This window comes from Balaenoptera ricei, chromosome 19 (assembly GCF_028023285.1).
Source record: "Balaenoptera ricei isolate mBalRic1 chromosome 19, mBalRic1.hap2, whole genome shotgun sequence".
Taxonomy (NCBI): Eukaryota; Metazoa; Chordata; class Mammalia; order Artiodactyla; family Balaenopteridae; genus Balaenoptera; species Balaenoptera ricei.
Window position 1 is genome coordinate 26,924,096 of NC_082657.1, and position 144,179 is coordinate 27,068,274.

General features: G+C 38.6%; 2 protein-coding genes and 1 non-coding gene across 3 annotated transcripts; all 3 read right to left on the reverse strand.

Annotated features, from left to right (window-relative positions):
- Positions 1–23,272: 23,272 nt before the first annotated feature.
- Positions 23,273–49,465, reverse strand: C19H16orf87 (chromosome 19 C16orf87 homolog). Its single transcript, XM_059905081.1, has 4 exons — positions 49,326–49,465; positions 43,536–43,632; positions 30,775–30,957; positions 23,273–25,015 (listed from the first exon to the last, which is right to left on the reverse strand). Exons 1-4 carry the CDS (start codon positions 49,389–49,391, stop codon positions 24,897–24,899), a joined length of 465 nt encoding a protein of 154 aa, XP_059761064.1. The 5' UTR covers positions 49,392–49,465; the 3' UTR covers positions 23,273–24,896.
- Positions 49,466–52,943: 3,478 nt separating this feature from the next.
- Positions 52,944–101,687, reverse strand: LOC132352949 (uncharacterized). Its single transcript, XM_059903752.1, has 4 exons — positions 101,331–101,687; positions 70,736–70,832; positions 58,379–58,740; positions 52,944–54,017 (listed from the first exon to the last, which is right to left on the reverse strand). The coding sequence occupies exons 1-4, from the start codon at positions 101,685–101,687 to the stop codon at positions 53,961–53,963; spliced, it is 873 nt and encodes a 290-aa protein (XP_059759735.1). The 3' UTR covers positions 52,944–53,960.
- Positions 88,060–88,189, reverse strand: LOC132354404 (small nucleolar RNA SNORA11). The gene has a single exon (XR_009499272.1). It is a non-coding gene; the product is annotated as a small nucleolar RNA SNORA11 (small nucleolar RNA).
- Positions 101,688–144,179: the final 42,492 nt, after the last annotated feature.

Consider the following 144,179-nt stretch of genomic DNA (forward strand, 5'->3'; position numbering starts at 1 on the left):
ATCCTACACCCATTCATGATAAAAACTCTTAGCAACTTAGTCAGAAGAAACATATCTCAGCATAATAAAGGCCATATATGACAAGCCCACAGCTAACATCATACTCAATGGTGAAAGTTTAGAAGTTTTCCCTCTAAGATCAGGAACAAAACAACGTGCCCACTCTCACCACTCCATTTAACATAGTACTGGAAGTCCTAGTTAGAGCAATCAGGTCATAAAAAGAAAAAAAGGGTATCAGAACTGGAAAGGAAAAAGTAAAACTGTCTTTGTTTGCAGATGACATGATTATACATATAGAAAATCCTAGACTCAACTAAAAAACCATTAGATCTAATCAATGAATTCAGTAAAGTTGCAGGATATAAAATTAACATACAAAAAGCAATAGCATTTCTATACACAACCAACAAATTTTCTGAAAAAGAAAAAAAGATGTCGATCCCATTTACAGTAGCATCAAAAACAATTAAATACTTAGGAATAAATTTAACCAAGGAGGTGAAAGAGCTCTACCCTGAAAACTACAAGACACTGATGAAAGAAATTGAAGAAAACACAGATAAATGAAAAGGTAGCCAATGTTCATGGATTAGAAGAATTAATATTGTTAAAATGTCAATACTACCAAAAGCCATCTATAGATTCAATGCAATTCCTGTCAATATTCCAATGGCATTTTTTAACAGAAGTAAAAACAAACAAATGAAAGACTCCTAAAACTTATATGGAAATACAAAAGTTCCTGAATGTCCAAATAAGTGCTGAGAAAGAAGAACAAAGCAGGGGGCATCACACTTCCTGATTTTAAGCTATACTATAAAGCTATAATAATCAAAACAGTATGGTACTGGCAAATGCCAGTGAGCCTATAATTGGCCCCAGCCCTTGCTACCTGCTCTGGCCCCCTCTGCCACTACATAGGCACCTGCAGCTGGCCCCTGCAGCTGAGTATGTGCACACCACTGGCTCCAACCACCACCACTGCCTGCCCTGCTACCAGTCTTGGAGGTGCCACTTAGGAGCCCAAAAGATCTTGAAGCCACAGAATTCCTGCAGTGCTTGCCAAGGACCACACAGTTGTCAATACTGTGGACCCCAATGTCCTGGACCCAAAGAGACATCATATACCATTGGACCCAGTACCACCATGCACCTTTCCACATGGCACTCTGCATCACTAGACCAGGGTCACAGCATAACCAGTAAGGGTCCCTATCAGCAGATAGAAGGCTTCCCTTAACAAAATCAGTCAGTAAAGTCTGGAGGAGGTGACTGCTTTTTCAAATGTGCAGATACCTATACAACACTACAGGGATCATGGAGAATCAGGGGAAACATGTCTCCACCAAAGGAATACAGTAAAATTCCAGTATCTGACCGCAAAGAAATGGAAATCCAGGAATTGCCTGACAAAGAATTCAAAATAATTCTTCTATGAATACTCAGAGAGCTACAAGAGAACACAGATGAAAAATTTAATGCTATCAGGAAAACAATACAAGAACAAAATGAGAAACTCAAAAAGAGATAGAAAACATAAAAAAAGAACCAAACAGAAAATCTGGAGCTGGAGAATACAATGACTGAAATAAAGAATTGAATAGAAAGCTTCAAGAGCAGACTTGAACAAGCAGAAGAGCGAATTGGTGATCCAGAGGACAGATTGATTGAAATTTTACAAACAGAAGAGCAAAACGAATAAAGAATGAAAAGGAATGTAGAAAGCCTACAGAAGTTATGGGACACCATCAAAAGAAATAATGTATACTAGGGGAGAAAGGAGTAGAAAGCTTATTTCAATAAATAATGGCTGAGAAATTCCAAAATATGGGGAGAGATTAGGCCATCAAAGTACATGAAGCAAATATGTCACCTCAAACTCTCAATCCAAAACGTTTTTCTCTAAGACACATAGTAATAAAAGTGTCTAGGACTTCCCTGGTGGTGCAGTGATTAAGAATCCACCTGCCAATGCAGGGGACATGGGTGTGAGCCCTGGTCCGGGAAGATCCCACATGCTGCAGAGTAACTAAGCCCATGTGCCGCAACTACTGAGCCTGCCCTCTAGAGCCTGCGAGCCACATCTACTGAGCCCATGTGCGACAACTAATGAAGCCCACGTTCCTAGAGCCCTGCTCTGCAATGAGAAGCCACTGCAATGAGAAGCCCATACACCGCAATGAAGAGTAGCCCCCACTCGCTGCAACTAGAGAAAGCCTGCGCGCAGCATCGAAGACCCAACACAGCCAAAAATTAATTACTTAATTAATTAGTTTTTTTTTAAACTGTCTAAAAACAAAGGCAAAGAGAGAATTTTAAAAGAAGCAAGAGAGGACTTCCCTGGCAGTCCAGCGGTTAAGACTTCCACTCCAGGGGGCACGGATTTTATCCCTGGTCAGGGAACTAAGATCTCACACGCTGCACATCACGGCCAAAAAAAAAAAAAAAGAAGCAAGAGAAAAAAATCTCTCTCATACAAGGGAACCCCCATAAGGCTATCAGTGGATGTCTCAGCAGAGACCTTACAGCCCAGGAGAGAATGAGATAATATATTCAAAGTGCTAAAAGAAATAAACGACTGAAGATGGTGGACTAGGAGGACGTGGAATTCGTGTCTCCACACAACTAGGGCACCTACCAGGCACTGGTGGGGGACCACAGACACCTAAGGGGATGGGAGGAATCCCCAGCAACAGGGTAGGATGTGGGGTGGGGAGTGAGGGGGGAGGAGAAGTGGAGGCGGGACAGGACCAGTGCCCCTGAGGGGCGGCTGGGGGAGAGGAAGGGATCACACGCCCAGAGGGGGAAAGGGGGGGACCATTGGAAGGTCAGAGGATCAGAAAGGAGCGTAGCCAACGTTTCCCCTGTGCACTTGGGCCCTGGGGAGCCTGCTGAGATCCCGGGCCTGATCCTATGCCAACCAAGGTCCCCTCCAACCGTATGGGTCTTGAGGGAGTGGGAGGGAGGGAAGGGGGAGCAAAAGTAAAGGCCAGACCGACAGGACTGGCACCCCTAGGGGGCGGCGGGTGGAGAGTACAAATTCCCACACATGGTGGGACCCACCCACGATTCAGCAGCGAAGGGGGAGACGCTCGGGAGAGTGGAGGAACGGAAGGGAGCATGGCCAGCACTTTCCCTGCTGACTTGGGCACCAGAGAGCGTCTTGGGATCCTGGGCCTAATACTGTGCCCTCAGAGGCTCCCTCCAGCATTGCAGAGCTTAAACCCTGCCCCTACACCCCCACTCAGGGCCCTACTTCTACAGGCGACACTCAGAGACCACTTCTGAGACCTGCTCCAGCCACACTGGGCCTAAACCTCACCCACAAAAGCTCACTCACAGCTTACCTCCAAACTCTGGAGCTCCACTCTCCAAGGCCCCCCTCAGAACGTGCTGCCTTTCCCCTGCCGCCAAGTCCTAAGCCTAGGACCCACCCCACTCTTGAATGTCACCCTGCCTAGGCCCCGCCCACAAGGCCTTTTCCAGCTGCATGGGTCCTGAGCCTAGTCCCCATGCCCACCCTAAACCCCGCCCTTGCCTAAGCTCCGCCCCCCACAGCCAAGGCCTTTTATGGCATTTTTTTTTTCTTTTTTCTTCTTTTAGGTTGTGGTTCTGTTTTACCCCATTGTTGTTGATTCATGTATATTATAATTTTTTTAATAAACCTTTTATTTTTCTAATTTTATTTTATTATTTATCCTTTGTTATTGTTCTGCTCCCCCCCCCCTTTTTTTATTCTTTGTTTTCTTTCTCTTTTCTGTTGTGGTTCTGTTATACCTTGTTGTAGTTCTTTCAATTATATTTTTATTTTTCCTAATATACTTTTTATCTTTCTAATTTTTTTAATTTTTAAAATTTTTTAAATGTTTATTTATTTATTTTCTTATTAGTCATCCATTTTATACACATCAGTGTATACATGTCATTCCCAACCTGCCAATTCACCACACCACAACCCCAACCCCCCACCGCTTTTCCCCCTTGGTGTCCATACGTTTGTTCTCTACTTCTGTATCTCAATTTCTGCTCTGCCAACCGGTTCATCTGTACCATTTTCTAGGTTCCACATATATGCGTTAATATACGATATTTCTTTTTCTCTTTCTGACTTATTTCACTCTGTATGACAGTCTCTAGATGCAGCCACATCTCTACAAATGACCCAATTTCGTTCCTTTCTATGGCTGAGTAATATTCCATTATATATATGTACCACATCTTCTTTACCATTCGTCTGTCGATGGGCATTTAGGTTGCCTCCATGACCGGGCTATTGTAAATAGTGCTGCAATGAACACTGGGGTGCATGTGTCTTTTTGAATTATGGTTTTCTCTGGGTATATGCCCAGTAGTGAGATTGCTGGGTCATATGGTAATTCTATTTTTAGTTCTTTAAGGAATCTCCATACTGTTCTCCATAGTGGCTGTATCAATTTACATTCCCACCAACAGTGCAAGAGGGTTCCCTTTTCTCCACACCCTTTCCAGCATTTGTTGTTTGTAGATTTTCTGATGATGCTCATTCTACCTGGTGTGAGGTGATACCGCATTGTAGTTTTGATTTGCATTTCTCTAATAATTAGTGATGTTGAGCAGCTTTTCATGTGCTTCTTGGCCATCTGTATGTCTTCTCTGGAGAAACGTCTATTTAAGTCTTCTGCCCATTTTTGGATTGTGTTGTTTGTTTTTTTTTAATATTGAGCTGCATGGGCTGTTTATACGTTTTGGAGATTAATCCTTTGTCTGATGATTCGTTTGCAAATATTTTCTCCCATTCTGAGAGTTGTCTTTTCATCTTGTTTATGGTTTCCTTTGCTGTGCAAAAGCTTTTAAGTTTCATTAGTTCCCATTTGTTTATTTTTGTTTTTATTTCCATTACTCTAGGAGGTGGATCAAAAAAGATCTTGCTGTGATTTATGTCAAAGAGTGTTCTTCCTATGTTTTCCTCTAAGAGTTTTATACTGTCCTGTCTTACACTTAGGTCTCTAATCCATTTTGAGTTTATATTTGTGTATGGTGTTAGGGAGTGTTCTAATTTCATTCTTTTACATGTAGCTGTCCCGTTTTCCCAGCACCACTTATTGAAGAGACTGTCTTTTCTCCATTGAATATCCTGCCTCCTTTGTCATAGATTAGTTGACCATAGGTGCATGGGTTTATCTCTGGGCTTTCTATCCTGTTCCATTGATCTATATTTCTGTTTTTGTGCCAGTACCATATTGTCTTGATTACTGTAGCTTTGTAGTATAGTCTGAAGTCACAGAGTCTGATTCCTCCAGTTCCGTTTTTTTCCCTCAAGACTGCTTTGGCTATTCGGGGTCTTTTGTGTCTCCATACATATTTTAATATTTTTTGTTCTGGTTCTGTAAAAAATGCCATTGGTAATTTGATAGGAATTGCATTGAATCTGTAGATTGTTATGGGTAGTATAATCATTTTCACAATATTGATTCTTCCAATCAAAGAACATGGTATATGTCTCCATCTGCTGGTAGCATCTTTAATTTCTTTCATCAGTGTCTTCTAGTTTTCTGCATACTGTCTTTTGTCTCCCTAGGTAGGTTTATTCCTAGGTATTTTATTCTTTTTGTTGTAATGGTAAATGGGAGTGTTTCCCTAATTTCTCTTTCAGATTTTTCATCATTAGTGTATATGAATGCAAGAGACTCTGTGAATTAATTTTGTATCCTGCAAATTTACCAGATTCATTGATTAGCTCTAGTAGTTTTCTGGTGGCATCTTTAGGATTCTCTATGTATAGTATCATGTCATCTGCAAACAGTGACAGTTTTACTTCTTCTTTTCCAATTTGTATTCCTTTTATTTCTTTTTCTTCTCTGATTGCTGTGGCTAGGACGTCCAAAATTATGTTGAATAATAGTGGTGAGAGTGGACATCCTTGTCTTGTTCCTGATCTTAGAGGAAATGCTTTCAGTTTTTCACCATTAAGAATGATGTTAGCTGTGGGTTTGTCATATATGGCCTTTATTATGTTGAAGTAGGTTTCCTCTATGCCCACGTTCAGAAGAGTTTTTAACATATGTGAGTGTTGAATTTTGTCAAAAGCTTTTCTGCATCTATTGAGATGATCATATGGTTTTTATGCTTCATTTTGTTAATATGGTGTATCACATTGATTGACCTGCGTATATTGAAGAATCCTTGCATCTCTGGGATAAATCCCACTTGATCATACTGTATTATCCTTTTAATGTGTTGTTGGATTTTGTTTGCTAGTATTTTGTTGAGAATATTTGCATCAATATTCATCAGTGATACTGGTCTGTAATTTTCTATTTTTGTAGTATCTTTGTCTGGTTTTGGTATCAGGGTGACGGTGGCCTCATAGAATGAGTTTGGGAGTGTTCCTTCTTCTGCAATTTTTTTGGATGAGTTTGAGAAGGATGGGTGTTAGCTCTTCTCTAAATGTTTGATAGAATTCACCTGTGAAGCCATCTGGTCCTGGACTTTTGTTTGTTGGAAGATTTTAAATCACAGTTTCAATTTCATTACTTGTGATTGGTCTGTTCATATTTTCTATTTCTTCCTGGTTCAGTCTTGGAAGGTTATACCTTTCTAAGAATTCATCCCTTTCTTCCAGGTTGTCCATTTTACTGGCATAGAGCTGCTTGTAGTAGTCTCTTAGAATGTTTTGTATTTCTGTGATGTCTGTTGTAACTTCTCCTTTTTCATTTCTAATTTTATTGATTTGAGTCCCCTCCCTCTTTTTCTTGATGAATCTGGCTAACGGTTTATCAATTTTGTTTAACTTCTAAAAGAGCCAACTTTTAGTTTTATTGATCTTTGCTATTGTTTTCTTTGTTTCTATTTCATTTATTTCTGCCCTGATCTTTATGATTTCTTTCCTTCTGTTAAGTTTGGGTTTTATTTGTTCTTCTTTCTCTAGTTCCTTTAGGTGTAACATTAGATTGTTTATTTGAGATTTTTCTTGTTTCTTGAGGTAGACTTGTATAGCTATAAACTTCCCTCTTAGCACTGCTTTTTCTGCATCCCATTGTTTTTGGATCATCGTGTTTTCATTGTCATTTGTCTCTAGGTATTTTTTGATTTCCTCTTTGATCTCTTTAGTGATCTCTTGGTTATTTAGTAACATATTGTTTAGCCTCCATGTGTTTGTGTTTTTTACGTTTTTTTCCCTGTAATTGATTTCTAATCTCATAGCGTTGTGGTCAGAAAAGATGCTTGATATGTTTTCAGTTTTCTTAAATTTACTGAGCCTTGATTTGTGACCCAAGATGTGATCTATCCTGGAGAATGTTCTGTGCGCACTTGAGAAGAACGTGTTATCTGATGTTTTTGGATGGAATGTCCTATAAATATCAATTAAATCTATCTGATCTATTGTGTTATTTAAAGCTTGTGTTTCCTTATTAATTTTCTGTTTGGATGATCTGTCCATTGGTGTAAGTGAGGAGTTAAAGTCCCCCACTATTATTGTGTTACTGTTGATTTCCTCTTTTATAGCTGTTAGCAGTTGCCTTATGTATTGTGGTGCTCCTATGTTGGGTGCATATATACCTATAATTGTTATGTCTTCTTGGATTAATCCCTTGATCATTATGTAGTGTCCTTCCTTGGTCTTGTGACATTCTTTATTTTAAAGTCTATTTTATCTGATATGAGTATAGCTACTCCAGCTTTCTTTTGATTTCCATTTGCATGGAATATCTTTTTCCATCCCCTCACTTTCAATCTGTGTGTGTCCCTAGGTCTGAAGTGGGTCTCTTGTAGACAGCATCTATATGGGTCTTGTTTTTGTATCCATTCAGCAAGCCTGTGTCCTTTGGTTGGATCATTTAATCCATTCACGTTTAAGGTAATCATCGATATGTACGTTCCTTTTACCATTTTCTTAATTTTGGGGGCTTAGCTTCTGTAGGTTCTTCTCTTGTGTTTCCCACTTAGAGAAGTTCCTTTAGCATTTGTTGTAGAGCTGGTTTGGTGGTGCTGAATTCTCTTAGCTTTTGCTTGTCTGTAAAGCTTTTGATATCCATTGAATCTGAATGAGATCCTTGCTGGGTAGAGTAATCTTGGTTGTAGGTTCTTCCCTTTCATCACTTTAAGTATATAATGCCACTCCCTTCTGGCTTGTAGAATTTCTGCTGAGAAATCACCTGTTAACCTTATGGGAGTTCCCTTGTATGTTATTTGTCGTTTTTCCCTTGCTGCTTTCAATAATTTTTCTTTGTCTTTAATTTTTGCCCATTTGATTACTATGTGTCTCGGTGTGTTTCTCCTTGGGTTTATCCTTTATGGGACTCTCTGCACTTCCTGGACTTGGGTGGCTATTTCCTTTCCCATGTTAGGGAAGTTTTCGACTATAATCTCTTCAAATATTTTCTCTGGTCCTTTCTCTCTCTCTTCTCCTTCTGGGACCCCTAAAATGCAAATGTTGTTGCATTTAATGTTGTCCCAGAGGACTCTTAGGCTATCTTCATTTCTTTTCATTCTTTTTTCTTTATTCTGTTCCACAGCAGTGAATTCCACCTTTCTGTCTTCGAGGTCACTTATCCGTTCTTCTGCCTCAGTTATTCTGCTATTGATTCCTTCTAGTGTATTTTTCCTTTCAGTTATTGTATTGTTCATCCCTGTTTATTTGTTCTTTAATTCTTCTAGATCTTTGTTAATCATTTCTTGCATCTTCTCGATCTTTGCCTCCATTCTTTTTCCGAGGTCCTGGATCATCTTCACTATCATTATTCTGAATTCTTTTTCTGGAAGGTTGCCTATCTCCACCTCATTTAGTTGTTTTTCTGGGGTTTTATCTTATTCTTTCATCTGGTACATAGCCCTCTGCCTTTTCATCTTGTCTATCTTTCTGTGAATGTGGTTTTTGTTCCACAGGCTGCAGGATTGTAGTTCTTCTTGCTTCTGCTCTAATTTTTTACTCTTTGTTATTGTACGCTCCTTTTTTTCCTTTTCTATTGCTGTGTTGCGTGGCTTGCAGGATCCTTGTTCCCAGGCCAGGGTCAGGCCTGAGCTCCTGTGGTGGGAGTGCTGAGTCCAAACCACTTGTGTAACAGAGAACCTCAGACTCCTGGTAATATTAATCAGAGTGAGGCCTCCTGGAGCTCCTCATAGCAGCAGCAAGACCCAGCTCTACCCAACTGCCTGCAAACTCCAGTGCTGGATGCCTCAAGGCAAGAAACCAGTAAGACAGGAATAAAGCCCGGCCCATAAAAAAAAAAATGAAAAGATAAAAAAATATGTTACAGACAAAGGAGTAAGGTAAAAACCTACAGGACCAAATAAATGAAGAGGAAATAGGCAACCTACCTGAAAAAGAATTCAGAGTAATGATAGCATAGATGATCCAAAACACTCTAGAAGGAATCAATAGCAGAATAACTGAGGCAGAAGAACAGATAAGTGAGCTGGAAGATAAAATGGTGGAAATAACTGCTGCAGAGCACAATATAGGAAAAAGAATGAAAACAATTGAGGACAGTCTCAGAGACCTCTGGGACAACACTAAATGCATCAACATTCAAATTATAGGGGTCCCAGAATAAGAAGAGAAAAAGAAAGGGTCTGAGAAAATATTTGAAGAAATTATACTTGAAAACTTCCCTAACATGGGAAAGGAAATAGCCATCCAAGTGCAGGAAGTGCAGAGAGTCTCATACAGGATAAACTCTGGTAGAAACACACCAAGACACATATGAATCAAACTAAAAAAATTAAATTCAAAGAAAAAATATTAAAAGCAGCAAGGGAAAATCAACAAATAACATGCAAGGGAATCCCCATAAGGTTATCAGATGATTTCTCAGCAGAAACTCTACAGGCCAGAAGGGATTAGCAGGATATATTTAAAGTGATGAAAGGGAAAAAACCTACAACCAAGATTACTCTACCCAGCAAGGATCTCATTCAGATTCAATGGAGAAATCAAAAGCTTTACAGACAAGCAAAAGCTATGCAAATTCAACACCACCAAACCAGCTTTACAACAAATGCTAAAGGAATTTTTCTAAGCAGGAAACACAACAGAAGGAAAAGACCCACAAACACAAACCCAAATCAATTAAGAGAATGGTAATAGGAACATATATATCAATAATCGCCTTGAATGTAAGTGGATTAAATGCTCCAACCAAAAGACACAGACTGGCTGAATGGATACAAAAAAAAGACCCTTATATATGCTGTCTACGAGATACCCACTTCAGACCTAGGGACACATACAGACTGAAAGTGAGGGGATGGAAAAAGATATGCCATGCAAATGGAAATCAAAAGAAAGCTGGAGTAGCAATACTCATACCAGATAAAATAGACTTTAAAGTAAAGTTACAAGAGATAAGGAAGGACACTACATAATGATCAAAGTATCAATCCAAGAAGAAAACATAACAAGTATAAATATTTATGCACCCAACATAGGAGCACCTTAATACATAAGGCAAATGCTAACAGTGATAAAAGGGGAAATCAACAGTAGCACAATAATACTGGGGGACTCTAGCACTCCACTTACACCAATAGAGAGATCATCCAGACAGAAAATTAATAATAAATACAAGCTTTAAATGACACAATAGACCAGGTAGATTTAATTCATTTGTATACCACATTCTACCCAAAAGTGGAAAGAAACACTTTTGTCTCAAGTACACACGGAACGTTCTCCAGAATAGATCACATCTTGGGTCAAAAATCAAGCTTCGGGGGCTTCCCTGGTGGTGCAGTGATTGAGAATCTGCCTGCTAATGCAGGGGACATGGGTTCGAGCCCTGGTCTGGGAAGATCCCACATGCCGCAGAGCAACTAGGCCCGTGAGCCACAACTACTGAGCCTGTGCGTATGGAGCCTGTGCTCCGCAACAAGAGAGGCTGCGATAGTGGGAGGCCCGCACACCGCAATTAAGAGTGGCCCCCGCTTGCCACAACTAGTGAAAGCCCTCGCACAGAAACAAAGACCCAACACAGCCAAAAAATTAATTAATTAATTATTTTTTTTAAAAAAAGTAACAAATGTTCAAGTACAATTGGTGTCTTTAAGAAAAAAGAAATCAAGCCTTGGAAAATTTAAGAAAACTGAAATTGTATCAAGCATCTTTACTGACCAGAATGGTATGAGATTAGAAATCAATTACAGGGAAAAAAAAGTATAAAATACACAAACATATGGAGGCTAAACAGTGCACTGCTAAATTACCAAGAGGTCACTGAAGAAATCAAAGAAGAAATTTTAAAATACTTAGAAACAAATGACAATGAAAACGCAACAATCCAAAACCTATCAGACACAGCAAAAGCAGCTGTAAGAGGGAAGTTTATAGCAATTCAAGCCCACCTCAAGAAACAAGAAAATTCTCAAATAAACAATCTAACTTTACACCTAAAGCAACTAGAAAAAGAAGAACAAACAAAACCTAAATTAGTAGAAGGAAAGAAATCATAAAGATCAGAGCAGAAATAAATGAAATAGAAACATAGAAAACAATAGCAAAGATCAATACAACTAAAAACTGGTTCTTTTAGAAGATAAACAAAATTGATAAACCTTAGCCAAGCTCATCAAGAAAAAAAGGGAGAGGACTCAAATCAATAAAATTAGAAATGAAAAAGGAGAGATTACAACTGACACCACAGAAATGCAAAGGATCATAAGAGACTACTACAAGCAACTCTATGCCAATAAAATGGACAACCTGGAAGAAATGGCCAAATTCTTGGAAAGGTATAACCTTCCAAGACTGAACCAGGAAGAATTAGAAAATATAAACAGACCAATCACAGGTAATAAAATTGAAACTGTAATTAAAAATCTTCCAACAAACAAAAGTCCAGGATGAGATGGCTTCATAGGCAAATACTATCAAACATTTAGAGAAGAGTTAACACTTATCTTTTTCAAACTCTTCCAAAAAATTGCAGAGGGAGGAACACTCCCAAACTTGTTCTATGAGGCCATCATCACCCTGATACCAAAACCAGACAAAGGTACTACAAAGAAAGAATATTACACACCAATATCACTGATGAACATAGATGCAAAAATCCTCAACAAAATACTAGCAAACAGACTCTAACAACACATTAAAAGGATCATACACTATGATCAAGTTGGATTTATCCCAGGGATGCAAAAATTCTTCAGTATATGCAAAACAATCAATGTGATACACCATATTAACAAATTAAAGAATAAAAATCATATGGTCATCTCAATAGATGCAGGAAAAGCTTTTGACAAAATTCAACACCCATTTATGATAAAAACTCTCCAGAAAGTGGGCACAGAGGGAACCTACCTCAATAATAAAGGCCATATATGACAAACCCACAGCAAACATCATTCTCAATGGTGAAAAACGGATGTCCACACTCGCCACTCTTATTCAACATAGTTTTGGAAGTCCTAGCCACGGAAATCAGAGAAGAAAAAGCAATAAAAGGAATACAAATTGGAAAAGAAGTAGTAAAAGTGTCATTGTTTGCAGATGACATAATACTGTACATAGAAAATCCTAAAGATGCCACCAGAAAACTACTAGAACTAATTAATGAATTTGGTAAGGTTGCAGGATACAAAATTAATGCACAGACATCTCTTGCATTCCTATACACTAGAAACAAAAGATCAGAGAGGGAAATTAAGAAAACAAACCCATTTACCATCGCAACAAAAAGAATAAAATACCTAGGAATAAACCTACCTAAGGAGGCAAAAGACCTGTACTCAGAAAACTATAAAACACTGATGAAAGAAATCAAAGATGACATAAATAGATGGAGAGATATACCATGCTCCTGGATTGGAAGAATCAATATTGTGAAAATGAGTATACTACCCAAAGCAATCTACAGGTTCAATGCAATCCCTATGAAATTACTAATGGCATTTTTCAGAGAATTAGAACAAAAAATTATACAATTTGTATGGAGACACAAAAGACCCCGAATAGCCAAAGCAATCTTGAGAAGAAAAAAAAAACAGCTGGAGGAATCAGGTCCCCAACTTCAAACTATATTACAAAGCTACGGTAATCAAGACAGTATGGTACTGGCACAAAAACAGATATACAGACCAATGGTACAGGATAGATAGCCCAGAGATAAACCCATGCACCTGTGGTCACCTAAACTATGACAAAGGAGGCAAGAATATACAATGGAGAAAAGACAGTCTCTTCAATAAGTGGTGCTGGGAAAACTGGACAGCTACATGTAAAAGAATGAAATTAGCACACTAACACCATACACAAAAATAATCTCAAAATGGATTAGAGACCCAAATGTAAGACCGGACACTATAAAACTCTTAGAGGAACACATAGGAAAAACACTCTTTGACAAAAATCACAGAAAGATCTTTTATGACCCACCTCTTAGAATAATGAAAATAAACACAAAAGTAAGTGAATGGGACCTAATTAAACTTAAAAGCTTTTACACAGCAAAGGAAACCATAAACAAGACGAAAAGACAATCCACAGAATGGGAGAAAATATTTGCAAACGAAACAACAAAGGATTGATCTCCAAAATATACAAACAGCTCATGCAGCTCAATAGCAAAAGAACAAACAACCCAATCAAAAGATGAGCAGAAGATCTAAATAGATATTTCTCCAAAGAAGACATACAGATCGCCAAGAGGCACATGAAAAGATGCTCAACATCACTAATTTTCAGAGAAATGCAGATCAAAACTAAAATGAGGTTATCACCTCGCAGTCAGAATGGCCATCATCAGAAAATCTACAAACAATAAATGCTGGAGAGGGTGTGGAGAAAAGGGAACCCTCTTCCACTGTTGGTGGGAATGTAAATTGATACAGCCACTGTGGAGAACAGTATGGAGGTTCCTTAAGAACCTAAAAATAGAACTACCATATGATCCAGCAATCCTACTACTGGGCATACACCCTGAGAAAATCATAATTCAAAAAGACACAAGTACCCCAATGTTCATTGTAGCACTATTTACAATAGTCAGGACATGGAAACAACCTAAATGTCCATCAAGAGACGAATGGATAAAGAAGATGTGTTACATATATATAGTGGAATATTACTCAGCCATGAAAAGAAATGAAACTGGGTCATTCGTAGAGATGTGAATGGACCTAGAGTCTGTCATACAGTGAAGTAAGTCAGAAAGAGAAAAACAAATATTGTATATTAATGCATATATGTGGAATATAGAAAAACGGTATAGATGAACCTATTTGCAGGGCAGGAATAGAAAGGCAGACATAGAGAACTGACATGTGGACACGGGGTGGGAAGGGGAGGGTGGGACGAATTGGGAGATTAAGTTTGACATAAATACACTACCATGTGTAAAATAGCTAGTGAGAACCTGCTGTATAGCACAGGGAGCTCAGCTCTGTGCTATGTGATGGCCTAGTTGGGTGGGATGGTGAAGGTCCAAGAGGGAGGGGATGTGTGTATGTGTATGGCTGATTCACTTTGCTGTGCAGCAGAAACTAACACAACATTGTAAAGCAATTATACTCCAATAAAAAAAAAAAAAAAGAAAGAAAATGCCAACCAAGAATATTTAACCCAGCAAAACTGTCCTTCAGAACTGAAGGCAAAATTAAAACTTTCCCTAATAATCAAAAGTAGAGGGAATTCATCACCACTAAATTTGCCTTACAAGAAATGCTAAAAGGAGTCCTTCAAGCTGAAACAAAAGGATGCTTATAAGTAACATGAAAACATACAATACACTGGTAAAGGTAAACAAATAATCAGATTCAGAATACCCTAATACTGTAAAATGGTGATGTGCTAACTACTTAACTCTAGAATAAATGTTAAAGGACAAAAGCATTAAAAATAACTATAAGTTCAACAATTTGTTAATGGATATACAATTAAAAAATGTAAATGGTGACATCAAAAACATAAAAGGGGGGAGTAAAAGAATATTTTATATATGATGTTATAGGTGATATAAGTTTAACTGTTTTCACCATAAAATAGACTATTAAATCTATTAGATGTTTTATGTAAACCTCATGGTAACCACAAAGCAAAAGTCTACAATACATACACAAAAGATAAAGAAAAGGAAACCATACTACCACTACAGAAAAATATCAACTTACAAAAGAAGACAGCAAGAGAGGAAGAAAATATATGAAATTATAAAACAGCCAGAAAACAATAAGATGGTATTAAGCAAGTTCTCACCTATCAATTACTCTAAATGTCAATGGATTGCATTCTCCAATTGAAAGGCATAGAGCAGCTGGACAGATTAAGAAACAAGAGCCAACAATACACTGCTTACAAAAGACTCAGCTCTAAGAACACACATAGATTCAAAGTAAAGGGATGGCAAAAGGCATTCCATGCCAAGTGGAAACCAAAAGAGAAAAGGGGTAGCTATAGTAACATCAGACGAAATAAGTTTTAGGCCAAAAATGGTAACAAGAGACAAAGACGGTCATTATATGATGCTAAGAGGGTCAATTCATCAAGAGGATATAACAATTATAAATATATATGCACCCAAAATCAGAGTACCTAAATATATACTAAGCAAATACTATAAGATCTGAAGGGAGAAACAGACAACAATACAGTTTAATAGGGGGACTTCGATACCCCAACGTCAACAATGGTTAGATCATCTAGACAGAAAAATCAACAAGTAAATGTTGGACTTGATCATACTTTAGACCAACTGGAACTGGACCTAACAAACACAAAACATTCTATTGAACAGCAGCAGAATACACATAATTCTCAAGCAGAAATTGAACATTTTACAGAGTAGATCACATGATAGGTTACAAAACAACATTTAACAAATTTCAGAAGATTAAAATCATACAAAGTATCTTTTTTGACCACAATGGTGTAAAAGTGGAAATCATTAACAGAAAAGCTGAAAATTCACAAATATGTGGAGATTAAACAACATGCTCCTGAACAACCAACGGATCAAAGAAGAAATCAAAAGGGAAATCAAGTAATATCATGAAAAACAGTGAAAACTGAAGCACAACATATCAAACCTATGAAATGTTGCAAAAGCAGTTCTAAGGGGGCAGTTTATAGCAATAAAAGCCTATATTAAGACACAAGGAAGATCTCAAATAAACAGCCTCACTTTACACCTCAAGAAACTAGAAAAATAACTAAACCCAAAGTTAGAAGAAGGAAAGAAACAACAAAGATTGAAGTGCAAATAAATGAAAGAGAAGAAAAAACAATAGAAAAGATAAATGAACCAAGCTGGTTTTTTGAAAACATAAACAAAATAGACAAACCTTTAGCTGGACTTACCCAGAAATAAGAGAAAGGACTCAAATTTAAAAAAGAAAAAGAAAAAGAAATGATAGAGGAGACGTTACAGCTGATACCACAGAGCTACAGAAGATCATAAGAGACTACTATGAATACTTATGCAATCAACAAATTGGACAACATAGAAGAAATATATAAATTCCTAGAAACATACAACCTAGATGACTGAATATGAAGAAACAGAAAATCTGCACTAACAAGTTACTAGTAGGAAATTGAGTCATTAAAAACCTCTCAATAAAGAAAAGTCTAGGACCAGATGGCTTCACTGGTGAATTCTACCAAACATTTAAGAAAGAATTAATAGCAATCCTTCTCAAACTCTTCCAAGAAATTGAAGAGGATGGAACACTTCCAAACTCATTCTTACGAGGCCAGCATTATCCTGATACCAAAACAAGTTGAGGACACTGCAAGAAAATCGAAGGCCAATATCCCTGATGAACATAGACGCAAAAATTCTCAACAAAATATTAGCAAACCAAATTCAACTGCACATTAAAAGAAACAGACACCATGATCAAGTGAGATTTACTCCAGGGATGCAGGGATGATTCAACATCTATAAATCAATCAGTGTGATACACCACATTAACAAAATGAAAGATAAAATTCATACAATCATATTTGCTGAGTTTGTCTATTAGCTATAGTGGCTTTCTTGTGGATTCTTTTGGATTTCCTATGTATAGGATCATGTTTTATGCACATAGATACAGTTTTGCTTCTTTCCAATTTTCATGTTTCTTTCTCTTTCCTGTCTCATTGCTCTGGCTAAAACCTCCAGTACAATGTTGAATAGCAGCAGTAAAAGTGGGAATTCTTTTCATGTGCTTTTTAACCAACTGTATGTCTTCTTTGGAGAAATGTCTATTTAGATCTTCCACCCATTTCTTGATTGGGTTGCTTTTTTGATATTGAGCTGCATGAGCTGTTTGTATATCTTAGCGATCAATCCCTTGTTGGTTGCTTCATTTGCAAATATTTTCTCCCATTCTGAGGGTTGTCTTTTCGCATTGTTTATGGTCTCCTTTGCTGTGCAAAAGCTTTTAAGTTTAATTATGTCCCATTTATATATTTTTATTTTCATTACTCTAGGAGGTGGATCAAAAAAATCTTGCTGTGATTTATGTCAGAGAGTGTTCTGCCTGTTTTCCTCTAAGAGTTTTATAGTATCCAGCCTTAAAAAGATGCTCAACATCACTAATTATTAGAGAAATGCAAATCAAAACTACAATAAGGTATCACCTCACACCAGTCAGAATGGCCACCATCAAAAAATCTACAAACAACAAATGCTGGAGGGTGTGGAGAAAAGGGAACCAACCCTCTTGCACTGTTGGTGGGAATGTAAATTGATACAGCCACTATGGAGAACAGTATGGAGGTTCCTTAAAAAACTAAAAATAGGATTACCATATGACCCAGCAATCCCACTCCTGGGCATATACCTGGAGAAAACTATAATTCGAAAAGATGCATGTACCCCAATGTTCACTGCAGCACTATTTACAATAGCCAAGACAGGGAAGCAACGTAAATGTCCATTGACAGATGAATGGATAAAGAAAATGTGGTACATATATACAGTGGAATACTACTCTGCCATAAAAAATAACAAAATAGTGCCATTTGCAGCAACATAGATGGACCTAAAGATTGTCATAATGAGTGAAGTAAGTCAAAGACAAATATCATATGATATTGCTTATATGTGAAATCTAAAAAAGGGTACAAATGAACTTATTTACAAAACAGGAACAGAGTCACAGATGTAGAAAACTTATGGTTGCTGGGGGTAAGGAGGAAGAGGGGTAAATTGGGATATTCGGACTGACATATACACACTAGTATATATAAAACAGATAACTAATAAGGACTTACTGTATAGCACAGGGAACTCTACTCTGTAATGGCCTATATGGGAAAAGAATCTTTAAAAAGTAGTGGATATATGTATACGTATAACTGATTCACTTTGCTGTACACCTGAAACTAACACAACATTGTAAATCAACTAAACTCCAATAAAAATTTTAAAAAAAAACCTATAAGGGAAAAGAATCTGACAAAGGGTATATATATATATAAAATATATATAACTGAATCACTCTGCTGTACAATGGAAACTAATACAACATTGTAAATCAATTATACTTCAATAAAATAAAAAATTAAAATTAAAAAATAAACTAGGGTCATTTCATAGGAAAGTTCAATGTAACTGCAAAATGATGGGAGGAGGAAACATGTCCTTCCTTTTATTTTACATGTAATAAGATTGGGACTCAAATAAAACAGATTAAAAACAAACAAACCTCAGCACACAGTGATAGATGGAATTTCCTCAATTTGATAAGGAGTATTCTGCAACAAAAATCTACAGTTAACATCATACTTAATGCTGTAAGACTGAATTTCACACCCCACCCTCAATATTGGAATCAAGGCAAGGATTTCTTCTCTCACCGTTCTTTTTCAACACTGTACTGAGTGAAGTCCTTGCTAGTACAATAAGGCAAGGATAAGAAATAAAAGGCATACAGATTGTAAACTAATAAAACATTAAGGAGGTGGCGGCGGGGTGGGGAAGGACCCCTCAACAATAAGAGGATAAAATAGATTCCTTAATAATACAAAAGGAAAATATTTGACTGTGGTAAAAAGAATAATTGTTCCAGTCCAGCCTAGAGCTTCACTATGTTTCTCATACTTTTCATTCCAGAGAGTTTGTTTTGTATGTTAGAATACTCATTATTATAATTGTCATCTTTGAGCAATAAATACTACTAATAACTAAGTGGGTTAAACAGCACAAAAGAATAACTTTAAAAAAGTGTATGCATAGGGAGGGTGGGAGGGAGACGCAAGAGGGAAGAGATATGGGGATATATGTATATGTATAGCTGATTCACTTTGTTATAAAGCAGAAACTAACACACCATTGTAGAGCAATTATACTCCAATAAAGATGTTAAAATAAATAAATAATTAAATAAATAAAATATACTGTGAATACATTCCAAAAAAAACTGTATGCATATAGATACTATAAATATACCTCCAAATGTAAAAACAAGGCATATAACAGAACTAAGAGAGAAACAAAACAAAAAAACACCAGCTACACACACAAAAAAGTTTAATTAAAATGAGATTAGTTTATAAAAAATGTTTTAAAGGCTAAAAAGATAGAAAATGCTAGTGAAACTTCAAGAAAATAAGGCATCAAACCAAAATCAGAAGGCAGAATGGAAATAACTTTTTTTTTTTACATTTTTTCTTTTCTTCTTTTTCTTTCTTGGCCATGCCAGGCAGCATGTGGGATCTTAGTTCCCTGACCAGGGATCGAACCCATGCCCTCTGCAGTGTAAGCACAGAGTCTTAACCACTAGACCGCTAGGGAATTCCCAAAATAATAATTTTAAAGGAATTTCAAAGAATAATAGACATGTTTTAGGGAAGAACACATTAAATTCGGCAGTGTGAGTGACTACCTGTATCTTGAGCATATTTTGAATGCAGAATCAAACAAATTTGATTAATACTTTTGTATGAAGTTATGTAAAGAGCTTAATTTCTCCAAATTTAAAGGATAAACATGCAGGTTGGGAGGAAAGTAAAAATTAAATATATTGCTGAGACATTTCTACAGTAAGAATTGGAGAATTAAGTGCAATTACCACAGTTTAGAAAGTCAAGTACTTTTCCATTGGAATTCTTATCTCAGGAAAAACATTTCTAATAGTACTTTTAGGAAGAAACACAGATGTCATGCCATAACGACCATTATTTTTTTAAGTATTTCTGAAATTTAAAGACGTGAATTTACTTTGGCTAAATTTCTAAGTCATGTGTATTTAAAATTTTTATTTCATCATGATATAAACTGCCTCAAGCTGTGTGATCATTTCCACTGATTGCCACAGAAGTAATCTGCAGTATTTCCCTTACTTTTAGATAATTTTCACCTGTCCATAAAAATATAAGAAATGTTCATACTTTAAAAAAAAAAAGCACACAAAATCAAATCTCAAGCATTTAAGTGCCCCCCAAAACATTTTGGAATATTATGGGATTGGGTAAGTAAACATACAAATTTGTATAGGTTAGCCTAACAACCCCCAAATAACTTTTATTTAATCTTGCTCACATTTAAGAATGAACATATCTTCAACAGACCTAATCTAATTATGGAATCATTTTAGAACATTTTGAATAATTGTATCACTTATAAATATTAGAGCAGAACAAACTTTGGATTATGTAATTAAATTACTATAATTATGCTTTTAGGACATCTGCTGACAAGAAAGGTTTCTTCAACACCAGTGACAAAGTACTATTTCCTGAGACCACTACAACATACATAGACAAATTCAGCTTTACAACGAATTAGCTTATATACATATTTATCAGCAAATATGATTTTTAGAGAAATTGGTTAAATAGGTTACATCACATACAGGGGAAGCCTAGTTTGCCCCTCCATCAAAGAACGTTTAAAATAAGCCAATGATTTGAACGTCTGAAACAATTACATTTCTAAGTGGCAAACTCCAGCCTGGTCACCAGTCTCCTCCCTTATTGTATCCAATGACTATTTTAACATGCCTTTCCTCTAAGGGTCTTCAGCTTTAAATGGAATGACTCTGACATCAATAATTCTTAAAGAGATGCCTACTCCATAAGCTGTTCTTGCCTTTCCTGAGGACCTCCATAGGCATAGGCATACTTCATTTTATTGAGCTTCGCAGATACTGCCTTTTTTTTGCTTTTATTTTTTTTTTACAAATTGAAGGCTTGTGGCAACCCTACAAGCAAGTTTACAGGCGCAATTTTTACAACATCATTTGCTCACTTTGTGTCTCTGTGTCAATTCTGGTAATTCTCACAATATTTTGAACTTTCCCATTATTTTTATATTTGTTATGGTGAACTGCAATCAGTGAACTTTGCTGTTACTATTATAATTATTTTGGGGTGCCATGAACTGTGCCAACATAACGACCTTAATAAATATGTGTATTCTGACCGCTCCACCACCAGCCATTCCGTGTCTTCCTCCCTCTCCCCTGGCCTCCCTATACTGAGACACAATATTGAAATTAGGTCAATTAATACCTCTAAATGGACTCTAAGTGTTCAAGTGAAAGGAAGTCACGTCTCTCACTTTATATCAAAAGCTAGAAATGATTAAGCTCGGTGAGGAAAGCATGTCGAAAATCAAGACAGGCTGAAAGCTAAGCCTCTTGCACCAGTTAGCCAAGTTATGAATGCAAAGGAAAACTTCTTGAAGGAAATTAAAAGTGCTACTCCAGTGAACACATAAATGATACGAGAAACAGCCTTATGGAGGCTGATATGAAGATCTTCCATATGGACAGAAGATCAAACCAGCCACAACATTTAGCCAAAACATAATCCAGAGCAAGGCCCTAACTCTCTTCAATTCTATGAAGGCCGAGAGGTGAGGGAGCTCCAGAAGAAAGTTTGAAGGTAGAAGTTGTTTCATGAGGTTTATGGAAAGAAGCTGTCTCCATAAAATAAAAATGCAAGGTGAAGCAGCATGTGCTGATGCAGCTGTAACAGGTTATCCAGAAGGTCTAAGTTAATTAATGAAGATGGCTACACTAAACAACAGATTTTCAGTGTAGACAAAACAGCCTTAAATTGGAAGATGCCATCTAGGACTTCCATGCTAGAGAGAAGTCAATGCCTGCCATCAAAGGTTCAAAGGACAGTCTCTCTTGTTAGGAGTTAATGTAGTAGGTGACTCTAAGTTGAAGCCAATGCTCATTTACCATTCTGAAAACCTTAGGACTCTTCAAAATTATGTTAAATTTACTCTCTCTGTGCTCTATAAATGGAAAAACAAAGCCTGGATGATAGCACATCTGTTTACAACATGGTTTACTATTTAGAGCCCACTCTTGAGAACTACTCTTCAATAAGATTCCTTTCAAAATATTAATGTTCATTGACAATGCACCTTGGTCACCCAAGAGCTCTGGCGATGTACAAGCAAGATTAATATTGTTTTTGTGCCTGCTAACATAACATCCATTCTGCAGGCCATGGATAAAGGAGTAATTTCAACTTTCAAGACTTATTATTTAAGAAATACACTTCATAAGGCTATAGCTGCCATAAACAGTTGATTCCTCTGATGGATCTGGGTAAATTGAAAACCTTCTAGAAAGGATTCACTATTCTAGAAGCCATTAAGAACATTTGTGATTCATGGAAAGAGGCCAAAATATCAACATACAGAGGAGTTTGGAAGAAGTTGATTCCAACCCTCATGGATGACCTTGAGGGGTTCAAGACTTCAGTGGAGGAAGTAACCGAAGAGGTGGTGGAACTAGCAAGAGAACCGGAATCAGAAATGGAGGCTAAAGATCTGACTAAATTGCTGCAATCTCATGATCTAACTTTAACAGATGCTTTGTATGAATGAGTAAAGAAAGTGGTTTCTTGAGACGGACTCTACCCCTAGTGAAGATGCTGTGAAGACTGTTGAAATCACAACACAGGACTCAGAATATTACATAAACTTAGTTGATAAAGCAGGGCAGGGTTTGAGAGGACTGACTCCAATTTTGAAAGTCCTACTATGGGTAAAATGGTATCAAACAGCAGCACATGCTACCGAGAAATCATTTATGAAAGCAAGAGCCAGTCGCTGAGGCAGACTTCATTGTTGTCTTACTTTTAGAAATTGCCACGGCCACCCCAGCCTTCACCCTGATCAGTCAGCAGCATCAACATCAATGTAAGACCCTCCACCAGCAAAGATTATGACTCGCTGAAGGTTCACATGATGGGTGGCAGTTTTTAGCAATTAAGTATTTTTTAAATTAAGGTATATACATTTTTTAAAGACATACTGTTATTGCACACTGAAAAAACTACAGTACAGTATAAACATAACATTTATATGCACTGGGAAACCAAAAAATTCATGTGACTTGCTTTACTGCAATATTTGCTTTATTGCAGGGGTCTGGATCTGAACCCACAATATCTTGGAGGTATGCCTGTATTAAGTTCATAAGCATTTTTAGATATTAATCTTAAGTTTTTTTCTCAAAATTTAAAGTTTTCTTATATTTCATAGATAAAATCACATTAACATTTCTGGGAATAAACTTTATTACTAGGGCTTTAAAATGCATACAAGATAATTGTAGTAATACTTGCAGGTAAATATGGGGATTGAGGGAAAAGGAATTTTTAGGAAAATCCTACACCCTACCTAGAGAACCTCTTAAGCTCCCTCTGCTGGCTACCATTTAAATAAAGTAGAAAAAAAGGTAAACCTCTTTTCTTCTGGGAGGTAATGGGAGATGCACTCTGAAGCTGACAATGCTGTTGTTGAAATTGAAAGGAAAGTTCTCTTAAGTAAGGACTAAGTCTAACTGCTGCCTACATTCCCTAATAAGGCTTTAGGACTGCCAAACAGATGGGGGGGGGAGGGGGAGGCCACAGTCGACTTAAAATAAGGGAAGTCATTATCAAGTTTGAATATGTTAAGCATTAAATCGATATACAAAAATGCAAAAGCATTTAGTATAAAACAAATCAACTATAAACAATTATCATTTAACACTAGAAAATTAATAATTTAAATACAGTTCACAAACTTCACTAGAACAAAAAGCTTATACCAAACTATTTAATCTATTAGTTTCAATATTAAGGTTTATTTTTTTCCTCCAGAGTGAGGTTAAGTAACAATTTAAATAATTTTCAGGATGTATAAATGAACATCCATTCAGAAAGAACATTACTGCTTCAAAGTGGCTATCTAAGAAATATTTTGCATGTAATAAATATATTTTATGTTTAGGTTAACAGGCACCATCTTGAGAGCAAAAAAGTATTTTTTTTAATTAATAAATAAATTACATTCAAGAAAACAAGGAGTTTATATCTGAAGTATGATATATCCTTAAATGTTTTTCTTCATATAGCACCCAAACTTCCAAACTAGAAAGTAGCTTCTAAAATATAACTCATACCTTAAGTTATAAAAATAAAGGCCAAGAAAAAATCAATTTAAGACAAAATTTACAGTTTATATTATTAATTCCCCATTCAATAAAATATCAATTGCCAATTTACTAAATGAACTGCAAATATGCAATGTTAGTGCTGAAAATCTGAAATATATATTTTTAAAAGTCACTCTTTTTCAAAGTATTTAAAATATTGCATCTCTGGTGTCAAATCTGCAAACTATCATTTTATTTCTCTAGTTTTCTTACTTCCACTCCCAACCCTACCCCTTAATCCTGTAAAAGCCATCCAGCTTTTTTTCTTTTTTTCAGCAGGGGGGGTGGGGGGTGGGGGGGTTAAAACACTACATCCCAAACACAAAACACTGACAATACTCCTTGGTAAACAAGGAAATCCCAGAACAGTCCAAGCCTGCAGCTTTGCTCCCAAAGTGTGCCACAGGCTAAATGATAAAGAAAAAAAAAAACAATCAATGGCCCTTATTGATGCAGTCAGAATGCTCCTGGGAGTTCATAACTGTTTGAGAATTTGCTGATGTAATCCTGAAGAAAGTTTCAACACATTTTGCAGACAAATATCAGAGAATAAGTCTTTGATTAATAATTTTTCTATTTATTTCTGCCAAGGCGACTGAAAACACGAAAGCCTTTTCATCAGAGAGGTTAGCATAGATGTCAATTTCCTTTTCCTGTTTCTCTGTTAAAAGAAAAAGGGAAAGATTTTAATATAAAGGCAGTAGATGCAGTATTTTTTTTAATTTAAAGTTTTCAAGTATTCCTTTAAATGACAATAAATATAATACATTATACTACAACATACACTAAATGTTATAAAGTATTATGCTACTGAACTGAAATTTTAAAATTACACAAAGGGGTTACTAAAATGTCAAGAACTCAATTCTAAGACTAAATGGAGACTGTATATATTTCTATACACACAGTCTAATATCAATATCATTTCTGTAAGAATCTCAAATATTTCTTTCTCCTCACTAGCATGAGCTGTTTCAATCAAAATGAATTTCCTCACCCTAAATATGGTCCCTTCTGAACATCAATGGTGCCTTTATGAATATATTAAGTTCTTCACCTTAGCCCTGCTATGGAAAATATGAATAACCAACATTTATTTCTACTTTTCCCCACCTGATTACAAATGTAATCCAAGTCCATGGTAGAAACTTTGAAAAATACAGAAAAAGAAAAAAGAAAAATCACCTATTATCTCATGAGCCAGCTAAAATCACGATTAACATCTTTTGTGTATATTCTCCCAAATGATTTTTTCAGGCTCTACTATGATTCCACTTTTGTCTCGTTTTTTGTTTTGCATTGACTTTTTAATCAAAGTTAAACATGAATATAGTTTAGAGTCAAATTATTTTTACAAAACGTGTTACAAAAAAAACAGAAGTCCTCCTCCCCTCACGCACATTTCCTACTCTTCAAATAAAACTACTTTTCCAGGTATTCCTTTTGGTTTTTACCTAAGTAACAAATTTACCTGATGCAACAGCTTGGATTTTTGGTTTTAGGCATGATTAATTGACTTTCCACCATGAAATATTAGGATTTATTGTTTTCTGTCTCTTGCCCCCACCATACTCTTCTTATCACATCTTCCCATTATAGTTATATTACCATTTTGATGAGATCAATATTGTGTTTACATTATTCACTGTGTAAATGATTTCACTTTTCCTGTACACTGTTTTCACTGAAGGGATTCTCTTTTTTCATTTGCTTAGTTTTCATTACTAATTGAACCCAAACTCTCTCCTAGTTGGATAAATCTTTCAGAATGTTTACACATATCAATCTTATCTTCTTGAAGAAATTCTATGCTCCAATGTGAAATGGTTGCTTTCTAGGCCTATTGCACAATTATCATCTGGAGATCTCTTGTCAACATCATGCTGGAGATTCTCCTCATCTCTCTCTTGAGTTGGACCCCGTGTCGTAGGTCCAGGATACTTTCTTGGTTTACTTCTTCATTGATGCCACATATCTTGCAGTAGCCTCCTGAGAAAGGGAGTATGGGTAGCAAATTTTTTGAGACCCTGAATATCAGAAAGTGTCTTTAGTCTTTCTTCACACTAGTTAATAGCATGATTGAGTTAAGACTTGAATATTTCCTCTTAGTATTTTAAAGGCAAAATACTGTCTTCCAACTACTGGTGTCACTGTTAAGAAAACCCTATACCACTTTTTACAGTTATTTTTTAAGTTATTGCTAAATTTACTACAGTTAAATATACAGATCATAAGTGTACAACTGGATGACCCATACCACAATCAAGATACAGAAAATCCCTCATGCTCCTCTCCAGTCAATCCCTCCCCACCGCACCAGCAACCATTGTTCTACCACCATAGATTTATTTTGCCTGTTCTTGAACTTCATATAAGTGGCATGGTATAGTATGTACTGTTTTGTGTCTAGCTTCTTTCATTCAACATGTTTTTGAAATTCACTGATGTTGCTCATACATGAGTAGTTTGTTCCTTGCTGGGTAGTATGCCACTGTACCACTTTGATTATTTTCTCTGAACACTTGAAGGACCTTCCCTTTAACCAGAGAGATATGATTTATGATGATATGCTTTGGCATAATATCTAGTTTTAACCATCCATTGGTCTGGGAATTTGGTGAGGCATTTCAATATGGAAACTCAGTGTCCTTCCTGTTTGGGAAAACTACTTGAATTATTTCACTGATGACTTCCCATCTACTTCATCTTCTATGTTCTTCTTCTGCAACATCAGTTATTTACAGATGTTGACCTCAAACTGGTCCTCTAAATTTCTTATGTTTCTTATTCATTTTTTCATCTCTTTTCCTATTGCTATACATTCTGGTACATTTCATCAATTTTGTCTGTAAGCCTTCTGTTAAAGTTTTACATTTCTGCAAATCATATAGACATATACATACATATATATATATTTTGAGATTCTCATTTTAAAGTTCATTTTCCAAGTACTTTTTTGACATCTGCAATTCCTTTTAAACATCATCTTGTTCTTCTTTCATGAATACCATATCTTCTCTTACAAAGAATATTAATGGTAGTCTTAATTTTTTTCTTCTCCCTGCAAAAACTTATCATATCCAAGTTATTTTTTTATTCCTTTGTGAAAGCCTGACTGGAGAACTCAGTATTTACCATCTCAAATTTTCACCTAATCTTCCTCATCTTAATTTGGTACTCCTGCCCTCAATGATGCCTGGTGTTTCCTAGACCAGAGACTCTGTTTTCCCTTTCAAAGGATAAACTTGCAGGGAAGGGAGGTCAGGGTAAAGAGCCCTAGCAGGCTATTAAAACACAGAGTTCAAATAATCTTGTTTTTAGCCTCACCTTCACCTCTACACTTCCAGACATAACTGAGGTAAAAATTCCTGACCTTAGGCAGACGTGAAACAAAAATCAGTTTCTTTCTCAGCTTTCCTCAAAGGAGTTTACGATTTGGGTTTCTTGGGTCTGCTAAAGAAGTTACCACTTTCCAGAATTTTGCTGCTTCTCCCACTCCTTGTCCTTGTGGGACTTGGCCCTTTAAAAAAAAATCCCTTTCATCCCTGTCATTTTACTAGGATTTGGGGAGGGTGCAGAGCTAGATGTGTTTATTCAATCCACCATCTTTAACGTGAAGTCTACATTAACTCTCTATGTTCATTAATAAGGTATTCAGAATTGCCCAATATATTTCAATCAGTCAAAATGTCACTCCTACTTTACTAATATCCAGAATAATCATACCCCCCACATATAAAATAAAGACTTATTTTAAACCATCCAAAACTGTTAAGTTTAATGGTTGGCTTTTATGATAATGTTGTTATCTAGATGTCTAAAAAGATTTCCTTTTCATTCCTTCTTCTTCCTATTTTTTTCAAAACATAGAAAACAGTAAAGCCAATTAAAAATGTGCTTTTAGACACACTGTCAGGTTTTCCTTATTAGAATAAAGGTAAAGCTTGCTTCAAATTCTTCAAGTGCCCTATGAGCTGGGAATCAATAAATACTGAATTTAAGTAGCTACTTAACACTAAGAAGCATATCAAAGAAGTCTATTCTAAAATATATAGACATTTCAAAAGTTCATATTTTCTATCAGTATTATATTTAGAAAACATGGTCTGCCTTAAGGGTTTGTAAAATACAGCCTGCAAAATTGGTAAAATACAATTGGCAAAATCTGGCCTCCCACCTGTTTTTACAAAGTCTTACTGGAACACAGCCATGCCCATTCATTTACGTATTCCCTATGGCTGCTTTCCAGACACAACGACAGAGCAGACTAGCTATGACAGAGACCGTATAGCCCACGAAGGCTAAAATATTTATTATCTGGCTCTTTACAGAAAAAGTTTGCTGACTGCCCTTGCCTCTGGCCTACATTAAAAGATTCTATTTTATTATACAAAAATTCCTTTGAGGTCCTCCCTGTTTGTATTAAAAGTATATCTTACTCTAGAAATAGCTTTCTTAAAACTTTCCTATAATAAACTAAAATTACCTGAAAACAATTTATACCCAAATAAATGCTTTTTTCAAGTTAACATGAAATAAAAGATCCAAACCTGCATATATAGAGTCCTACCACAACTACAGAGCCTTCGTTCCCCCAAATAAAGTACTGTCATTATCTATTCTCTCATCTCCTCTGACCAGAAGCATTCCTTTTCCATTCTTTGGTTTATATTCCCTGTACTTCAACGGTAAAGAATGTTCTGTTTTCTGGGCCAAGCAGTATTTCCCTCTTTTCTTTTTTCTCCGTTTACTTTTTTTTTAATTTATTTATTTTATTTTTTGGCTGCATTGGGTCTTCGTTGCTGTGCTTGCGCTTTCTCTAATTGTGGCGAGTGGGTGCTACTCTTCGTTGCAGTGCGTGGGCTTCTCATTGCGGTGGCTTCTCTTGTTGTAGAGCACGGGCTCTAGGTGCACAGGCTTCAGTAGTTGTGGCACGCGGGGCTCAGTAGATGCAGCTTGTGGGCTCTAGAGCGCAGGCTCAGTAGTTGTGGCGCACGGGCTTTGTTGTTCCGTGGCATGTGGGATCTTCCCAGACCAGGGCTCGAACCCGTGTCCCCTACACCAGCAGGCAGATTCTTAACCACTGTGCCACCAGGGAAGCCCCTCTGTTGACTTTTCTTTACCTAGTTTTCATTCTGTAACAGTCTTTAGCATATATTTTCTGATCATCCCATTGTTAAAGAAGCACCCTCAAGTTGAGAAAACAACTCAAACTCTCTGGAAGATCAGCATAATAGAAAGAAAGAGAAAAAGCAGTAAAACTACCCAAAGAAATTAAGGAGTATAGAAGCACAGAATACAGTCAAAGACATTATAAACCTTAGTCCTTTAGCCATACAGTATTAAAAAAATCTTTAACTTTGATAAAAGCTGTACCAGTGAAGTTATTTTCCCTAACAGTAGTACTTTTATTCAAATAGAAGCACACAAAGCAGAGAGAAATGGTGATCAGGTAAAAAATTCTCAATGTCTAAAATACATTTATATTTGAATACCTAAGACTGAATACCTGAAAAAGCAAAGCATAACTCACAAATAACATAAGAAGTTATAAACACATTTCACTGAAGAAATTATTTTAATAGAGGTTTTTGTGGTGTCTAACAACATTGTTATATATTTTTAATTGAAGTATAGTTGATTTACTTGAGAGAGATTTTTAAAGAATTATAAAAAGCAACTATCTCTTTTTTTCTTTAATTACTGGCTTGAAAGTCCCACTTTTTAAAGGATATTCATGGGCATATAGGGTGCATTATACTATTCTTTTTACTTTTGTGTAATCTTTTAAATTTTCCACAATAAAAGGTTTTTTAAAAGATGTATAAATCAAAAAAAACGAGAAGTTTTAGTTGATGGTTACAAACAAGTTATTGGTAGACACACTACTTATCAGAAGAAAAGAGAAAATCTATAAGGAGAATATGAATATGTTTTAGACCAAGAAGAATTCACCTTACTATCCAAAAGCTGCCTCAGAATAGGAAACAGAATAGGAGTAATTTAAAAATTCATACTGAAGAACACTTGATAGCAAAATTTTAAAACTCACAGTATAATAGTTTGAAATAAGTCTTAACAGAATTCAGATTTATCTTTAAAAAAGTATAACTATTTTAACAGACTTATCCAGGATGTCATACACAAATTATCTCTGAACTTTACTATCATCAGTTTATAGCAAGGTGAATTTTACCTAATTTAAGCCTTTAATTTTCCAATAAGAATTAAATTTATATGACTTTTTTAAAACAAGCATCTACCTGTAGGGAAATGTTTTTACAAACGAAAATATGAGTTGGAATTTTAAGTCTAGGAGTTCAATGCCTACCAAACACTTTCTTCACTACTATCTAATTTAGATGTTAGAAAACTTTAATACCTGAAAAAAAAACAACAACTGCTTGGATTTACTCATACCTCTTTCTTCCTCATGTTTTTTGGCAGATGCACTTTTAGGTCTTCCTCTTCCTCGTCTGATATGATCTGAATGGCTGTTACTTCGAGACCTCTTTCTGTTTTCTAAATCCTTATTTACTGTAGAATTTATCTTCTCTCGCCTAACTCTCTCTGTTCGCCTCCTCTTGGCCTCATGCTTGTTTTCTGTATGGATGAATAAAAGTGATATATTTTAGGGCTTAGCAAGAACTGTTTGCCCATGTTCTCATTGCTTTCTTCTTTTTTTTTCTAAATAGCACTAGAGTTTGCTGCCTGGCATATTTTATAAAACTACAACCATAACATCTATATGTCCCTCACACCTATGCAGGAAAAAAAGAAATTCAAAAGAATTCAGATCCACACTAACACATGAGGTAGTAGGAATCTTATAACGGAAGACAAGTTTCTTTATTTGATACTTTTAATTTCAGCCCCTACAAGTTCACACAATTCCACAGCAACCTTTTTCCTTCTCTCTGTATCCAAGTTAAAAATGGTGAAGTATTACAAAAGGAAAATAAATATTCCATTCCTTTTTTCCCCCTACCCAAATTACAGATTGAAATATGTCAAATACACAGAAGCAAAACTGACCTTAGCCATAATATTTATATTAAAGTTCCCAGTAAAAACCAAACAGAAAATATCTAGGGAAAACATTAAAACACTAGGGAAGTAAGCAGTTATCACTTTATCCACAGATGAGGTCATTTCTGACATTCTAAGAGCATGTTTATCCCAAATAAATAGCAATAGGGGAACTTTACTCAACATGGTGATTTAATTAATGCAAGGAGCCACCCCTCTCACTCCAAACAGATCAAAAGGTTGGATAAGACAAACAACAATTTTTTTTAAATTGATTTAATACGTACCTGAATTCAAAAGAAAGAAAGAAAATTCCCCAAATGCCTAAAACCATGGTGGTAAAAGGGCAAAACATATAAGAAAATTCATATCCCAAGAACTAAAGAGAACAATTTAAAAGGCTATATAGGGCTTCCCTGGTGGCACAGTGGTTAAGAAGCCGCCTGCCAATGCAGGGGACATGGGTTTGAGCCCTGGTCTGGGAAGATCCCACATGCCGTGGAGCAACTAAGCCCGTGCACCACAACTACTGAGCCTGCACTCTAGAGCCCACAAGCCACAACTACTGAGCCCACCTACCACAACTGTTGAAGCCCACGCACCTAGAGCCCGTGCTCCACAAGAGACGCCACAGCAATGAGAAGCCTGCACACTGCAACTGAGAGTAGCCCCCACTGGCCACAACTAGAGAAAGACCGCGCACAGCAGCAAAGACCCAATGCAGCCAAAAATAAATAAATAGAGTAAATAAATTAAAAATAAAATGAAATAAAAGGCTATATAAATTAAGTACGCTTAATAGGCTACTATAAAATAAAATAAATTTAAGTAAAATATTAAAAGTTATTTCCAAATACCATATCCTTGGAGAATTAGTTAATTCCAGGTCTCAGATTAACATATACCAGATAATGCAAGAATATTTAGTTATTCCAGACTGTAAGAAAGTTATCTAAGATCATCAGCATCTTGTTAAAGCACTCAAGGGCTAACTTGAAGAGGCTCCTGCTGACCATTATAATTTGAGCATCAATAAAAATAATAACTATAATAGACTGAAACACCTAAAGAACCAACTCACTATTTTGAAAAGTGAAATAAAGGAAAAGAATAAAGCATGTACCCTGCTTTTTCTATTCAAACTGTACCACTCACTGGTAACAAAAGGGTAGATGAAGAGCAATTTCTCATTTTAGAATCACTGTGGCTAAAAAACTGAAGAAGGAATAAGAGTATCACCATTTTCAACTTGAAATGAACTAAATGTAAACATCAACAGCTGCTAACATCACAAAAACAGAGATAAGTAGACTTTGTGCCTCCTTATAGAATACCTACCTAAGTAGTCTTGCCAAAAAAAAAAAAAAATCAAATCTCATCAAGCCCTTGTATCCAAATTACAATTTATAAGAAAAAGAGAAATCATTCAAAGAATGTGTTAACATACACCACGGAGACACAAACAGTAAATCCAAATGGACAAGTGATAGTTTAACATATAATTTGCAAGGAATAAAAGAGAAAATAATAGATAAAGAGAGAGCCAAAAAAGATATCAGTCATATGCAATGTGTGGACCTTATTTGGAATCTGTTTTTAAAAACCATTTATGAGAAACCTGAAAATTTCAACACCAGTTGGATATTTGATATTACGGAATTATTGTTAATTTTTTATTGTGCTTAAGTTTTTAAAGGTCTATCTTTTATTTTAATTTTTTTAATTTTTAATTTTATTTCTTTTTGGTTGCACCGCATGGCATATGGGATCCTAGTTCCCTGACCAGGGATCAAACCCATGCCCCCTGCATTGGAGGCATGGAGTCTTAACCACTGGACCGCCAGGGAAGTCCCAAGGTCTGTCTTTTAGAAACATGTAATGAAATATTTATAATTGAAATTATATGAAATTTGCTTTAAAATAATATACAAGAGAAGGCGTGGATGTGGATGGGACAGGGTATGCTTAGAATTTCTCAAAAAGAAAAAAGTTGAAAGAAATAGTAACAGGTAAAGCTTTTTACAGTATGTCTTTTAGAGTTTAACACTGAATTTAAGTTTGTTCCTTCAGCTACCCACCCATCTCTGCAAACTTCTTCATAGCCAACTTCTCAAAAAAGAAGTATCTGTACTTTCTGCCTTCAGTTTCTCACCTCCCATTCACCCATCAATTCATTCCAGTATAGCTCCCAACTCAATGAAAATGATCATCAAGAAGGACAAAAACCTCTGTCAGCAAATCTAATAGACACCTCTCTTTAATCATCTTAATACCATCTCTCAAAAATTCAACAGAGGACTACTCTTTTCCTTGAAATTAATTTTTTACTTGATTTTCAGGTTCTGCAAATTTCCCATCTCACCAGCCATTCCTCTTTATCGCCTCTGCTGTCTTCTCCTCCCTGCAGGTTCTTTTCCATCTCTAATATTAAAGTCTTAGGACTCTGTCCTGAGCCCAGATAAACCATGGACCCAAAACATTAAAAACTATTGTTATAATGGTTCCAAAATTTATACGTTCAGCTCTGACTTCTTCCCAAAGCTCTAGACTGCCTACCTGACAGCTTCACTTGTATGACTCACAAGCATTTCAGATGCGCCAAAAAATAACTCTTGATTTTCCTTCCTCCAACCTTCATTATACTAGTAAATAGCACCAACCAGTTGCAAAAGCCAAATAACTTGTAGTCATTTGTGACTCAGCTTGTTTCTTCTATCATCACAGAAGTCCATAGGTACTCCGTGCAAAATACATCCACAATTTCTTCATTTCTCCCACTTCTATGGGCAACATCCAAATCGAACACATTCCCTAAATAGCTGCCAAAATTATGTTAAAAAAAAAAAAAGACTGTATAAATAAGCTTCCTTTCTAAAACCTTTCATTAGCTTTTCACTTTATTTAAAAGAAAGTCAAATTTCCCGACCAAAGACTGTAAGTCCCCCTATAAGACCTGACATTTGCCTCTCACCCATCTAATCTCATACCACTAGCCATTTTGTTCGGTACTCTCCAGACATGCCTTCCTTTTAATAAAACAAGTTCCTTCCTCCCCTTGAGTCTCTACATTTGCTAATGCTTCTGCCTAGAGCTTTCTTCCCAAGGCTCTTCATGAGACAGGCTTTATTTATTTCCTTCAGATGTCAATTTATAGGTCGCCCCTCTGAGTCTCCCAGCCCAAGTTACTTTCTATAATCTTCTTCTACTACTACTACTATAGTCCTTCTATAATTTTCTTCTACTACTACTTCTACTTCTACTTCTACTACTACTACTACTACTACTACTACATTTATTTATATGTTCAATATGTCTCCCCCTTCGAAATATAAGTTCTATGAAAGTTGGGATGCTTTTGCCTGTCTCATTCACAGAACCTAGGACATTACCTACACATGTTAAGTGGTGCTGAATAAATAAAATCAGACTGAACACATGATTTATTTCATTATCTTCTCAAAAATCCTACTGAAATGAGAACAAACATGGGTAAAAAGGTAAAGGGAAAAAGGAAAATAAATCTGCAGTGCTTGAAACAGAAAAGGGTGCTATTAACGATCTGAAATTACAGAATTTCAGCAAACTGGCAAGCTGACAGATTCTAAGTAACCAGAATAGAAGAAACTAAAATTCAAAATAAGAATAAGAGATATCTCCTATAGAAGGGATCGCTGTTCTTCCCAAAGATACTCCCAGGACAGGACAAAAAGTACAGTAAGGAACAGCAGGCCACAGGGTGATCATCAGAATAACTAGAACTACTGCAGAACAGTTGGGCCTATGTATACAAAAGTAACACATAAAGATGTAAAGCTCTTGGGAACCAAGCGTTGTTCAAGGGGACTTTGAACCTCCACAACATAGAAAGAAGAAACAAACAAACAAAAAAGGCAGTTCCTCATAAAAATGAAATACTATAAAGGATTTCACATTCTGTCCCAGAATGAAGCCTTCCTTATTTTGGCAATCATGGATTTCAACAGCATCCCCCAGCTCACCTAATTTACATCTAAAAGCCTGCCAATAAGCTGCTTCCAATTGTACACTAAAGAAATGTCAAAATAGACTTTCAAAACAGTGTAGGATATTCATGCAAGTTATCTACACTGATAAACCAAGATCTTCATTTATAAATATCAACAGGCAATTAAGGATTACCAGCTATTTGAAGAAAATAAAAAGTGTGAGAGAGAGAAGGAGCAAGATAAAACATGAGGAACAGGGAGTTCCCTAGTGGCCTAGTGGTTAGGATTCTGGGCTTTCACTGCCGTGGCCCGGGTTAAATCCCTGGTCAAGGCCAAAAACAAAACAAAAACAAAAACATGAGGAACAAAGGTAGTTCAGGAAAACAAAAAAATCTTCCAACATTTCAAAGCATACCTTCAGAGAGTATTATATCATTAAGATTTTTTTGCAGAAATAGAAAACTCCATCCTAAAATCATATGGAATCTCAATGGACCCCAAACAGACAAAACAATCTTGGAAAAGAACAGAGAATCACACTTCTTGATTTCAAAACTTTTCTAACAAAACTACAGTAATCAAAAAAATGTAGTACTGCCTTACCAGAGACATACAGACCAATAGAATAAAATAGCCCAGAAATAAATCCTCGAATATATGGTCAAATGATTTTCAATAACAGTAGCCATGAAAAAACAGTACTTTCAACAAGTGGTAATTGGGAAAACTGGATATCCACAGGCAAAAAAATGAAACTGGACCCTTATCTTATACCATATACAACAGCAGTCCCCAACCTTTTTGGTACTAGGGACTGGTTTCCTGGAAGCCAATATTTCCCCCCCCCCGGCGGGGGGGGAAGGGGCAGGGCAGGGGGGACGGTTCAGGAGGTAATGCGAGTGATGGAGAGCGGCAGAAGAAGCTTTGCTCGCTCGCCCACCACTCACCTCCTACTTTGCAGTCCGGTTCCTAACAGGCCGCGGACTGGTAGCGGTCCACGGCCCGGGGATTGGGGACCCCGATATACAAGAATTAACTCAAAATGTATTGAAGATCTAAATATAACAACTAAAACTATAAAATGCTTAGGGAAAAACTTCAAGACAGTGGATTTGTCAATGATTTCTTGGATATGACACCAAAAGTACCGACAACGAAAGAAAAAATAGACAACTTGGATTTCATCAAAATTAAAAACTTCTGTATGTCAAAGGACACTATCAACAGAGTAGAAAAGCAACTCATGGAATGGAAGAAAATATTTGCAAAAATATATCAGATAAGGGATTAACATCCAGAATAAAAAGAACTTCCACAATTTAACAACAACAAAAAATGGACAAAGAACTTGAACAGACATTTCTCCAAAGATAGACAAATAGCCAATAAACACATGAAAAGATGTTCAACATCACTACTCATTAGGGAAATGCAAATTAAAATCACAACAAGACACCACTTCATACCCATTAGTATGGCTATTATGAAAAGCACATAAAATAACAAGTGTTGATGAGGATGTAGAGAAATTGGAATCGTTGTGCATTGCTGGTGGTAATGAAAAATAGTGCAAACAATATGGCGACTCCTCAGGAAATTAAACAGAATTACTACCTGACTCAGCATTTCCCCTTCTGGGTATATATTCAAAAGAAATGAAAGCAGGGAACTGAACAGATATTTGTACACCCATGTTCACAGCAGCATTTTTCACAATAGCCAAAAGGTGAAAGCAACTCAAGTGTCCATCAATGCATGAACAAAATGTAGTAAGTACATACAATCGAATATTATTCAGGAAGGAAATTCTGACACGTCACAGCGTGGGTGAAGGCATTATACTAAGTGAAACCCGACACAAAAAGACAAATATTGCATGACTACACTTATACAAGGTAACTACAGTAGTCAAATTCAAGTTCACAGGCACAGAAAGAATAGTAGTGGCCTGGGGCATGATGGGGGCAGGGAGTAGGAGGAAAATGGGGAGTTATTGTTTTATGTGTACGGAGTTTCAGTTTGGGAAGATGAAAAGAGTTCTGGAAATAGACAGTGGTGATGATTAAGCACATGATATGAATGTACTTAATGCCACTGAACCGTACAACTTAAAATGATTAAAATACAAAATTTTGGGACTTCCTTGGTGGTGCAGTGTTTAAGAATCTGCCTGCCAATGCAGGCGACGCGGGTTTGAGCCCTGGTCTGTGCTCTGAGACACGCCTAGAGCCTGTGCTCTGCAACAAGAGAAGCCACCGCAATGAGAAGCCGACACACCGCAATGAGAAGCCGACACACCGCAATGAAGAGTAGCCCTCGCTCACCGCAACTAGAGAAAGCCCATGCACAGCTACAAAGACCCAACACAGCCAAATAAGTAAATAAATAAATAAATAAAATTAATTAAAAAAAAAAAAAAGAAAAAGTAGGGGACTTCCCTGGCGGCCCAGTGGTTAAGACTTCACCTTCCAAAGCAGGGGGTGCAGGTTCGATCCCTGGTCAGGGAGCTAAGATCCCACATGCCTGGTGGCCAAAAAACCAAAATACAAAACAGAAGCAATACTGTAACAAATTCAAGACTTTAAAAATGGTCCACATCAAAATATCTTTAAAAAAAAAAAAAAGAAAGAAAAAAAGTAGGATTATCCTTATAGTACAATGGAAAGAAATTTTAGCATGACAGCTGTGCAGCAGACCTAAAATCAGTCTTGATTAGAAGAAATCAGAGGATTCTATGAAAAATGTCTTTTAAAGATGAATATAGATACCATTATATAAACTATATGATTAAGAACTTTAAAAAAAGGCACAGAGATGAAGGTATGTATTTTTTCATCAAAAGGCAAAATAAAAGCTATGTTCCATATATGAATGTACAGCAATTTTAAGTGATTAGCATGTAAGGAACAATGTTTTCTGAAATAACAAAACCAAATCTTCACTGTCAAGTAATTCAGAGTTGAGGATCACTTACTACTGATTAATGTTCAATCATTTTGGGTTTCTAAAAGGTACTGGTGATAATCATTTCTCCATTTTTCTTCCTTAACTACAAAAGTGAGTATGTCATTTATAGACTTTGCTTATTTATCAGCCTTTCCCTGTTAGAGAATAATTTAAAAATTATGTTTAATATTTTTATCCCTTTTTCCTTCCCCCAATAAAAAATGGAATTTATTTAATTTTGCTATTTATTTGACAAAGCTTAACCCAAAGCGTATACTCACTGAGAAATTAACAGTTAAATACTAATAAGCTATTCAAAATTCTTACCATTTTAAATCTTTTTCTTATCTTTAGAGGAAGTCTTTTATAAACTAGTATCTCAGTTAGATTTTCAGTTTACTTTTTCTTTACAGTTTTTATAATTAAAAATTTTTAAAGGTATATCCATTGTTATTAAATACAAAATAGCACCCTTGATGCCACTAAACCACCCAGAACACCCATTTGGAAAACCAAATTTAAAGATTTGGAACGAACTGAGTTTGTTCTCACCAAAAACTGCTTCTGTCAGTATTTGGTGACTGACCAAATATCTGAATAGATTACTACTACAGTACTGAAGGTTTAGGCCACAGTACAGATACTTTCAATTTTAGGAAATACAGTATTTCCTTTAATTTCTTTTTTTTAAAATTTCTTCAAATTGACAGATGAAGACTCAACCTCAAGGCTACTTTTTAAACTCTCAGTCAACCATTCAATTTAGAAATGAAATCCTACATGAACAACATAGTCAATTTTAAAAAATTTATCTCCATTTAATATTGACCCCCTAAAAAGGATAAAAGAAACAATACTACATTCCTAACGCATTTAGAAAGGTATCAAAGAATAATTAATTGCCTTGAGGTTCTATGCACTTGTACAAAACACTGAGCATTAATACAGCTTTATTTGTAACACTCATCTTTTCCTCTCACCGAAATTAATATATTTTTACAATTTAAAATTAATTTCCATAATAGATTTTATTTATCTATATTTTCAGCTAGCAAAGTTCTATATTGTTCTAGCGTCCCACCTCCCTATTTTCATGTATGTTATGAAGATATCAAGATGATTAGTATATTTGCAAAATGTGATATTTCAACATTTCAAATCTAGATAAATCTATGACTTAACAGATTATTTTCCTCCTGCATGTCACACAAAGTTAGAATAATTAAATAAGAGGTTTCAACCCACTGAAATTTCAAATAATCTTTTATAGCTTTGATTTTAAGATAAGTGCAATCTGAGCTTTAAAGATGTTTCTTTTTTGTTTTAAATGTTTAATTATGCAAATAAAAGTCTTCCCTGGGGACTTCCCTGGTTGTGCAGTGGTTAAGAATCCGCCTGCCAATGCAGGGGACACGGGTTCGAGCCCTGGTCCGGGAAGATCCCATGTGCCATGGAGCAACTAAGCCCATGCGCCACAACTACTGAGCCTGCACTCTAGGGCCTGCATGCTGCAACTACTGAGCCTGCATGCCGCAACTACTGAGCCTACATGCCACAACTACTGAAGCCCGCGCGCCTAGAGCCCATGTTCCGCAACGAGAAGCCACCGCAATGAGAAGTCCGCGCACTGCAACGAAAAGTAGCTCCCGCTCGCTGCAACTAGACAAAGGTCATGTGCAGCAACGAAGACCCAATGCAGCCAGAAAAAATTTAAAAAAAGAAATTTAATTGTAAAAATTAGTATTTATTGAGTACCTATAACATACCAAGCTTTCTTTATGTTAGACATTTTCATATGCACTTCATCTACACTTCAATCCTCTAAGGTTGGTACTATAAATCTACATAAACACAAGTAAACAGCAGCTGCCCCTGGAGCTTAATTAACCTGTTAGAGAGTGACCAAACTGGAATCTGAATCTGAAGCCAGATCTTCCGTATAATATATAACAACATATAGTACACGTCTGTACTATACCAAACTGATTTCCAGGCTTTGAGTACTCTTAATCCTTCTTAAAACCCTTTCCTCCTTTGGTTCTACAGCACAGTCTATCCCTGATATTTCTCTGTCCTTTCTATTCTTTGTTTCTTTTGCTGGTTCTTCTTCCTCCTCCCTAGGATTTCTAGGCTTCAATGTTTCATCTTCACTTCAAGGTCTCAAGTCTACTCTTATTAAACAACAGAACCTTAGGAAACTCCAAACGTAAAATAATAATGAACTGCTTCTCACTCATCACACTGACTTATGTAACACCACTCTCTGTTGGCTGTTCTCCTGCGGCTGACATTTCTTCTCAGTTGACATGACCTCCCTACCCACTTCTACCCTTAAAGTTCAGTCCCTGAACCTGCTTCCTCTTCCTACCCTATAGACTCTATAGAACTAGCTCATCCACTTCCATGATATCAACAACCATGATGATTCAAAACCTTTCTCTCCGGCTGAGGCTATTCCCTGAGCTTCAGACTGTATGTCCAACTGGGGAAAAAAAAAAATCCACACGGATGATATTTCACAACTATATCCAAACATAGTTTCTTCATCTTTCCCTCAAAACTTGTCTTCCCTTTTATCTTCCCTTTCTAACCAGTAAAATCCATCAGAAATCTGGGAGTCATTCTAAAGTCTTCCCTCTCCTTCAAATGATTCTAAATTCTTAACACTTGTAGCATCTGTCCCTTTTCTCTGTCCTCATTTACATTTCTTCCTTACCTCATTTCTCACCTGAATTGTTGGTATATAGAAGGGTCTCAAAAATATTTGTTGAGTGAAAAACTAATAAACACAATTGTCCCACTAATAGCATGGACCATGTCTTATTCATTTTGGAGCCTCGGAACTGAGTTGACATGCCACCCCAGCAAATCTACTGAATGAATCATTCCAAGGTTCCCATACCCAAATCACACTCTTAGGAAACAAGAACCAGGAATTGATTTTTAACAGTTCTCTGGATGACTCCTATATAACCAATCCAGCAACAGCCTTTAAGAACTAATGAATTAATAGTAAGTCCATTACCATGTTGAAAGGGAGCAAACTCAGAGGCAGAAATGGAATTAAAACTGCTTTTCTCCCATCTCTCCACAGACCTAGGATAAACAGACCTCTCACAGACATAAATATAAGTAATTCTTGAATCACCTCCTACTATAACCATTCTTTGCCTAACTCGGCATCCTCACTCAGTTAACATACTGCAAAAGCTCACTTCCACCTTGTAACCCCACAAACTATTCTCTAGACAGAAGTCAGAATGATCTTTCTAAAAGGCAAATCAGAGCACGCCACCCTCCCCTCACCTCATCGCACATCCCAGGGATAGTTTCTCCTCACACCGTAAGAATAAAAACCAAAATCTTACTCTAGTTTACAAAGCCTTAAATAAATAATCTGGTCCCTGCTTATCCCTCTTGCCTCATATCGAACATTCTCCTGGTTTTACTGTCTACACTGCAACCATGCTGGCCTTTTTGTTCCTAAAATATACCAAACTTTTAACAACCTTAAAATTTTTGCATTTGCTATTTCATCTGTCAAGAATGGTCTTCTTCCTGGGCTTCCCTGGTGGCGCAGTGGTTGAGAATCTGCCTGCCGATGCAGGGGACACGGGTTCGAGCCCTGGTCTGGGAAGATCCCACATGCCACGGAGCAACTGGGCCCGTGAGCCACAATTACTGAGCCTGCGCGTCTGGAGCCTGTGCTCCGCAACAGGAGAGGCCGCGGTGGTGAGAGGCCCGCGCACCGCGATGAAGAGTGGTCCCCACTTGCCGCAACTGGAGAAGGCCCTCGCACAGAAACGAAGACTCAACACAGTCATAAATAAATAAATAAAAGAACGTGAATTTCAAAAAAAAAAAAAAAGAATGGTCTTCTTCCTGATCTTATCATGGCTACTACCCCCCTGTTCCTATTCAGCCTCAGCCTAAAATGTCACCTCTCAGAGAAGCTTCCAACCACTCAATCAAAATTAGCCTTCCAGTCACACACCTCAGCACTCTATTTTAATTTCTTACAAGGCGTTTATTCACAAGTTGATATTCTCCCTGTTTATCTGTTCTCTATTTCCTGCCCACAAGAATGCATTAAGCTCCATGACAGCAGTGAACCTGCCTTGATAGTAAATTCATTCATTACTTTAGGCCCAAGGCTTAGAACAGTGCCTAGCATACAGCAGATGCTCATATATACACTTGCAATCAATCTACTCTTATTTGGGGATCATGAACATACAAAGTTCTGACTTTATCAAAGAACAAATAACAAAATTTCATTTTTTAATAAATATATCTGCTGAACAAATCCAATTTGTTTATATTAATGGGAAGGTAAAATTCAAACAAAAATTTTTTTAGATATTCTATATCAGGGAATTACAAAAAATAACCAATGTATCTAAAAATTATATTCACACCAAAATCAGGTTATATTTTTTCAGTCACCAGTTTAAAAAAAAAAACAAACCTACTTTAAAGTTGTTACACATTGTACCAGCACTATGAGAGGAAAAACCAAAATGTCCATCAAGCAGTAAACAGATAAACAAATTGTGGCATATCCACACAAAGAATACTATTAAGCAATAAAAAGGAATGAATTCTTATTGATATACACAACAATATGGCCGAATCTTAAATTACGCTCAGTGAAAGAAGTCAGGCAATAAAGATTGCATACTGTATGATTCCACTTGTATAATGTAAAGTTCTAAAATAGTGACAGAAAGCAGATCGGTGGTTATCTGGGGGAGTGGGAAACAAGATGGAAAGATTACAAAGGGGAACTAGAAAGCTTATGGGAATGATGGACATGTTCATTATCTTGACTGTGGTGACTGATTGGTGTAAACACATGACAAAACTTATCAAACATACACTTTAAATATGTACAATTTATTGGAAGTCAATTATACCTTTAGTAAACATTTAAAATTTTTTTAAAAACATCAGATTAGGTCACTCCCTTGCTTAAAACCCTTCAATGGCTCTCCATCCTCCAAAAATAAAAAATAGAAAATTGTTACAAGCTTTATCAGCATTACAAGGGAGTTAACATTTAAATAGAATGAACGGCATACTAATGTCATAAGCTGATTTCCAATAGCTACTAAAAACCAAACAAATACTTCAATAGACTTTAATTGTTAACTTCAACAAAAATTGAATAGTAAATTCACAAAAATTAATTTTAAATTTCTACATCAAAAAGCTAAAAATGTGGTAAACTCTTACAATTACCTGTAGAAGATGGTGATTTTTCTGGGTGTTTTGCATTTAAAAGTTTTCTGCTAATAAATATGTAACCACAGGGACATGATTTACATGCAACAGGAACCTGTAGACAAAAAAAAGAAGCAATTTATTATTACAATTTTTCTGTTCTTAAACTTCTCAGTGTTTATGTACTCTCCTAAACTGAATGATAAATTACTTGAAGTAGGAATCATGGATTTATTTAAACCCCACCTCCTGACAACAAATTATGAGATGGGTATTGTGTCCTCTAAATCTTCACATTCTACTAACGCACTACAATAATCATGAATGTAGCAAATGCATGATAAACATGTGCTGATGTGAGTGAACAACAGAAAACCACAATAGGGTCAGAGCCAAGGAAAATATATGGGAAAAAAGGTAGCATTTCCTAAAATATTAGTTTGAAAGTAGTTTATACAGAATAAATTGGAAAGGGGGGCATGATTGGGAAATCATTAAAGTAATCCCAGCATTACATTATGAGGGCCCCACTGGAATAGTGAGAATGGAAATGGAGAGAAGGTAGATCTACAAGACATTTCAAAAGGGTAAAGAACTGAAAACAACCCAGGTTCCAACATGAGCGGGTAAGATGCCGATTACTACCAATAGAAAAAAAAAAAAAAGTTTACAACAACCAGTTTGAGGGGCAAAAGTGTTGTACAAACAAAAGAGAATGTGGGACAAAGCAGGAGTTAAGACATAGTACCTTACAGTCTCAGCTCCAGGAAGGACGTTGGATAAAACACAAGCTCTTCAGGCTTCTGTTTATAAATCTGTAAACTATTTTTACAAGTGTCTCCTTTCTCCATTTCAAGTCTGTCAATATCTTTCTAAAGCCAAATGTTAGGGACTTCCCTGGTGGCGCAGTGGTTAAGAATCCGCCTGCCAATGCAGAGGACATGGGTTTGAGCCCTGGTCTGGGAAGATCCCACATGCCATGGAGCAACTAAGCCCATGCGCCACAACTACTGAGCTTGTGCTCTAGAGCCCACAAGCCACAACTACTGAGCCCATGTGCCACAACTACTGAAGCCCGAGCGCCTAAAGCCCGTGCTCTGCAACAAGAGAAGCCACCGCAATGAGAAGCCGACACACCACAATGAAGAGTAGCCCCTGCTCACCGCAGCTAGAGAAAGCCCGCGTGCAGCAACGAAGACCCAACACAGCCAAAAATAAATAATAAATAAATAAATTTATAAAGCCAAATGTTATTGAAAATCATTGAAAAAAGCTTTAGCTTTCCCTCCACAATTGTTCCACTAATATTAATCTTAATGATCCTTGGACTCAGGGCACATTCACTGAAAACCAGAAATTAATCTCAACAAAAAGTACTCACAGAATAGTAATTACAATTCCCTTTGTAAGATAAGTTCCATTTGCCCACTGTTCTGCTTATGTAAAAGTTTAATCACTACTATAAAGTTTTCATCCATTTATGTAGAGAATGCCTCATGTTCTAGAATATAAATATGTGATCTAAATAAGCTAAATCAGAATTTTGGCAGAATTCCTTTTCTTTGCATAAAAATACTGAACAAAGAATTCTAGTTTGTATTTATGAAAAATAACAATGAATCTATAAAAATAATCAAACTCCAGGTATGTCTAACAGCTTGCTTTATCAAGAATGTAATGAGATTCTTCCAAACCACGACAGAAAATGTAATGTTACATTTCTTAATAGTGTAAAATCTGCCTAAAATAGGTATGTTTTGTCATTTTAAAAATTTCACATCTTCAGAGAAACCAAGCTCAAAGGTACTGACTCATTTCCTTTATACTTAAACACATCATTTACGGCATCCACGGCAGTATAAATTGTTTTAAGTTAATGCTACCCAAAAAAACACAGAACGTGATGTTCTTATTCAACATACCCTTTGCTACTCAACAACCATTTTCTTTCAGCTATTGAAACTCAACAAATTGAAATTTAATTGTCTGATACACAAAAAAATTATACCAATCCATGTCCAGAATTAACAGAGTGCTACAGTTAGATGAGAAATGTACATTCGGCTTTGGGATGACTAATTCAATTGACAGGCTGATCTACATCCCTTAATGAAAGTGTCTTATGCTCAAGGAACATTCATGCGCCTGAGCTAAGTCACCCTAAGGTCCTTTTGAAAATGTAAAGTTCCTTCCCCTCACACCAACCCTGAAAAAAACCCAACTAACCACCACCACAATACAGATCCTGTAAAAAGAATTATTAAATGAGGTAGACAACTTCAGTTATATTAATCTCTTTAAATTATTGTATAATTTGGATTTTAAACAAACACCTAAACTTCCATGAAATTTCAGTTGTAATGCCAAAGACAACAGTAATGAAAGTTCTAATGCTATACTTTCAGGATTTTAAAATGCAAGAAAAAAAATTTGAAGTGTTGTTTACTGATGGCTTGTGAATCAATTTATTCCTTGAAAAATAGGTATTGAGATTGTAGGCATGTTTTACAAGTAAGACAGGCTTAAAAAACAACTGCAAAAAACAAAATCCTGACCCTATATTGTTTCACTGACTTTAAAAAGCTCAAAAATAACCACATTACAGAGAATCCATCTATACTCTTTGTTGCTAAGAGCATCAAAGATACGTACAGCAGACATATTTGCTAAATGTCACATAAAATTTCTTAACATTCTTTCCTAAAAGGGGGAAAAAGCTGATGTAATAAAGAAAAAAAAAAAAAAAGCAAAATCAGAAACATACACCAGAGATCCCAGAAAAATAAGAATCCTGACTACTACTACACTCAAAATGGCTCAGTAACTTGAGTTAGTGGATGTGAAACCCGTTGAAAATGAAAAGTATTGTGGTTTAGATGTTTCAGAACTATATTTTCAAATGGGGGAATGTAAAAGGGGATGTAATAAAGCAACTGAAAATCTAGGTCTTTCTTGTTTGCTGATCTCTGTACCTGTTTTTAAACTTACACACACATATACAGAACTTATGTAAATCTACTCAACTGAGGCAATCTCAAACTTTAAAGATTTTATATTTATGTTTATAAACTATATCTAAATTCTAATTTAATATTCATCAGGCAACTCAGAATAACAGCAGTATTCTAAAGCTTTTTTTAAAAATGGCTTTCTGGATTATAATTTTTTTCTCATTTATAAGAAACCTGTACTTTCAAATAACTAGAAAACTAAAATTAATCTATTATTTTCTTCAACTGAGTTACTTTGAGTAAAAGATAAATCGCTTTTAAGAATCACCAAAAGTTTGAATTAGTCACCACGTTATGTTATCTTCTCTTAAGTATTTAGAATAAAGAACACTACAAATCAACATTTTAAATTATGTTGTTGTAGCCTGTTATGGAATGAATTGTGTCCCCACCCCCAAAAAACACCCCAGCAACAAATTCGTATGTTGAAGCCCCAACCCCCCAACGTGATAGTATTCTTTGGAGATGAGATAATTAGGTTTAGATGAGGTCATGAGGGTGGAGTCCTCACGATGGCATTAGTGTCCCTGGAAGAGACACCAGAAAGCTCTCTTTTCTGCCAGGATCTTGGGACTTCCAGCCTCCAGAACTGTGACAAAATAAATTACTGTTGTTTGAGCCACCCAATCTATGGTATTTTGTTATGGCAGCTGCAGTGGAGGTTTTGTGTGTAACAACAAAACAGAATGTGATATTTCCAAATAAAATGCTGATCACGTTTTGTTGAATAGTTACAGGGACTCCTACAAGTTTATTATCCTTTCCTCTTTTTTTAACGAGGATATTAAAAATAGGTTATTTTCCCCAAAAGGTTACTGTATGCCAAATACAACAAGGTCAGGATTTGCAATAACTGATGCCCTACAGAAACTGGAATGCATAATGCATACCATGTAAACCTTATACTTCTGCACAATTAAACGGAACAAACAGAAATGATTTAAATATTGAAATAATCTTCGACAAGGAAACTTAAATAGAAAAGTCCAACTTTTTCAGAATTTAACAAATTTAGTTTAATGGTAAGAATGGAAATTTAGGACTTCTCTGGTGGCGCAGTGGTTAAGAACCCGCCTGCCAATTCAGGGGACACAGGTTCGAGCCCTGGTCCGCGAAGATCCCACATGCCGCGGAGCAACTAAGCCCGCGCACCACAACTACTGAGCGTGCGCTCTAGAGCTCGCGAGCCACAACTACTGAAGCCCGCGCGCCACAACTACTGAAGCCCTCGCGCCACAACTACTGAAGCCCTCGCGCCTAGAGCCCATGCTCCACAACAAGGGAAGCCACCGCAATAAGAAGCCCGTGCACCGCAACGACGAGTAGTCCCCGCTGGTCGCAACTACTCGAAACCCCACGAGCAACAACAAAGACCCAACGCAAACAAAAATGTAAAAAAAAAAGAAAGGAAATTTAACTCTGTTTTGGAAAACATGGCTAAATTGTTTTTAGAATGCATACTCAATAAACTCATACAATCAATAAACCGTAATTCTCCTCTGATGAGCATATCTATCATTGCCCATAAAAGATACTGAATAAAACATGTAACATTTTCTGTTAAAAGATTTGATCAACCTTTAAGCTTGCTCCTTAAAGTATGCACTAAAATCAGCTTATTAAAAAAGTCTTCAGCCATTTCAAATTACTCCTGATTTAAAAAAAAAAAAAAAAGGAAAGAAAGAAAAAGGGAGAAGAGGTAATCATTTTTAAAAAATTCTCTCAGTGGAAAAGAAATAAACACACCCAGATCTGCATGTTGGCGTGAAATAGGGCCCTAACTAATGCTTTTAACTGAGAGAGTCTTAACTCATTAGATTATAAGGTTTAGAGGAACTTGTATCATTCTAGTAAAAAATGAGGCATCCTTAAACTAAAATGGTAAGATGAGATTTTTTTAAATTACAGCTATGACATCATTAATTCTGTGTAGAACGCAGTCATTTAAAATTCATAAAACCACATATATATTTTTTAGAAGATCTGGAAGCAGAAAATGCCAAATTTTTAACAGTGGATACCGCGGCGGGTAGGGGGAAGTGAGGAGCGCTCAGAAAGGAAGGGCTTCAATGGGGGCGTTATTCAATAACGTTCCATTTAAAACAATGTACAGAAAGGATTCACGATTATTTATGTCAAAAATATAATAATTATATTTAAGAGAAAAAATCTCCATATTTCGCCAAAACTTAAAACTATTACACTGCGGGCCTTTCTGTCACATTTAAGCATCCGCCCAGGTCGCGGGGGGACAGTTTTGGGGGTCCACCGTACACATCTGAAACGGGAACAAAGCAACCCTGCCTGGCAGAAGGCGGATTTCGGAGCCAGGAGCCCGGACTCGGAGTCGGCACATCGGGCATTCTCTTCGGGGCAGGAGGGGGCTGAGGGACCGGACTCGTCCACTTGGGCTGCTGCCCCACACTCCTGCCGCTGTCACCGGAGCCGGACAGGCGATTCGGGGAGGGTCCGGACAGGGCGCCCCGTCAGCTCGCGATAAACCCACGCCCCCTCTCACGCGGCTGGCCACAGGGCAAGATACTCGCCCGTCTGACCGCCGCCAGGTGGGCACCGGCCGGGCCGCGGCCCCGGGCGCTTCCCCCGCAACCCCTCGGCTCTACCCGGCCGGTTCCGGGCTCCCATCGTGGCCAGAGCTCGAGGGCCGGCCCACACGCTCAGCCGCTGGGACCCCGGCAAGGCGGCCTCTCCACAGCCAACGGCCGCCGGCAACGGACGCCCGCCCGCGCGCACCCGCCCCACCGGCCCGTGTGCCCGGTGCTCGGCCCCCGGCGCCCACCTGTTGGTCGCACTCGGGGCATGATTTGGTGGCCATCTTCACTTTCTTGGCTCGAGTTGCAGACATGCTCCTCTCTGGCGGCAGCGGCGGCGGCGGCGGCGGCGGTGGCGGCGGTGGCGGCGGCGGTGGCGGCCCGGGCTCCGCCCCTCGTACTTCAGCAGCCCAGCCTCCGCCCGTTGATCCCCGCTGGCCAGAGTGAGGCTCTGAAAAGTGCGCGCGCGCGCGTGCGCGAGCTCGCGCGGAGCCTGCGTGCCGAGGGGGCGGGGCGCGGCGTGCGCCGGCTCCGAGGGACCGCGGAACACGCCCCCACCCACACCGCTCCGGTCCTCTAGGGCGTACTGATTCTCACGAGAGGAGACCGACTGGATCGTGCGGCGGGACGATGGACACGCCCTCTCTGGGCCAGACGAACGGCCTGGAGGCGTGGTTTGCCCGGGACTCGGCAGTAACGGGCGTCGGGCTCGACCAACGAATGCACAGATGGGGCGGGTCGTGGTGCTGAGCCCGCCCCCTCCCCCAGAGGAAGGAGAACGTGAGAGTGAAAAAGGCGGTGGGGGGTAAAGCGCTTGGCACAGATCCTACCGTTTGATAAACTTCAGTAAATGTTAGCGAGTCTAATCATTGAGGAATTGTAATAGACATCTAATGAATCTGCTATATGCCAGCCCTGGACTCGGTTCTGCGAGGTATAAAATTCGTTAAGTCAAATATGAATTGAGGGCCAATTCTGCCAGACAAATGTGAATACTAGGAGGTGCCTGCCCTCAAACACGTAGTCTAGAAGTGTAGACGGCCCAACATTCGAATGTTGTTGGAAAGAATAAGTCGGCTGACTAGAGTGTTATATCAAAATTTAAAATTCACCTCGACTTTGATCTTGTAATCCCATACCTAAGAGTTTGGAAAGATAATCTCCATGTGCTCAAATGGATTTGTGCAAAAATGTTGCACTTCGCAGCACTGCTTGTCAAAGCAAAATCAGAAACAGCCCATGTGTCCATCAACAAATTGCTTGAGCAAATTAAGTTATGCATACAACGAAATGTCATTGCAGTTCTTCAAAAGAATGATAGTTCTGTATGTAAAGTGATATAATGATCTCCAAAATAGTATTAACTGGAAAAACATAGTACACCTTGTTTAAGACTGTGCAAAAATAATATGAAAATATATTTATTTATGCTTGCATATACATTAAGAAACTGGAAATAGGAACTGGAGGGCAGGAAAAGGAGGGAGACATATTCCATATCCTATTGTATTATTTGAATTTTCTACTAGGTTAACCTAATATGACCCCCCCACCCCCGCAAAAGGGAAAAGGATTTGTACACAGCTAATGAGGTCACCTGACCCACTGTTGAGGGTGTTGGTGGTCCTAGAAGGCTTTCTAGAAGAGTCATCTCCAAAACTGAATCCCTAAGTAAGTCAGGTGGAGTTGCCCAATCAAAGGTGAGAACTCACCAGGCAGATTAGACAGTGTAAGCAAAGGCAGAGAGGTCAGCAGTTTAGCAGTTGTGAGCACACCAAGTGCAAGGCAAAGAGTTAAAGCTGGAGATGTGGGTCATATCCAGCTATGCAGGCAGGGTCTTTGCTACCATGGTAAGGAGTTTGGACTTCATACTGAGTTCAATGGGGCAGTAAGGGTTTTAAGTTGGGGAGTAACAGGATTATATTTGAAGTTGATAATGATTGGGCCAGAAAAATACCTCAGGTGTTAGACCTGAGGCATGGGGAGAGGATGGACAATAAAGAGAGGGGCGGAATTTTAAAAATAGTAAGGCCAGGGCTTCCCTGGTGGCGCAGTGGTTGAGAGTCTGCCTGCCAATGCAGGGGACACGGGTTCGAGCCCTGGTCTGGGAAGATCCCACATGCCGCGGAGCAACTGGGCCCGTGAGCCACAACTACTGAGCCTGCGCGTCTGGAGCCTGTGCTCCGCAACAAGAGAGGCCGCGATAGTGAGAGGCTCGCACACCGCGATGAAGAGTGGCCCCCGCTTGCCGCAACTAGAGAAAGCCCTCGCATAGAAACGAAGACCCAACACAGCCAAAAATAACAAAATTTAAAAAAAAAATGAAGGCCATAATATTAGCAAAACTTAAGGAGCTATTTTGCTGGGGGAGAGTGGTGGTCATGGACATTTTCAGGATGACTCTGAAGTTTCTAATGCAAAGAAATGGAGGAATAGAAGTAGCAGAGGAAGATAGTACCTCAGTTTTCCCTGGAGAATGGTGTAGGGCATGAATCGGGAACCCAGGCCCTGCAATCCTGGCCCTGAGGAGTTTTCTGAAAATTTCATTTGACTGGGTCCTTTTTATGGAAATCTCCCCAAAAGGGCACTTGGCTGGTGTGGGTGTTAAGGAAGAGGTCTTCATCTCTGTGGGGTTTTTGAAGTGCTTTACGTGGCAGGCACTGACAGCTGTCTGATGCAAACTCCATCCAGGTCCCCCCTTCTCTCTAGCCATCTTCTAAGTAGGAGTGGGTCATGTGGTGTTATCTCTGGCCAATAAGATGTAAACCAAAGTCTGCTGAGTGAGATTTTTGGAAAGGCTCTGAGTTCCTGATAAAAATGAAGCGATTCATGTCCGAAAAAACCTCTTTGTCCTTTGCCTTTCACACTTTTCTTACTGTCTGGAGCATGAATATGAGGCCCTAGAGGTAAAGCAGCCATCTTATGACAATGAGACAATGAGGTGTTGTATTAGTTATCTATCATTTCATAACAAATTACCCCCAAAATTAGCGGCTTAAAACAGATGTGATTCTGCAGTCTCATCTGAATGCTCAACTAGGGGGAGATCCACTTCTAAGTTCATTCATTTGATTGTTGGCGGCCACAGTCCCTCATCACATGGGCTCTTCACAGACGTGCCTCGAAACATGGCAACTGGCTTCCCCTAGAATGAGTGATCCGAGAAAGAATGACAGAAGCCACATTCTTTTTATAACTTAATCTCGGAAGTGGCATCACATCAATTCTGCTATATTCTATTAGAAGCAAGTCACTAAGTCCAGCCCACACTCAATGAGAGGAAATTACACAAGGGCAAGAACACCAAAAGGCAGAGATCATTGGGAGCCATCTTAGAGGCTGGCCACCCTAAGTGCCATGCATGGAATTATCATCAATCCACTAAGAAGGATGAATAGAAAACTAGAAAGTGCCTGGGTTGCTCATTGTTGAGTAGCACCCCAGTTGTGACCTGCCTCCCTAGATCCCCTATAATGTGAAAGGCAGAAAATAGCTCAAAATAAGATTCAGCTCCACACCCACTAGAATAGATAAAATTAAAGACTAATAACATCAAATGTTAGTGAAAGGGGGTAAAAAATACTGTAATTACTTTCGAAAAAGGTCTAGGAAAAATAAATATACACATAGCCTATGACCCGTATTTCCAATCTTAAGTATTTATTCGGGAGAAATGAAAATATATGTCTACAAAAAGACTTGTGCAAGAATATTCATAACAGCTTTATTCATACTGGACCCAAAATGAGGAAAATAACACACAAATGTCTATCAATAGGTAAACATAGATAAACAAATTGTAGTATATTCATTTAATGGAATATGAATCAGCTTTTAAAAGGAACAAATTACTGTTACAACAAAATGGATGAATCTCAAAAACATTATGCTCAGTAAAAGAAGCCTTACACAAAAGAGCACATACTGTAGTTCCATTTATATGCAGTTCTAGAACAAGCAAAACTATTCCATGGTAGAAAAAAATCAGAGCAATGTTTGCCTCTTGGAGGATAAGGGTGGGGATAAAATGAAAAGGGGTATTAGGGAACTTCCTGGGCCGATAGTAATAGTCTGTATCTTAATAGGGGTTTGTGTTACACAAGTATTGGCATTTGTCAAAATGTATTGAAAAGTACTCTTAAGATTTAGGCGTTTTATTGAATTTAAATTTTATCTCAACAAGAACCTTAAGCAAATATTGAACTCTGAGTAATGATATGTATGCTGAAGTATTTAGGGGGAAATGTGCTAATGCCTGCAACTTACATTGAAATGCATAAAAAAAATATGGCTACATGGGTAGATAAGTGATAAAGCAAATACAGTATAGTAAAATGTCAGTGGTACAATCTAGGCTGTTGGCATACAGGTGTCCACTGTAAAATTTAAGTATTTTGTATGTCTGAAAATTTTCATAAATTATAGGAAACAAGACCTACTTTTTAAACCACTGTTCATTAGGTTTTCAATTATCTGCTGTCAAACATATTCCTTACTTACACCATTACCAAAACAAGGGTTTTCTACAAAATGGATGATACTGGCCCTGACACTTAATTCATTCATTTAATACTTACTAGGTACCTACTATGTGCTGGACCTTGTGCTTTTTTTTTTTAAATGAAAGCTTCTTTATTTATTTATTTATGGCTGTGTTGGGTCTTCGCTTCTGTGCGAGGGCTTTCTCTAGTTGTGGCGAGCGGGGGCCACTCTTCATCGCGGTGCGCGGGCCTCTCACTGTCGTGGACTCTCTTGTTGCGGAGCACAGGCTCCAGACGCGCAAGCTCAGTAATTGTGGCTCATGGGCTTAGCTGCTCCGCGGCATGTGGGATCTTCCCAGACCAGCGCTCGAACCCGTGTCCCCTGCATTGGCAGGCAGATTCTCAACCACTGCGCCACCAGGGAAGCACTGGACCTTGTGCTCTTGATGGGGATACAACCTTGTGAGTAAAATAAAGTTCCTGCTGTTGTGAATCTCATACAAACACATACTATTATACAAATAAATATATAACTACAGTGATCACAATTATGAAGGTACTATTCTGGGGCTTCCCTGTGGAAGTGGAGACTTCCTGGAGGAAATATGCATGATGGGTAGAGTTAGTGAGGTAAAGAGGATTAGCAAATATTCAGCCAGAAGGAACAGCATGGGCAAATTAACTGAGGTAAAAGGAAATGAAAGGAAGCTATTATGGCCGAAGCACCAAAAGAAAGAGGAAGAGAGAATCTGACATACTGAGGATGGGTGCTGGAAAAGCCCACTTTCCACTGGCTTTCGATGCTACTTCTAACTTTGCTCAAGATCCTTCATGTGTGCTGTTGAAGTGGCTGTAGGTGCTCTAGTCTCACAGGAAGCAATTAGACCAGGCAGGAACTTTTTTTTTTTTTTTAATTTCCTTTGATTTATTTATTTTTGGCTGCATTGGGTCTTCGTTGCTGTGCGTGGGCTTTCTCTAGTTGCGGCGAGTGGAGGCTACTCTTTGTTGCAGTGCACAGGCTTCTCATTGCAGTGGCTTCTCTTGTTGTGCGGAGCACGGGCTTCACTAGCTGTGGCTCGCGGGCTCTAGAGCACAGGCTCAGTAGTTGTGGCGCAGTGGCTTAGTTGCTCCTTAGCATGTGGGATCTTCCCGGACCAGGGCTCGAACCTGTGTCCCCTGCATTGGCAGGCAGATTCTTAACCGCTGCGCCACCGGGGAAGTCCTCAGGAACTATTCTAATACAGGTATTATGTACTTGAGAAACCAAAATGGCCATTCAAAGCCTTTTTTTTTTTTTTTTTTTTTGGCCGCGCCGCTCTCCTTGTGGGATCTTAGTTCCCCAACGACGGATCGAACCAAGACCCTTGTCAGTGAAAGTGCGGCGTCTTAACCACTGGACCACCGGGGAATTCCCTCAAAGCCATTTTTTATCCCCTTTTGTAATTACAACCCAAGTTCCTGGGGGGTAAGGGCAGGTGAGATGTAACAGCCTCCATCTCAACTCCTTTATTTTGACACTCAAACAAACCAAAGTTTCTACCAAGGAACCTTTTAAAGCTTTTCTTTCTTTTCTGGGAAAGGATAACAAGAGCACTAGGCTGCTTGGGAGGTCTTGTGTATAAAATTTCTCATTTTTCTTGAAACCCAATATAGCTCCTAAATTAAAGAGTTATAAGTTTAAAGCTGTAGTTCCTACTTTTCCAAAGCAACGGAGAGATAATCATCACAGTGATGAAAATGTAGTCATTTTGTGTTGATTCTGTTCACATTATACTCCATATTTCCAAAAAGGAATGGGCTATGATTTTTTTTAAAAAAGATACAAATAATAGACAAAGAAGATGCCATCTTTGTCCTGAAAGAGAGCTTTTCTTTTCTTCCTGCGAGGCCAATAATACACTGGGTCAGGGAACACTCATTGCAGGAAAGCCACAGGCTCAACTCTAGAAGCCAGCCCTCCTTTACAGCTGAGTACCTCTGAACAGTACGAGACAGGTATCAGCCTTCGCTGAGCACTGAACTCAGCCCACTGGCCTGCCCTGAACACAGAGGGGCCTCCAGAGGTGTCTTACGCCTCGCTTTGCCTCCTTTTGCTTTTTCTCTCATAGTATTAAATACTACTTATTGGGCATCTACTCTGTGCCTGTCCTTTACATTAATTGTCCCTCTTCCTCCCCAAGCCCTGCAAAGGTTACAGTTAAATAAAGTAAGGCTCAGGGAGCATTATCAGTCAGGAATTTTTTTTTTCCAAACAGAAAACCCAACTCAAAATGGCTTAAGCAAAAAGGGTTACTGGCTACTAATACTACTAATAAGTAGTACCAGTTTCAGGCACAACTGGATCCATGTCCTCACAAGAACCACAGGGCCCGTTTCTGTCTCTTGGGTCTACACCCCTTGTTGGAGATAGTAGGGAAGATGGCTAAGATAGCTCACCATCCTGTATTTGCTCCTTTTCCTGTCTCATCATGTTTCACTGCTCCTATTTGGGTTTCCTACCCATCCAGGAACCACTGATTTGGGCTGGACAAAGATATTCACTGATTGTTTTAGACCAAAATTCAGCATCCAGCCCTGGAAGTCTGACAAGGGGTCTGAGAATTGAGGGAAGGATAGATGGGTCATAAAACAACTACCATCCAGAAACACCACTTTCTTTCCCATTGGCCAAGCCACTGCCTCTCACCCTGTTACCATTTAGCCTCACCCTTGTGCTGCCTTTGAAATAAAGTCCTTCCCACACTTCCAGTCTTAGTCCTCTTACCCTATCAGTCTGAACTAATCAGAAGCTTTACTCTCCTGGGAGTAAGCAAGAGTCCACAGAAACTCTGTAGATTCCTTGATAAACCCAAAGATGGAGTAGTAAATGAGCAGGTGACTCCCAACCAGGGCATCCAGCCAAGGGAATAAATTAGGACTGAAAGCACCCTATGCTCTGCTCACCAAGCCATGTGTCATGGTGCAGGGTTGCATCTATCCAAAGGAAAGGACAATTTTTTTTTTTTTTCTTTTTTGCAGTAAACCATCCCATGGTCCTTAATCCTTGGGCTCATAGTCAATTCTACTTTCAGGGAATTTCCATTCCACCTCTCCTTCCATTTCCCTTCTTCCTTCCCTTTCTGTGTCTCTCTCTCCCTCCAGGTAAGATCCATTCCAGGATGTCCTCTCACCTCTTAACCTTTCAAGATTCCTTAACTCTCCTCTCCTTCATGGATTAGACATAGCAGGTTGTCATGAGCGAAAGAGGCAGGAAGAGGACCATCCTGGTATCTTTATCCCAACTTAATCCCTAGATGCCACAAAGAGTAACTGCAATCTAGTTAAAAAATCATAAAGAGGCCATTAATTATGGTCTCTCACAGGCCACCTACATTTTTTAAAAATATAAAATCAGAATGGAAAACATATGAAAGAAAGGACTGGCTCTGTGTGACAGAGTCAGTATTACACCCAAAAGCATCACTGAGCCATGTGTGCATGCCTTCTAGTGTTAGAAACATACTTTCATTTCTTTAGTCAAAAAATATTTTCTGAGAGGACTTCCCTGGTGGCGCAGTGGTTAAGAATCCGCCTGCCAATTCAGGGGACACGGGTTCAAGCCCTGGTCCGGGAAGATCCCACATGCCGCAGAGCAACTAAGCCCGTGCACCGCAACTACTGAGCCTGCGCTCTAGAGCCCACGAGCCACAACTACTGAAGCCTGCGCGTCTAGAGCCCATGTTCCGCAACAAGGGAAGCCACCACAATGAGAAGCCTGTCCACTGCAACGAAGAGTAGCCTCCACTCACTGCACCTAGAGAAAGCCCACGTGCAGCAACAAAAACCCAGAGCAGCCAAAAATTAATTAATTAATTAAAAAAATTTTTTTTTTCTGAGAGCCTCAGAGCCTCTGATGAGGCAGCTCATCTCCCTGGAACCCACTTTACCCAGACCTTTGCATGGCTGGCCCCTAAGCATCTTTCACACACACATACACTGGGTTGCTCCACATTCCTCCAGTGAAGAAGCCCAAAGCTCAGGGGCAGCTTGTAGTTTTCCATACCTTAGGTACCTTTCAGTCTTCACATTCTGCCAGGGTCTGGGAAGGTATCAAGTTGAACCACATGAAATTGCCTTTTTATGGGTCAAATGAAAATGTTAAATATTTTGGAGAAAAAGAAAAGCTTTATTCAACCAAAGTATGCACTGTTAGCATTAACTGCTTTCCCCAAATATTAAATGGCATATACCATATTTATAAAATTTAGCATTGTTAATGTTTATTCAAATCCTCCAATTACTGCTTCTCAATTGGAGAAAGTTTTGTTTCTCAGAAAGAGTTCCAAATGACAGAAAAGGTGGTAACTGGTTGAAAAAAAGTCAGGTGAATATGATGAATGTGGGAAAATTTCTTAGTTCAATTCAGTTAACTTCTCTATGATGGTTTGTGATTTCTGTGGTCAAATGTTGTCATGCAACAGTATAGGTCCATGTCTGCTAACCAATACAGAGTGCTTTTAGATCACCTTTTTTGATATATAATTTCAACTTTTTGACAGTGAGATGCTACTGTTAGTTATACCTGGGTTAAAAAGCAGTAATGAAACACTCTTTGTAGACCACCAGACATTACCAGAACCTTTTTTGGTTGCAGTGATTGTTTGAACACATTCGGGAACTTCATCAAAATCCAACCATTGCCCCAACCACTTTCAATTTCATTTTTTATCAGAGCTTATGATCCTCTCCAAAATATGTCTCTGTTCTTTCAAATCTTAAGGGATGAGCATACCTCTAACCATCTGAGTTTATGATAGTCCATTAACTGGTGTGGTACCTACCCACTTGTCCAATTTTTTCACCTTTCCTATTGCAGCCAGGTGTCGAGAAATTGTTGTAGCAGAAACTCCTAAGTCTGCTGCAAGACCTCGAATTGCTGTTCTGGGGTTAGCTTCCACCATGGCTCTCAACTGATCTTCATTTAAAACAGATTTGGGTCTCCCTCGAGGCTCATTTTTCAGACTCAGATCCCCAGAACGAAATTTTTCAAACCACCATCGGATAGTCCTTTCACTAACAGAGCCTTCTCCAAAGACAGAATTGATGTTTCTACTTGCCGTGGCTGCACTATGTCCTAGTTTAAATTCATATAAAAAAAGTATTCGTAAATCTTTCGAAGACATGGTATTGTTCATGGTATGTTCTGTAGAGAAAATAAACAATAAAAACTCAATCATCAAAGAAAACCAAATCTATATAAAATACTATACTTAGATTCTATACAAAACTTTTGTTTCTCCTCAAATTTTCACTCACTAATTTTACTGTCCATCAGTGCATCTTGTCTGCAACAATAATTACTGTTTAGCTAATGCTGGCTTTCTACTTCCTGCAATTCTTCCACAGTTATTAATTGAAATTCTACTATAAAGGAAGAACTGTCCCTTCCCCTGCCCCATTTTTAAATTTATATCAGCATAGACTCATGGATATTTACTTTATTAATTCAATGATATCATTATTTCTTTTGCTCAAATTGTTCCAGCTTTGGTCATTAGGAACTCCTTCAGGTTGGCTCCCATGTTCCTTCAACAATATTCCCCCTTTTCTTTCTTTTTTTTTTTTTTAAAGCATTTTGTTATTATCTGGCACACCTAAAGATTTTCCAGGCACCTTTACCCCATCTAAGTCCTGCAGTCGACCACTTCTCTAAAGAGCCCTGGTTCCTTTTATTGGAGAATCATACTTAGAAATAAAAAATTGGATGCTAAGTTTGTTCATTACTGCTGAGGTGTCATCACTTCTAGTTCCTCACAGTGGACAGAGTTAGGAAATATATGTATGCATACTAACGCACACATATAGTGATATCGCAGATTCCAATCCAACCCAACAGAGTTCATTTTAGCCTCCTCCTCTCCTTATGAGAAACCCAGTTCTTATTATCTAAAAACATATTTACCTATTTGTTCAGTTAGTACACACATAAAGCATAGATAGAATTGCTAATCTATACCCCTGTGAGAAATACATTTACTGACTAGATTACAGCATTAATGCACAGTTTTTTTATGTCTTCAACATTACAGTATCCAGTCAAGATGATATTTTTCAAAATTACTTGGGTTAGTTCTTTTCTTCCCCATCCTATTCAATGTCACTCCTTCCTCATTCCTACTACCGAATTCCCGCCTCTCCATTTCCTTGCACCCCTTTCCCACCTACCCCCTATAGGTTACCAGTAACTTCATTTTCTGGTTTAACCCCCCGGTACTGATTTTGCACAGATGAACAGATATATGTGTATTGTCTTATATCTCTTTTCTTACATAAAAGGCAGTATGCTATAAGTACTATTGTGCTTTACTTTTTTCACTTAACTGTATATTCTCAAAAACACTCCATATCCACATCTCCATTGATAGAGATCATCCTCATTCTTTTTTTATAGCTCCATTATTCCACTGTATGGATACACAACAGTTTAATTACTTTCCTATGTATAGGCATTTAGATTGTGTCCTATATTTTGTAGTTATATACAATGCTGTAATGAATATCTGCATATGTATTTTCATATTGTTGGAGGTATATCTTCATGGTAGATTCCCAGAAATGGTCTTGCTGGGTAAATAAATACCTATGCAGTATTTTTAGGTATTGCCAAATCTCCCTTCAGAAGGAGAATTATAAAAATTATAACAATTATAACAATTTTTATTCTCACCAGCAATGTATGAGAGCACCTGTTTCCCCACAGCTTCACCAACAAAGAATACTGTCATATTTTTAAATTTTTGCCATTGATAGGTATTGTTTTAATTTGCATTTCTCTAATTATGAGTGAATGTTAACTTTTTTTCCTATATTTGAGAGTCATGTTTATGGCTTATTTTTTGTGAGTTGTCTGTTCATGGCTAATTCTCACTTTTCTATCTGGTTGTTATAACTTGGTTGTTATAACTTTTTCTCTCAATTTTTAAGACCTCTTTGTAGATAAAAAATATTGTTAATAAGGACCTACTGTACAGCACAAGGAACTCTACTCAATACTCTATAATAACCTATATGGGAAAAGAATCTAAAAAAGAGTGGATATATGTATATGTATAACTGATTCACTTTGCTGTACAGCAGAAAGTAACAATTGTAAATCAACTGTACTCCAATAAAAATTAATTTAAAAAAAGAATTATAGAAGTATTCTCATCTAAAAAAAAATTATCCTTTTTTGTGGCATAGATTGTGAATACTTTTTCCCACAAACTTCTTTTATGGAATTTTTGTCATGCAAGAATTTAATTTAGTGAAATTTATCACTTTTCTTTTAACGCTTCTGGATTTTAAGTCAGAGTTAAATACCCTTACTTTCTACACCAAGATTACAGAGGAATTAGTTCATGTTAGCAGTGCATTAAGGTGAACTTTTAAATAATGTTACAGGGACAAATGGGTAGCCATTTGGAAAATGCTAAAAGTAGATCATTCATTATTCCATGATAAAAGTAGATCATTTTCCAAATGGCTACCCATTTGTCCCTGCACTAGTATTAAAAGGTCTATTTTACCCATAGCTAACGTCATATTCACAGATGAACAACTGAAAACTTTCCCCCTAAGATCAGGAACAAGATAAGGATGCTCACTTTCACTGCTGCTATTCAACGTTGTACTTAGAAGTTTTAGCCAGAGCTATTAGACAAGGAAAAGAAATAAAAGGCATCCAAATTGGAAAGGAAGAGGTAAAACTATCTCTATTCATAAATGACATGATCCTATACATAGAAAATTCCAAAGAATCCATAAGAAAGCCACCAGAGCTAATAAACAAGTTTAGCAAAATTGTAGGGTCCAAGAACAAAAATCAGTTTTGTTTTATACACCAGCAATCTGAAGAGAAAATTAAGAAAGCAATTCCATTTATAATAGCATCAAAAATAATAAAACACTTAGGGGTAAATCTAACGAAGAAGGTAAAAGACTTATATGCTGAAAACATTGCTGAAAGAAATTAAAGAATGAAAAGACAACTGTGTTCATGGATAGGAAGATTTACAATTGTTAACATGTCAGTATTACCCAAAACAATCTACAGATTCAAACACAATCCCTATCAAAATTCCAATAGTCTTTTTCACAGAAATGGAAAAGCAGATACTCATTTTCATACGGAATTGCAAGGGACCCTGAACAATCAAAATAATCTTGAAAAAGAAGAAGAAAGCTGGAGGACTCACATTTCCGAACTTTGAAACTTAACACAAAGCTACAGTAATTAAAACTATGGTATAGGCATAAGGACAAACATAAAGACCAGTGGAATAGGAAGTCTAGAAACAAACCCTCACACATATGGTCAATTGATTTTTTGACAAGACAGTCCAGTGGTTAAAACTCCGTGCTTCCACTTCAGGGGGCACAGGTTCAATCCCTGGTGGGGAACTAAGATCCTGCATGCTGTGTGGTGCAGCCAAAAATATATATATATATATTTTTTTGACAAGGTCATGTCAAGACCTTTCAGTGGGAAAGGACAGTTTTTCAACAAAAGGTACTGGGAAAACTGTATATCCACATGCAAAAGAATGAAGTTGGACCCTAACCCACACTATATACAAAAATTAACTCAAAATGGATCAGAGACCTAAATGTAAAAACTAAAACTAAACCAGTCTTAGAAGAAAACCTTGGGGAAAATTTTCATGACATTGAATTTGGCAACAATTAAAGTAAAAATAGGTAAACTGAATTACATTAAAATTTAAAACTTCCATGCTAAGGACACAATCAACAGAGTGAAAAGGCAACCTACAGAATGGAAGAAAATCATATATCTAATAAATGGTTAAATATCCAGAATATATAAAGAACTCTTACAACTCAATAACAACAACAAAAAACAAATAACCTGATTAAAAAATGGGCAAAAGACTTGAATAAATATTTCTCCAATGAACATACACACATGGCCAACAAGCATATGAAAAAATGCTCAACATCACTAATCATTAGGGAAATGCAAATCAAAACCACAATGAAATATCACCTCACACCCATCAGGATGGCTGTTAACAATAACAAAACAACAGAAAATAACAAGAGTTGGCAAAGATGCAGAGAAATTGGAACCCTTGGGTACTGTTGGTGGGAATGTAAAATGGTGCAGCTGCTATGGAAAACAGTATGTTGGTTCCTTCAAAAATTAAAAATAGAATTACCGGGACTTCCCTGGTGGCACAGTGGTTAAGAATCTGCCTGCCAATGCAGGGGACACAGGTTTGAGCCCTGGACAGGGAAGATCCCACATGTCACCGAGCAACTAAGCCCATGTGCCACAACTACCGAGCCTGTGCTCTAGAGCCCGCGAGCGCCACAACTACTGAGCCTGTGCTCTAGAGCCCGCGAGCCACAACTACTGAGCCCGCGTGCCACAATTACTGAAGCCCGCGTGCCTAGAGCCTGTGCTCCGCAACAAGTGAAGCCACCGCAATGAGAAGCCTGTGCACCGCAACAGAGTAGCCCCCATTCGCTGCAACTAGAGAAAGCCGGCACGCGGCAACAAAGACCCAATGCAGCCAAAAATAAATAAATAAATAAATTTATTTTTTTTTTAAATTTTTTAATAAATAAATAAATAAAACTAGAATTGCCATATGATCCAGTAATTCCACTTCTGGGAATATATCCAAAAGAATTGAAAGCAGAGTCTCAGAGAGCTATCTGTAAACCCAAATTCATAGCAGGATTATTCACAATAGCCAAAAGGTAGAAGCAACCCAAATGTCCATCAAACAATGACTGGATAAACAAAATATGGTAAATACACAGTGGAATATTATTCAGCCTAAAAAAGGAAGTAAATTCTGACACATGCTGCAAAATGAATGAACCCTGAAGACATTATGCTAAGTGAAATAAACCAATCACAAAAAGACAAATACTGTATGATTCTACTTATATGAGGTACCTAGAGTAATCATATTCATAGAGATACAAAGTAAAATAGAGGTTACCAGAGGCTGTGGGGGAGGGGAAAATGGCAAGTTGTTGTTTAATGGGTATAGAGTTTCAGATTTGGGAGATAAAATAGTTCTAGAGATCAGTTGCACAAATATGTGTATATACTTACTACTACAAAACTATACACTTAAAAATGGTTAAGATGGGGACTTCCCTGGTGGTCCAGTGGGTAAGACTCTGCACTCCCAATGCGGGGGACCGGGGTTCAAACCCTGGTCGGGGAACTAGATCCCGCAAGCATGCTGCAACTAAGACCCGGCACAGCCGAAATAAAAATAAATAAATTAAATATTTTTTAAAATGCTTAATGTGGTAAATTTTATATTTTGTGTAAATTTTATATGTTGTGTATTTTACCACAATTAACAATAAAAATTAATGAAAATTAGATAAATTGGACTTCATCAAAATTAAGAGCTTTGTGCATCAAAGGTCACTATCAAGAAAGTGAAAAGACAATCTACAGAATGGGATAAAATATTTGCAAATCATATATCTGACAGGAGATTAATACTGAGAATATAGGGAATTCCCTGGTGGTCCAGTGGTTACGACTCCACGCTTCCACTGCAGGGGGCATTGGGTTCCATCCCTGGTCGGGGAACTAAGATCCCACATGCTGCGGGGCAACTAAGCCCACGGGCCACAACTACTGAGCTCGCATGCCTCAATCAGAGGAGCCCACATGCTGCAAACTACAGAGCCCACGCGCTCTGGAGCCCGCGCGCCACAACTAGAGAGAGAAAACATGCACGCCACACTACAGAGAAGTCCACGCGTCACAACGAAGAGCCTGCCACAACGAAAAAGATCCCGCACGCCTCAACAAAGCCCCTACGTGCCGCAACTAAGACCCGATGCAGCCAAATATTAAAAAAAAAAAAGAATTCTAGACTTTGAGGGGTAAATTAAAAAAAAAAAGAGAGATCAGATTTGTGGTTACCAGAGGTGGGGGGGAAGGGGAATTGGATGAAGTACACAAAAAGTACACATATCCAATTATAAGGTAAATAAGTACTAGGGATGTGATGTACAACATGGTAAATATAATTAACTCTGCTGTATGTTACATATGACAGTTGTTAAGAGAGTAAATCTTAAGAATTCTCATCAGAAGGAATCTTTCTTTTATTTTGTATCTATATGAGATGATGGATGTTCACCAAACTTACTGTGGTCATCATATCATGATGTATGAAAGTCAAATCATTTTGCTGTAAACCTTAAAGTTATACAGTGCTGTATGTAAATTATGTCTCAATAAAACTGGAAGAAAAAAAAAATAAACCCTAGTAGACTTTGCACTAACCTCAGAGGCTGTTTACTTAGGGCAAGATTTAAGAATTACCTTAAAGAAGATTATTTAATCCTGAAGATGGCTGGCCAGATCACATGGAATTATTGGGAAGGCTTGAGAAAAAAACAAATGGAACAAAAAATAATTCAATGGTGTAATTCAATGGTTTTTAGTATATTCCCAGGGCTGTGAATCTAATTTTAGAACATTTCTTGCTCCACCTCCCACAAGAGAAACTCTGTACCCATTAAGTTATTCCCCATTCTCTCTCTATCCCTTTCCCAGCCCTAAACTATTAATCTATTTTCTGTCTATAAATTTGCCTATGTGGATGTTTCCTATAGTTGGAATCGTACAGTATGTGATCTTTTGTGACTAGCTTCTTTCACGTAATATATTTTCAAGTCATTCACGTTGCAGCATATATCATTACTTCCTTTCTTTTCATTGTCAAATAATATTTCATTATATGGATATACCACATTTGTTTATCAAATAGACATCAGGACTCTTTCCATTTTTTAGCTATTATGAATAATGCTGCTAATAACAGCATGTACAAGCATGATTCATGTATAAGTTTTTGTGTAGACATAGGTTTTCAATTCTCTTAAGTATATACCTAAGAGTGGAATTGCTGGATCACATTGGATCACTCTGTTTAACCATTTGAGAAACTGGCAGACTGTTTTCAAAGTGGCTGCACCATTTTACATTCCTATCAGCAGTGTATGAGCGTTTCAATTTTCCACTTTCTTTACCAACAGTTGTTATTTCCTGTCTTTTGTATTATTGCCATCTTTTTTTGTTATTGCCATCAGTGTGTGAAATAGTATCTCATGATTTTGATTTGCATTTCTCCAATGCTGAATATCTCTTCATGTACTTATTGGCCATTTGTATATCTTCTCTAGACAAATTCTATTCAAATCCTATGCCCATTTTTAAAATTGGGTTATTTCTTTTCACTATTTTTTTTTAACATCTTTATTGGAGTATAATTGCTTTACAATGGTGTGTTAGTTTCTGCTTTATAACAAAGTGAATCAGTTATACATATACATATATCTCCATATCTCCTCCCTCTTGCATCTCCCTCCCTCCCACCCTCCCTATCCCACCCCTCTAAGTGGTCACAAAGCACCGAGCTGATCTCCCTGTGCTATGCGGCTGCTCCCCACTAGCTACCTATTTTACATTTAGTAGTGTATATATGTCCATGACACTCTCTCACTTTGTCCCAGCTTACCCTTCCCTCTCCCTGTGTCCTCAAGTCCATTCTCTAGTAGGTCTGCATCTTTATTCCCATCTTGCCCCTAGGTTCTTCATGACTTTTTTTTTTTTTTTTTTAGATTCCATATATATGTGTTAGCATACGGTATTTGTTTTTCTCTTTCTGACTTACTTCACTCTGTATGACAGTCTCTAGATCCATCCACGTCTCTCAAATGACCCAATTTTGTTCCTTTTTATGGCTGAGTAATATTCCATTGTATATATGTGCCACATCTTCTTTATCCAGTCATCTGTCGATGGACACTTTGGTTGCTTCCATGTCCTGGCTATCTCTTTTCACTATTGAGGTGTAAGAGGTCTTTATATATTCTGGACACAAGTCCTTCTCAGATATGTGATCTGCAAATAGTTTTTCCCATTCTGTGAACTGTCTTTTCACTTTCTTGATGATATCATTTGCAGCAAAAAAAGTTTTAAATTTTTATATAGTCCAATTTATTTTTTGTTTTGTCACTTGTGCTTTGGTGTCATATTTAAGAAACCACAGCCTAACCTAAGGTCACAAGGACTTACTGCTGTTTTCCTTGAAGAGTTTTATAGTTTGATTAGCTCTTACATTTAGGCTTATGATCTAATTTGAATTAATTTTTGTGTATGCTGTGAGATAGAGGCCCAACTTCATTCTTTCACATGTAGATATCCAGCAGGGTGTACTAACACTATTTGTTGAAAAGATTTTCTTTCCCATTTAATTTCCTTGGGACCCTTACTGAAAGTCAATTGACAATTTTCCTGGTTATTTTTTGCATGTTTGTTTTTCTGTATGAACTTTAAAATCAGTCTGTCTAACTCAATAAAATAACTCAGATTTTTTATTAAGGTTGCATTGAGTTTATAAATTAACTTAGGGAGGATTGACATCTTCAAGTTTTGCCATTTGTTTAAATCTGCTTTAGTATCTTTCAGGGGTGTTTGAAAGTTTCGTTGTATAGGTTTTGCACCTTATTAAATTTATTCCTAAGTATTTAATCTTCTATTTTGCTGTTGTAAACGGGCTTTTCTCTAACATTATGTTCTGTTTACTGTAAGTATATAGGCATACCTCGGAAATATTGCAGGTTTGGTTCCAGACCGTGGCAATAATGAATATTGCAATAAAGCAAGTCACACAGATATTCTGGCTGCCCAGTGCATGTTTATATTATATTGTAGCTTATTAAGTGTGCAATAGCCTTATGTATAAAAAATGTACATACCTTAATTTAAAAATACTTTATTGCTAGAAAATGCTACCCATCATCTGAGCCCTCAGTCATTCTCTTTTTACTGGTGGAGGCTCTTGCCTTGATGTTGACGGCTGCTGACTGATCAGGGTGGTGGTTGCTGAAGGCTGGGAGGGCTGTGGCAATTTCTTAAAATAAGACAAAAGGGAAGAAATTTGCCACATCAACTGACTCTTCCTTTTGTTGCAGGAAAGGGGACCCCTTCCAGGGCTCGAGAGTGGGCTCTTGTCTAACACTCGGAAATGAATTGTCCGAGGAGACACACGTGCTGACAAAGCAAGAGACTTTATTGGGAAGGGGCGCCCGGGTGGAGAGCAGCAGGGTAAGGGAACCCAGGAGAACTGCTCTGCCACGTGGCTTGCAGTCTCGGGTTTTATGGTATGGGGTTAGTTTCCCAGTTGTCTCTGGCCAATCACTCTGACTTAGGGTCCTTCCTGGTGGCATGTGTATTGTTCAGCCAAGATGGATTCCAGTGAGAAGGATTCTGGGAGGTTGGCAGGACATATGGACTGGAGTCTCCTCTCTCCTTTTGACCTTTCCCGAATTATTCCAGTCAGTGGTAGCTTGTTAGTTCCACGTTCCTTACCAGGACCTCCTGTTGTAAGATAATTCACGCAAATATCTACTATCTTGCCTGGCCAGGGCGGGCAGTTTCGGTCACTGGTTCCCCTAACACTTTCATGAACGATTTCTCTGTAGCAAGCAATGCTGCTTGATAGCATTTTACTCCTAGTAGAACTTCTTTCAAAACTGGATTCAAGGGCTTCCCTGGTGGTGCAGTAGTTGAGAGTCTGCCTGCCAACGAAGGGGACACGGGTTCGAGCCCTGGTCTGGGAAGATCCCACATGCCGCGGAGCAACTGGGCCCGTGAGCCACAATTACTGAGCCTGCGCGTCTGGAGCCTGTGCTCCGCAACAAGAGAGGCCGTGATAGTGAGAGGCCCGCGCACCGCGATGAAGAATGGCCCCCGCTTGCCACAACTAGAGAAAGCCCTCGCACAGAAACGAAGACCCAGCACAGCCATAAATAAATAAATAAATAAATAAATAAATAAAGTGGAAAGTCATTCTTAAAACAAACAAAAACCTTTCAAACCCTGCCTCTGCTTTATCAACAAAGTTTATATAATATTCTAAATTATTTGTTGTCATTTCAACAATCTTCACAGTATTTTTACCAGGAATAGATTCCATCTCAAGAAACCACTTTCTCTGCTCACCCATAAAAGAAACTCATCTGTTAAAAAGTTTTATCATGAGATTGCAGCAATTCAGTCACATCTTCAAGCGCCACTTCTAATTTTGTGAAAATTAACAAAATGTGACACAGAGACACAAAGTAAGCAAATGCTTTTGGGAAAATGGCACCTAAAGACATGTTTGATGCAGTGTTGCCACAAATCTTCAATTTACAAAAATGCAGTTATCTGTGAGACTCTATAAAGCGAAGCAAAATGAAATGAGGTATGCCTGCATTATGAAAGCTGATTTTTGTTTGTTAATTTTAAATCCTGCTCCTTCAGTGAATTCTTTCACTGTTTGAGTTAGTTTTATTACTGATTCTCTGGGGTCCATGTACACTATGACCTACAAATAGTTACTGTTTTACTTCTTTTATGCCTCTTACTGATTTCTCTTATTTAACTGCCTTGGCGAATTTACTTCTAATATAATACTGAACAGTAGTGGAGACAGTGGGGATGCTTGCCTTGTTCCTGATCTTAATGGATATGTCTGCAGTATTTCCCCATTTAAGTAAAACACTAACTTTAACACTAAGATATATACTTTATCAAGTTAAAGTATTCTTCAATTCCTACTTTCTTGAGTGTCTCTATTATGAATGGGTACTGAATTTTGCCAAAGACTTTCTCAGCATCTATAGAGATAACCTGATCAGATTTTTTCCTTATACTTATTAATATGACATATGATATTAATAGATTTCCTTATATTATACTGATGGGGCCAAGTGTGCCACTCTGACATGTGGATTATTTTGAGCTAAAAACAATCAAAGCACAAAAGGCTCAGGAAGAAACTTTGAACTTCCCTCTTAAATGCCTAAAAGAATTTAAGATATGAAGCCTGTCCCAGGAAGAAGCTATCACCATAGATAACTATAGTTAAGTATTAGGTGTGGTAGAGGGAGGAACCTAGCAAAGCGCATTTGATCAAATTCCTCTCTGTGTCCCACTAGCTTTGGGCAAACATTTGTTAACCAAACATTAATTCTTTTTATCTTCCTGTGAATTACCTTACTTCCCCTTGAAGCTTCAGATCCCTATGGCCTTCTCCCTAGTCCAGAATATATACATACCTCACCTTGCCTTCTGTGAAGTTCTTTATACTTATGTAGATTCCCATGCACATGTAATAAACTTGATTTTCTCCCGTTAATCTGCCTTATATCATTTTAATTGCCAGACATAAGAACGAAGAGGGGAAGGAGGGGAAATTTCTCCTCCCCCATAGTACCAACTTTGCACTCCTGGAATAAATCTAGCCTTAGAACTTTTACCTTTGCTTTTTCCCTCTGCTTTTCCCTGGTTTTCATGTTTAGCCCCTTCATCTATTCAGATCTTAGCTAAAATATTACTTCCTCAGAGATGCATCCCCTGACTACTCAAGCAAAAGTCACCTTCCAGTCATCTTCCAAAACAGTTCCCTATTTTAATTTCCTACCTAGCACTTATTACTAGCTGCTATTTTTCCTATATATTCCATATGTATATTCTTATATATATTTTTCTTTACTGTGATAGCATTGAACCTGTTTTGGGAGTAGATTTATTGCTGTATGCCCAAGATACACAGTACCTGGCACATGTTAGCCACAATAAATTTTGTGATAAATCTACTCCCATTTGGGGTTCACTGTTAGAAATCTGATCTTATCACAGAAAAAGAAAAGAGTAATGAAAACCCACCTTCTCTGAATACATTTATTGAATAAATCTAGATTTGTCAACTTTAAAGAGAGAGCTATAAACTCAAAATTAAAATCAGCAATATTTTAGATAGTCTAACTCAGTAAATGGAATAAGATAACTGGTACTTTAAAAAATTATATTAATAATAAAACCAAAGTTCTCTTTCTTCCAGTTAACATTTTCAAATTAAATTTCTCACTAAAATTTGTTACAAAGTTTATCAGTATTGTGAAGTAGTTAACATTTAAATTGGATAAAGAACAAATCATCATAAATTGATATACTGTATCAATAAAAGCCAAAGACATACTTCAACAGACTCTAATATTATAATTTAACCAGCAAAAGAAATTTTAACTCACAAAAATTAATTTTAAATTTATATAATAGATACATAAAAGATGAAAAGGTGGTAAACTCTCACGGTTACCTGTAAAAGGTGATGATTTCTCTGAGTGTTTTATTTTTAGAGGTTTCCTATTAATAAATACATAACCACAGGGACAAGATTTACATGCAACAGGTACCTGGAGGGGAAAAAAATGGAAAAAAATATTACTATTTTACTATTTATTAAACTTCTCAAGTGTTTATGTGGTCTCTTCAACTAAACAATAGTAACTTGAAGGTAGAAATCACATTTATATTTAAACTCCACCTCCTCAAAAATTATTTGAGATAAAAATCACTTCCTTCCCATTCTCCTTTACAGTTCCACACATATAGTAAATGTTCAATATGTGAATGGCCAGGGGAAGAATGTGAAGTACAAAGTTCATTTCCTAAAATGTCAATCTCAGAATAGTTACAACATGGATTAGATGAGAAGAAAGGGATTAGTTAGAAAAATATTACGTTTATCCCAGAATGAGAGGCTCTTGGCCCATTCTGCAATGGCCCGTTCTGCAGTGCTGGCACAGAGAATGTATTAAAAAAAAAAACATTTGACAGAGATTTCAAAGGGAGGAAGGAACAAGACTTAGACACGAATAGATTACTGATAATAAAACAGAACTGAAAATAAGTCTAAGAATTCAAACATGAGAGGGAAAGAGGGTCAGTGCCAATTACAGCAAAAGGACCATTCACAATAGCCAGTTTGAGGGAAAGGAACATGGAAGACTACAGAAAAGGTGTTGAGACATAGGTTCTCCTATTCTCTGCTTGAGGAAAGACCTTGAACAAATCCCATAAGCCCTGCAGGTTTCTGTTTCTTTTCTAAATTTCTTTACTACCTGAAGTAGTCCATGATTTTTACATATTTTTTAAGTGAAAAAACTATTTTATCATTTAACAACTTCACTAAGGTATAATATACAATAAAGTACATATATTTAAAATGTACAATTTGATATGTTTTGATATGTGTACATGCCCATGAAACTATCACCACAATCAACATAGTGAATATATCCATAAGACCCAAAAGTTTCCTCATGCCCCTTTGTAATCCCCCCTCCTACCCTTCCCTCTTAATACCCCCCCCCCTCAAAATCCCCAGGCAACTACTGATCAGCTTTCTGTTACTATAGATTAGTTTGAATTTTCTAGTTCTATGTAAGTGGAATCATAAGTACATGCTCTTTTTTTTGTTTAGCCTCTTTCATTCAGCATAATTATTTTGAGATTTGTCCACATTGTTGCATGTAATAAGTTCATTGCTAAATACTATTCCATGTAAGGATATACCACAGTTTGCTTATCCATCAACTTGATGATGTACATATGGAGTATTTCCAGTTTTTAGCTATTACAAACAAAGCTGCTATGTATGTAGCAAATACAAGTCTTTGTATAGGCATACACTTTCTTTCCTCTTGGATAAAGAGCTACTGGCTGGATTATATAGTAGGTAAGTGTTTAACTTTCTAAGAAAACTGCCAAACTATTTTCCAAAGTGGCTGTATCATTTTACATCCTCACCAGCAGTGTATAAGAGAGTTCTAGTTCCTCCACATCCTCAGCAACACTTGGTAGGTTCAGTTTTTAATTTTAGCCATTCTAGCAGGGTAGTGGGATCTCATTGTAGTAATATCCCTCATGACTAACGATGTTGAACATTTTTTCATGTGCTTATTGTCATCTATATGTCTACTTTGGTGAAGTGTCTATTCAAATTTTTGCCCATGTTTTAATTAGATTGTTTTCCTATTATTGAGTGTTGAGAGTCCTTTACCTATTCTGGATACAAGTCCTCTTATCAGTGGCTTTCAAAGAGCAGAACTTTTAATTTTGATGAAGTCAGATTTATCATTTTTTTCTTTTATGGATCATGATTTTGGTGTGTAATTAACAAACATGTGCCTAACTATGTTCACAAAGATTTTTTACTATTTTCTAGAAGATTCATAGTTTAAAATTTAATTAAAATGTATACTTAAAAATGGTTAAGATAAATTTTATGTCATGTGTATCTTACCACAATAAAAACAAGTGGGAAAAAAGTTTTGTTTTCTGGGTTTTTGCATATGCATATCCAATTGTTCCAGCACCATTTGTTGAAAAAAAATATCCTTTCTCTACCACTGTGCTCACGCTACAGAGATGAATGGACCTCCTATCCAAAATTTGGTTCAGATGTTGACCCTGATGATGCCATCCATGCACCTGGAGGGTATGTAAAGACTTTCATAATGAGGCTTTTTGGGGAGTACAGGGAAGGCTCCCAAGGAGGTCCAAAATGGCTTGAGAGCAGAGAAAGGAGATTGGCTCTGTTTTTATTATAGTTAGGGAAAAGGACTGGGGTGAGGGTTCCTGTATGTGAGAAGCTGTGGCTTACACGGTTTGAACTTTCTGCTGGCATTAAAGAAGAGAGTACCTGAGCTTTCTTAGCAATTTCCCCAGATGTGGGACAGAACGGGAAAGAAGTGCTGGGGCTTCAAAGCTGTTAACAATCAAATATAAAAAACGGAGTTGGGCATTTTATTACAATTCACTACTGATGTTTAACTGATGACATTCTACTTAATTGAATGTGAACTTGTTTAATTAAGCCATTTTGGCACTATATGAGGTTGGTAGCTTGAGACTAGTAAAGAAGGGGAGAGTTCCACTGAATGCCTTGTTCAGCAGCTCAGCATTGTGTATTTTGAGAAGTGAAATGAGTGCCTTGGTCACTATGGATAATGTATGGAACTCCAGAAGGAATAAGGAATGTCTTAGCGAGGCCTTGTATTGTGGCTTTAGCATGTGCGGAGAAATGTTTGGTTAATATTGGGTGTCTTGTGAGGCAAGAGATTCCCAGAAGTCTTTCTACCCAAAGGGGCAACCTTGAGTAAGGAGTTGTTGCTGCCACTGGCAGGACCAGACAGCCAAACTATTGGCCATGGCCCAAGAGTCAGTAAAAATGTGGAGAGAACTGACTGTTGGCCAGAGCATCTAGTGCTAAGATAATTGAGTGAAGTTTGGCCAGTAGTGCTGACCCTTGGATCCTGTCCTTGATCAGGAACATCCTGCTTAAGGAATTAACAGCAACAGCTTTCCCATGTGCTCCATCAACTGTGATGCCATCCAAAACTGTACAAATTCCCTTTAGTATTCACTCAGTTGATCCCAAGGGGCTCCCCAAGTATCTAAAGGGTCCAGTAGAGGGGTGATATCCTCCAGCATTATGGCATCTGGCAAAGGACTGAGGACAAGGGAGACCAACCCATCCTATAGGTGGGATATGCCAGAGAGCTCAGGTTTGGCTATACTGTAGGTACTACTTTTGTTTTGGCAAGGAGGCCTTGATGAGGTACTGAGTTTACAGGGTACCGCTTCCATGACCCAAGACATAATAGGCGGCTAAGGAGGGAGCGTCATGGGCTCAGGGCCTATAAAAGCCTCTAATTGCCAGGAAAATCAGTATGTAACCAGCAATTACTGCTAATGGTGTATAGCATGGGATCAACGAGAGTAGTTTCTTGCATCAAAAGTTTACAGACAATTTATGGCCATAATGGGTAGCCTAGAGACTTCAGGAGGTGTAGAAAGAGGTTGCTAAAGCCTCTACAGTGAAGGTCTTTGGGGCACTAATGTGACTGCTGTTGACTGTTTTTTGCAATTCGGGCAGATTCTAGAGCATTTTTTTATAGGGTCTCCATTCAAGGTATCTGTAAGTAATAGCATAAATGGGCTTAAGTAAAATTTGTAAATGAGGAATATGTTGTCTTCAAGAGCCCAAAAGATGTTAGGCTTATTTGAACACTGGTGAGAGAGTCAACAGCTATTTCTTGACAGTATCAGGGACAGAGCTGTCCCAGCTTACCAAATAATTTTTCAAGACTTTAACCAAGATGGCAGGGCTTTGTACTATGGCATTATGTGTGGGGCAATGGCCCATGCCCTTTTTGTGAAATCCTTTGTTATTTGTATATCCTGAATTGAGTGTGTCAAATCAGTCCCCTTGGAGGTTGACATCACTGTGATGTCATACCTATGCTTCTGTAAGAAGCTGGATACTTTTAAGATCTTGCATATAAAGACTGTGTGCGATGGTAGGGCTGTTGAGGTAGATAGGTAAAGGTGTATTATATTCCTTTGAAGGTGTAGGCAAACTATGAATGAGAGATTCTGGAAATAGGCACTAGCCAGAACATATTAGTCAAATCTATGCAAGGTATTTATGAGATATTGATTGGAAAGAGTAAGTAATTTCAATAATAGTGCATACAGAGGCTTTAACAGGTAGGACCATGGCATTAAGGTTGTAGTAATTCACTGTGAGGCGCCATTCATTCTTTATAAGTTTAAAAATCAGGTAAAATTGGGCTATTAAATGGAGAAGCAGTGAAGATAACCCCCCTTTCTCTAAATAAGTCTTGAATAACAGGTTTCAATTCATCAAGGCCCTGTTTTAACTTTTATTGAGCCATATTAACTATTTTAACTGGGGGAGATGGGGAAGTCCGTGGGGTCCCATTTGGTCAAGCCAATTGTGAGTGCCATAGACTTACTTTTAATGTATTACTTGATAGGTCAGATCATCCATGCCCACTATGGGATATTTTATGGCAGTAGCCGCTATGACTATAGGGAATTCAGGCAAAGCAGTAGTTCTGATAGTTCTCTCTGTGTGGTAACTCTACTAAAAGTATAGGGGTATCTTGTTTAAATTTGGTGGGATCCCAGGTATAACTATAATTTGAGCCCCAGTATTAAGGCCATGAAGGTTTGCCAACTGGTATACTTCGGTATATATTAAAGTCAACTCAGAACCTATGTTGTAGAGGCAAAAAGGGCAATAAGAGACCTTTTATCTTTTCATTGCACAAAACCTAATAGGAAATTTTGGATTTCTGATAGAGTTAAATTGTGGACCTGTTTCAGCTTTTTGTTTCCTTGATCTCTCTGAGCTCTTAACTCCGTCTCCTCAACTCTTAGCTCCGTCTGCCAAACTACTCCTGAGTTTCCTTTCCCTGTGCCACAGCCAGGAATTCTCTTAAGGTGGTTAGCTAGGGCAATCATAGGGCTCACCTAATTTGTTTCTCAATTCTCAGGGTCACTACCCTACATTGCCTAATGTCAAGTGTCTTGAAAACCATTGTCTTAAATGTTTCATCTGCTTTTTATGGTTGCTGCAGGTGGGAAAATAAATCTGGTCTTTCATCATATTGCTTCTTGTTTAAAGGAAATTATAGATTCACATGCAGTTATAGGAAATACTACAGAGACAGCCCTTATATACTTTGTCTAGTATCCCCCAACAGTAAGATTCTGTAAAACTAGAGTATAATACCAGGGTATCGATATGATACAATCCACCGTGATCTTATTCAGGCATTTCATCATATTTTAGCACGTCAATCCCACGCCAAAAAAAAAAAAAAAGGCTTTTGAAGAGACACTGCCCCCAAGATTTCACTAATGATGATCCCTGAATTAAGAATTACTCACCAAAAACCAGAAATGATTTTCAAATACCAGCAAGAATAAGTTCAGACAGAAAACTGCAATTCCATATGTAAAGAAGTCTATTCTCCTACCGTTCTTCTTGCATAAAGCTTAGCTGTAGTGCTTTACATTCATGTATTTTTAAGATGCCTCATACTCTAGAATACAAACATTTTGTCTAAACTAATTAACACTAAGCTAACTAAAATTCTGGTAGAATTCTTTTTCTTCAGTAAAAATACTGAAAAAGCAGATCTCTAGCTTGTATTTAAGAGGAAAAAAACTTTGATAACTGACTTCTAAATCACAACTGTTACTCCAGATACATCCAAGTCCATAGTTTATTAAGTATATCATGTGGTTCTTTCTAATCACAAATAAAAATGTTAATTTTTGAAAAGAGGAAAATATACTAGAGATAGGTATTTTGGTCATTTTTTCAGTTTACATCTTTGTTCAAATAAAATTCAAAGGTATCAATTCATTTATTTAAAATTAAACATATCACCAAGAAAGGCATATATGCCTTCACTCAGAACTAGCAAAGACTGTTTTGGTTAAATGAGAAATGATACACAAATACTCACATTCAATTAATAGGTTGATTTCCATTACTTAATGAAAATGTTTAATGTAACATTCCTGCAACTGAGCTAATTATCATCTTCCAAGACAACAACAACAAGCAACTACTACCTCCACCAAATTCATTTATAAAAAGAGCTTCCTCTAGAAACAACTGTAAAATGGGTTGGACAAGTTGGATACTATTAATCCAAGAGTTAATTACACTACAATTTGTACTCTGTATTGAAAATATTAATGACTTGCTGTAACATTGCATTTCCAGGATCTTTTTTTAATTCAAAGTATCACTTGCTAATAATATCAATTGTGGGAACACTACATCAATTGATTCCTTGAATGTAGATTGTTTTTACATTTTTCCAAGTAAAACTGGAAACAAACTATAAGGAAAAAGTCCTTGTTTTATTTTGTTTCTTAGATTCAAAGGAGCTATAAAATAACCACATTATAAATAACTCATTCCAATCCTTTATTACAAAGAGAACTGAAAATCACTGTCAGCAGACATATAATTCATAATGTGATTGCTCTGTGTCAAATAAAACATTCTCCAAATTAAAAAAAAAACTGCTTTATAAGAAAACAAAAAACATACAAACACACACCAAAAAACCCTAAGGTAATAATTAAAACAACAAATACACAAAAAGTACTAAAAAGAACAAATATTTTAATGATTTCCCTTACATGAGGTAACTAGAATAGACAAATTCATAGACAGAAAGTAGAACAGGGCTTCCCTGGTGGCGCAGTGGTTGAGAGTCTGCCTGCTAATGCAGGGGACATGGGTTCAAGCCCTGGTCTGGGACGATCCCACATGCCGCGGAGCGGCTGGGCCCGTGAGCCACAACTACTGAGCCTGCGCGTCTGGAGCCTGTGCTCCGCAACAAGAGAGGCCACAATAGTGAGAGGCCCGCACACTGCGATGAAGAGTGTGGCCCCCGCTCGCCGCAACTGGAGAAAGCCCTCACGCGGAAATGAAGACCCAACACAGCCAAGGATAAATAAATAAATTAATTAATTAATTAATTTTAAAAAAACAAAAAAAAGAAAGTAGAACAGAGGTTACCAGGGACTAGGGGGAGTGGGGAATGGGGAGTTATTGTTTAAGGGTACAGGGTTTCAGGTTGGAATAATAAGAAAAGTTCTGGAGACAGATGGTGGTGATGCTTATACAACACTGTGAATGTACTTAATGCCATTGACCTGTACACTTAAAAATGGTTAAAATGGTAAATTTTATGTTATGTAGATTTTATTAAAAATTTTTTAAATGCTAGAAGGCTAACAATAATTTTGAATACTATACACTCATAAGGACTTGGTCAACTCTGAGTTATATGAATAATAGATGTGACACACCTTGGAAATGAAAAGCATAAATGATGTTGATGGATATTTCTCAACTTTGGCACTATTTTGTTTGTGACCAATAACTTGCTGTGATGAGCTGTCCTCTGCATAGTAGGATGTTTATCAGCATCCCTGGCCTCTTCCCAGTAGAAGTCAGTAGCACTTCCCATCCAATTGTGACAACCAAAAATGTCTCCAGATTTTGCTGAATGTCCCCAGGGGAACACAATCACTCCTGGTTCAGGACTACTGGTTTAGATGATTCTGAACGACATTTTTAATACAGGTCTGCAGAGAATTTTACAAAGAAACTGAAATATTCTACCTCTTTCCTGCTTATAGTATTTCTATAACTATGTTTCTAAATTTTTTTAAAGGATAATATATTCAAATGGAAAAATTCCTTCAAACTCTAAAGATTTTATATATTATGTATAAAATACATAGAAAAACTTAATATGATATGCTTCAGGTATTGTAGAATCATCATAGTACTCATATGCAATATTCTAATAATCTTATTTGTTGTGTAGTCAAAAAAAAAAGTAAGAAACAAAACATGGCTTTCTGGTTTCCGATTTTTTTTAGCTTATATCTTAAAGAATTGTTTCTTAATCCAGTTTAGAAAGAAAAAACTTCACCTTTAAAAAATTAGAAAACCTCAACTATAACATAATATTACTTTCTTCAGTTTTTTACTAAGAGAATATAGCACATTTAAGAATCAACAGGGCTTCCCTGGTGGCGCAGTGGTTGAGAGTCTGCCTGCTAATGCAGGGGACACGGGTTCGAGCCCTGGTCTGGGAAGATCCCACATGCCGCGGAGCGACTGGGCCCGTGAGCCACAACTACTGAGCCTGCGCGTCTGGAGCCTGTGCTCCGCAACAAGAGAGGCCGCAATAGTGAAGAGGCCCGCGAACCACGATGAAGAGTGGCCCCCGCTTGCCGCAACTAGAGGAAGCCCTCGCACAGAAACGAAGACCCAACACAGCCAAAAATAAATATAAAAATAAATAAATAAATAAAAGAGCCTTCCCTAAATTAAAAAAAAAAAAAAAGAAAAGCAGCTTCATTATTAAAAAAAAAAAAAAGAATCAACAAGTTTGAGGGACTTCCCTGGTGGTCCAGTGGTTAAGACTCTGTGCTCCCAATGCAGGGGGCCCGGGTTTGATCCCTGGTCAGGGAACTAGATCCTGCACGGCACAACGAAGATCCTGCATGTGGCAACTAAGACCGGGCGCAGCCAAAAAAATAAATAATTTTTTTTTTTTAAATCAACAAGTTTGATTAAATTCTCATGAATATTCCCTTAAGAATTTACATTAAAAATTGAAACAATGTGCTTCAACGTACGTAATATTTATTATATTCAAAAGAATGTATGTAGCATAATTAGCTCTCTCCAAATGAAACTGAGCTCTTATTATGACAAAAACTTCTAGTTGTCCTTAGATTTTCTTTTCACCTTTAAGCCAGCATATTAAAAAATAGGCTTTTTTTTTTTGTCCTGAAAGATTATTTTCTGCCAGGTGAAACATATCAGGATTTACAATAGTTTCTGACCTGAAGAAACTGGAAGATATTATGCATACAATGTAAACCTAAGCTTTTACTCTATTAATCAGAACAAATGAAAATGTTTTAAATATTGAAATATTTTCTTCCAAAGTAAAATTACTCAAGTCAGTTATGTCAGAACATAATAAATTTAATTTTAAGCTAAGAATTAGAGTTTAAATAGGTTTTCCTTACTTCAGAAAACCTTACCAAATCCTTTTTATACTATATACTGGCAGTGCTTATTGGCACTGGAACAACATCAACTATATTTCTCTTGTTTAATCTTTCTCTGATCACATTTCCACCACTGTCCATAAACCATATTTGTATAAAACACAATACAGATTTGGTTGGTCCACAAGATTGCTCCCCAAACAATGTACTAAAATCTCCTTTAAAAAAAAAAAGAGGGGGCTCTCCAGTTTTCACAAATTACTCATATTTAAAATAAGTATATGTGTATATATTTTTTTCTATTATTTTCTTTTAAAGACATATATAGTTGGTTAAGGAAGGCATCAGCAGACTTTTTTTGCACAGATTAGTAAATATTTTTGGCTTATGGTCATATAACTGTTCGTGTCTCATATTTTTCTTTTTCCTTTTTCTTAGTAACTCTTTAAAAATGCAAAATATTTGATCTTAAAAAAAAATGCAGAAAACATTCTTAGCTTGTGGGTCCTACAAAAACAGGCCAGGAGCCAGATTTGGTATGGGAGCCATATTTTGCTTGAGAGCCATATTTTGCCCACCTCTGACTTAAAGCAAAAAGTACAACATCATATTGTTGAGTTTATAACATTTATAGATGTAACAAAGATGATAACAATAGCAAAAATGACCAACCTTTCCAATTTGCCCAGGACTGAGGGAGTTGCCCAGACACAGAACTTTCAGCGCTAAAACTAGGAAATAAAACTTATCAGGAGATAAGCTGATCACTCTAATTATAGCACAAAGGCTAGGAGAAGTAAAGGGAACTAGATGGTTGCAAAATTCCTATATTTTTCCTGAACTAATCCAATATTGCCTCTAGACTGTGATAAGTTAGAGCTGCATAACGTAATATTCCTAGAGCAATCACACACACACACACACACACACACACACACACACACAAAAGCAAACAAATAAAGGTAAGAGGCCAAAAGAGAAATTAAAACATAGTACCAATAACATGTAATTAAGACAAAAGAGGGAGAAAAAGAGAAACAGAAGAATAAAAAGCTGATGAGACAGAAAACAAACAGCAAAAAAAAAAAATTAAATCCAAACATATAAGTTACATCATATGTGAATGGATTAATTCTCCAATCAAAGGGCAGACATTGTCAGATGGATAACAAAGCAAAACCAACACTAAGCTGTTTACTTTAAATACAAAGAAACACACTTTAAATACAAAGACACTAACAGGTTAAAGGGATAAAGTAAGAAAAAACATACATGAATTTTTTGGTTTCCCAGTGTGTATAAAATTAATGCTTACACTATACTGTAGTTTAGTAAGTGTGTAATACCATTATGTCTACAAAAACAATGTATATACCTTAATTAAAAAATAATGCTGTTGGAAAAATGGCACTGATAGACTTGCTCAACACAGGGCTGCTATAAACCTTCATTGTGTAAAAAATGCAGTATCTGCAAAGTATTGTACAATAAAGTGCAATAAAACAAGGTATGTCTGTAGATGCAGAAAAAACATTTAACAAAAATCCAACACCCATTCATGATAAATGCTTTCTGTAAACAAGGAATAGAGGGGAACTTCCTCAACTTTATAGTAGATATCTACAAAAAACCTACAGGTAACATAATACTTAATGGTGGGAAACAAGAAGCATTCTCACTAAGATCAGGAACAAGACAAGGATGTCCCCTCTCACCACTCTTTTTCAACCTCACACTGGAAGTCCCAGCTAATTCAATAAGACAAGAAAAGGAAATAAAGGGCATACTGATTAAGAAGGAATAAATAAAATTGTCTTTTTTGCAGATGACATGATTGTCTATGTAGAAATCCAAATTAATCAACCAAAAATCTCTTGAAATAAGCTACTGTAACAAGATTACAGGACACAAGGTTAATGCAAAAAAGCCAACTGCCTTCCTATATCCCAGGAATAAACAAATGGAATTTGAAATTAAAAGCACAATACCATTTATAATTAGCATGGCAAAAAAATGGAATTCATAAGTATAAACCTAATAAAATATGTACAGTAAGTCCCCTACGTACGAACCTTCAAGTTGCGAACTTTCAAAGATGCGAACATGCATTCACATGTCCAATCATATAAGTTAGTTCAAGTGTCTGGTGTACATTGTCACGTGCGTGCATCCTCTACAAGTGGTTGTGCTTTTGTGTACTTTACAGTCCTGTATAGAGTACAGGAGTACAGGATCTTTATTTCAAGCCCAGGATGTCCAGAAGCAAGTGTAAAAGCAGCAGTGATGTAGCTGGTACTGCTAAGAAGCACCAAGCAATAATGATGGAAACAAAAGTGAAAATAATTGAGACAGTGGGGCGAGACAGTAAGATAGTAGACGTTGCTCGTTCTTATAACATGAATTGTTCAACCATCAATGATTCTAAAGAACAAGGACAAGATCATGGAACATGTGAAGTCTGCTGTGCCAATGATGTCAACAGTAATATTGAAGAAGCATGGAAAAGTGAGAGAGGAGATGAAGAAATTTCTCAGTTTGTGGATGCAGGATCAGCATCAGTGTCAAGTCCCACTCAGCTTAATGTTGATTCAAGAGAAAGCTAAAAGGCTTTATGAAGACTTGAAGAAGAAACACGGTGAAGAATCAGAGGGCACATCTTTTAGTGTCAGCCATGACTGGTTTCATCAGTTCAAGGCTAGAACCAACCTTCACAACATAAAAGTAAGTGGTGAGGCAGCGAGTGCAGATACAGTAGCTGCCCAGGAACTTCCTGAAATGCTTTGAAAAATTATGGATGAAGGCGCATATTTACCCAAGCAGCTTTTTAACGTGGATGAGACAGGACTGTACTGGAAGAGGATGCCAGACCAAAGTTACATCAGTAAGAAGGAAAACTTGATGCCAGGCTATAAAGCAGCGAAGGATACGCTAACTCTGTTGTTTGGTGGCAATGCTTCCGGCAATATGAGGCTGAAGCCTCTCTTAGTTTATCATTCAGAGAACCCAACATAGCCAAGGGCTCCCTTCCTCTTGTGTGACTGAGTATCCCCAAAGCCTGGGTTACACAGGCCATTTACCAGGACTGGTTTTTCCACCACTTTATCCAGGAGGTAGCGAAATGTTGCTTGGAGAAGGACATCCCATTCAACATTCTTTTGCTGCTTGACAATGCTCCGGGCCACCCCCCATTAGTGGACAACTTTTATCCTAACGTCGAAGTAGTGCATCTGCCGCCAAATACTATGTCGCTCACCCAACCTATGGACCAGGGAGTTATAGCAACTTTCAAGAAATATTATTTAGGTCACACTTTGTCAGGCGGTAAAGGCGAGTGACACGAATCAGGAACAACCTTGCAACAATTTTGGAAGGACTATAACATCTACAAGGCCATAAAAAACATTAACTTTGCTTGGCATGAGGTTACGGTTGTCATCATGAATGGGCTTTGGAAGAATCTTTGCCCACAGTTTGTTCACGATTTTCGTGGGTTTGAGAAGGTGGATGAGAGTCCAAAGAGGTCTAAGCTGGAGCGAGATCTGCAAGACAACGACTTCACTGAACTCCTTGCTGAGCAACACAAGGAGCTTCCTAATGAAGACCTGATGGAATTGGAGGCCGAGAGAAAGGATGAAGAGAGACAAGAGGAAGAAGAAGTAACTGAAGAACCAAAGAGATTCACAATGCAGGAAACGGCAAGGGGATTTTACTTGAGGAGGCACTGTTAGTTTTTGAGGCACAGGACCCGAATGTAGAATGGTACACAAAGCTTGCAGCAGCTGTTCAGAATGCTATCCAGTGCTATCGTGTCATCTATGACGAGGAAAAAAGAGCTACTACCCAGACATCACTGGATCGTTTCTTCAAAAAGGTACATAGAATTGAATCCAGCAAAGAACCAGAACCTGTGCCATCACCGTCAGGCGTGAGTGAAATTGCAGCTTGCACTCTGTCTCCTATTGCTGACGATCCTTCAGCTCTACCATCTCCCCCCTCCTCTCCCTCCTCCAGCCAGTAACCCTTCTCGCCTGTTCACTCAATACAAGCCCCTGTATGCCAGCTGTTGTACTGCACTACTGTACTTTTCAAGGTACTGTACTGTAAGTTTTAAAATGTTTTCTTTATTTTTTGTGTTTGTTTTTTATGTATTATTGTGTGAAAAGTATTATCAACCTATTACAGTACAATACTATATAGCTGACTGTGTTAGTTGGGTACCTAGGCTAACTCTGTTGGACTTAACGAACAAATGAGACTTTCAAACACACTCTCAGAACAGAACACACTCTTGGAACGGAACTCGTTCATAGGTAGGGGACTTACTGTACAAGATCCATATTAGGAAAACTACACAACTATAATGAACAAAATCAAAGAACTAAAATATACGGATATTCCATGTTCATGGATAAATAGACTCAATATTGTCAAGATGTCAGTTCTTCCCAATTGATCTAAAGAGTCAATGAAATCCCAATCAAAAGCCCATCACGTTACTTTGTGGATATCAACAAACAGATTCTAAACTTTACATGTAGAGACAAAAGACCCAGAATAGCCAACCCAACATGTAAGGAGAAGAACAAAGTTGGAGGTTTACTATAAAGCTACAGTAACTAAGACAGTGTGATACTGGTGAAAGAACAAATAAATCAATGGAACAGAAATAAAGGGCCTAGAAATAGACACACATAAATCAGTCAACTGAACTTTGACAAAGAAGCAAAGGCAATACAATGGAGCAAAGATGGTCTTTTCAACAAATGGTGTTAGAACAACTAGACACCCACATGAAAACAACAACAACAACAAATGGAATCTAGACACAGATCTTGCATCCTTCACAAAAATTAACTCAAAATGGATCACAGACCTAAATGTAAAACACAAAACTATAAACTCCTAAAAGATAACATAAGAGAAAATCTAGATGACTTTGTGTTTGGTGATTACCTTTTACATATGACACCAAAGGTACAATCATGAAAGAAAGAACTGATAAGCTGGGTTTCATTAAAATTACAATTTTCTGCTCTGCAAAATATACTTTCAAGAAAATGAAAAGACCAAGCCACAGACTGGGAGAAAAGATTTGCAAGAGACATATCTGACAAAGGACTGCTATCCAAAATATACAAAAAACTCTTAAAACTCAACAATAAGAAAAATAACCCAATTTTTTTTTAAAGGGCCAAAGACCTTAAAAGACATGTCACCAAGAGCATTTAAGCATATGAAAAGATGCTCCACATCATATGTCATCAGGGAAATGCTAACTAAAACAATGAGATTCCAGTACACACTTATTAGAATGGCCAAAATCTGGAACACTGACAACACCAAAATCTGACAAGGATGTGAAGCAAAAGGAACTCTCATTGCTGGTGGGAATGCAAAATGCCACAGCCACTTTGGAAGACAGTTTGGCAGTTTCTTACATGACTAAACATACTGTTATCTTACAATCCACCAATCTTGCTCCTTGATATTTACCTGAAAGAGTTGAAAACTTATATCCACACAAAAACCTGCACACGTTTATAACAGCTTAATTCATAATTGCCAAAACTTGGAAGAAATCAAGATGTCCCTCAGTAGGTAAATGGATAAATAAACTGTGGAACTTCCAGAAAATGGAATATTATTCAGTGTTTGTAAAAAAAAAAAAAAGGCTAGGGCTTCCCTGGTGGCGCAGTGGTTGAGAATCTGCCTGCCAATGCAGGGGACATGGGTTCGAGCCCTGGTCCGGGAAGATCCCACATGCCGCGGAGCAACTGGGCCCGTGAGCCACAGCTACTGAGCCTGCGCGTCTGGAGCCTGTGCTCCGCAACAAGAGAGGCCGCGATAATGAGAGGCCCGCGCTCCGCGATGAAGAGTGGCCCCCGCTTGCCACAACTAGAGAAAGCCCTCGCACAGAAACGAAGACCCAACACAGCCATAAATAATTAATAAATAAATAAGTAAATAAATAAGTAAATAAATAATAAAAAGAAACGTCAATCTTTAAAAAAAAAAAAGGCTATCCAGCCCTGAAAAGACATGGAGGAAGCTTAAATGTGTATTACTAAGTGAAAGAAGCCAATCTGAAAAGGTCACACACTGCATGATTCCAACTATATGACATTCTGGAAAAGGCAAAACTATGGAAATGGTAAACAGATCAGTGGTTCCCAGGGGTGAAGGGGAGGGAGGGATGAACAGGCAAAGCACAGAGGATTTTTAGGGCAGTGAAAATACTCAGTGATACTGTAATGGTGGATACATGTCATTATGTATTTGTCCACACATGGAATGTACACCACCAAGAGTGAACCATAATGTAAACTATGGACTTCAGATGACAATGATGTGTCAATGTAGGGTTATCAATTTTAACAAATTTACCAGTCTGGTGGAGGATGTTGATATGGGGGAGGCTATGCATGTGTGGGGGCAGAGGGTATATGGAAAATCTCTGTACCCTCTTCTCAATTTTGTTGTGAACCAAAAACTGCTGTAAATAAATAAATAAACAAAGACTTATTGTGTGATCATTTCACAATATATACAAACATCAATTCATTATATTGTACACCTGAAACTAATATAATGCTATAACTAATACATATAACTAATATAACATTATATCAATTATACCTTAATTTTTAAAATATTTTATTGAAGTATAGTTGATTTACAATGTTATGTTAATTTATGCTGTACAGCAAAGTGATTCAGTTATACATATATATATTCTTTCCCATATTCTCTTCCATTACGGTTTATCACAGGATATTGAATATAGTTCCCTGTGCTACAGGAGGACCTTGTTGTTTATCCATTCTATATATACCAGTTTGCATCTGCTAATCCCAAACTCCCAATCCTTCCCTCCCCCAGCCCCCCTACCCCTTGGCAACTAAAAGTTTGTTCTCTATGTCTGTAAGTCTGTTTTTCTTTCATAGATATGTATATTTGTATTGTATTTTAGATTCCACATATAAGAGGTATCATATGGTATTTGTATTTCTCTTCCGACTTACTTCACTTAGTATTATAATCTCTAGGTCCATCCATGTTGCTGCAGATGGCATTATTTTATTCTTTTTTAGAATGAGTAATATTCCATGGTATATATATACCACATCTTCTTTATCCATTCATCTGTCGATGGATACTTAGGTTGCTTCCATGTCTTGGCTATTGTAAATAGTGCTGCTATAAATGTAGGGGTGCATGTATCTTTTCAAATTATAGTTTTGTCTAGGTATATGCCCTGAAATGGGATTGCTGGATCATATGGTAACTCTATTTTTAGTTTTTGAGGAACCTCCACACTGTTTTCCGTAGTGGCTGCACCAATTTACATTCCCAGCAACAGTGTAAGAGAGTTTCCTTTTTTTCACACCCTCTCCAGCATTTATTATTTGTATTATTTTTTTTGAGGTTAATTTGTGCTTTTATTTGCCAGTATAACTTAACTACGGTGGCCTGCAAACTTTTTTGATCTAAAAAAAAATTTTACATCACAATCCAACAAACACACACCATATAATATATATACTTATATAAAAGTGAAACAAAAGTTTTGCCAAAAACTTCTACCCTGAGCGTTAATTCTCTTGAGACTTTTTTTTAAAGCAGTTTTAGGTTTACAACAAAATTGACAGGAAGGTACAGAAATTCCCCCAAATACCCCCTCCCCTCACATGCATAGCCATTATCAACAGAGTGGTACCTTTTTTTTTAACACCAAGGATGAACTGCATTGACAGATAATCACCAAAGTCCACAGTTAACCTGAGGGTTCACTTTAATGAAGTGAATAGTGTTGCACATTCTATGGGTTTGGACAAAAGTATGATGACATATAGCCAGCATTATAATGTCATTCAAAGCATTTTCACTGCTCATAAAAACTTCTGTACTCTGTGTATTCATCTCCCCTCTCCCCGCAAACTCCTGGCAACCACTGATCTTTTTATTGTTTCCATAGTCTTGCCTTTTCCAGAATGGCATATAGAATCTATTTTTCTTTTTCTTTTCTTTCCTTGAAAAGAGAGGTTCAAAGCCTTTATGTCTATAACACCACTTACAGCCCACCCAACGTGTGGACCAGATAGGCTCTAGGTGGCAAACTCCCCCACTAAATACTGTAGCTTTCCTTCCAGTATCGAGCCCTGCCCCACTGTCCTGCCCAGCAGCCACATGGAGGTGCAGGGGGACAGGTGTTGGGTATTTGTTCACAGGAAGGCCACAAGTTTTGTGCCTCTTGTCACAATGAAGCCAGATTCCTCTTAGGTTTGTTGTAAACAGAGAAGCCATTTCTTCAGGCCCTGTGCTCTGAGCACATCCCAGGTAGACTTTTTAATGATGGCCATTCAGACCAGTGTGAGGTGGTACACTTCATTATAGTTTTTATTTGCATTTCTCTAATAATTAGCAATGATGAGCATCTTTTCATGTGCCTATTGGCCATCTGTATGTCTTCTTTAGAGAAATGTCTATTTAGGTCTTCTGCTCATTTTTTTTTTAATTTTTAAAAACATTATAGAAAATAAAAACAATAAAATATAAACAAAAATAGCAGTATAATGAACTCTTCTGTATCCATCATCCAGGTTCAACTCATAATCTTTTTTTTTTCTGAGATATACATTTTAAAGTAATAACTAGAATCATGACTTATAACATTATACCAGAACATATAAGATTTTTAGAAATTTCATGTAATGTCTGAAACATTTACATTAACATATTTCCATACAAATAACCCAATGAAAGTTTAGTATTAGTTGTTCTGTTTGTTTGTTTTTATACTGCAGGTTCTTGTTAGTCATCAATTTTATACACATCAGTGTATACATGTCAATCCCAATCGCCCAATTCAGCACACCACCATCCCCACTCCACCGCAGTTTTCCCCCCTTGGTGTCCATATGTCTGTTCTCTACATCTGTGTCTCAACTCTGCCCTGCAAACCGGCTCATCTGTACCATTTTTCTAGGTTCCATATACATGCGTTAATATACAATATTTGTTTTTCTCTTTCTGACTTACTTCACTCTGTATGACAGTCTCTAGATCTATCCACGTCTCAGCAAATGACTCAATTTCTTTCCTTTTCATGGCTGAGTAATATTCCATTGTATATATGTACAACAACTTCTTTATCCATTCGTCTGTCGATGGGCATTTAGGTTGCTTCCATGACCTGGCTATTGTAAATAGTGCTGCATTGAACATTGGGGTGCATGTGTCTTTTTGAATTATGGTTTTCTCTGGGTATATGCCCAGTAGTGGGATTGCTGGATCATATGGTAAATCTATTTTTAGTTTTTTAAGGAACCTCCATACTGTTCTTCATAGTGGCTGTATCAATTTACATTCCCATCAACAGTGCAAGAGGGTTCCCTTTTCTCCACATCCTCTCCCGCATTTGTTGTTTATAGATTTTCTGATGATGCCCATTCTAACTGCTGTGAGGTGATACCTCATTGTAGTTTTGATTTGCATTTCTCTAATAATTACTGATGTTGAGCAGCTTTTCATGTACTTCTTGGCCATCTGTATGTCTTCTTTGGAGAAATGTCTATTTAGGCCTTCTGCCCATTTTTTGATTGGGTTGTTTGTTTCTTTAATATTGAGCTGAATGAGCTGTTTATAAATTTTGGAGATTAATCCTTTGTCCGTTGATTCATTTGCAAATATTTTCTCCCATTCTGAGGGTTATCTTTTCACCTTGTTTATGGTTTCCTTTGCTGTGCAAAAGCTTTTAAGTTTCATTAGGTCCCATTTGTTTATTTTTGTTTTTATTTCCATTACTCTAGGAGGTGGATCAAAAAAGATCTTGCTGTGATTGATGTCAAAGAGTATTCTTCCTATGTTTTCCACTAAGAGTTTTATAGTGTCCGGTCTTACATTTAGGTCTCGAATCCATTTTGAGTTTATTTTTGTGTATGGTGTTAGGGAGTATTCTAATTTCATTCTTTTACATGTAGCTGTCCAGTTTTCCCAGCACCACTTATTGAAGAGACTGTCTTTTCTCCACTGTATATCTTTGCCTCCTTTGTCATAGATTAGTTGACCATAGGTGCGTGGGTTTATCTCTGGGCTTTCTATCCTGTTCCACTGATCTATGTTTCTGTTTTTGTGCCAGTACCATATTGTCTTGATTACTGTAGCTTTGTAGTATAGTCTGAAATCAGGGCGTCTGATTCCTCCAGCTCGGTTTTTTTCCCTCAAGACTGCTTTGGCTATTCGGGATCTTTTGTGTCTCCATACAAATTTTAAGATGATTTGTTCTAGTTCCATAAAAAATGCCATTGGTAATTTGATAGGGATTGCATTGAATCTGTAGATTGCTTTGGGTAGTATAGTCATTTTCACAATATTGATTCTTCCAATCCAAGAACATGGTATATCTCTCCACCTGTTGGTATCATCTTTAATTTCTTTCATCAGTGTCTTATAGTTTTCTGCATACAGGTCTTTTGTCTCCCTAGGTAGGTTTATTTCTAGATATTTTATTCTTTTTGTTGCAATGGTAAATGGGAGTGTTTCCATAATTTCTCTTTCAGATTTTCCATCATTGGTGTATAGAAATGCAGAGATTTCTGTGCATTAATTTTGTATCCTGCAACTTTACCAAATTCATTGATTAGCTCTAGTAGTTTTCTAGTGGCATTTTTAGGATTCTCTATGTATAGTATCATGTAATCTGCAAACAGTGACAGTTTTACTTCTTCTTTTCCAATTTGTATTCCTTTTATTTCTTTTTCTTCTCTGATTGCCGTGGCTAGGACGTCCAAAACTATGTTGAATAATAGTGGTGAGAGTGGACATCCTTGTCTCGTTCCTGATCTTAGAGGAAATGCTTTCAGTTTTTCACCATTGAGAATGATGTTTGCTGTGGGTTTGTCGTATATGGCCTTTATTATGTTGAGGAAAGTTCCCTCTATGCCCACTTTCTGGAGAGTTTTTATCATAAATGTGTGTTGAATTTTGTCAAAAGCTTTTTCTGCATCTATTGAGATGATCATATGGTTTTTATTCTTCAATTTGTTAATATGGTGTATCACATTGATTGATTTGCGTATATTGAAGAATCTTTGCATCCCTGGGATAAATCCCACTTGATCGTGGTGTATGATCCTTTTAATGTGTTGTTGGATTCTGGTTGCCAGTATTTTGTTGAGGATTTTTGCATCTATATTCATCAGTGATATTGGTCTGTAATTTTCTATTTTTGTAGTATCTTTGTCTGGTTTTGGTATCAGGGTTATGGTGGCCTCATAGAATGAGTTTGGGAGTGTTCCTTCCTCTGCAATTTTTTGGAAGAGTTTGAGAAGGATGGGTGTTAGCTCTTCTCTAAATGTTTGATAGAATTCACCTGTGAAGCCATCTGGTCCTGGACTTTTGTTTGTTGGAAGATTTTTAATCACAGTTTCAATTTCATTACTTGTGATTGGTCTGTTCATATTTTCTGTTTCTTCCTGGTTCAGTCTCCGAAGGTTATAACTTTCTAAGAATTTGTCCATTTCTTCCAGGTTGTCCATTTTATTGGCATAGAGTTGCTTGTAGTAGTCTCTTAGGATGTTTTGTATTTCTGCGGTGTCTGTTGTAACTTCTCATTTTTCATTTCTAATTTTATTGATTTATTTATTGATTCCCTCCCTCTTTTTCTTGATGAATCTGGCTAACGATTTATCAATTTTGTTTAACTTCTAAAAGAGCCAACTTTTAGTTTTATTGATCTTTGCTATTGTTTTCTTTGTTTCTATTTCATTTATTTTGGCTCTGATCTTTATGATTTCTTTCCTTCTGCTAACTTTGGGTTTTGTTTGTTCTTCTTTCTCTAGTTCCTTTAGGTGTAAGGGTAGATTATTTACTTGAGATTTTTCTTGTTTCTTTAGGTAGGCTTGTATAGCTATAAACTTACCTCTTAGAACTGCTTTTACTGCATCCCATAGGTTTTGGATTGTCGTGTTTTCATTGTCATTTGTCTCTAGGTATTTTTTGATTTCCTCTTTGATTTCTTCAGTGATCTCTTGGTTATTTCGTAACATATTGTTTAGCCTCCATGTGTTTGTGTTTTTTACGTTTTTTTCCCTGTAATTGATTTCTAATCTCATAGCGTTGTGGTCAGAAAAGATGCTTGATATGATTTCGATTTTCTTAAATTTACTGAGGCTTGATTTGTGACCCAAGATGTGATCTATCCTGGAGAATGTTCCGTGCGCACTTGAGAAGAAAGTGTAATCTGCTGTATTTGGATGGAATGTCCTATAAATATCAATTAAATCTATCTGGTCTATTGTATCATTTAAAGCTTCTGTTTCCTTATTTTCATTTTGGATGATCTGTCCATTGGTGTAAGTGAGGTGTTAAAGTCCCCCACTATTATTGTGTTACTGTCTATTTCCTCTTTTATAGCTGTTAGCAGTTGCTTTATGTATTGAGGTGCTCCTATGTTGGGTGCATATATATTTATAATTGTTATATCTTCTTCTTGGATTGATCCCTTGATCATTATGTAGTGTCCTTCCTTGTCTCTTGTAACATTCTTTATTTTAAAGTCTATTTTATCTGATATGAGTATAGCTACTCCAGTTTTCTTTTGATTTCCATTTGCATGGAATATCTTTTTCCATCCCCGCACTTTCAGTCTGTATGTGTCCCTAGATCTGAAGTGGGTCTCTTGTAGACAGCATATATATGGGTCTTGTCTTTGTATCCATTCAGCAAGCCTGTGTCTTTTGGTTGGAGAATTTAATCCATTCACGTTTAAGGTAATTATCGATATGTATGTTCCTATGACCATTTTCTTAATTGTTTTGGGTTTGTTTTTGTAGGTCCTTTTCTTCTCTTGTGTTTCCCACTTAGAGAAGTTCCTTTAGCATTTGTTGTAGAGCTGCTTTGGTGGTGCTGAATTCTCTTAGCTTTTGCTTGTCTGTAAAGCTTTTGATTTCTCCATCAAATCTGAATGAGATCCTTGCCAGGTAGAGTAATCTTGGTTGTAGGTTCTTCCCTTTCATCACTTTAAGTATATCATGCCACTCCCTTCTGGCTTGTAGAGTTTCTGCTGAGAAATCAGCTGTTAACCTTATGGGAGTTCCCTTGTATGTTATTTGTCGTTATTCCCTTGCTGCTTTCAATAATTTTTCTTTGTCTTTAATTTTTGCCAATTTGATTACTATGTGTCTCGGCGTGTTTCTCCTTGGGTTTATCCTGTATGGGACTCGCTGCGCTGCCTGGACTTGGGTGGCTATTTCCTTTCCCATGTTAGGGAAGTTTTCAGCAATTATCTCTTCAAATATTTTCTCTGGTCCTCTCTCTCTCTTCTCCTTCTGGGACCCCTATAATGCGAATGTTGTTGTGTTTAATGTTGTCCCAGAGGTCTCTTAGGCTGTCTTCATTTCTTTTCTTTCTTTTTTCTTTAGTCTGTTCCGCAGCAGTGAATTCCACCATTCTGTCTTCCAGGTCACTTATCCGTTCTTCTGCCTCAGTTATTCTGCTATTGATTCCTTCTACTGTACTTTTCATTTCAGTTATTGTATTGTTTATCTCTGTTTGTTTGTTCTTTAATTCTTCTAGGTCTTTGTTAAACATTTCTTGCATCTTCTCGATCTTTGCCTCCATTCTTACTCCGAGGTCCTGGATCATCTTCACTATCATTATTCTGAATTCTTTTTCTGGAAGGTTGCCTATCTCCACCTCATTTAGTTGTTTTTCTGGGGTTTTATCTTGTTCCTTCACCTGGTATGTAGCCCTCTGCCTTTTCATCTTGTCTATCGTTCTGTGAATGTGGTTTTTGTTCCACAGGCTGCAGGATTATCGTTTTTCTTGCTTCTGCTGTCTGCCCTCTGGTGGTTGAGGCTATCTAAGAGGCTTGATGGGAGGCCCTTCTGCTCATTTTTCAACTGTGTTTTTTGTTGTTGTTGTTATTGAGTTGTATGAGCTGTTTGTATATTTTGGAAATTGAGCCCTTGTCGGTCACACCATTTGCAAATATTTTCTCCTCAGTCATATATTAAATTAATAATTATGTATGTAATATATAATTATGCATATAATATATAATTATACCTTAATTTTAAAAATTGATGTATAGTTGATGTGCAATATTATATGCTACAGGTGTATAATACAGTGATACAAAATTTTTAAAGATTATACTCCATTTATAGTTATTATAAAATATTGGCTATATTCCCTGTGTTGTACAATATATCCTTGTAGCTTATTTATACATGATAGTTTGTACTTCTTAATCCCCTACCCCTGTATCACTCATCCCCCCTTCTTTTTCCCCACTGGTAACCACTCATTTAATTACATCTCAATTTTTTAAAAGTCTTTAAAATTAATCTTGGACAAAGAAGACAAGAATATACAATGTAGAAAAGGCAGTCTCTTCTGCAAGTAGTGTAGGGAAAGCTGGACAGCTGCATGTAAATCAGTGAAGTTAGAACACTCCCTCACACCAAACACAAAAGTAAACTCAAAATGGCTTAAAGACTTATGTATAAGACATGACACCATAAACCTCCTAGAAGAGAACAAAGGCAAAACATTCTCTGACATAAATCATAGCAACACTTTCTTAGATCAGTCTCCCAAGGCAATAGAAATAAAAGCAAAAATAAACAAATGGGACCTAATCAAACTTATAAGTTTTTGCACAGAAAACTGTAAACAAAATGAAAAGATGACCTATAGAATGGGAGAAAATATTTGCAAATGATGTGACTGATAAGGGCTTAATTTCCAAAATATATAAACAGCTCCTACAGCTCAATATCAAAAAAAACAAACAACCCAATCAATAAATGGGCAGAAGACCTAACTAGACACTTCTCCAAAGAAGATATACAGATGGCCAATAGGCACCTGAAAAGATGCTCAGCATTGCTAATTATTAGAGAAATGCAAATCAAAAGTACGAGATATCACCTCACACTGGTCAGTATAGCTATCATTAAAAAGTCTACAAATAATAAATGTTGGAGGGCTTCCCTGGTGGCGCAGAGGTTAAGAATCTGCCTGCCTATGCAGGGGATGCAGGTTCGGGCCCTGGTCCAGGAAAATCCCACATACCACAGAGTGACTAAGCCCATGCGCCACAGCTACTGAGCCTGCGCTCTAGAGCCCGCAAGCTACAACTACTGAAGCCCACGCACCAGAACTACCAAAGCCCATACACCTAGAGCCCGTGCTCCACAAGAGAAGCCACCGCAATGAGAAGCCCGCGCACCGCAACAAGGAGTAGCCCCCGCTCGCCGCAACTAAAGAAAGCCCGCGCGCAGCAATGAAGACCCAACGCAGCCAAGAATAAATAAATATATAAAAATAAATTTATTTAAAAATAAATAAACAAATAAAAATAAATGCTGGAGAGGGTGTGAAGAAAAGGGACCCCTCTTACACTGTTGATGGGAATGTAAATTGGTGCAGCCACTATGGAAAATAGTGTGGAAGTTCCTCAAAAACTAAAATAGAGTTACCATATGATCCAGCAATCCCACTTATGGGCATATACCTAGACAAAAGTATAATTTGAAAAGATACATGCACTCCTATGTTTATAGCAGCACTATTTACAATAGCCAAAACATGGAAGCAACCTAAGTATCCATCAACAGATGAATGGATAAAAAGGATGTGATATATATATACATACACACATATACATACACACACACCCTGGAATATTACTCATTCCAAAAAGGAATGAAATAATACCATTTGCAGCAACATGGATGGACCCAGAGATTATCATACTAAGTGAAGTAAGTCAGACAGAGAAAGACAAATACTATATGATATCACTTATATATGGAATCTTAAAAAATGATACAAAATGAACTTATTTACAGAACAGAAACAAACTCACAGACATAGAAAACAAACTTATGGTTACCAAAAGGGGAAGGGGGATAAATTAGGAGTTTGGAATTAACAGATACACATTACTATATATAAAACAGATAAACAACAAGGACCTACCGTATAACACAGGGAACTATATTCAATATCTTTTAATAACATATAATGGAAAAAAAACTGAAAAAGGATATATATATGTATATGAATCACTTTGCTGTACCCCTGAAACTAACACAACATTGTAAATCAGCTATACTTCAATTGTTTTTTTTTAAGTCTTTAAAAGAAGCCTGTGTATCCATGAGAAAAGAAAAACTAAACAAAACAGTGTAGTGCTGGCATAACAGACATATAGATCAATGGAGCAGAATTAAGAGTCCAGAAATACACCCATCAATCTATTGTCAACTGACTTTCAACAATGGTGCCAAGACCACTCAATGAGGAAAAAACAGTCTCTTCAACTAAAGGAGCTGGAACAGTGGGATAGCCACATACAAAAGAATGAAGCTGAACCCTTACCTCACACCATATACAAAAATTAACTCAAAATGAATCAAGGAATATATATAACAACTAAAACTATACAACTCTTAGATGAGAAAATGGGTAAATCATTATAACCTTGGGTCGGGCAATAGTTTCTTAGTTATGACACCAAAAGCACAAGCAACAAAAGAAAAAACAGACATATTGGACTACATCAAAATGAAAAACTTTTGTGCATCAAAGGGCACCACTATCAATGGGTTTTTGCAAATATTTGCAAATCATATATCTGATAAGGGTTTAGTACCCAGGATATACAAAACCTCTTAGAACTCAAACAATAAAAACAATGCAATTAACAACTCAAAAATAGGCAACGAGGGACTTCCCTGGTGGTCCAGTGGTTAAGAATCCGCCTTCCAATGCAGCGGATGCAGGTTTGATAGTTGGTCGGGGAACTAAGATCCCCGTGCTTCGTGGCAACTAAGCCCATGCGGCACAACTACAGAGCCCACGTGCTCTGGAGCCCGCGGGCCACAATTAGAGAGAAGACTGTACCGTAACAAAGAGCCCACATGCAGCAACTAAGACACAATGCAGCCAATAAATAAATTAATTAATTAATTAAATATTTTTTTTAAAAATGGGCAACGAACCTGAATAGATATTTCTCCAAGGAATATATATAAATGACCAAGAAGCACATGAAAAGATGTTTAATGCCTTTAATTATTAGGGAAATGCAAATCAAAACCACAATGATATCCCACTTCACATGCTCTAGGATGACTATTCTAATTCCCCCCGCCCCACAGGAGGAAGGGCTATTTGTCTCTCTTATTCACTGTTTTACTTCCTGAACTAGAACAGTCTCTGACACAGCATGTGCTTAATAAATATTTGTTGAATTAATTAATAACAAGCTCTAGGAAATTACATTCCAGAGGACCCTCCAGAACTAGGAAGATATCATCATGTCCATTTTTCTCCTCCATCCTCCCAGCATGCTCTCCGCTGAGAAACTGACAGGTTTGGTCATGGTTATAAAGAGCCAACAATGCAGCTTAAAGCTTTTCAAACATGAGAATTTTCTTTTCTTTTTTTTCTTTGGTGTCAAACTATACTAACTCTTTTAAAAACAAAAAATAACAAGTGTGGGTGAGGATATGGGAAAATTAGAACCTTCATACAATGTTGGTGGGAATGTAAAATGCACAACTCCTGTGGACAACAGTTTGACAATTCCTCAATAAGCTAAACACAGAATTACAATATGACCATGCAGTTCCACTCGTGGGAATATAATAAATGAAAACAGATATTAAAACAAAAACTTGTGGGAGTTCCCTAGTGGTCTACTGGTTAGGAGTCAGCACTTTCACTGCCATGGCCTGGGTTCAATCCCTGGTTGGGGAACTGAGATCCCGCGAGCCACGCGGTATGGCCGATAAACAAAAATTGAGTAGTAAATAGAATATATTAAACACACACACACACAAGAAAAACTTGTACATGAATATTCATAGCAGTACTATTCACAATAACCAAAAGGTGGAAACTACCAAAATGTTCATCAACTAATGAATGGACTAACAAAATGGGATACATCCACACAATGGAATGTCATTTGGGCATAAAAAGGAATGAAGTACTGATATATGATACAACATGGATAAGCTAAACAAAAGAAGTCAGATATCAAAGGACACATATTGCATGACTACTCCATTGAAACAGAAAACAAATTAGTAGTTACTAGGGGCTAGAGGGAGGGTGAATCAGGGAGTGACTACTTAATGAAAACAGGTCCTCTTTTTGGAATGATGAAAATGTTCTGGAACTAGATAGTGGTGATGGTTGTACCACACTGTGAATGTATTAATGCCACTGAAATATATATATATATACTTTAAAATGGTTTACATGGTGAATTTTATGTTTTTACCACAATAAAAAAACAATTGTATTCCTATATATAATTAATGAACACTGATAAAATGAAAATTTTAAAACAATTCCACTTACAGTAGCATCCAAAAAATTAAATTCATAGAGATAAATTTAACAAAATATGTACAAAACTGAAAACAATGCTGAGAGAAAGTAGAGGCAGTAAATTTCTCTTGCTGAGACAGGGAAAGTAAAAGGAAAGGTAATTATTTTGAAAAGAAATACACATTAAGGTCTGCATTTTGGCATAAAACATGTCTTACAAATGGTTTTAATTGACAGAGCTTTAAATGAACTTCTCCTTTTTCTGGTTAATAATAATCAAATATTATACATGTAGGAGTCAGTAAAAAAAATTTTTTTCATTGGGTTATGTATGACACATTAATAAAGGGTTAACAAAACTCCATCTTGAGAAAAAATACCTTTGGTTAACCTTCTATCACTCTGACCCTGTCAACTTGATAAAGATGTAATGGCAGCAGTGTTACTGTTACCAAAACGCAAGTCCATGTGCCCGACGCACAGAGGCCAAACAGTACCAAAACATGAGTTTGGAACAGAGAAAGGTTTACTGCAGGGCCATGCAAGGAGATGGGTGGCTCATGCCTTAAAAACCCCAAACTCCCTGAAAGCTTTCAGCAAAGCCCTCTTACAGGAAAGGTGAGGGAGGGGTACTGTTAGTTGTTGCAAACTTCTTGGTGTCAGATCCTTTATCTGAGGTCAGGTCATGGTCAGGAAATGATGTTCCTGTAAATCTCTACCAAACAAATGTTACTCTCTATTCTGACAAGAAAAGGGAAGGTCCCAAGGCACGACTCTCACCCTCCGAGGTCCAGGCCTAGCTAAGAGAAGGGGGTGTCTCCAGGGGCACTGGTTACCCTGCCCCAGAGCATTCGTCCAGCACCCAGTGTGGGTCTTCCCACCAGTGCCCAGGCCTGGCTGAAGAGGCAGATCTCAGTTGATGGATCCCTCAGGACCTGGTCCCCAGACCGTGCCCAGCTGTCACTGCTTAAGGAGCCAGGCGCCCAGGACCCAACTGGCCCTTAGGCTCCTCAGGCCACCCAAACAGCGGGGGCCAGGTTCCGAAAACTGCTTCCCATGCAGACTGCTGCTGCCATTAGGTCGCAGAGGCAGGTATGGGGGAGAGGTTCACCGCCGCCTCAAGGCCTGCACCCGGCCAGTGGGCGGTCTTGGCAAGGGCTCTGGAGCCCTGCAGGACACAGCCCCCAGCCTGTTCCCTGAGCCCCCCAACTCAGTCACTGGCTCGAGGCTGGGTGAGCTGGAGGGCCCGGTGAGAAGGCTGGGATCCGCCTCTTACCTCACTCTCCGCCTGACGACCACTGCACTGCTGACTGTTGGCTGAATGGGCCAACAAGGAGCTCATTGACAGTTGCTCGTTTGGGGGAGGGGCCCACTGCGATGCAGACCAAGGGCTGAATGGGGCCCACTGTAGCACCGACCAATGGCTGAGCAGGACCTCTAACACCGCTCTGACCATACAGCGTTAACGGTCTCCCGGTAACGTTGCCAGGTAACGGGGTGGGGGGAGTAACAGCGGGCAGCAAGGGCGGAGTGCTAAGAGCTCTGCACTGCCGGCTCTATTACATTACTAGGCAATACTGCCTAGGGTAAAAATGACCCCTTGTTGGTATCTGGACTGGAAGGCACCTGGTGAGAAGCCACAGCTTTGGGCTCCCTAAGTACAGTATAATCATGCCATTCTCTGCAAAACCTTGGAAGCTAAGGCCTTGCTCATGGGCTAAGAAGCATGAAATTTCTAAGCCATGGTAGCTCTTGCAACCACCTGCATGGTTGTTTTTCTTTACACCTGAGCTGTCATTAGATGCTGTTCTGATGCTGTGTTGATCACATGCAGTGTTTACTGTCATAGCTAAGCTCCCCCTTTTTTTTAATATTTATTTTATTTATTTATTTTCCTTTTTTTGGCTGCGTCGGGTCTTAGTTGCAGCACATGGGATCTTTGCTGAGGCATGCAGGATCCTTCCATTACGGCGCACACTCTCCTCGTGTTTCTCTCTAGTTGCGGCACGCGGGCTTCTCTCTAATTGTGACATGCGGGTTCTCTCATTGAGGCGCCAGAGCTCAACAGTTGTGGCACGCGGGCTTAGTTGCCCCGCGGCATGTGGGATCTTAGTTCCCAGACCAGGGTTCGAACCCTCGTCCCCTGCATTGTATGGCGGGTTCTTTACCACTGGACCACCAGTAAGTCCCCATAGCTGAACCCTTTTAAGTTTGAATGTCTATCTGAACCCCAGGCCACTAGTGGTCATAAAGCCATTGCATGACCTAGTGAATTTAGTTTAGAAAGCAGATATTAGAAGTTCAAGAAACCACATAAGGTAAGAAAGGTAAATTCATCTTTTAAAAAGTTAACAAGAATATACAGCATATTAAGAGGGGAGCACCTAGAAAAATAGGACTTTAACGGAGACAGTATTTAAAAGTGTTCTACTAAAAATTAGACCAAATTAATGACTATTGGGGTTATGAAAATTATTAAAAAGCATAAAGATCACCAATTTACTTAAGTCTAAGAGGAAAACATCATTACACTGCGGGCCTTTCCGTCACATTTAAGCATCCGCCCAGGTCGCGGGGGGACAGTTTTGGGGGTCCACCGTACACATCTGAAACGGGAACAAAGCAACCCTGCCTGGCAGAAGGCGGATTTCGGAGCCAGGAGCCCGGACTCGGAGTCGGCACATCGGGCATTCTCTTCGGGGCAGGAGGGGGCTGAGGGACCGAACTCGTCCACTTGGGCTGCTGCCCCACACTCCTGCCGCTGTCACCGGAGCCGGACAGGCGATTCGGGGAGGGTCCGGACAGGGCGCCCCGTCAGCTCACGATAAATCCACGCCCCCTCTCACGCGGCTGGCCACAGGGAAAGATACTCGCCCGTCTGACCGCCGCCAGGTGGGCACCGGCCGGGCCGCGGCCCCGGGCGCTTCCCCCGCAACCCCTCGGCTCTACCCGGCCGGTTCCGGGCTCCCATCGTGGCCAGAGCTCGAGGGCCGGCCCACACGCTCAGCCGCTGGGACCCCGGCAAGGCGGCCTCTCCACAGCCAACGGCCGCCGGCAACGGACGCCCGCCCGCGCGCACCCGCCCCACCGGCCCGTGTGCCCGGTGCTCGGCCCCCGGCGCCCACCTGTTGGTCGCACTCGGGGCATGATTTGGTGGCCATCTTCACTTTCTTGGCTCGAGTTGCAGACATGCTCCTCTCTGGCGGCAGCGGCGGCGGCGGCGGCGGCGGCGGTGGCGGCGGCGGCGGCCCGGGCTCCGCCCCTCGTACTTCAGCAGCCCAGCCTCCGCCCGTTGATCCCCGCTGGCCAGAGTGAGGCTCTGAAGAGTGCGCGCGCGCGTGCGCGAGTTCGCGCAGAGCCTGCGTGCCGAGGGGGCGGGGCGCGGCGTGCGCCGGCTCCGCGGGACCGCGGAACACGCTCCCACCCACACCGCTCCTGTCCTTTAGGGCGTACCGAGTCTCACGAGAGGAGACCGACTGCATCGTCCGGAGGGACGATGGACACGCCCTCTCTGGGCCAGACGAACGGCGTGGAGGCGTGGCTTGGCCGGGACTCGGCAGTAACGGGCGTCGGGCTCGACCAACTAATGCACAGACAGGGCGAGTCGTGGTGCTGAGCCCACCCCCTCCCCCAGAGGAAGGAGAACATGAGAGTGAAAAAGGCGCTGGGAAGTAAAGCGCTTGGCTCAGATGCTGCCGTTTGATAAACTTCAGTAAATGTTAGCGAGTCTAATCATTGCGGAATTGTAGTAGGGATTTTATATATTAACGCCCTGGACCCAACGTTGGAGATTGAAAATTCATTTATTTAATAAATAGTTGCCTAAGGCCCACTATTAGGCAAATTAAAATAGAATGCAATGTCTGCCCTCAAGGAGCACAGACTAGCTGTTTAGACCAGTGCTACTTACTGTCCCTGATGAAAGACCAGTTCTTTTTTTATTTCATCATTTACTTTTAAGATAAAATATATTACTCCGGGACTTCCCTGGGCGCAGTGGTTAAGAATCCGCCTGCCAATGCAGGGGACACGGGTTCGATCCCTGGTCCGGGAAGATCCCACATGCCACGGAGCAACTAAGCCCCTGCGCCACAGCTACTGAGCCTGCGCTCTAGAAGCCATGAGCCACAACTGCCGAGCCACGTGCCACAACTACTGAAGCCCCCGCGCCTCGAGCCTGTGCCCTGCAACAAGAGAAGAAACCGCAATCAGAAGCCCACGCACCACAGCGCAGGGTAGCCCCAGCTCGCTACAACTAGAGAAAGCCCGCGCACAGCAACGAAGACCCAACGCAGCCAAAAATAAATAAATTTAAATATAAAAAAAAGCAATTGGAACAAAGAAAATAATTTAAGAAATTACACTTTATTCTGACAAAATTTGCCAATCAGCATTTATTACATACAATGGCTGCTGCACTGGTATCTGTTCTACAATTTTAAGGAAAGCAAAGGTATTAGTGAAATCTCTATTCTACATATTAAAGCCTGTAAGCACACTTTCAATGAAAACAATGTATATAAATATTTAAAGCTTTCAGTGTGACAAATAAGATTGTTTCTTGTTTAGTTATTTATCTAAATCAGGTTGGATTGGTAAAAGCACCACTTGCAGGGAAAAATTTATGTCTAAACCATCTCAAGGCAGGAAAACTATCTTATGGAGGTATGTTAATGGTGATGGAAGAATAGATTTTAAAGCAATTTCAGTAAATTCGTGGTTCATTCTTGACCTTTATCCAAAATGAACTGATGATGTATTTTCAAAATTCATATTCAATCCTCATAAGTAGGTAGGTCTGACAATTTACCCCATATAGTAATGGTTAGAATTTAAAATGTCTTTCTTTTTCTTTTTTAATTAATTAATTTTTTTTTTTTGGTCTGCATCGGGTCTTAGCTGCGGCACCCAGGCTTCTCTCTGGTTGTGGCACGCAGGCTCCAGAGTGCGCAGGCTCGGTAGTTGCGGCGCGCGAGCTCTGTAGTTGTGGCACACAGGCTCCAGAGCGTGTGGGCTCTGTAGTTGCAGCACACAGACTCTCTAGTTACGGCGTGCAGGCTTAGTTGCCCCGCAGCATGTGGGATCCTAGTTCCCCCATCAGGGATGGAACTTGCGTTCCTTGCATTGGAAGGCGGATTCTTAACCACTGGACCACCAGGGAAGTCCCCTAAAATGTCTTTCAATGAAAGAAATTGATTCCAGATCCATGATTTTCCTATACGAGGATCTTCTTTTGAGGGAAAGTGCAATTCAAACTGTTCTATCACATTTGTAAAATATTTAATTATAATTTTTCACAGGTGTGCAATGTCAAGTTCATTTTCTCTTTCATTGATAATTGTCAAAATATGAAATAACAATATGTAAAACTGTTCTTTCAACTTTCTAACTTAAATTTTTGTTCTTCCGTCTTAACTGCCATACGTTGCATTCCTTCCTTCCATTGATATATTAAGATCCAAATATCCTTCACAAAATACTAGCAAACCAAATTTAGCAACATATTGACAGGTTTATACATCACAACCAAGTGAGATTTATTCTCAGAATTCTGGGATGTTCAACATACAAAACCATTCAGTGGAATAAACCACAAGAGTGACGGCAACAAAATGGTGAAATAGGAGTTTTCTACCATCTTTCCTTCAAAGAACACTGGTTTTGACAACACCCACAAATGAGAGTATCTTTGTGGAATTCCAGGAGTCCAGTGGAGAAGTTCTAGCACATACTTGGAGCAAAAAGTAAATCCAAGATTGGACACATTACAGAGGGCAAGAAAAGCAGTTTTACTTCATTTGTGTCTTCCCTCCCACAAGGCACACAGCTCAGTGGCAAAAGAGACCCCCTAGGCCTGGAATTTCTTCCAGAGCAGCAAGTGAGTGTCTGAGTGAGTGCCTAGTTTCCCCAGCTGTGCAGGACACTGCCAAAGAGGCCCACTTCTTTCTCACCCCTTCCAGAATACTGAGGTAGGTTGCACAGCTGAGAGTGGGGAGAGGCTGGGAGCACAGCAGGCAGGACTTGGAATGCATCAAAGAGAGACGAATCCTACTAACTTCTTTGCAGACTCCATTAGAGGGACCAGCCACCAACTTCTGGAGGGGCCTTGCCAGCAGATCCCCCCAGCTGGCCCACAGGCATTCCCAACACTCCCCACACCTCACCAACATAACCTTCTGCCTTGTAACCAGCTCCCTGTGTGTGTCCCTCAGGTGGCAAGTACAAGCATTGGCAGAGAGCTTGTGAGCACATGCAGAAAGCTGGCCCAACTCTGCAAGATTGTGAGAAAGCAAACAAACTTGAACATTCACCACTACCTTAGGAAAAGTAAAGCAGATGCTGTCAGCACAAGGTCTAGTTTGTTGGATTAAAAGAAGGCATACAAATCTTAAGAATCACCCTGCCCCCCCAAAAAAGGGAACAAGAAGTGTGGAGTGGCTATATCCATAGAAAAGTTCTGAGAAATTCTCAGAATCCCTAGCCAGGATGATAGAAATTGTCTCCCAAAGCCAGACAGTAAAGGCCAGAGGTTACTGCTTTTTCAAATGCAAAGATAACAACTCTTCAAGGAACATATGAAAAATCAAGGAAATATGAAACCCCCAAAGCAACATAATTTCCCAATAACCTACCTCACAAATATAGATCTATGGATTGAATGATAAAGAATTCAAAATAGATGCTTTAAGGAAACTCAGTGAGCTACATGAAAACAAAGAAAGATAATTCAATGAAATCAGAAAAACAACACACAGGCTTCCCTGGTGGCGCAGTGGTTGAGAATCTGCCTGCCAATGCAGGGGACACGGGTTCGAGCTCTGGTCTGGGAAGAGCCCACATGCCGCAGAGCAACTAGGCCTGTGAGCCACAATTACTGAGCCTGCGCGTCTGGAGCCTGTGCTCCGCAACAAGAGAGGCTGCAATAGTGAGGGGCCCGCGCACCGCGATGAAGAGTGGCCCCCGCTTGCCGCAACTGGAGAAAGCCCTCGCACAGAAACTAAGACCCAACACAGCCATAAGTAAATAAATAAATAAATAAATAATAAATAAAAGAAGAAAAACAACACACAAAATGAGAAGTTTAACGGAGACAGAAATTATAAAAAAAAAAAAAAAAGAAAGAACTAAAATTCTGGAACTGAAGAAAACAATGAATGTAATGAAAATTGTGATAGAGAATATTAACAGCTGACTTGAGAAAGCAAAAGAATGTATCTCAACTTGAAGACAGGTCACTTGAAATTATCTATTCAGAGGAGAACAAAGAAAACACTGAAAAAGAGTGAAGGAAGACTACATGAATTATGGGATACCATCAAGCAAAAACAATTCCTGCGCTATTGGAGTCCCAGAAGGAAAAGAGAGGGAGAGGGAGCAGAAAACTTATTTAAAGAAATAATGGCTGAGAACTTCCTAAATCCAGGGAGAAATATGGACAAGTGAGTTTGTGAAGGTCATATGTCCCCAAAGAGATTCAACCTGAAGGGATTTTCTGCAAACACATTATAATAAAACTGTTTAAAATCAAAAAGAATAGTAGAAACAACAAGGGAAAAAAAAAAAAAAACTTCCTCACATACAAGGTCTCTCTCAGCACAAACCTTGTAGTCCAGGAGAGAGTGAGATGGGATGATACAGTCAACATGCTGAAAGAAAAAAACTGCCAACCAAGAATATTTTACCAGCTGTCATTCAGAAATGAAGGAGAGATAAAGAATTTCCCAGACCAATAAAGCCAGTGGGAGTTAATTACCACTAGATCTGCCTTAAAGAAATGCTGACAGGAGTTCTTAAAACTGAAATGAGAGTTGCTAACTAGTAACATGAAAAATATGAAAAGATAAAACACACTGGTAAAGGTAAGAATATAGTAAAATACAGAAAACTTTAATATAAGACTATGGTGGTGTACAAATCATTTAACTCTAATGTAAAGGTTAAAGACAAAAGTATTCTAATAGGGCTTGCCTGGTGGTGCAGTGGTTAAGAATCTGCCTGCCAATGCAAGGGACATGGGTTCGAGCCCTGGCCCGGGAAGATCCCACATTGCTGCGGAGCAACTAAGCCCATGGACCACAACTACTGAGCCTGAGCTCTAGAGCCTGCAAGCCACAACTACTGAGCCCACCTGCCACAACTACTGAAGCCTGTGCTCCTAGAGCCCGTGTTCAGCAACAAGAGAAGCCATGACAATGAGAAGCCCGCGCACCGCAATGAAGAGTAGCCCCCGCTCACCGCAACTACAGAAAGCCCGCACACAGCAACAAAGACCCAACACAGCCAAAAATAAATAAATAAATAAATTTATTTTTTTTAAAAGTATTCTAATAACTATTGCTACAATAATTTGTTAATGGATACAGAATATAAAAAGATGTAAATTGTGACATAAAAAACATAAAATGGGGGGAATAAAGGGTAGTTTTTGTATACAATTGAAGTTAAGTTGTTATCAACTTAAAATACACTGTTATAACTGTACAATGTTTTATATAAGCTTCATGGTAAGAGCAAGCAAAAATCTGCAGTAGATACCAAAAGATATAGAGAAGGGTATCAAAGCATACCACTATGGAAAAAAATCACAAAGTAAGACAGCAAGAGGAGAAGAAAGGGACAAGAAACTACAAAACAGCCAGAAAAAAAATTAACCAGATGACATTAGTTAAGTCCTTACCTATCAATGATTACTTTAAATGTAAATGGATTAAGTTATCCAAACCAAAGACATAGAGTGACTGAATGGGTAAAAAACCAAAACAGACAAACAAAAAAAAGACCCAATTATGCTGCCTACCAGATACATACTTCATCTTTAAGAACACAAATAGCCTTAAAGTTTTAAGGGAGGAAAAAGATATCCTATGCAAATGGTAACCAAGAAATCATGGGTAGCTTTACTTATATCAGACAAAATAGATTTCAAATCAAAAACTGCAACAAAAGACAAAGAGGGTCATTATATAATAATAAAGGGGTCAATTCATCAAAAGGATATAACAATTATAAATATATATGTACCCAACATCAGACCTCCTAAATATATTAAGCAAATGCTAACAGATCTAAACGGGAAAATAAACAGCACTACAATAGCTGGCATTTTAACAGCCCACTCTCAACAATCGATAGATCATCCAGCCAGAAAATCAATAAGAAAACATTGGACTTGAACTCTAGTTTAGACCAAATTGAACTAACACACATATATAAAACATTCCTTCCGACAGCAGCAGAATACACATTCTTCTCAAGTGCACACAGGACATTCTCCAGGATAGATCATATGTTAGGTCACAACACAAGTCTTAGCAAATGTAAGAAAATTGAAATCATACCAAATATCTTTTCTAATCACAATAATATAAAATGAAAAATAAATAAAAGTAGGAAAACTGGAAAACTAAAAAATACATAGAAATTAAACAACACCCTCCTGAGCAACCAGTGGGTCAAAGAAGAAATCAAAAGAAAAATTTGGAGTAACTTCAGACAAATGAAAATAGAAACACAACATACCAAAACTTACAGGATGCCACAAAAGCAGTTCTAAGAAGGAAGTTTAGAGTGATGAATGCCTACATGAAGAAAAAATATGTCAAATATACAACCTAACTTTACATCTCAAAGAACTAGAAAAAGAACAAACTAAGCACAAAGTTAGCAGAAGGAAGGAAATAACAAAGATCAGAGCAGAAGTAAATTAAGTAGAGGAGAGAAGAAAAATAGAAAAGGCCAACAAAAATAAAAGCTGGAGTTTTGAAAAGATAAACAAATCTGACAAACCTTTAGGTAGACTAAGACAAAATCAAAATGAAAGAGGAGACATTACAACTGATAGCACAGAACTACAAAGGATCATAGAAGACTACTGTGAACAATTATAATCCAGCAAATTGGATAACCTAAAGGGAGTGAATAAATTCCTAGAAACATACAGTCAACCAAGACTGAATCATGAACAAATTAAAAATCTGAACAAACCAGTAACAAGCAAGAAGATTTAATTAGTAATTTAAAAATCTCCCCAAATAGAAAAGCCCAGGTTTCATTAGAGAATTCTACCAAACATTTAAAGAATTAATGCCAGTCCTTCTCAAATTCTTCCAAAAAAAATTGAAGAGGGAGGAATACTTCTAAATTTATTTTAGTAAGCCAACATTACCCTGATATCAAAACCAGAAAAGAAAACAACAAGAAAAGAACAGTACAATATCCCTGATGAACATAGATGCAAAAATCCTCAGCCAAGTATTAGCAGGCTGAATACAACAGCATATTAAAAGGATTATACACCATGATCAAGTGGAATTTAACCCTGGGATTCAACATATACAAATCAATAATTGTGATACACCACATTAACAGATTGAAGGATAAAAATCATATGACCCTCTCAATAGATGCAGAAGCAGCATTGGTCAAAATTCAACATCCTTTCATGATTAAACTCTCAACAAATTAGGTATAGAAGGAATATAAATCACTTAATAAAGGACATATATGACAAGTATGAGTATGATAGCTAATATCATACTCAACAGTGAAAAGCTAAAAGCTTTTCCTCTAAGATCAGGACAAGACAAGGGTGCCTACTCTCACAACCTCTATTCAACATGGTACTGGAAGTCCTAACCAGAGCAGTTAAACACAAAAAAGAAATGTAGCCTATCTAAACAGTAAAGGAAGAAGAAAATTGTCTCTGTTTGCAGGTGACATAATCTTATATAGCTAGAACAGTAACAACAAAAACTGTTAGAACTAATAAATGAATTCAATAAAATTGCAGGAAAAAAATTCAACCTGCAAAAATCAGTTGCATTTCTATACACAAATAATGAACTACAAGAAAGAGAAGTTAAAAAAGCAATCCCATTAACAATAGCATCAAAAATATTTAAGAATATTTAAAATATTTAAGAATAAATTTAAAATATTTAAGAATAAATTTAACCAAGGAGGTGAAACATCTCTACATTAAAAATTATTACAAGGTATAAAAAGCAATTGAAGAAGACACAAACAAATGGAAAGAAATTTTGTGTTCAGGGATTCAGAGAATTAATATTGTTAAAAATGCCATACCATTCAAAGCAAATCCCTGTAAAAATTCAATGCAATCCCTATAAAAATTCTAATGGCATTCTTTACAAAAATAGAAAACACAGTCCTAAAATTCACGTGGAATCACAAAAGATGTTAAATGGCCAAATCAACCCTGAGAAAGAAGACCAAAGCTGGTAACATTGGGGAAAGGGGAGAGGCAGGGGCAGATGAAAGGTGGAGGATGTTGGAGGGCAGCTCCATGGACCTGTTTCCCAGGGGAGAACATGGAACCAGAGGGTGGTGGTGGCACGTGCATGCCACTGTAATCATCCACACCCAGGTCCTCCACCACCTCTGGCGCAGAGGGTGGGCCAGGGGACCTGGATGGTCACTGACCTTGTGTACTTCCTCTCTGCAGTGCAGGTCGACCAACAGTCCCAGTGGGCTTGGGCTCCATAGACTGGCTGAATGGGTACAAAAACAAGACATGTATATATGCAGTCTACAAGAGACCCACTTCAGGTCTAGTGACGTACACAGACTGAAAGTGAGGGGGATGGAAAAAGGTATCCCATGCAAATGGAAATCAAAAGAAAGCTGAAGAAGCAATACTCATATCAGACAAGATAGTCTTTAAAATAAAGACTGTTACAAGAGACAAAGAAGGACAATACACAATGATCAAGGGATTAATCCAAGAAGAAGGTATAACAATTGTAAATATATATATACCCAACATAGGAGCACCTCAATATATAAGGCAAACACTAAGAGCCATAAAGGGAGAAATCAACAGTAACACAATAATTGTGGAGGACTTTAACACCCCACTTACATCAATGAACAGATCATCCAGGTAGAAAATCAACAAGGAAACAAAGGCCTTAAATGACACATTAGACCAGATTAACTTACTTGATATTTATAGAGCATTCCATCCAAAAGCAGCAGAATTAACATTCTTCTCAAGAGCACATGGAACATTCTCCAGGATTGATCACATGCTAGGTCACAAAGCAAGGCTTAGTATATCTAAGAAAATTGAAATCAAATCAAGTATCTTTTCCAACCACAGTGCTATGAGATTATAAGTCAACTATACGAAAAAAAACTGTAAAAAAACCCACAAACACATGGAGGCTAAACACTACTAAATAACCAAGAGATCACTGAAGAAATCAAAGAGGAAATCAAAAAATACCTAGAGACAAATGAAAATGAAACACAGTGATCCAAAATCTATGGGATGCAGCAAGAGCAGTTCTATGAGGGAAGTTTATAGCAATACAGTCTTAACTCAGGAAATAAGAAAAATCTCAAATAAACAACCTAACCTTACACCTAAAGCAACTAGAGAAAGAACAAGCAAAACCCAAAGTTAGCAGAAGGAAATAAATCATAAAGATGAAAGCAGAAATAAAACAGAAATGAAGAAAACAATAGAAAAGATCAATGAAACTAAAGCCTGGTTCTTTGAAAAGACAAACAAAATTGACAAATGATGAGCCAGACTCATCAAGAGGAAAAGAGAGAGAACTCAAATCAATAAAATTAGAAATGAAAAAGTTTCAACAGACACCAAGGAAATACAAAGGCTCATAAGAGACTACTACAAGCAAGTACATGCCAATAAAATGGACAACCTGGAAGAAATGGACAAATTCTTAGAAAGGTATAACCTTCCAAGACTGAACCAGGAAGAAATAGAAAATATGAAGAGACCAATCATAAGTACTGAAATTTAAACTGTGATTTTAAAACTCCCAACAAACAAAAGTCCAGGACCTGATGGCTTTACAGATGAATTCTATCAAACATTTAGAGAAGAGTTAACACCTATCCTTCTGAAACTATTCCAAAATATTGCAGAGGAAAGAATACCCCCAAACTCATTCTCTGAGGCTACCATCACCCTGATACCAAAACCAGACAAAGATACCACAAAAAAGAAAATTACAGGCCAATATCACTGATGAACATAGATGCAAAAAATCCTCAACAAAATACTAGCAATCTGAATCCAGCAATACATTAAAAGGATCATACACCATGATCAAGTGGGATTTATCCCAGGGATGCAAGGACTTTTCAATATCCGCAAATCAATCAGTGTGATACACCACACCAACAAATTGAAGAATAAAAACAATTATGATCATCTCAATAAATACAGAAAAGGCTTTTGACAAAATTCAACACCATTTATGATAAAAACTCTCCAGAAAGTGCGCATAGTGGGAACCTACCTCAACATAATAAAGGCCATATACGACAAACCCACAGCAAACCTGATGCTCAATTTTGAAAAACTGAAAGCATTTCCTCTAAGATCAGTAACAAGACAAGAATGTCCACTCTCACCACTATTATTCAACATAGTTTTGGAAGTCCTAGCCAAGGCAATCAGAGAAGAAAAAGAAATAAAAGGAATCCAATTGGAAAAGAAGAAATAAAACTGTCACTATTTGCAGATGACATGGTAACTATACATGGATAATCCTAAAGATGCTAACAGAAAACTACTAAAGTTCATCAATGAATTTGGTAAAGTTGCAGGATACAAAATTAATGCAAAAAAATGTAATACACAGAAATCTGTTGCATTTCTATACACTAACAATGAAAGATCAGAAAGAGAAATGAAAGAAACAATCCCATTTACCATTGCATCAAAAAGAATAAAATACCTAGGAATAAACCTACCTAAGGAGACTTCCCTGGTGGCGCAATGGTTAAGAATCTGCCTGCCAATGCAGGGGACACGGGTTTGAGCCCTGGTCCAGGAGGATCCCACATGCCACGGAGCAACTAAGCCCATGTACCACAACTACTGAACCTGCGCTCTAGAGCCCACAAGCCACAACTATGGAGCCTGAGTGCCACAGCTACTGAAGCCCACATGCCTAGAGTCCATGCTCCACAACAAGAGAAGCCACTGCAATGAGAAGCCCACGCACCACAACGAAGAGTATCCCCTGCTTGCCACAACTAGAGAAAGCTCATGCGCAGCAACAAAGACCCAATGCAGCCAAAAAATATATATAAATAAATAAATAATTAATTAAAAAAAAAAAAACCTACCTAAGGAGGCAAAAGACCTGTACCGAGAAAACTATAAGATACTGATGAAAGAAATCAAATATAACACAAACAGATGGAGAGATATACCATGTTCTTGGGTTGGAAGAATCAATATTGTAAAAATGACTATACTACCCAAAGCAATCTACAGATTCAGTGCAATTCCTATCAAATTACCAATGACATTTTTCACAGAAATAGGACAAAAAAATTTTAATTTGTATGGAGATACAAAAGACCCCGAATAGCCAAAGCAATCCTGAGAAAGAAAAATGGAGCTGGAGGAATCAGGCTCCCTGACTTTAGACTCTACTACAAAACTACAGTCATCAAAACAGTATGGTACTGGCACAAAAACAGAACTATAGATCAGGAGAACAGGATAGAAAACCCAGAAATAAACCCACACACTAATGGCCAATTAATCTATGACAAAGATGGCAAGACTATAAAATGGAGGAAAGACAGTCCCTTCAATAAATGGAGCTGAGGAAACGGGACAGTCACATGTAAAAAAAATGAAATTAGAGACTTCCCTGGTGCTGCAGTGGTTAATAATCCACCTGCCAATACAGGGACATAGGTTCAAACCCTGGCCCAGGAAGAATCCCACATGCCGCAGAGCAACTAAGCCCATGCGCCACAACTACTGAGCCCACGTGCTGCAGCTACTGAAGGCTGTGCACCTAGAGCCCGTGCTCCACAACAAGAGAAGCCACTGCAATGAGAAGCCTGTGCACTGCAACAAAGAGTAGCCCCCACTCGCCCCAACTAGAGAAAGCCCATGCACAGCAACAAAGACCCAATGCAGACAAAAATAAAAATAAATAAATAAAATAAAGTATTTTTTAAAAAATGAAATTAGAACATTCTTTGACCCCAGACACAAAAATAAACTCAAAATGTATTAATGACCTAAATGTAAGACTGGATACTATAAAACTATAAGAGGAAAACATAGGCAGAACACTCTTTGACATAAATTGCAGCAATATGTTTTTCGATTTGTCTCCCAGAGTAATGGAAATAAAAACAAAGATTAACAAATGAGACTTAATTAAACTCAAAAGCTTTTGCACAGCAAAGGAAACCATAAACAAAATGAAAAGACAACCCACAGAATAGGAGAAAATATTTGCAAACAATGCGACCAACAAGGGATTAGTCTCCAAAATTTACAAACAGCTTATGCAGCTTAATATCAAAGAACAACAAACAACCCAATCAAAAAATGGGTAGAAGACCCTAAGAAACATTTCTCCAAAGAAGACATACAGATGGCCAAGAAGCACATGAAAAGATGCTCAATGTCGCTAATTATTAGAGAAATGCAAATCAAAGCTACAATGAGATATCACAAAACAATAAATTCTGGAGAGGGTGTGGAGAATAGGGAACCCTCCTACACTGTTGGTGGGAATGTAAATTGGTACAGCCACTATAGAGAACAGTATGGAGGTTTCTTAAGAAACTAAAAATAACATTTTATTTAAAAAAAAAGAAACTAAAAATAGAGCTACGATATGACACTGCAATCCCACTCTTGGGCATATATCCGGAGAAAAACATGGTTCAAAAGGATACAGGCACCCCAATGTTCATTGCAGCATTGTTTACAATAGCCAAGACATGGAAGCAACCTAAAAAATGTCCATCAACAGATGAATGGATAAAGAAGATGTGGTACAAATATATGATGGACTATTACTCAGCCATTAAAAAGAACGAAATAGGGGCTTCCCTGGTGGCGCAGTGGTTGAGAATCTGCCTGCCAATGCAGGGGACACGGGTTCGAGCCCTGGTCCGGGAAGATCCCACATGCCACGGAGCAACTAAGCCCGTGCGCCACAATTACTGAGCCTGCGCGTCTGGAGCCTGTGCTCCGCAACAGGAGAGGCCGCGATAGTGAGAGGCCCGCGCACCGCAATGAAGAGTGACCCCCGCTTGCCGCAACTAGAGAAAGCCCTCGCACAGAAATGAAGACCCAACACAGCTAAAATAAATAAATAAATATATTAAAAAAAAAAAAAAGAACGAAATAATGCCATTTGCAGCAATATGGATAGACCTGGAGATTATCATACTAAGTTAAGTAAGTCAGACAGAGAAAGACATGTATCATATAATATCACTTATATGTTGAATCTAAAAAAAAAAAAAGATACAAATGAACTTACTTACAGAACAGAAACAGACTCACAGACTTAGAGAATGAACGTATGGTTACCAGGAGGGAAGGGTTGGGGGGAGGGATAAGCTGGACGTTTGGGATTTACATGTACACACTGCTATATTTAATATAAAATGCCAGGACTTCCCTGGTGGTCCAGTAGTTAAGAATCCACCTTCCAATGCAGGGGACATGGATTCGATCCCTGGTCAAGGAACTAAGATCCCACATGCTGTGGGGAAACTAAGCCTGTGCACCGCAACTACTGAGCCCGCACGCCACAACTAGAGAGCCCATGTGCCGCAGTTACAGAGCCCACATTCTCTGGAGCCCACGTGCCACAACTAGAGAGAAGCCCACACCCGACAATAGAAAGAAGCCCACATGCCACAATGAAGAGCCCATGCACCTCAACGAAAAATCCTCTGTACCGCAACTAAGACTTGACACAGCCATAAATAAATAAATAAATAAATAAACAAATAAATAAATAAATAAAATGCCTTTCCATGAAAAAAAATTTAAATAAACTATATTACAAAGATATAGTAATCAGAACAGTATGGTACAGGGGGGTTCCCTGGTGGCCTAGGGGTTAGGATTCCAGGCTTTCACTGCCATGGCCCGGGTTCAATCCCTGATCAGGGAACTGAGATTCCACAAGCTACACAGTGCAGCCAAAAACAAAACAAAACAAACAAAAAAACAAAAAAAACAGTATGGTATAGGCATAAAAGTAGGCACTCAATGGAACAAAATAGAATGCCCAGAAATAAAGCAACACATATACAGTCATCTAATATTTGACAAAGGCACCAAGAACATACAATTGGGAAAGGACTATCTCTTCAGTAAATGGTGTTGGGAAACTGGTTATCCACATGCAAAAGAATGAAAATAGACCCCTAAACTACACCAAACATCTTGATTTTAAACTATACAACAAAATTTAACTTGAGATGGATTAAACACTTAAATTTAAGACCTGAAACTGTAAAACTCCTAGAGGAAAACATAGAAGGAAAACTCCTTGACATTGGTGTTGGCAATGATATTTTGGAGTATCACACCAAAAGCACAGCAACAAAATAAAAAATGAGTGAAACCACATCAAATTAAAAAGCTTCTGCACAACAAAGGAACCAATCAGCAAAATGAAAAGGCAACCTACAAAATGGTAAAAAAATATTTGCAAACCATATGTCTGATAAGGGTTCAATATCCAAAATATAAAAGAAACTTATACAACTCAAGAGCAACAAAAAAATGATAAGCCAGTTTTAAAATGAGCAAAGGCACAGATGTGGAAAACAAACTTATAGTTACCAGAGGGGAAGTGGGGGAGGGATAAATTAGGAGATTGGGACTGACATATACACACTACTATATGTAAAAGAGATAACTAATAAGGACCTACTGTATAGCACAGGGAACTCTTCTCAGTACTCTGTAATGAGCTATGTGGGAAAAGAATCTAAAAAAGAGTGGATATATGTATATGTATAACTGATTCACTTTGCTGTACAGCAGAAAAAAAAAGAAAATATACATACTCCTAGGCTTTCTGTGTAGACAATTATGTTCTGAAAATAATGACAACTATTTTTTAAACCTTTCCTTTTGAAAAAATAAAATAAAATGAGCAAATGACCCAAATAGACATTTTTCCAAAGAAGACATACAGATGTCCAACAGGTACAAGAAAAGGTGCTAAACATCACTAATCATCAGGGAAATGCAATTCAAAACCACAATGAACCATAACCTCACACCTGTTAGGATGGATTTTATCAAAAAGATAAGCAATAAGAAGTGTTGATGAGGGGACTTCCCTGGTGATGCAGTGGTTAAGAATCCACCTGCCAATGCAGGGGACACGGGTTCAAGTCCTGGTCCAGGAAGATCCCACATGCCGTGGAGCAACTAAGCCTGTGTGCCACAACTACTGAGCCTGTGCTCTAGAGCCCATGAGCCACAACTACTGAGCCCACGTGCTACAGCCACTGAAGCCCACATGCTCTAGAGTCCGTGCTCTGCAACAAAGAGAAGCCACTGCAATGAGAAGCCCACACACTGCAACAAAGAGTAGCCCCCGCTCGCCACAACTAGAGAAAGCCCGCACGCAGCAATGAAGACCCAACGCAGCCAAAAATAAATAAATTGGAAAAAAAAAAAAAGAAGTGTTGATGAGGATTTGGAGAAAAGGGAACCCTTGTCATTCTTGGTGTGAATGTAATAATATGCATAATGTACAGCCATTATGGAAATAGTATGGAGGTTCCTGAGGTCATGAAAATTATTATAACTACCATATCATCCAGGAATCCCACTTCACAGCATATATATGAAGGAAATAAACTCAGCATCTCAAAGAGCTTATCTATTCCCAAGTTTGTTGCAACATTATTCACAGTAGCTAAGATATGGACACAACCAAAGAGTCTGCCAATGGATGAATGGATAAAGAAGATGTATATATACATATATATGTATATATACATATGTATACACACACACACACACACACACACACACACACACACACACACACTAGAATATTATTCAGCCATGAGAAAGAAGGAAATCCGGACATTTGTGAAAACATGAATGAACCTAAAACACATAATGCTAAGTAAAATAAGCCCGATAGAGAAAGATAAGTATTTATGATCTCACTTACACGTGGGATCTAAAAAACAAAACAAAACCCCTCAAAAAGGTGCAATTCATACAAACAGAGAGTAGAATGGTGGTTACCAGTGTCTGGAAATGGGGGAAACGTAGAGATGCTGGTCAAAATGTATAAGCCTTCAGTTATAAGATGAATAAGTTCTGTGGATCTAATGTACATACAGCATAGTGACTTTAGTAAATAATACCACATTGTTTTCTTGAAATTTGCTAGGAGAGTAAATCCTAAGCATTCTTGCCACAAAAAAGGCAACTATGTAACATGATGGATATGTTAATTAACCTGATTGTGGTAATCATTTCACAAAGTATACATATAGGAAATCATCATGTACACTTTAAATATATACAGTTTTATTTGTCAATTATATCTCAATAAAGCTGTAGAAAAAAAGTAATGTACCAGGACTTCCCTGGTGGTCCAGTGGATAAGACTCCACGCTCCCAATTCAGGGGGCCCAGGTTCGATCCCTGGTCAGGGAAATAGATCCCACATGCATGCAGCAACTAAGAGTTCACATGCTGCAACTAAAAAGTCCGCATGCTGCAGCTAAGAAGTCTGCATGCCACAACTATGAGACTGTATGCCATAACTAAAAGATCCTACATGCCTCAACATGCCACAGTGAAGATCCTGCATGCCGCAACTAAAACCTGGCACAGCCTAAAAAAATTAAAAATAAATAAATAAATATTTTTTAAGACATCTTTTAAAAAAAGTGATGTACCAGATTAATAGAATGAAGGGGGAAAAAAACCACATGACCATTTTGATTGCGGCAGAAAAGGCATTTAACAAAATTCAACGCTGTTTATTTATTTATTTATTTTTAAAAATTACTTATTTATTTATTTATTTTATTTTTGGCTGTGTTGGGTCTTCGTTTCTGTGAGAGGGCTTTCTCTAGCTGCGGCAAGCCGGGGCCACTCTTCATCGCGGTGCGCGGGCCTCTCACTATCACGGCCTCTCTTGTTGCGGAGCACAGGCTCCAGACACGCAGGCTCAGTTAGTTGTGGCTCACGGGCCCAGTTGCTCCGCGGCATGTGGGATCTTCCCAGACCAGGGCTCGAACCCGTGTCCCCTGCATTGGCAGGCAGATTCTCAACCACTGCGCCACTAGGGAAGCCCAACACTTTATTTTTTAAAATTCTTTTCCATTATAGTTTATTACAAGATATTGACTATAGTTCCCTGTGCTATACAGTAGGACTTTGTTATTTATCTATTTTATACATAGTAGCTTGCATCTGCCAATCCCAAATCCTAATTTATTCTTCCCCCCAACACATACACTTTCCCCTTTGGTAACCATAAGTTTGTTTTCTATGTCTGTGAGTCTATTTCTGTTTTGTAAATAAGTTCATTTGTATCATATTTTAGATGCCACATATAAGTGATATCATATGATATTTGTCTTTCTGTGTCTGACTTACTTCATTTAGTATGGTAATCTCTAGGTCTATCCATGTTGCTGCAAATGGCATTATTTCATTCTTTTTTATCCTGAATAATATTCCATTGTACATATATACCACATCTTCTTTACTAGCCATCCGTCGATGGACATTTAGGTTGCTTCCATGTCTTCACTATTGTAAATAGTACTGCTATGAACATTAAGGTGCATGTATCTTTTTGAATTAGAGTTTTCTCCGGATATGGTAACTCTATTTTTAGTTTTTTAAGAAACCTCCATACTGCTCTCCATAGTGAATGCACCAATTTACATTCCCACCAATAGTGTAGGAGGGTTCCCTGTTCTCCACACCCTCTCTAGCATTTATTATTTGCAGACTTTTTAATGATAGCCATTCTGACCAGTGTGAGGTGATACCTCATTGTAGTTTTGATTTACGTTTCTCTAATAATTAGCAAGGTTGAGCATCTTTTCATTTGCTTATCAGCCATCTGTATGTCTTCTTTGGAGAAATGTCTATTTAGGTCTTCTGTCCATTTTTTGATTGGGCTGTTTGGGGTTTTTTTGTTATTGAGTTGTATGAGCTGTTTCTATATTTTGGAAATTAAGCCCTTGTCAGTCTCATTGTTTGCAAATGTTTTTTCCCAGTCCGTATGTTGTCTTTTCGTTTTGTTTATGATTTCCTTTAGGGCCCAAAAGCTTATAAATTTGATTAGGTCCCATTTGTTTATTTTTTGCTTTTATTTCTATTGCCTTGGGAGACTGACCTAAGAAAACATTGCTATGATTTATGTCAGAGAATGTTTTGCCTATGTTCTCTTCTAGGAGTTTTATGGTGTCATGTCTTATATTTAAGTCTTTAAACCATTCTGAGTTTATTGTTGTGTATGGTCAAAACCCTTTCATGATCAAAACAATAACAGAAAACAGCAAGTGTTGGTGTGTTATGGACATGGAGAAATTGGAGCCCTTGCGGGAATGTGATGGGAATGTAAAATGGAACAGCTTCTGTGGAAAGCAGTATTGAGGCTCCTAAAAAAATTCAACATGAGATTACCATTTGATCCAGCAATTCCACATCTGGGTATATACACAAAATAATTTGAAGAAGTGACTCAAACAGATATTTGCATACCAATTTTCATAGCATCATTCATCACAAATAGCTGAAAGGTGGAAACAATCCAAATGCCCATCCACGGATGAATGGATAAACAAAATGTGGTATATACATACAATGGAATATTATTCACACATAAAAAGGAATGTACTTTTAATATATACTACATCATGGATTGAACTTGAAAACATTATGCTTAATGAAATAAGCCAGACAGGACTTCCCTGGTGGCGCAGTGGTTAAGAATCCACCTGCCAATGCAGGGGACACAGGTTCAATCCCTGGTCTGGAAAGATCCCACATGCCACAGAGCAGCTAAGCCCATGTGCCACAACTACTGAACCTGCGCTCTAGAGCCCACAAGCCGCAACTACTGAGCCTGTGCGCCACAACTACTGAAGCCCGCGAGCTCTAGGGTCCACATGCCGCAACTACCGAGCCCATGTGCTGCAACTACTGAAGCCCACGCGCCTAGAGCCTGTGCTCCACAACAAGACACTACCACAATGAGAAGCCCACACACCACAACAAAGAGTAGTCCCTGCTCACCGCAACTAGAGAAGCCCACACGCAGCAACGAAGACCCAACGCAGCCAAAAATAAATTTAAAAAGAAAAGCCAGACACAAAAAGGAAAATATTGTGTAATACCACTTGTATGAGGTACCTAATGTAGTCAAATTCATAGACACAAAAAGCAGAGCAGTGGTTACCAGGGACTTGGGGGAGGAAAGAGGGAGAATTTTTTTTAATAGATTTACTTTTTTCAAGTTTTATAGAAATGTAATCGACATATAACATTGTATAAATTCACAAAATGATTACAAGTTTAGTTAGTCTCCATCACCCTGCATATTTACAATTTTTTTTTCTTTTTCTTTTTCTTCTTTTTTTTGGCCATGCTGTGCAGCATGTGGGATCTTAGTTCCCCAACCAGGGATCAAACCTGTGCCCCCTGCATAGGGAGCATGAAGTCTTAACCACTGGACTGCCAGGGAAGTCCCTACAGTTTTTTCTTGCAATGAGAAATTTTAAGATCTCTTAGCACCTTTCAAATATACAATACAGTAATGTTAACTATAGTCACCATGATGTAATTACATCCCCTGAACTTATTTATCTTATAACTAGAAGTTTTACCTTTTGACCTCATTCACCCATTTCCCTCATCCCTCACCCCCACCACTGGTAACCACCGATCTGTTCTCAGTTTCTATGACTTCAGTTTTTTTTTAGATTCCACGTATAAGTGATATCAAACAGTATTTGTCTTTCTTTGTCCAGATGCCCTTCTCACTCTACTTGGTCTTTGACCTCTTACACTGGGCATACTCCTCCATCTCCACTGCATTTGTGCAATGGCTCCACCGTTTCACACCAGCTGCCACTGCCATCGCCCCCCAACACACACAGTTGCCCTCCTCACCACTCTTGGACCTAACACCTTGGGCTGGTTGCTGTCACCCGTCCCTATGGATGCCCTCTTTACCCAGCTGGAATTCCAATTCTCCACGTTTGACTTCTTCATCCCAACTTGAGTCCCACACCCCATGGTCCCTCCTTTTATTGCCCCCTCCCCAATATGTGGATACATTCTTCATTCTTGCCAGGCTTCAACACCTTGCTTTGGGCCATTACCACCACTGTCCCCCTCCCCCATGCACAGACTCCGACATCCCACACCATACTGCAGGGATATCCTCCTCCCCTAACTTGTGAAACCACACGTTGAGCTGCTTCGCACCCACAGAGACTTACGTTGCTTGGAACCACCTGATGGCTTTTGGAATGAATTTTGCAGAAACGAAGGGAGGGAAGGAGGGAGGGAGGGAGGGAGGAAGGGTTACTTTCTGTTCGTGGCTAACACTGATTTTTCATTTATGGCATATATAGAATACAATTTTTTTAGTAGTTTATTTTTAGAGCAATTTCAGGTTCACAGAAAATTAAACAGAAGGTACACAGATTTCTCATATATACCTTGTCTCCACAAACTATCAAAAGATGACAGCAGAATAGTTTATTTGTCATAATCAAGGAACCTACATCGACACGTCATTATCACCCAAAGCCCATAGTTTACATTAGGGTTCATTCTTGGTGTACATTATATGGGTTTTTACAAATGTGTAATGATATGTATCTACCATTATAGTACTGTACAAAATAGTTTCACTGCCCTAAGAATCCTCTGTTCCACCTGTTCATCCCTCCCTCCCCCTTAACCTCTGACAACCACTGTCTCCATTGTTTTGCCTTTTCCAGAATTTCGTATAATTGGAATCATACAGTATGTAGCCTTTTCAGATTGGCTTCTTTCACTCAGTAATATGCATTTAAGCTTCCTCCACATCTTTTTAGGGCTTGATAGCTCATTTCATTTTAGCGCTGAATGATATTCTATAGTCTGGATGTACCACAGTTTATTTATCCATTTCACTCATTGAAGGACATCTTGGTTGCTTCCAAATTTAGGCAATTGTGAATTAAGCTTCTATAAACATTGTGTGCAGGTATTTGTGTGAAGATAAGGTTTCAAGTTATTTTGACAAATACCAAGGGGCACAATACAGCAAGAATATGTTTAATTTTGTAAGAAACTGTGCAACTGTCTTCCAAAGTGGCTGTAGCATTTTTCATTCCCACCAGCAATGAATAAGAGTTCCTGTTGCTGCACAACTTCACCAGCATTTGTTGTTCTGGATTTTGACTATTCCAATAGTCATATAGTGGCATTTCATTATTTCAGTTTGCATTTCCCTAATGACATATGATGTAGAACATTTTTCCTTATGCTTATTTGACATCTGTATATCTTCTTTGGCAAGGTGTTTTTTCAGGCCTTTTGCCCATTTTTTTTTTTTTTTTTTGCCCATTTTTTAATTGAATTGTTCATGTTCTTACTTTTGAATTTGATGAGTTCCTTTTTTCCAGTTTTATTGAGATATATAAATGACACTTAACACTGTATAAGTTTAAATTGTACAATGTAATGATTTGATATATATATTTATTGTGAAATTATGACCACAATAAGTTAAAATATCCATCACCTCACATAGTTACAAAAGTTTTTTTTCCTCATGATGAGGACTCTCAAAATCTACTCTCTTAGCAACTTGCAAAAATACAAAACAGTATTGTTAGCTATAGTCATCATTTTCTCTTTTTTTTTAAGCAGCCCTAATCTTTTTTTTTAATTAATTAATTTAATTTATTTATTTTTGGCTGCGTTGGGTCTTCGATGCTGCTTGTGGGCCCTCTCTAGCTGCCATGAGCATGGGGCCACTCTTTGCTGCAGTGCGCAGGCCTCTCACCACAATGGCCTTTCCTGTTGCGGAGCACGGGCTCCAGGGTGCACAGGCTTCAGTAGTTGTGGCACGCAGGCTCAGTAGCTGTGGCTCGCGGGCTCTAGAGTGCAGACTTCAGCAGTTGTCGCACATGGGCTTGGTTGCTCCGCAGCATGTGGGATCTTCCCAGACCAGGGCTCGAACCCGTGTCCCCTGCATTGGCAGGCAGATTCTCAACCACTGCGCCACCAGGGAAGCCCTTCCTTATCATTTTTGATGCTTTTATTTTTCTTGCCTGATTGTTCTGGCTGACACTTCCAGTACTATGTTGAATTAAAGTGGCCCAGGTGGGCACTTTTGTCTTGTTCCTGATCTTAGAGGAAAAGCTTTAACATTTCACCATTAATAAGATGTTAGCTGTAGGTCTGTCATATATGGCCTTTTTTTTTTTTAATAAATTTATTTATTTTATTTATTTATTTTTGGCTGCGTTGGGTCTTCGTTGCTGTGTGCGGGCTTTCTCTAGTTGTGGCGAGCAGGGGCTACTCTTTGTCGCGGTGCGCGGGCTTCTCATTGCGGTGGCTTCTCTTGTTGTGGAGCACGGGCTCTAGGTGTGCGGGCTTCAGTAGTTGTGGCTCGCGGGCTTAGTTGCTCCGCGGCATGTGGGATCTTCCCGGCCCAGGGCTTGAACCCGTGTCCCCTGCATTGGCAGGTGGATTCTTAACCACTGCGCCACCAGGGAAGCCCATATATGGCCTTTTTATGATGAGATAGGTTCCTTCTATACCTGATTTGTTGAGGGTTTTTATCATGAATGGGTGTTGAATTTTATCAAATGCTTTTTCTACATGTATTAGGATGGTCATATGATGTTTATCTTTCATTCCTTTAATGTCTTGTATCACATGTATTGATTTGTGTATGTTGAACTATCCTGGTATCCCAGGGATGAATTCCTCATGATCATAGTGTATGATCCTATATTGTGCTGCTGAATTTGGTTTGCTAGTATGTTGAGAATTTTTGGATCTGTATTTATCAGGGATATTGGCTTGTAGTTTTTTTTCTTTACAGAGCCCTTCTCTGGCTTTCATATCAGCCAGAATGTTGGCCTCATAAAATGAGTTTGGAAGTGTTCCCTCCTCTTCAATTTTTTGGAAGAATTTGAGGATTGGCATTAATTCTTCATTAACTGTTTGGTAGATCCAATAAAGATGTTTTAAAAAAATGTTTGGTAGAATTCACTAGTGAATGTTTCTGGTCCTGGGCTTTTCTTTCTTGGGATATTTTTGATTAATGATTTAATCTCCTTACTCATTATTGATATGTTCAGATTTTCTATTTTTCCTGATTTGGTTTAGGTAGGTTGTATGTCTAGGAATTTATCCATTTCTTCTAGGTTTTCCAGTTTGTTGGTGTTTTAATTGTTCATAGTAGTCTTCTATGATCCTTTGTATTTCTGTGGTATTACTTGTTATGTCTCCTCTTTCATTTATGATTTCACATTGATTTTTGTTCTTTCTCTTCTTGGTAGTCTAGCTAAAGCTTTGTCAATTCTGTTTATCTTTTCAAAGAACCAACTCATTTTCACTGATCTTTTCTATTGTTTTTATTTTCTCTGTTTTGTTTATTTTTGCTCCAATCTTTGTTATTCCTTCCTTATGTTAACTTTGAGCTTAGTTTATCCTTCTTTTCCTTGTTTCTTTATGTGTAAAGTTAGGTTGTTTATTTGAGATCTTTCTATCTTCTTGATGTATGGGTTTACATATATAAACTTCCCTCTTAAAACTGCTTTTGCTGCATCCCATTGGTTTTGGTATATTGTGTTTCCATTGTCATTTGTCTCAAGATACTTTTAATTTCTCTTTTAATTTCTTCTTTGAGCCACTGGTTGTTCAGAAGTATGTTAATTTCCATGTATTTGTGAGTTTTCCAGTCTTCCTCCCATTATTGATATCTAGTTTTATACCATTGTGTTCAGTGACAATACTTGGTATGTCTTCACTCTTTTCAAATTTGCTAAGACTTGTTTTGTGCCCAACATATGATTTATCCTAGAAAATGTTCCGTGTGTGCTTGAGAAGAATGTGTTTTCTGTTGTTGTTGTTGGATGGATTGGACTATATATGTCTGTTGGGTGCATTTTGTCTATAGTGCTGTTTGAAACAATAATTCAAATCTGCTGTTTCTTTATTGATTCTCTGTCTAGTTGATCTATCCATCATTGAGAGTGGAGTACTAAAATCCCCAATTATTATTATTATTATTTTGGCTATGCCATGTGGCTTGTGGGATCTTAGTTCCCCAACCAGGGATTGAACCCAGGCCCTCAGCAGTGAGAGCATCCTAACCACTGGACTGCCAGGGAATTCCCTCCAATTATTATTATATTGCTGTGTATTTCTCCTTTTAGTTCTGCTAGTATTTGCTTTACACATTTAGTTCCTCTAATATTGGGTACATAAAAAATTACAATTTTTATATCTTCTTGATGGATTGATTCCTTTGTCATTATACAATGCCCTTTTGACTCTTTTGATCATTTTTAGCTTAAAGTCTATTTTTTTAAATAAATTTATTTATTTTTGACTGCATAGGGTCTTCATTGCTGTGCATGGGCTTTCTCTAGTTGCAGCAAGCAGGGGCTACTCTTCGTTGCAGTGCGTGGGCTTCTCATTGCAGTGGTTTCTCTTGTTGTGGAGCATGAGCTCTAGGAGCACGGGCTTCAGTAGTTGTGGCACGAGGGCTCAGTAGTTGTGGTACATGGGCTCTAGAGTGCAGGCTCAGTATTTATGGCACATGGGCTTAATTGCTCCACAGCATGTGGGATCTTTCCGGGCCAGGGATCAAACTCATGTCCCCTGCATTGGCAGGCGGATTCTTAACCACTGCGCCACCAGGGAAGCCCTACATATTTACTATTACCAGTGAGTTTTATACAACTACCTTCATATATTTTTATGATGTAGAATAGAATCCTTAGATTTCTACTTAGAATCCTTTTATTTCCACTTGAAAAACTTTCTTTAGCATTTCTTGTAAGGCAGGTGTAGTGGTGAGGAACTCCTTCAGCTCATTTGTTTCAGAAAGTCTTCTAATGCTCTTTCATTTCTCAAGGACAGCTTTTCCAGTTATAGTATTCTTGGTTGACTGTTTTGTTTTGTTTTATTTCTTTCAATATTTTGAATATACCATCCTGTTCTCTCTTGGCCTGAAATGTTTCTGTTGAGAAATCTTCCAACAATTTTATGGGGTTCCCTTATATGTATGTGACCTGTCACTTTTCCCTTGTTGCTTTCAAAATTCCCTGTCTTCGACTTCTAATAATTTAAATCTAATAAGTCTCTGTGTAGTCCTTTTGGGGTTCAATTTTTGGAGGATTCTTTGCATCTCATGAATCTGGATGACCATTTTTCTCCCCAGGTTAAGGAAGTTTTCAGCCATTATTGCTTTAAATATACTTTCGGTCCCTTTCTTTTTCTCTTCTCCTAAGATTCCCATAATGTGAATGTGGTTTCTCTTGATGGTGTCCCATAAGTCCCCTAGGCTTTCTTCATTCTTTTTCTCGTTTACCTGATACTTCATGATCCTTGATTCCTGTTAATTGTAATCTGCACATTTGAGTAAACTCTGCTCTTTCAGACAATACAGATTCACTTTGGCAGAGACAGTTCTTCACCAGTCAGCTCAGCTTGGGGTTCCAGATGGGTCAGCTGGTATTGTCCTTGGACAGGTTGGGCATGCAAAGCTTTTATGGGATCAGAAATTCATAGGGAATTACTTCCACTATATTCTGTTGGCAACACAGGGCCAGGCCATATTCACTGTGAAAGGGAACTACACATGGACATAACATTAATTCTCATTATTTGCAGTATTTAAATTCTATAAGTTTTGTAAATCAACTATAGTTAAATAAAAAATAAATTTAAATAAATAAATGAATTCTACAAAGTCATCATGAACACTGAATTAGTGACTACAGAGCCATTGCTCCTAGGGGAAATATAAGGTTAGGTTCCTGCAACCCTCTGATCACATTTTTTTTTATTGGAGTATTGCTTTACAATGTTGTGTTGGTTTCTGCTGTACAATGAAGTGAATCAGCTATATGTATACATATATCTCCTCCCTCTAGGATCTCCCTCCCCCCTCCATCCCACCCATCTAGGTCATCACAGAGCACTGAGCTGAGCTCCCTGTGCTATACAGCACGTTCTCATTAGCTATCTATTTTACATATGGTAGTGTATTTATGTCAAACCTAATCATCTCCCAATTCATCCCACCCTCCCCTTCCCACTTTGTGTCCACATGTCCATTTTCTAAGTCTCCCTTTCTATTCCTGCTCTGCAAATAGGTTCAACTGTACCATTTTTCTAGATTCCACATATATGCGTTAATATACAATATTTTTGTTTTTCTCTTTCTGACTTACTTCACTCTGTATGACAGACTCTAGTTCCATTGACATCTCTGCCAATGACCCAATTTCATTTCTTTTTATGGCTGAGTAATACTCCATTATATATATGTACCACATCTTCTTTATCCATTCATCTGTCGATGGACATTTAGGTTGTTTCCATGTCCTGGCTATTGTAAATAGTGCTGCAATTAACACTGGGGTACATGTGACTTTTTGAATTATGGTTTTCTCAGGGTATTTGCCCAGTAGTGAGATTGCTGGGTCATATGGTAGTTCTATTTTTAGTTTTTTAAGGAACTTCCATACAGTTCTCCACAGTGGCTGTATCAATTTACATTCCCACCAACAGTGCAAGAGGGTTCCCTTTTCTCTGAAACCTCTCTAGCATTTATTGCTTGTAGATTTTTAAAAATTATTATTTATTTATTTTTGGCTGCATTGGGTCTTTATTGCTACGTGCAGGCTTTCTCTAGTTGTGGAGAGCAGGGGCTACTCTTCGTTGCGGTGTGCGGGCTTCTCATTGTGGTGGCTTGTCTTTGTTGCGGAGCATGGGCTCTAGGTGCAGGAGCTTCAGTAGTTGCGGCATGCAGGCTCAGCAGTTGTGGCTCGTGGGCTCTAGAGCACAGGCTCAGCAGTTGTAGCACATGGGCTTAGTTGCTCCACAGCATGTGGGATCTTCCCAGATCAGCGCTCAAACCTGTGTCCCCTGCATTGGCAGGTGGATTCTTAACCACTGAGCCACCAGGGAAGTCCCTGTGGATTTTTTTGATGATGGCCATTCTGATCGGTGTGAGGTGATACCCCACTGTAGTTTTGATTTGCATCTCTCTAATAATTAGTGATGTTGAGCATCTTTTCATGTGCCTCTTGGTCATCTGTATGTCTTCTTTGGTAAAATGTCTATTTAGGTCTTCTGCCCATTTTTTGATTAGGTTTTTTGTTTTTTTGATATTGAGCTGCATGAGCTGTTTGTATATTTTGGAGATTTTTTTATCTTTTAATTTATTTTTGGCTACATTGGGTCTTCATTGCTGCACGTGGGCTTCCTCTAGTTGCAGCGAGCGGGGGCTGCTCTTCATTGCAGTGCACGGGCTTCTCACTGTGGTGGCTTCTCTTGCTGTGGAGTGTGAGTTCTAGGCACGTGGGCTTCAGTAGTTGTGGCACGCAGGCTCAGTAGTTGCGGTTCGCGAGCTCTAGAGCGCAGGCTCAGTAGTTGTGGTGCACAGGCTTAGTTGCTCCACAGCATATGGGATCTTCCCGGACCAGGGTTCGAACCCGTGTCCCCTGCATTAGCAGGTGGATTCTTAACCACTGTGCCACCAGGGAAGTCCTATTTTGGAGATTAATCCTTTGTCCGTTGCTTCGTTTGCAGATATTTTCTCCCATTCTGAGGGTTGTCTTTTTGTCTTGTTTATGGTTTCCTTTGCTGTGCAAAAGCTTTTCAGTTTAATTAGGTCCCATTTGCTTATTTTTGTTTTTATTTTCATTACTCTAGAAGGTGGGTCATAAAAGATCTTGCTGTGATTTATGTCAAAGTGTGTTTTTCCTATGTTTTCCTCCAAGAGTTTTATAGTATCCAGTCTTACATTTAGGTCACAATGTTTCTGTCAAGTGATTAATCCGTAACCTATTTTTATGCTTGTTTCCATTTAAAGACACCTTACTTACTATATATTGTTGGCTATAATCTAATAGCCAATGGCACTCTAACTCATGCCAGAACAAAGCTTATCTAATAAGCTTATCTAATAAGCTTATCATATTTTCTCCATAAGATAATCACAGACTTCTTGTGCTTAGTAACACCAGACAGCACTTCAGCACTCTTCTTGAGGATTACTAAATAGACTAATAAAGGCAATCACTAATCTACTTTTAGTCTCTATTAATTTACCTTTTCTGATGATTTTCTGTAAATGGAATCCTATCATATAGCCTGTAGTGTTTTCCAACACTACACCAAGTATGTGGGGGTTTTTCCCCATATTAACCAATTCTCCAACTCCTTAGACACTAACTGGGTGTCCTACAACTCAATACATTCCTTTTTTTCTTTTTCTTTTTTTTTTAGCCACACTGTGCTGCTTGCAGGATCTTAGTTCCCCAACCAGGGATCAAACCCAGGCCCTTCGCAGTGAAAGCGTGGAGTCCTAACCACTGGACCGCCAGGGAATTCCCCAATACATTTCTGACACCAACTGGAGTTAGTACAGAACCCACATTTTAAGGACTTAGTCCCATAAGACTGCCCCTTTAGATACCAGTTGCAAGCCCCAGGTAGCCACCTTACTTCTGACCAACCCACTATAAATCAGGAGTTCCCGTGATCTGCTCCTCTGTTTCAATTATTTTCTAGAACAGCTCACAGGACTCAGAAAAACATATTACTTACTATTACCAGTTTATTATAAGAGGATACAAGTCAGCAACAGCTAGATGGAAGAGATGCAGAGGACAAGGTATGGGGCTATGGGTACACGGCTTCCACTCCCTCTCTGGGCACACCACCTTCCTTGCACTTCAGTGTGAAAGCTCTCCAAACCCCATCATTTAGGGGTTTTTATGGTGGTTCCACTACATAAGCATGATGGATTAAATCATTGGCCATTGGTGATTGAACTCAATGTTCAGCCCCTCTCCTTTCCCCAGAGATCCAGAGATGGGCTGAAAGTTCCAACCCTCTGATTCACATGGTGGTTCCTTTTGCAACCACCCCCCATCCTGAAGCTATCTAGGGGCTCACCAAGAGATATTTAATTAGCATAAGCCTTGGTAGGGTCAAAAGGGGCTTATGAATAACAAAAGCTGCTCCTAACACCCTTATCACTCAAGAAATTCCAAAGGTTTTTGAAGCTCTGTGTCAGGAACTGGGGACAAAGACCAAATATATTTATTATTGTATCACATACAGCATGTTGCCTTTTATGTCTGGCTTCTTTCACTTAGCATAATGTTTTCAAGGTTCTTCTATGTTGTAGCAAGTATCAGTACTTTGTTTCTTTTTATAGCTGTATTACATTCCATTGTATGGATATACCACATTTTGTTTATCTATTCACAGTTCATGGACATTTGGGTTGTTTCCACTTTTTAGCTGTTATGAAAAATGTTGCTGTAAACAGTCGTATAAAAGGTTTTGTGTAGACATGTTTTCCTTTTCTCATAGGTATATATCTAGTTTTGGAATTACAGGATAATATGGTAACTTTATGTTTGTTTAACTTTTTAAGGAACTGCCAAACTGTTTTCCAAAGCAGTTCCACTATTTTTTTGTTGTCTCTTTAATTCAGTAATATTTCTTTAAAAAGATTATTTTGACAAGAAAAAAATTTTTGTAACTATGTATGGTGTTGGATGTTAACTAGAGTTACTGTGGTGATCATTTAGTAATATATACAAATATCAAATCATTATGTTGTACACCTGAAACAAATATAATGTTATATGTCAATTATACATCAATTTAGAAAAGATTATTTTGATTTTTAATTTATTTCTTTGTGTTTTGTTTGTATATGTTGTTTAAGTTTTGATAGTTTCATTGTTTCATTGGTCAGTATACTTCCACAAATAATACACCACAATCTTAGCTCTTGACTGTTAATTTTGGCTTTTATTGACAAAAAAACAGAAACAATAAAGTTTGTTTTGCCATATTGGGGTGAAAATTAAATTTTCCTTCCTAATTTAGCTAATAATTTTAAACTAGATATATATTTCTTTTAAGACTTAATTATCTATAAAAATTTAAACGATTATAAATTTGGGAGCAGCTTAACCACGTGGTTCTGGCACAGAATCTCTTACAAGGAGGTGGCAATCAAGCTGTCAGCAGGGCTACAGCCGTCTGACTGACTAGAGCTGGAGGATATGCTTCCAAGGTGACTCACATGTGGCTGTTGGCAGGAGGCCCCGGTTCCTCACCCCATGGGCTTATCCACAGGAATATTTGAGTGTCCTCATGGCATGTCAGCAGATTCCCTCCAGATCAAGTGACCTAAAAGAGAGTGCTAGGGTAAAGTTGTGATTTCGTTCACGACCAAGTCTCAGAAGTCACAAACCATCCTGTTTACTATATTCTATTTACTAGAAGTGAGTTGGGACTTCCCTGGAGGTCCAGTCATTAAGATTCCATGCTTCCACTGCTGCGGGCACGGGTTCAATCCCTCGTCAGGGAACTAGGATCCCGTGTACTGAGCAGCACGTCCAAAAAAAAAGAGCCATAGTTCTTACCTTCCCAAAACTACTGTAGTGAACATAAAAGTTCCATTTCCATTCATTTAAGATACCAAAAAAATATGCTTGAAATGAGCAAAAACAGTACAGGAATGTAAATAATTATAAAAAGAAAAAAAAAAAGAGAAGTGAGTTAACAAGTCCAGTCCATACTCAAGAAGAGAATTAAGCTCTTCCTCTTAAGAGAGATGTATCAAAGAATTAGTGGACATCTTTTAAAACCACCACGCTGGCTGATGGCAAGAAGCCTCAGGTCCTCACATGTGGGCTTCTCCATTGGACCGCTTGAGTGTCCTTATTACATGGCAGCAGACCTTCCACTGTGGAAGTAGGTGACCCAAGAGAGAACAATAAGGAATTCACAGTATCTTTTATGGTCTAACTTAAGAAGTTACACTCTGTCATTTCTGCAGTATCCTATTGGTTACACAGGTCAGCCTTATTCAGGGTGGCAAGAGACTAAATGAGGACATGTATCTCAGGAACCAGGAATGACTGGGAGCCATCCTGGATGCTGGCAACCACATGTACCCACAGGAAGTAATAACTAATCCTGCCAGGGCATTCTGGGGTGGGCTCCACAAAGGAAATGACATAGAGATGGGCTTTTTGGATCCCGCCTTTGGATCCCACAGACTCTGAGAAAAACCAGAAGGATCAGTAATTGTCATCTAGTCTATCCCTGACTTGAAGACAGAAAGTAAGAAAGAACCAGGACAGGGGCTTCCCTGGTGGCGCAGTGGTTGAGAATCTGCCTGCTAATGCAGGGGACACGGGTTCGAGCCCTGGTCTGGGAAGATCCCACATGCCGCGGAGCAACTAGGCCCGTGAGCCACAACTACTGAGCCTGTGCGTCTGGAGCCTCTGCTCCGCAACAAGAGAGGCTGCGACAGTGAGAGGCCCGCGCACCGCGATGAGGAGTGGCCCCTGCTTGCCGCAACTAGAGAGAGCCCTCGCACAGAAACGAAGACCCAACACAGCCAAAATAAATAAATAAATAAATAAATAAACTTATTAAAAAAAAAGAAAGAACCAGGACAGATGCCAGGGGAGTCTACTTTACACTGGCTTTTGACGCTATTTCTAACTTTGCTCAAATCTCTCATGTCTGCTGCTAAAATGCCTGTAGGTACTCTAGTCTCACAATATGCCATTAGACCAGGCAGGAGCTTCTTTAATAACAGGTATTAAGTACTTGATGAACCAAAATGGCTATTCAAAGCCGCTTTTTGTTCTCTCTTGTAATTCGGAAGTGCGCTTCCTCAGGGGGGTTGGGAGAAATGAGGTATAACAGCCCCCACCTCTACTCCTGTCAGTGTTTTCACATTCAGAACACAAAATCTCTACTGAGGAGCCTTTTAAAGCTTCTGTATTTTTGGTGGGAGAGGAGACGAAGAGCAGTGAGAAGCTCAGCAGATTTTTAAAATATAAAATTTCCCATTCCTCTTGGAAAACCAAAAATAACTCCTGAGTTACAAATTACAGGTCTTTGTTCTTTCTTGTTTTTCCCCCAAAAGGTTTGGCATCATCACAACACTGCAAAGGTGGTCATTTCATTTTTTAAAATATTTATTTATTTATTTATTTATTTTGGCTGCACCGGGTCTTAGTTGCGGCACACGTGATCTTCGCTGCGGCATGTCTAGTTGCGGCATACAGGAGCTTTAGTTGCAGCATGTGGACTTCGTAGTTGTGGTATGCGGACTTTTAGTTGCAGCATGCATGTGGGATTTAGTTCCCAGACCAGGGATGGAAACTGTGCCCCCTGCATTGGGAGTGTGGAGTCTTACCCACTGGACCACCAGGGAAGTCCTGGTCATTTCATGTTTACTCTTTTTATTTTGTTATAAACTTTACATATTTCCACAAAAGAATAGTCTACAAACAACAATAATAACAAAAGTAAATACAAAGAACTGTCCATGTAAAGAGAAAGAGGGTGAAGAAGCCTCCCTCATCTTTGTCCTGAAAGAGAGCTTTTCTTTTCTTCCTACGAGGCCAATAACACACTGGATCAGGGAGCACTTGTTGCAGGAAAGCCACAGGCTCAAAGCAACTCAAGACGCCAGCCCTCTTTTACAGCTGGGTACCTCTGGACAGTGCAAGACATGTACCCCCACTGGCCTGGCCTGGAAACAGAGGGGCCGCCAGAGGTGCCCCATGCCTTGCTTTCCCTCCTTTGTTTTTTCCTCTCATAGTATTAAATACTATTTTGGGACATCTACCCTGTGCCTGTGCTTTACATTTAGTGACCTTCATCCTTCTGAAACCCTGTCACATTTTACAGTTACAGAAAGTAAAGCTCAGAGATCATATTAATCAAGAAGCTTTCTTTTGCTGAAATGGAAAATGGAAATTCAAAATGGCTTAAGCAGAAAGACTGTTCATTGACTCAGAGAACCAAAAAAGCCAAGCATATGATGGGCTTCAGGCATAGCTGGATCTATGTAGTCAAGTGAGCCACCAAGACCGCCACCAAGACCATATTTCTCTCTCGGCCTATTGTTTCTATACTCTGTGCAGGCAAGCTCTTCCTTCCTGGTATTGGGGAGGTGGCTGAGACGACAAAGACACTACATTTGATTAAGTGTGGCAGCTGAAGAGTGCTCCATTTGGATGTCCCTTCTGAAAGAACTTGCCATTCAGCTGAAGGAGCACCTTTAGCTGACAGCCTCCAGCTGTACCAGCTTCAGGATCCATGACCTTCCTGGTCCACTACCAGCCAATGCCTGGACATGGCAAGGGCCTGGTCACTTCTGCCCAATGTATGACTCTTCTAATGCGTCAGAGTTCCCATGGGATTGGCTGAGAAAGTCAGAGCAGATTGTGTTCTGAGGCTCCCCCTTTATCAGACATTACCCTCTCCCCTAAATAAACTTCTTGTGCCCCAAACTCCATCAGTGGCTTCCTCCTTCAGGGGTTAACTGAATCATCACATCTCACTGGCCTACTCCCCACTAGAAGCAGATGTTCTTGCTTCACACAGATCCCTTTGGATAACTTTGTACTGATTTTCAGTGTGCTCTTCTAACACCCAGCACCTTCAACTGTGCCCTGGAGTTAGCACTTCACCCTAACTGAACATTCAGATGATCCAGGACCTACATAATCCCCTGCTTCCTCTCCTCCTTGCCCACCTGACGAATGACTGGCAGGTTAAGAGTCTCAATGCCAAGCCTCTTTGCCTCCAGGCAGACCTTGTAAGAAATAACCTGCCCTCCAAAGTTCCTTGGAGGGGTCAGGGTAAAGCTACCTTTCACAGGGCTCTGCCAGAGATCACACTTTGCCTGGCCTTCTCGCCTTCTCTGCCCTGCTTCTCCCCCTCCACCTCCCATCTGTCCGGGCATACTTCCTTATTAAATCACTTACATGTGAATCCTTCTCTAAGGGTGTGCTTCTCAGGAACCCAACCAAGAACCACAGCTGGGGCCACAGCACCTGTCAAGTGGCTCTCTCCTATGAAACAGCCCTTCTGGGTCCTCTCCCGCTTTTTGCTCCATCTGGCCTATGGGTGCTAGCTGCTTCCTACTGTCACTAACTCTAGAGCGCTTTCCTGGTCCTTGATTGTTTCCCTGGGTCCCTTCCCATCCTTTTTGAGTAACCCTTTCATTAAATTCTCCCCAGTCACCCCTTTGAAGTATGCTACCTGTTTCCTGCCAGAACCCTGAATGATAAATGTGATCATTCCAGGATTTTTTTTTTTTAATTACCTATCTAGGGACTTTCCTGGTGGCGCAGTGGTTAAGAATCCGCCTGCTAATTCAGGGGACACGGGTTCGAGCCCTGGTCTGGGAAGATCCCACATGCCACGGAGCAACTAAGCCTGTGCGCCACAACTACTGAGCCTGCGCTCTAGAGCCCATGAGCTACAACTACTGAAGCCCGCACTCCTAGAGCCTGTGCTCTGAAACAAGAGAAGCCACCGCAACGAGAAGCCCGCGCACTGTAACGAAGAGTAGCCCCCACCCGATGCAACTAGAGAAAGCCTGCACGCAGCGGTGAAGACCCAACGCAGCCAAAAATAAATAAATTTATTTTTTTTTTAATTACCTATCTATCCGTCTATCTATGTATCTATCTATCTATCCATGAAATTAATAGTAACCTAGAGGTTTGGAAAGAGACACAAATTTTACACTGAGGAATGATTGCCTTTTTCTCCCATCCAGTCAATTTGGCTGTGGGACTGTATGTAATATAATAAGCTAAATTAGAGATAATATCAGGAGTCTGATTTTAAGGTTCTTCCTGACGTGAGGGCAGAGGTAATGATCTCCTAACTCCGTTCAGCTCTCCGAAGGCCTTCCAGCTGGAAGCAGCCAGTAAACAACTTGCAGAAGCTGCCATCTGGCACTAGATGGCAGTCATGCCCACTGGCGCGCCTGCTCACAGAAGCCACTGACAGTCCCAGCTTGCCTGGCCCTGCAAAAGCCAGTTCGCCTGCCAGCTCTCTACTCTTAAATCAGGGTTGTTCCACATTCCTCCAACATAGAAGCAGCTTGTGGGTTTTCCAGCAGCTTGTGGTTTTCCAGCACCTTGGGTCAGGGCCTGGGAAGGTTCCTATTTGTATCTCTTTCTATTGGCCCTCCCTCAGTACCTCTGTTGCTAGACACTCAAACACTGATGCAGACCCACAGACCACTGGGTCTATGGGGAAGAGGCTGTAGAACATAGATGCTTAGGGGGAATCCCTCCTGGTGCAGGAAATATTGGTGTGTTTGGGCTGCCACTCTTCCTTGCTCAATGACCTCCACAATTGCTTTAGCGGGCCTCCCCTACCACCTTTGAATTTAGCAAATGAGTGACATTAGTTAAAAACATCATAGGGACTTCCCTGGTGGTCCAGTGGTTAAGAATCCACCTTCCAATGCAGAGGACGCGGGTTCGATCCCTGGTCGGGGAACTAAGATCCCGCAAGCTGCGCGGCACAGCCAAAAAAAAAAAGAGACACTTTAAGTTGCAAGTAACTGAAGCCCTATGAAAATGAGCTTAAGCCAATAAAAAGATAGAAGAATTGTTTAGTCAATAGCGTTAAGAGCCATACATATGTGAATTTAGTCACAACTGTATCCACATGAGCTTCAGGCGTGTCTGGATTCAGGTGCTGGAAAAAAAAAATGATCAGTAATCCATCTGTCTCCATCCATCTCTTCTCTTCTCTCTTGAGCACAAACTCCCAAGTGCTGAAAGAAATAAATGTTTTTCGGGCTTCCCTGGTGGCGCAGTGGTTGGGAGTCTGCCTGCCAATGCGGAGGACACGGGTTCGAGCCCTGGTCTGGGAGGATCCCGCATGCCGCGGAGCGAGTGGGCCCGTGAGCCACAATTGCTGAGCCTGCGCGTCTGGAGCCTGTGCTCCGCAGCAGGAGAGGCCACGATGGTGAGTGGCCCCCGCTTGCCACAACTGGAGAAAGCCCTCGCACAGAAACGAAGACCCAACACAGCCATAAATAAATAAATAAATAAAATTTAAAAAATAAATGTTTTTCTTCGTAGTTCTGCCAAGATCCCTAGACTAATCACGTGGGAGGGGACCTGGGAGATGACATACCCAATTTGGTTAGGTCAAGTGCCCTTTGCTAGAAAGAGGCATAGGTCAGGATGAGAATGAGGGAGGCTTGGATTTCCAAGAAAAAAATCAAGGTACTCTCACCTGAACAAGGGACACAGGACAAGCCAAGTCAGCAGATGCCCACGATGACCAGGCAGCTACGTAGTTCCCTTTCCCCTTGTTTCTTTCACTCACTTATCTATTGACTCATCCAGTACACCCAGGGGCTCCTGCCAGCTCTCGCTCTCCATTCCTGCTGAGGTAAAAGTCCTGCTTATTCAAGGACTCCTATCACAGTCTTCTAACATCCTGTTCTTTTCCTTCAAAGCACCGATCAGTTCAAGATTATGTAGTGACATGTGTGATTATTAATCTGATATACATCTTTCCTCCAGATTTTGGTGCCCCTAGAGCCTCGCACAGTGACTGGCACACAGTAGGTACTCAGTAAACATGTGTTCATTCATTGATTTTATACTTATCTATTAGACCCCCAGGTATAGTAAGTCCAACCAGACATGGCCCCCACCTGGCTTCTATCCTAGTGATGGAGACAGACAAGTAAAGCAATGCTCACAGTCCAAATGCAATGCTTTCTGCAAGAGTGGTGGACTCAAGGGAGCCTGGGAGAGGAATAGCTAAATCAGAAGGGTCCAGAAAGTTTCCCTTAAGAGTCATGATGTTGGCCTAACTTTAGAAAAATGAGAAGACATATGCAGCAAGATGAAGGAGAGGAGGATGCCCTCAGAAGCACATTGGAAAACAAGGAAATGGGACATAGCCTGATGTAGTCTCAGTCTCAGTGCATTGACCCTCCAGGACAGGGGGTAACCACATAAGAATTATGTCTTTTAGCTAAACCAATACCTTATTTTGAAAAAGAAAATAAAAGGGGACGGCATCCAAAAAAATTTTGCGGGCAAACAACTGGCTTAAAAGGATATGGGGAAGCCCTCTGATTATACTAGCACCTGGCAGGGCAACTGCCACATAGTAGGCCCTCAATAAATGTGTGAGTGCCTGGATGAAAGTCATTGGAATCAATATGTTTTGCTTAAAACAGAAAACAAAGCCAACCTGTGATATGGCCCATTAAGAATCCAAGCAGAGGGTTTCCCTGGTGGTGCAGTGGTTGAGAATCCGCCTGCCAATGCAGGGGACACGGGTACGAGCCCTGGTCTGGGAAGATCCCACATGCTGCAGAGAAACTGGGCCCGGGAGCCACAACTGCTGAGCCTGCGCGTCTGGAGCCTGTGCTCCGCAACAAGAGAGGCCGCGATAGTGAGAGGCCCGCGCACCGCGATGAACAGTGGCCCCCACTCGCCGCAACTAGAGAAAGCCCTTACACAGAAACGAAGATCCAACACAGCCAAAAATTAATTAATTAATTAATTAATTAATTAATTAAAAAAAAAAAAGAATCCAGCAGACCCCTAAAGTTATACAAAAGAAATAAAAGGCAAAAGACATTACTGTAAAATGAGATTTATATAACCCTATCTGCGTGGCATAAAAATGTGCCCAGTTTCACATGCCACTTGCTGCCAGGATCTGAGATTGTGCTGAGAAAGGGGTGGGAGGAGGCTGGTGAGGGGAATCACGTACCAGGCCAAGACACAGGCACAGAGAACTCAACATTTGGGGGCTTGAAAAGAAGCCCTGGAACACAAGCCTCTTTTGTTTCTCAGGCTTCTCTTAACTGCCGTGTTTGAGACCTGGGATTCATGAAGGAAGTGCTATTCAAAATGGCACTTTCCACTTCATTATAAAGAAAGTTCAGTCACAGTCCCCAATTTCCCCTCAAGTTGTGTTACTTGAAAACTGGTGGGTGTCGAGCCAAAAGACACAACAAAGCCAAAGATCGGGAGAAGGAAGGATTTACTATTTATTACTTGCAGCAAGTAAGGAGAACGCCAGGAATCAGCAAAATTGGGGAAGTTTTAAGCTAAGCATACATGCATATTCATGAAGGCGCTTGGGCGGTTGACAGAGTCCAAGCTTTAGTTGACGGAAGTCACGAGGGTCAGAAAAGGTCAACATCATCATCCCTCAGGTTCCACTTGATCTGGTGGTTGAGCACCTCAGGCTAATCTTTACCATTGAAACAGAACTGGGAGTCTTTGCAACTGATATATTATCTTTGCTATTGTTACTTCTCTTGCCAGATAACAAGATTTCTGCATTCTTTTGTTCCTTTAAGATCATTAATTACTGAGACCTGTTCAAGGGCAAGCATTGTGGTCAGTATTAAATCACAAAATGGCTTAGGCCAAAAATGGCTTCCCTTATGTCAAGAAAGCCATGCCTTGTTCTCTTTCTCCAGGGACCCCCTATCTGCTTACAGTTGCAACCTGAGTCATTTGTGGAACAGCTGTGTTAAGTGGAGAGGAGAGTTATAAATAAAATCAGTGTGTTTTGTCTCAAATTGAAGCAGTTGCTGCTCCCCAGGCTGGCAGCAAAATCATGATTCAGAGTCTAAAGTTCTAGAACAATGTTTGTGAATCAACTCTCACAATGAGTTGTCCCTCATGGCAATCAGCAGTTATGCCCTCATCCCCAGATCTCCTCTGTGTGAACCACCCCCAAGTATGCAAATGCATTGAACCTGGAAGCTCTTCATTCCAAACTAAGATGGGTGAGCTTTTGAAAGGGGTCTCTTCCAGTCCCTGTATCTCACAGCCTTAGGCCAAAGGAAACCTGTCTTCTTTATTCAATACTTACAGTACAGAGCATTTTCCTTATTCTCCCCTCCAGAACATTAAATCTCTCTCAATAATAGCAAAGGCTTCTCTAGATCTTGTCCCAAGCCAGTCACTGTTTTAAGTGTTATATGCATATTTAATTAATTTGATGTCACAACAATCTTATGGGGGACGTGCTATCATCCTCCACTTTTCAGATGAGAAAGCTGAGGCCAGAGTTTTGTTAACTTGTTTTGTTAACTTGCCCAAGGTCATACAGCCCTTAAATGGTAAAGCCAATATTAGAACCAAAGCCATTTGGCTCCACAGCCCACATTCTCAACCACTATGATGCCTCATATGAGGGGTGCCACCTAAGCCGGGCTGAGCTATCCCTTGTCACAGCCCCACTCTGCTAACCATGCCTGATTCCCTCCTCCTTCCCTCTTCATTCAAGGGATTCGGAAGAAGCTGCTAACCTTGACCAGGCATGAGCCAATCATCCATTTTTCCTGCCTCAGTGATTGGCTCAGAGCTGGGCCTGTGACCCAATCAGAGCCAGTGAGTCATGATCAGACTTTTCCTGGGGCTTCTGGGAGAAAGAAGTCCTCCGTTCCCTCCTGGTTTTGGTGGATGGGAGGAGGTGGGGAAGAGGCGCTACTACAGCACTTTTACTGCTTTGAAGGGAGGCCAGCGAGGGGGAGTCAACAAACCGAGAAAACAGAACAAAAAGAGGGACCCACAGCATAGGACTCCAAGGGCATTGCCAAGAGTACGTAGTGTTGGGCTCATGCTACACAATATAACGAGGCCCCCTGGAGTTGGGTCAGGCATATTGCCACGACCTGATTTGCGCTCTGAATCCAGTGACTCCTGAAGTGCCAAGGACCTCCACGCTCTTTGGTTCCATGAGTCAATACATCCCTTTTTAAAAGCCAATATGAGTAGGGTTTTCTGCAACTTGAATCAGAATGCACCTTAATCAAAACAACCTCAATAATCCTTGTGAAGACTGGGCCAAAAAGCCCATTAGTTACCAATGCTATGATAGAACAGTAGGCTTGCTGATCAGAGATGAATCATGCCTCAAGTTTCTCACCATGCTAAAGGACAGAGAAAGGGCCAAGTTCCTAAAATTCTCAACTGTTCTCGAGTTTTACATTTTTGTACAAATAGAGGACGACAGCAGCTCGGATAATCCTCCAAAATGGCTGTGTATGGATTCACTTTCCTAATTACATTTAACTCTGGTTAATGTTAAAATGACTTTAAACGCTCTTTCAGCAAGGCAGAGGGTCATGGACCAGAAGTCTGTGGAAGAAGGGGCAAAGTCAGCCAGGGGTCAAAAAACAGCCAGGGAACCTGGGTTGGTGAGGAGTGTCCAAAGAGGACTTTAGCCTTATGTATGTGTTGATATCTTATAAAGGAATGTATTTGTAAATTATTTGTTAATAAATAAAAATTAACTTTAAAGTAGATAGGGTTAAAGGACAAGTCATGTAATTGCATTATCTTCTATGAATGTTTACTTTTTAAAAAAAATAATGGAACCTGTCAAGTGAAACATTATATGAATCACCATAGTGAACATCTGTTGTGTTTCTCCTTCTTTGGTATAGAATTTAAAAATGTGATAGCTTGCTTTTTGGGAAACACCTTCTCCTATTAACATCTGTGATTCGGGTACACAGTACTTGGTCCTGGTCTGGCCATGGGTGCAAATACAATAATTTGCTTCCTGAGCTCTCCTGGCTCTTTTTTCCTCCCTAACAATACTGGAAAGACAAAGCAGTAGCATAGTTTTTTAATCTCCCTGATCTTCTCTCCATCAAAAGAAAAGAAAAGAAAAGAAAAGAAAAGAAAAGAAAAGAAAAGAAAAGAAAAGAAAAAAGAGAAGCAGACAGAGCAACTAGATAGTAAAACCAAAAACTATGGACAACATCTACAGCAAAGCCAGGTGATAAGGTGTCCCTGCCAAAAGTCCAAAATACAGGAAAGGGAAGACAACCGCTACCAACACTATAAGATCTGCAGGATATTCACATTTATGCAGGAGAAACCAGAGGGAAGAAACCAGGGCATCTGATGGGCCAGCAAAAGGGTATTCATAGGAAGGCAGAGTGGGCTGATTTGAGCGAAGCGGTTGAAGTGACAGGGGTTTTGCCTGCTCCAATATCAGATGAGTACAAGGCATCTCTGATTTCAAAAGATACAAGATATCAAAGATTAACATAAATCAGAACTAGAAAATTACGGCAATTAAGTGATAAATCTCGGGAAAAATTAGGAATAAATAAAAGTTATTTCAGGGATGAAACTAAATCAAAAAGAAAACAAGAGTGAATACACATTATAGATATTGCCTTATGAGAAATAGAAGGTGAAAAAAGTTTTAAAATTAAAAAGAATGAAGAAAGAAAAAGGATTCAAGAGAAAGTGACAAATACTGAAGCCATGTAAATAAGATCCAACATATTATAATAGGAGTAACTGAAAGAAAATCAAACCAAGGGAACAATATGACAAGTACTAAAAATTATAATTCAAGAAAACTTTCTTGAAATAAGATTTGAGGGGCTTTCCTGGTGGCACAGTGGTTAAGAGTCCGCCCACCAATGCAGGGGACACGGGTTCAAGCCCTGGTCTGGGAAGATCCCACATGCTGCGGAACAACTAGGCCTGTGTGCCACAACTACTGAGCCTGTGCTCTAGAGCCCATGTTCTGCAACAAGAGAAGCCACCGCAATGAGAAGCCCGCACACTGCAACAAAGAGTAGCCCCTGCTCACCGCAACAAGAGAAAGCCCACGTGCAGCAGTGAAAACCCAACACAGCCAAAAATAAAATAAATTAGAAACAAATAAATAAATTTATTTTAAAAAATAAGATTTGAAATTACATATTGAAAAGGCACACCTACACCTGAAAATATTGACCCAGAATGACCAACAAACACCAAGAAATACTCTAGACTTTAAAGGAAAAGAATTAAATTGGCCCTTTTTTGCATCAAGGCATAAAGGCCAAGTGAATTATGATGGAAAGAAAATTAGATTTTCATTAACCTTTCAACAGCAATGCTTTATGCTGGAAGAAAATAGAGTCATATATAAGATAATCAAGGAAAGAAAATATGAGCCAAGGGTTTTGTATCCAACTGAACTGAGTATCCAACAGGGTAAAAGGGCACAGAAACAACACATTACCAACATGCAAAAACTCAGGGAATCTTTTTTTTTTTTTTAAGATTTATTTATTATTTTATTTATTTTTGGCTGAGTCAGGCCTTAGTTGCTGCAGCTGGGATCTTCATTGAGGCATGCGGGATCTTTTCATTACAGCGCACGGTCTGCTTGGGTTTCTGTCTAGTTGCAGTGCACTGGCTTCTCTCTAGTTGTGGCACGCAGGTTTTCTCTCTCTAGTTGTGGCGCGGGCTCCAGAGCGTGTGGGCTCTGTAGTTTGCAGTGTTTGCGGCATGCGGGCTCTAGCTGAGGCGCGTGAGTTCAGTAGTTGTGGTGCGCAGGCTTAGTTGCCCCGTGGCATGTGGGATCTTAGTTCTCTGACCAGGGATCACACCCTCGTTTCCAGCATTTAAGGCAGATTCTTTACCACTAGACCACCAGGGAAGTCCCTCGGGGAATCTTGCTTAGATTTGTGGTCACTTTGAAAAAAGAGTGTTTGTGATTGAGATGAGGCATATGGATGGCTTCTGAGATGGCTGGCAAAGTTTTATCTCTTTTCCTGAGTGGTGGTTTTAAGAGTATTCACCTTACAATAATTCACTAATCTATATGTATGTTTGGTATAGTTTTCTGTAAATGTGTTTTATTTTATAATAAGTTTAAAAGCAACAAAAATAAAATAAAATAGACTATTACACTTAGAGAGATTTGAATATAGACTAAGGATGATATCAAGGAACTATTGTTAAATTTTATGTATGGTATAATGGTATTGTAGTTATGTAGTAGAATGTTCTTATTTTTTTGGAGATGCATGTTGAAAAATTTACTGTACTTTAAATGTACTTTAAAATGCTCTAGCAAAACAAAATTGATTCTGATAACATTTTGTTACTTTAAGTTTTATAAGACATTATGTATTATATAAAGATCTTAAGTGGTATGGTACATTTACGTGAGTTTTGACAAATGCCATTACTCTATCAAAATACAAAATATTTTCCCCAGAAAATTTTCTCCTGGCTCTTCCCAATGAATCCCCTCTCCTGCCCCCATTGAGGGAACCACTGTTCTGATAATCTCT

Coding starts and splice junctions, on each gene's coding strand:
- LOC132352949 (XM_059903752.1), bottom strand. CDS start 101,687: ATGCAGTCGGTCTCCTCTCGTGAGACTCGGTACGCCCTAAAGGACAGG. Junction 70,833..101,330: donor GCCCCGAGTGCGACCAACAG/GTGGGCGCCGGG, acceptor TTTCCCCTCCAG/GTACCTGTTGCATGTAAATC. Junction 54,018..58,378: donor TGAAAAAATTGGACAAGTGG/GTAGGTACCACA, acceptor TTTACTCACAAG/GTTGTATCCCCATCAAGAGC.
- C19H16orf87 (XM_059905081.1), bottom strand. CDS start 49,391: ATGTCTGCAACTCGAGCCAAGAAAGTGAAGATGGCCACCAAATCATGC. Junction 43,633..49,325: donor GCCCCGAGTGCGACCAACAG/GTGGGCGCCGGG, acceptor TTTTGTCTACAG/GTTCCTGTTGCATGTAAATC. Junction 30,958..43,535: donor AAAATCACCATCTTCTACAG/GTAATTGTAAGA, acceptor TCATCCATACAG/AAAACAAGCATGAGGCCAAG.